This window comes from Rattus norvegicus, chromosome 7 (genome assembly GCF_036323735.1).
Source record: "Rattus norvegicus strain BN/NHsdMcwi chromosome 7, GRCr8, whole genome shotgun sequence".
In the NCBI taxonomy this organism is placed as follows: domain Eukaryota; kingdom Metazoa; phylum Chordata; class Mammalia; order Rodentia; family Muridae; genus Rattus; species Rattus norvegicus.
The window spans coordinates 135,912,393-136,050,769 of record NC_086025.1 but is presented as its reverse complement, the minus strand read 5'-3'; the positions used below and the strand labels follow the sequence as shown (position 1 = coordinate 136,050,769).

The window sequence follows — 138,377 nt, the reverse complement described above, 5'->3', positions numbered from 1 at the left end:
GTGTAAGTTATGTCTTATAACCTGGTGATGTCCTCTGCCCGTTGCTGCTCCGGCGGCGTGGCGCTCTGGGAGTGGTCTTCAGAAGTGCCGGGGGTGGCTGCCGAGAGGGTGCTGGGTGCAGCGCCGGCCGGGGGCGCTGACCTCACTTTGGTGTTGGGGAGTCGGTGGTCCTTCTTCCATTTCATGCGACGGTTTTGGAACCAGATTTTGATCTGCCTCTCAGAGAGGCACAGCGAGTGGGCGATCTCGATCCTTCTCCTTCGGGTCAGGTAGCGGTTGTAATGAAACTCTTTCTCTAATTCCAGGACCTGCTGCCGGGTGTAGGCTGTCCTCGAGCGCTTGGGCTCCCCTCCGTTATAATTGGGGTTCACTGGGGGAGGGGGAGGGGAAGCAAATAGTGGGGTTCAGAGGCAGCAGGCTCCCTGCCCCCACCCTCACCCCATCCTCAGCTTTGAGGAACAGGAGGGAGTGGTGGAAATAAAGTCATCAAGCTAAATGGGTTATAAAGAAGTTGAAGGAAGCTAGAGACTTTGTAGTGTAATAAGAGGGGAATCCTCATTGTAACGACACTGAATTATTTATGCGCCCTTAGAAAGCGAGCATAGTTTTCACACATACATAACAGATCGTAGCACATGGCTCGGACTGCCCAGAGTAGCTAAGCCATAAAATTTATGGGGGATGTAATTACCCATTCTCGCTCGTAAATCCAGTTCAATTGTGCTAACCCAGAGTCGCTCCTGGAGAGAGAGGGGGAAGGAGAGAAAGGAGGACGGGGCCAGAGGGGGCCAGGGAGGGTGGGGAGCGCCCGGGAAGGGAGGGGGGCAAAAAGCAAAGTTGCCTACCCGTGCTAACGTGAATTTTTTTCATCCAAGGGTAGACTATGGGCTGCTTGCTGGCGGCGCTGGAGGGATGGTCAGGGGCTGGCTGGCTGCAGGCTGGCGGGGCTGGGGACGGGGAGGCAGAGGCGCCTGAGAGAGGCGCCGGCTCGCAGAGCGGCTGCGATTTCTCAGGGTGGTGGTGGCCCGCCTGGGCCGGCCCGTGGGCTCGCGAATTGCCGGGCCCCTGGAGACTGGTGCAGCTATACTGACGCTCAGGGTAGCTAGGGCGCGGAGGCGGTGGTGGGTACAGCTCCTGGTGGTGATGCTGGAATCCCGATTCCCTGGTCCGGCCGTAATATTCCGGACTGTGTTCAGGGATGTAGCTATTTTGCGAATATTCTTCGCATGGAGGAAATTTCGGATCGATGTAGTTAGAGTCCATCAAATACGAGCTCATGATCATTAATTTCTGGAGTGGAAAATAATTTTTCTCGCTTTGTCGTTTTTCTGCTCCATAAAGCCCTCCTACTAGCTAGCGACCCTGTAAAGTTACTTTCACCATGTGACTCCGCCGGCCAATCACACCGAGCAACTCAGTCCCCGGATAAGGAACCGAATCGCTTTATTCAAAATGTATCCAATTTTTTGTGTGTGTGGTGCTGCTGCTGCTGAGGGGGTGGGGTGGGGGGATGGCTGGCAGAAGCTGGGGTGCTCACCATTGCACACCCCACCAGACTGACAATCCTCCCTTGCAGAAGATGGGTGGCTCCCAGCTCGACTCCAATGTCTGGGCATTGGGGGCTGTTGGTAGGCTGTGATTCAGCCCCCACCCAGAGTCTCCTCTCCGGCCTTCAGTGGACCCGGTGGGCCTCGGCTCCAGTGCCTTTCCAGTGGTCTCCATTATGGAAATCTTGTTGCAGTCTGTGTAGGTCATAGGGCAGCGCCCCTCTTTCGCAGGAAGAGGAAGTTCAATGAGGGTTTCAGTGGAGGTTGGATGGGGAGGGGCCCAGGCTGAGCTTAGAAGGCTGGAGAGCCTGAGCTGCCCTACCCCATCCAAGGATCCTGAAGCCCATTTCCCCTCTACCATACACACTCACCCAACCCTCTTGGCCAAGGGGCCTTGGAGACAGGGTCCCAGCGGTACTAGGCAGGTTGAGGCAGCTGGATGCAAATGATCCTGACGTCATTTCTGGAAGTCTAGGGCTTGAGCCCCCTCTGAAGAAAGACAGGAAGTGGTTGGCAAAAGCAGATTTCAGAAACCTTGACACCCCTGCTACCCACTGTCCTTCCCGGCCCAGGCCCCAAAGCAGAGGAGATCTACTAATGGCTCATGTATGATTCCTGATCCCTGGCCTGCTGACCTCACAGCACCTGCCAGACTGGCTCCGAGCAGCTCTGGAGGGAGGGGAGAGAGAGAGAGAGGAGGGAGAAGAGGGAGAGAAGAAGAAAGAAGAGTGAAGAGAGATAAGACATCTGCCAGGAGTCAGTGCCCTGACCCAAGGTCCTGAGAGTTTTCCCTCCATGTCTTACCCTCGAGGGAGGCCTGTGTGGGCAGAGCCTCTGTGTGACACGTGTGTTTACATGTAAACACATATTCCCCTGAGCCAGCTCCAGGCTGCCTTCCAAAACGAAGAGGTGAGGTACCTAAGCTTTGGAGGCAGGACAGGGGTCTCCGGCCTATTCTTGCCCTCCCTCCCTCTGCCACCCACACGTAGAATATACTCATGGGAGGTGGCAGAGTCAGGGAAGAGAGAAGGGGCAAGGAAGGACTATTTTTCCAGCCGCTGGTTCCTCAGCTAGGGGTGGCCTCGTCATCAGACTCCAATTAACTGATCTTCTATAACTCAGAGTTGGGGGGGGGGCAGCAGAGGGGAAAGCCCAGGGTGGGAGCCAGGTCCCCTTGTTGTACTTGATAACAATTATAGTTTAAAATCATAGCTTGCCGGGGCTCGGCTATATTTTACTTGATAACAATAAAAGTGACACATAAAGTTAACTGTTTATGTTTTATTTATTAGACTAAATCTGCCAGCGGTGGTAGGAGCGCTTGCCTCGTCGCTACAGCTTTTATAGGGCTGTAAAACGTCATAAATCAGTCTCGCGGAATCGCCCGCACTCTTTGTGTCGGCGGCACAGGGCTGGCGGCCGCTGGCTGCCTGCTCCCTCCTTTCCACGAAAAGTCGTAATGTGATTTTTTTCCCTCTGATTTTATTATTATGATCGCCGCCGTGATTAGTCAATCTACCTTTAATTCGCCGCCCTATGCTGCCTCCTCCCAGCCCAGCCTGGTTGACACTTGAATAAGTACCTTTTAAAACAGCATAACAACTATTTGAGGGTTTAATTAGAACATCTGCAATTAAGGGAATGAGGAGGGGGAAGAAGGAGGGAAAAAAAGCCCCGTTAGGGAGATACTGAAAATAGAAGATTCCCAACATTCTTCCCACCACCTTTGGGATGTGGGAGAGGGTCCCCTCTTCCAAATTGGGGTTCACTTTGAGGGCTATAATGGGAGGGAACCACAGTAAAGCCCAAAGACACAGATTGGGCCTGTGCCTCTGGCTGCTTTCCCAGCCTCAATACTTAGGGCCCCAGCCCCAGCCTGGGCTCACCGTGGCTTGGCCCCCATGACTTGGTGCTTCAAAGTCCTAGATACCCTCTTCCTAAGAGACAGCACCACCACCCCCACCTCTACCAGATGGGGAGGGAACAGGAATTCCCCGGTGGTCAAACATCTCTTACAGGAGACTCCCAAACTTCCAGAGCTTTTGAAGAATCCTTGTTCCTTTGGACCTGAGCCTGAGTGTGAGGACCGCTGTGTGCTTGGAAGAGGAGCTCAAGGCTGTGAGTGAGGGGAATGCAGATACAATATTGTTGGTGGCAGACTTTAAATTTTATTCTGTCTCTGTCTCTGTCTGTCTCTGTCTCTCTGTCATCTCTGTCTCTCTGACTCTCATGTCTCTTGTTTCTCCCCACCCCCATCCCCCTCAGTTGCTGCTGGCGGAGGGGTGAACTACAAGTTGCTGGAGGTAGATAAAGGAAAGCTATTACTGAATCCCATTCTAGAGAGGCCTAAGCAACTGCCCCCACTTATCTCACATGGCCCTCCAAAGCCCCAGAGAACAGGGGTAGGAAGACTGAGGAAAAAGTAGAGCTCCTTCAGCCTTCAACTTGATCTCCTTTCTAGGCCTGTACCTGGCTGGGCTGCCTCACTCTGCCCCATCTGGGAATATTCTCTTCCCCTCCTGCAAAGGTGAGCTGTCTGCTTGCCTCTCCCTTTCCCAGCCTCATTCCTACCATCCCTGCCTCCCACTTCAACCTTCTTTTCTTCAGTTCTAGCCTCAAATTTACTAAGGTAACCTTCCCAAGACATTATCCAAAGTGGTACCTGCCCCTATACCTCCTAGACTTCTTAGCTCCTGCAGGTGAGTCCAGGAAACTCTCTTTGGGCAAGTTTAAATTAATACACACAGGTTCAGATGCCTCAAACTGAATGCCAAGTTTGTCTTTGGTTATTATGATTAACAAATACATATCCGTAATGCTATTAATATTTGTTAAAATATTAAATGCCTTTTGTGCAGCCATTAATAAATGGAGTTCCTATTCCAGGTTTACACAGCTAATTCAGCATGAATAACAAGAAAGTAAAAATCTATGAAATCCCCCAAATGTGTCTACTCTCATCTACATCCTTTATAACAATAATAAAAATAAAACCAAACAACAAACAAAAACTCTCTGGGGGATCCTGTAGCTTAGGAAAAGGAAGTTGCTTATCACATGGGTTAAATACCTCACCACACAGACCCACACAACGTGTTTACCTGAACATTGTTACAAACAAGGGAATCTTTCCTGTAGAAGATTCTTGTACTTAGCAGGGGCTTAACTGATGAAGGAGGGGGTACTAAAGAGGCCCTCCCCAGTGATGAATCAGTGTATCTTTTGGTTTCCTTTGTGCTTCCCTCTCCTGCCTCCTGCCTCCTGCCTCACCAGCCCAAAGGCTCTGCCCTCACTTCCCTTGGTCCCAGTTTTACTCTTTATGTTTTCTGACCACATCTTGCCAGCATCCAAACGCTCTCCGCATGCTGCCCCACACCCCATCCTCTTTCTAAATCTCGATCTGGTTTCTCTTTCGGAAACATGTTTCAGTACAAAGCGCTTCCCTTCTGACACCACTGAAGAAAAATATGTGTCCATTGTTGTGAGAGGCCTTATTGTGCCTGGATTACCATACTGACCGTTGGCTAACCCATATTCCTCCCCTCCCCAGTAACAAGATGCTGGCTGAGGTGCCTCGGCAGGCAGCTCCACAGATTCTGTGCCGCAGTAAAATCCCACCTTATACTCCCTGGATTTTCTGAGGAACGAAAAAATAAAATAAAATAAAAACAATTCAGGATGTAGACAGTAAAAAGAAGGAAAATAAAGGCCACTCCCACTCTCTGACGTACAGGGCTTAGGCTGTTTTTCTTTTTTTCTTTTTAATGTATGTGCTTTGTATTGTTTTAGGGATTACAAATTACAGCATGCTTCTTTCCTTTTCCTCAAATAAATTGACTTTTAGATGGTATGCAATCAGGCAATTCATTTCAACTTGATTTTTTTTTCTCCCCCAGGCAACTTGAAAACCCCAAACTAAAACAAGATTCTTACACCAATTTTTCCCTTTGTGTATCTCTCTGTGTGTCATGAGTATATGTATGTTTTTGTCCTTCCCTAATGCCAGCAGGCAGGACTAATGTATGCAAAAGAATATGCAAATGCTTAATTGATTTTTTTTCTTAAATCTCTTGTCAGTAAAAGTAATGAATTGGTCTAAAATGATTTTAATAACCTGGATGTGTCACTAGAAAATACTCAACCTCTTTCACCCTCCTGGAGCTGCTGATAGTCTCAGAAAAAGAAAAAGAAAAAGAAAAAAGAAGAAATCACAGAATGTTAATTTGTTCCCTTTAAAATATTAAAGATGAATTTCTCTTGTTTGCTCGGAGACCATAGCCAAAGTCCTCTTGCAGATGTCCCCCGCCTTGCCTTCCTTGGAATTCAATTTTCCTCAAATCTCGTTTAAAGTGGCTTTTTAAAAAGTGGCCGCATTTTAATATTGGTTAGACAGAGTGACCTGCATTTCACCTCGGGTGTTTGACTTGTTCCAATAGGTCACTGCCATGGGGTTATTGATGGGGAAACTCCATTGAAATTTGTCTCTTCGCAAATGGCCTTTAGATCTTCCAGCGAGTTCAATAACTAGTTATAATGTGGAAGGGGAAAAATGAAGGCCCTGGGCTAACGAATTTGATGCTTCATTTTTATGCTGGAGAAATTGTTAGTTAGAGGCTGGGTTCCCCCCACCCTCTGTTCATCCCATCTAGGGTCACCCCCCCCTTCAAAGCTCCTGGATTATATCTCCTATTAAGACTTGTGTTGAGGTATCCCTTTCTCTCTGATGCAACCCTTACTTATGAATACTGTTGTAAACTCTGACCCACAGATTAGGAAGAAGCTTGCTAATCTGTTGGAGGTTTGAAACCTGAACTTTTTGTTATTAGAACTTTCAAAGGAGACTAAATATGTCTTGAAAACAAAATCTAAGGATTAGGTTGGCCATAGGTTAGAGAGGGCTCCTTGGTACCCACAGTTGAGGAAACTGAAAACTCTTTTTGAGGGTTCACAGGGTGTTTCAAGGTGCTCTAATGTGTTCCTGGCCTCAGAATTTCCAGTCACAAGAGAGAGTAGGCACCAAAGGCCAAGAAGACGATCAAGGACTAAGTACAGAGGGAATATTTCATGAGGGTTAAGGGATTCCTGGGTCTCCTTTAGGGGCACAGTAAGACTCCTGTGAACTTGGTTAGGTACTCAAAGAACTCTGCTCCTTCACAAGAAGGGTGCACCCCCAAGACCTAACTAAGACAAGACAGCCAGTGAGCTGGAGAGAGGGGGGATGAGAGGGTGAAAACTGTAAGATTTCCTTTCTTTCTGGAGTTCTCTAGAGGTGGGAGAAGAAAGGTCACAGTAAGATAGGGTAGGTCTTCATTTTATTCTTCCCTTGAAATCCCTAGAGATCCTCTGTGAGAAGGGATTGCACAGTTCCGAGCGCGGTCCTTGACCCAGCCAGAGCAGATCATTGCCATTATTAACCTCGATAATAACTGCATCTTCTTTTTACAGAATGGAGCTCCCAGCGCCTCATTCTCTCCTCTAGGTGCCTTTTCCTTCGCTTACCCTGGTCAAAGGGGCCCAGTTTGCTCAGCCCAAAATCTCCCCTGTAATAAGCCCTGTGGCCTCCTTCCAAGCCTCAGTCTAATCACCGGAGTCATCCAAAAGGTATGCCTTGGATCTTGGGTTGGTGTAACAAGGCGAAAGGGATGAGTAAGTGCCTAAAAAAACAAACTGGGGTGCTATCTCTCCCGCATTGTCTTAATCCCAGAGGAGTTAGGTGCTACCCCGGTTCTCTGTCAAACTTGCTTGAGCAGATCCGTGTTACCAGTGGGATCAGGGAGAAGCCTCAACTAACTGCTAATGAGTTTCTTAACAGCTTAAAACCAGGGAAGCGGGGGAAAGGGCTGTGGCAGCCTCCAGATAAGCCTGGGAGGATTCCCACTGCCTAACCCAGCGGGAAACAACAGCAAGGAGTTCTGAACTTCCCGCAGCCGCTAGGCGCGCCCGGCGGACAGGCCAGTCACACCCGCATGCTCGCTACCTCGAGTCCCCAACACTTAGGCCACAGAACCTCGGACAACCCCCCCCCACCGCAACCTCACCCCTCCCTGTTCTAATTACGTGATTGATTTTCTCTAGGGCTTCTTCGGGATGCCTCTGTCTCCGAGTGTTTTAAATCTTTCGGCTCCCTTTTTGTTTTCCCGAGTTCTCCCGAGATGTGTCGGCTGCCGGCGCCTTTCGAGGTCCCTAGGCCGCCTCGCCTTACACTCCAAAGAAATGGCTAATCCACACAGTCCTGGGCGCGCTGAGGCTGCGACAATATGATCCTGCCCACCCGCCTCGGAGTCACTTGATGATGTGAGCCTCCCAGTTTGAGCTGTCCCCTGGCGCCTGGCCTGGGAGCTGGGATCCGCGGGTTTGTGTTTCTATTTGTTCCCAAGAAAGTGCGAGAAAGCCTGAGACCAAAGGAGGCAGGACGCGGGCTCGGACTCGCAGCTTTCTGCCTGGTGAACACCTGGGCTTGGCACTGGCTAACTAGCAACCCTGAGAATTATATCTGGCCACAATTCTACGAGCTCTGCCGCCCTTTGGATCACAGGCCCTGAGGTCCTTGCTGCGGACCCCAACAAGCATCAGGCGATAGGGTCGGATTGTTACCCCACTGCCAGGAGGCCCCTCAACTTGGCCGCCCCAGCAGCAGACGGCAGCCTTTCCAGGTGGCTTCGGTCCGGGGGACCCTGCGGTCCAGCCCACTCCATTCAAAAGCTGCAGGTGAGGCGAGGAAGGGGAAAGGGCAGACGCGTTAGATTTGAGAGGAATGGGTTAGGGTAGGGTGGAAGTGGAGGAGTAGAGTCTAGAACTCAGCCTCTCCGGAGAAAAAGCCGGCCGACCTCTTGCTCCCTTTTCCCCATCCGTAAAGAAAAAGCTTTCATCCTTTTCCCCAACTGCTGGGCTTCTGCTCCATCTCTTTATTTACGATTAATAAACACTTCCCTGCTTCCTCTCCCATCGCTGTGTTCATTCATTGATGAGTCACTAGTAGCTTTTTTTTTTTTTATGATACTGTGCAGTTTTTCCACAGAGAGAGGAGGGGTCGGGACGCTTCTCTCATGCGGAAGTTCAGCGAAGCTCGGGTTGGCCACAACCTCTTCCCTGCCCCCTGACCTACGGTGCCCCAATTCCTCCCTCCCAAATCCCTTCTGCACAGTAACGTCGCCGGGTAAATAAGAGTCAGTCTGCCTGGCTATTAGGATTCTGGAGACGTGGGCATCTGTAGCAATCATTAGTCAAAGCCGCAGAAGCCAACGCAGTCGTGGAGTTGGACAGAAAAAATCTTGGAAATGATATACAGGAGCTGAGGCGGCATCAATCCCGCCGATAAGAGCTTGGCTGCTGCGAGCAGGCAACCAGCTTAATTGGGCCCTGGGCACTGGAGAACAACGCGGGAGGGGAGCTTAGGGTGATACAATGGCCCCTGGCATCATTTGGGCACCTACAAAAATATTTAGGACTTAAACATATTTTCATCCTAGTTTCAAAAATCCTGTGTGTGTGTGTGTGTGTGTGTGTGTGTGTGTGTGTGTGTGTGTGTGTGTGTACCTAACCATCTTTCACCCCCATGTGCAGGGCCTCTGCAGTGGCTTTCTTTTCATTTTAGTAGCTGTCTTGAATGGTACCGAAATTGGGAAGCTGGAACTGGGCCTCGAATCCCAGCTACAGCCTGGAAGAAGGCTATGATCCCCATGGAAGGTTTTCAGAATCCACATAAATCAGCTGGACCAGAGTTGGAGATAATCTTGGAGGTGGATAAAACAACTCGCTTTAATAGGCAACTCGCTTTAATTGGCACTGGCCCCTATCCCCACTCACCAGATACCTTTATGAGTCAGAAAGTGTTGGGGGAGCAGACAACTGCAGAAAGACTTAAAGAAAAAATTAGGGAAACTCTATGCCCCTAGACCCAGATACGTTGTGGGAACTATCTCTAAACAGATGCTCAAATACTTTAAGTTTACAGAGAAACTGAAATGACCTATAAACAATTCCACAGACAGAGCTTCAATGTGTAGTATTTTGTGGGCTAAGAACCTTGAATAAATCTAAATAAAATTTTCAAAATAGAAACCGAGTCATGCATGCACAGCTCTTTCTAACTAAGGAGGGAAAACTCCAAATATTCACTTAGATGTTTAGACACAGCTGTACGAACACATACATTCAACAATTATTGAGAAAGTTTGGTCATATGCACACAAGAATCTGACAGAGGACTGTTAAGTTCACTGTGGGTCTATAAATCTAAAGATCTATAAATCTGCATATAAATGTGGAACAGAGAAGGATATGAAGCATACATCATGATAGAGACACAGAAGAGTCTAGAAGAGAATTTTCATGTGTGCTATAGAACTACTCTGCTCTCTATGAAGAAAGACATGATGTGGGTATTGCAGTGTATCTGTTCTGAGAATGAGGGGGTTTTTCTGCTGCTTATGGGTGTCTTTTCTGAGAAGTGGATGAGGACAAACTAACTTTGCAGTATTGAAAGACTCCAGGAATTTATGTAATTTGTGGGTTTGTTTTCTATGTGTAAGGGCATTTCACTGGCAGTGGATGCCTGAAACTCTAAAAGTGTCCAGATAAGATGTTGCTTGAAGCTCAGTGTGCTGGTGAACACCTTTAATCCCAGCACTTGCTCAGGATCAGCCTCGTCTGCAGAGCAAATTCCAGGACAGTCAAAGCCACGTAGTCTTAAAGAAAAAAATATATTGCCCAGACTTAGAGGGAGGTGGAGGTCTGTTCTTTTCTTTAGCTCAGTAGACCCACACCTCAGGATGGGAAGAGAACTGTGGGACTGAAGTGGTTTGGTACCTGAAGACTCATTAATCATCATTTCAAAATAGAACCATTAAGGCAAAATCTATTCAGTTTGGTAGAGAGATCTGTTTGAAGGCTGTGGACTTTCCACACAGCCTTTTCAGTCACAGCCAGCAGTTCTCACCATTGTTATAGTATCAGGTGAGTTCTCTAGATGCCTCACTCCTGTACTTTCTGTCTCTTATACGCCTTGTCAAGAAGGGGTTTGTTTCTTGGGAAAGGGTACAAAGAGACAGCTGAGAGATGCAGGAGTCATGGGATCTCTACCTTTCAGGCTCTGGAGCTGTTTGTCTTCAAAATTAGTTCCTGGAGATTAAGGAGTCTGACTTGCGTGAGGGAAAGGAAAATGAAGGGTTTGATTTTTACAGCTGGAACTTTGAGTGTCTTGGGGGCAAGGGGAAGTCACTAACTGGCCCCTTTCTTACTGTGGAGGATTTGGGGGACTCTGAAAGTCCTTTTATTTTTCTTCTTTGGTTTACTGAAGAAGGGAGGTAAGGAGAGGCCTTAGGTGGGCTTGGGGAAGTGCAGTCCAATCTAGCAGCCAGCCTGGGAGCAGAGTGATTTACAAAGCAAAACCTTAGATGCTATTTCCTGAGGACTCACCAGATCAAAACAGCCTCCTTAGGTGTTTATGACCCATCTCTACTCACGACAGGAAAAGCTCCCTCAATAAAACCTTAGCCACCCCCATCCTCCACAGGAACACAATCTGATCTGAAGGATCTGACCCCTTATTACTCTCTCTCTCTCTCTCTCTCTCTCTCTCTCTCTCTCTCTCACACACACACACACACACACACACACACACACACACACAGAGAGAGAGAGAGAGAGAGAGAGAGAGAGAGAGAGAGGAGAGACTGACAGAGACAGAGAGACAGAGACAGAGTTAAAGAGAGAAAGACAGTTTTCCAACTAGAAAGTTGACTTTTTACAAGTTAAACAAGTATTCCATTTAAAAAAAATTTTCCCTTAATGTCTGAGCAAAGAGACTTCTGAGGCTGGAGAAGGCAAAGGTATTTCATTGTATAAGAATGTGGTGTCTTAACCCCATCCCACCCCTAGGCCCTCCAGTTCCACATAGTTCAAAACTCAATCTAGGACAACAGGATACTGAGAGTCATCAAGAGCATAGCTGCCACACATTAGGGGCTATTCCAAGGTTTGAGGTTTTTCAGAGGTGGGAGAAGAAACTCAAAGGTTGAAGGTTGGAAGAGTGGGGGTGGGGAGGACAAATGGTTTCTGTCCTGAGCTAATGGAAAGAGGGAAGACTGGGAAATTGGTTAGAGGCTGGTTTACTGTGTCTACCCAAGCTTCTCACCTCTATCAAAGCATAATTTAGGTATATACATATACTTCTGTGTGTTAGGTCCTTATGTTGTTCCGGGATATGAGAAAACCAGGATCCCTGGAAGGCAGAACTAGCCTGCTTTTGACCGACAATGAAAAAGAAAATGTATCCCAGGAAAGTAAGCCTACACATTCCACACTTCATCTTCCTCATGACTTTACCATGACTACAGATCAAGGTAGAACTAGAGAGATAGGCCTCCTTCCTGCACTACCTTACAGGGTGCCCAGAACCTTTTATATGACCTCACCATAGCTCCTAATGATGGTCAATCAGAGGCTGAGTAAGATACTAAACAAATGTTCTTGACCAATTTTCCCAAGTTTCACATTGGGTACACACACACACACACACACACACACACACACACACACACAAAGAGAGAGAGAGAGAGAGAGAGAGAGAGAGAGAGAGAGAGTAATTTCCGTAGCTTTTCATTCCTTTAGCCTTAGGAGTGGGAGAGGGACAAGAGTTCCAGTATCCTGTCAGACTCAAGAACAAAGGTATCGATCAATATGGATGGTATTTGGCCCACACACAACCTGTAATTTAGGGGGAACTTCTAGAACTCCATGAAAGCAACTCGGAGAGATCTTATCAGAAGGAGCACACCACTAGGGGTTAAAAAGACCCGACAAAGGGGGGAGGGGGAGGGGATTTGACGTCTTAGCCTTCCAACAGTCAGAGCTTCTATTAGATCCCTAACCCCAAAACCCTAGCTTGGCATCGTAACTCCATATTTTCTTTTCACTTTCTGAGTGCTTCTGTTGCTCCAGCTGCACTTTGGAGGAGCCTCAGAGGGACAGTGTTGTCCTCCCAAGAAAAGGACACAGAACTAGAACAAAGATGTTTCAGCATTTTCCCCTTCAAAAACAACCCGAAACATCTAACAGAAAGACAGCATACTTGGTGTGAAGAGGGGATGGGTCACTGTGGGAAATCTCTGTCTCTTGGGCCTGTGGGAACAGAGCAGATCTGCTGTCTTTCCTCACCTAACATGGGATCTGGTAAGCCATGTGTGACAGGTCCATACTGAAGGTGGCCTCAGACAAGGTCAAGACAAAGGAAACATGTTTTAGTGCTAGTTCATGAAAGAGGCAAACAGAGCCGTGTGCTTTAGGAGAGGGCTCCTGTTTCTGGCTTCTTACCCTACCCCTACAACCTATGGCATTATTCACAAATCAGCCCCACTCAGAAGACAATTGGACAATGGGGCAAGGCAGTCCTCATTCTTGTACCCTATCCATAAAACCTGCAGAGAAAGGCTTCGAAGGTCCAGGGAGAGTGCCTACCCTTTAGTTCATGGAGTACAGAAGATCATAGATGGACGTGCATGCAGAAGAATTCCATTAGGAACTAACTCCTGGCAAAAGCCCGGAGAAACGAAGAGAGTGCCGACATTACCAGTGTCCAAATACCTACAAACACAGCATTTCCTTTGTATACACTTGGTATGGCATCTGGAGCTGTTGATCAGAGGTTATTCTGATCCGCTTACTCTAGTTTGATCCTCATAAACACAATGTCAAAAAGCGGGAAACTGTGTCTTCTGGCAGCATAAACACGGATCACTATACATATACATTTACCAGTAGATGTATTAATATATGCATATTTTGAACCTGGGTCTTGAGCGTGCTGTACACATGCTTTGTCACTGAGCTATACTCACCAATTTTATTATATCTTGTTAAAAGAAAGGAAGGGAAAGTGTCTTAAGCAAACCCATCAACTGTTGAATACAGAGGCAGAAGATTCTTTGAGTCCCCTCATTTTTTTAAGACTCCCCTTAACTGTGTTAAAGTAATTTGACAAACCAGCGGTACCAAGCATAATTTTCAAAAGTCATCTCCACTTTAACTATCTTGTCCAACCGTGCTTGAGGCAGTCTGATAAAGCTAATTGCTCCTGGAGCCTTACCAGAAACTTAATCTTCTAACCATCCTACCCGTCCCTAAGAGGATCGCAAAAGAATGAAACTCCAAAAGGTAAAAATGGCAGGAAGGTGGGAAGCAACTCAGAATTTTAATTCGGGGCTGCAGTTCCACCCGTATTTGCTCTGTAGCCTAATTTAGAGTCACCTCCTGAAGCTACGGGGTCACACTAGCAAAAAAAGCTGCCTCCACCTGACAACTTCAGATCCCGGACTTAACACCACAAAAAACTTTGTTAGTAACTAGGGGCGCAAAACGCTCCTCAGAACAGCTTCTAAAATTGAGGGCATGGACTGTAGTCTACTTGAATAGCTCCTCCTTGCGCTCTTCCGCTGCTGTCTGTACTAGGGCCGACCCAGGTTGTTAATCTACTGTTGAGGAGGGAGGAAAAACCCGAATAGAAGAGGCCTATCCAGACACTGATCCAAGCACTCACTTTTTTGCTGATTGGTTGATAGGGGCATGTGACTCTGCTAGACACTTTACTGATTGGTTGTTTTGTTTCTTCTGGGGTTAAAGACCTAGGAACAAAATTAAAAGCTTTCTGGGTAGGCTGGAACATCTTTGGCATTTGATTGTTTACCCATCCCCCCCCCATCTCAAATTAGAAAAGAGGGTGGGAAAACGAAGAATCTCAGCTCCCTTTTGTGTTTGTATTTCCAGGTGAGACTGGCCAAAACATTAAATATACATACATATATATGCATACGTACATACATACATTCACACACATCTATGCATGCGTGTATATCGACCTGACCAAAACAAAGCGTCTGAAGGGAGAAGGGAACTATTGTTAAAGAAAGAAGGAAAGATATTGAAATGGAATTTTTGAGCCTGAAGATTAAAAAGGGGTGGAGATGTATCAAATGCCTCCCAAGAGATGCTGTGTAAATCCACAAAACGCAGAAACACCCTCACTTCCTCCCCTACTCAGAAAGAAAGAGAAAGGGCTGAGATTGAGGAGGCAGGAAGGGCACTGGAGTGTTACCAGGGAGTGCAGCACTGGCCCAGACTAAATTCTGGTTAAAGGCCCTTGAGTTCTGCTGAGGCCCTGGGGAGGCCTGAGGGAAGGAAGGAACAAGTCGGGGATAAAAGATCAAGAGCAATGCCCTCAAAATCACAGACTGGCAGGTGAACAACCTGAGGAGGAAACTTTTTGAATGGGCTCCTGGACAATTTAAGATTCTCAGCAAGACATAAAAGGGTGGAGGGAGCAAGATCAGGGTCCTGAGAGGGGGCATCAGAGGAGCCCCCCACATTGAGACCTGAGCTTTCAGTGCTTGAGAGTTTAAGCACAAGTGGGATGTGATAAAGTTGGGGGCTTGGTTAACCTCCTCCTGCTGCCTTAGGGCCTCTGTAATCTCTAAATCTGCCCCATTGTTAACCTCTACTTGTTTTCTGCTGTGCTGCTTGCAGCAGGGTGCCCTGAGTTATGCTAACAGGGTGACATCTTTCCCCTACAATAGCATTTTTCCCCAGAGCAGGTGCACACAGACCCCTCTCACGCAGAAGCAGTCCTTTCTTCTGGAAGGCTGCTCCCCCTACTCCCCTTTCCACTTTTGAAACCCCCTGGCTTCCAGTCTTTACAAACCTTCCCTGTCTCCAGGCAGTGCACATATCCTGAGTCACAAGTCACTTTTCTGGATTAGCTTCCCTGATATCCTGGGAGGCACACCTTACAGGTGTAATGGACACATGCTTCTTCCTTTTGCTACCTTTGTTACTCCTTGATATAAAACTGAAGGGAGTTCCCCCCCCCCTCGTACTTGCACAATCTGGGTCTTGCTAGTTCCAGCCCTAGGGAGCCACATCCCCTTCTCTTCCCACCCACAGGTAGGAGGGGGCTTTCCAATGCCTAGCAAATAAGTTGCCTCTGTCCTTACCGAAATCCAACACTCCTTTGCTGCACATCAAAAGAGACCTCTAGGTTTCCAGGGCCTAGCTTTACCTAGGCAAGGCTGGGGCTGAGGGAGGGACTAAGTAGCTAACAGTGGGAAAAGGTATGAGCATTAAGGGCCCCAAGCACACTCAGGCCCTGGACTTTGGAGGCTGAAATAGCGGCCCACCCAGGCCTTTGAGATCAGTCTAAGCATCAGTCTGTGGGTTCAGAAACCACAAAGCTATCTTTCCCTGTCTTCCTTCCCCAGCTTTCTACTCTGCATATACTCTTCCAGTGGCCAAGAGGTGAACTGGCCTCTGTATGGAACAGTGGACACCAGAAGCATTTTGCATTCGTATTTAGGGTTTATAGAACCCCACAACCACAGCCAAGTTTCTGGTTCTGGCTTGTCTTTCTTCCCAATCCACAGAGTATCAGGGAGACCTTGCAAAACTCTGAAAGTGCAAGGCCTCTTTCTAGCCCAGCTGACTAGCAGCTAGGCTGGATGAAGGCTACAGAGGGGAGGTCTGATCTAGGGAAACAAGGTCCTCCATTTTCCTACTTCCCAGCATCTTTCCTCCTTCTCCCACCCAGGCCTGAGGAAGTCTGGGGAGGCCTTTTTCTTTTCCCCCTTAATGAATGAGAATCTTCTTCTTTCAGGTCGGGGAGGGAGTTAGGTAAATGAGAGGAAGGGTCTGATAGAGAGAAAGGGGGCAGAGAATTAACTTACAGCGATCGCCTGGGATTCATTTGCGAAGACGTAACCTCTCTCACCACCATCCCCAGCGCTGTAGTCCCCTCTAACTGCCAGGCCCTCTGTCCTAGCATTAAACCTCACCAGCAGCTGTGTGGCTGGACAGTTAAGATTATATATGATGTAAATATATTGTGGGTTTGTCAGCTCTCCCTACACCATAAAACTTGGTTTAATGACATCACGTGGTCCCCCAAGAGCCACTCACGGGCTTGCCTTCGGGCCATTCACATAAATAACCTCCAAAAGTTTCAAACTCCTAAATTCACATAGAAGCCTTTCCTATTTCGCTAATGCTCAGTTGCACTAAAAAGCACTTGTGCTGCCCCTTTGCCCCTCCCCCACACCCCCTTGCAAGGGGGGAGGGGGGAGAAGGTGAATCCTTATTTATTTACTTATTTACTTATTTCTCTATGGACCCGATGCCTTCGAGGTCCTGTTGATACTTTTCTTCCTATTTTTTTTCTCCTCTAATTGCTCAGAGTGGGCCGTGTCCCCTCTTCCCACTCCCCGGGGAAGGTAAGTCATGATTTTTCCCCTTCTTTCCTGCTGCCAGAGTGGGTGGGTTCTAGAGGAAAAAAAAAAGAGAAGTGGGCTCCTGCTCTACCATCACCTTTTGGGACCTAGGATCCCCTTCGTTTACTCTCTCAGAGTAATGTTAAGGCCTGGAACTTGAAAGTTGGTCCAGTGGCAGCTTGGTGGGATAGACCCCAAGCAGAAGCTTCTGGTCAGAGAGAAAGTAAATTTCTAGGCCTCCACCCCCCCACCCCAGTGATCGGGAGGTCTTCTGCCTTGGTTGCCTCTGCGGAACTGCCCTGCCGCAGCTGTAGCTAGACAAGGGCTCAAGCCTGAGATGGAAAGGTAGGGAGCTGGAGGCACGGTCCCACCTCCTCAAGCCTGGGCAAGCTGAGACAGTTCTTCAGTTAGCTCCTCCAGGGAAAAAAGAGGTTCATGCCTGCAGAGAGGGGCCAAAGAACTCTAGAGTGATGGTGAACTTTGCCAGGCTGGTCTGATCAATATCGCTCCTATTCCCTCCCCATCAAGCCCTGGTGTGTTCCCCCTGGGGAGGAAGCACAGGTCCTCCTGAAGTCTGGGAGGCTGGAACCGGTGAGTGTGGGCGCCATAACCCTCTTCCTTATTTAACTGCTACCCATCCGAGCCGCCAGTGCTTCTTCATGCTTCAATGCTCACCCAATAGTTTTACGCAGCATGTAGAAAAAATTAAAATAACTCCCTGAAGAAAACCACACATTCTCTCTCTCTCTCTCTCTCTCTCTCTCTCTCTCTCTCTCTCTCTCCCCTCTCTCTCTCTCTCTCTCTCTCTCTCTCTCTCTCTGTGTGTGTGTGTGTGTGTGTGTGTGTGTGTGTGGAGAGAGAGAGAGAGAGAGAGAGAGAGAGAGAGAGAGAGAGAGAGAGGAGGGGTTGCTTGAGGCTGGGCTGCATGCCTGCAGGGTGCAAGTTGAGGGGAGACTTTAGCAGTGTTCTAACCTTGCCTGAGCACAGAGCAAAGGGAAGGGTGGTGATGGGTGTAGCTTGACAAACATGTGCTGAGACCTCCTACAGGCTCTTGAGTTTTCTAAAAGTGACAGACAATTGTTTAGACAGTGGGATGCAGTGAAGTCAGACCTTCAATAAATCCAAAGAGCATAAACATTAATAATCATAAAAAGAAATCTCCCTGCCCCTCCTCAGAGTTACTCTGTTCTCTTTCTGTCCTAGTGTAGAGCAGCCTTTAGCCCGGCTTCAGATCCCCACTCCTCCAGGGTGGGGGGCCTAGGCTTGGCTCCAGGAAATCACCCCATTGTGGGAAGCTGGAGAGGAAGTGCAGTAAAGTTTTATGGACCTACACCGCATTTGTTTCTCCTGTAAAGTACTCCCTCCTCCATCTCGTGGACCCTGGAGTGGAGCTGGCAAGAGCATGAGCCTAGGCCAGCCCCGCCCCCTGTGAATTAGCTGTGTCCCCTCTCCTATCAGCCACCCTCCCCATTTATACAAAATCTCAGAGACTGTGATAGATGACAAATAGGCATGGATCCTGCCCTGGTCTACACCGCTCTTACTCCAGTTAACTGCCCTGCATTGGCTTAGACCTTAGAAGACAGGGAGCAGTTTGTATGTTTTCTCTAAGGCAAGCACACACTGCAGGTTGCATTCAGTGTCCCCCTAGTCCCCCTTGCCCCATCCCATGTCTTAGAAAGCTGAAGAACATCTCAAACCAAGGTCAACTCCTCTTCTCCAAAACCCCTTTACCAAGTACTGCCTACGATTGCTGAGAATCCTCTGAGATCAAACATAGCCCAAGACTGAGGACCCAGCCGTTCTTCCATGTCCAGAAAAGAACCCCAGGGATAACCTAGACCCAGAAGGGCCTGAATCTAAGTCAGTGGAGCCACAAGTTCCTTTGCTCTGACATAAAGCACAGACTACAGAAAGTCTAGAAGCCTCGAGTCTTTTTAGCCAACATGAGAATAAGATATAGAAAAGTCTGGGTGCCTTGTACACCCCACATCATGTGGAAACGACAGTACAACAGTACAGGAGCTCTCCAGTGTACTCCCCTTCACCCCAGAGGCCCTTCTTGGAACCATGAATCAAAAAGGCACTCAGTTTTTCCCTATCCTTGCTGATCCTAAACGTGCTTAAAAATATTTTTAAAGGGGTGGCTTAGAGACAGGGCCTCCCCATACATCTCAGAGCCTATTTACACACATCTACTCAATGCATGCCCTAAACAGACAGAAGTCATTGAATCTTTAGTCCTGTTCTTTTTCTGGCTTTATTTGATATGACAAAATATAGTTTCAGGAAGGACTTGGAGTCAATAAATAGTTGGGCAACTGCAATGGGGGCAGGAAGGTGAGAAAGTCATGGCAAGATACATAGGATAGCAAAAAGCTTCAAAGAACCACTTGCTAGGGTCCAAAGGCAAGAGACCCCAATAGTTGAGCTAGCTAGCAGGCTGGGACTGTGAACCTGAGAGTGCATGCAGCAAGCCAGGCTAGGGAAGATCCCGGGCTTTAGGGAGGGGGTTGGAAGGTTTAGAGAGCATAGGACAACCTCCAGGGCTACAGGCCCACTTTCACTTATCTCCCTCTTTCATATGCAAATCATTAATAAGCAAAGACGAGTTTAGAAGTTATAAAGGTTAGTTGAAAGCACCCCGGATTCTGGCCATAGGCTCTGCCTGGCACAACCAGCCTTCAGCAGCCTGGCCAGCCTAGGCAGGAACAAAGAAGGGGGTGAGGTGGAGGTCGGGGAGAAGGGGTTACAGTCTGTCTCACCTTAACTCAGGTTAGCCGAGCTAGGGCTCAGAGCTGGGAGAGGCAACCCAGACTGAGGCTTATTCAGTACCCGCCCTACAAGAATGTGCCCCGGGCCTGGGGTGCTCAGCTGAGCTGAGGCAAGACAGGCAGTGCAGGCGGTCCTGCAGAACCCTGGGTCGATGGGGATTCGGAATGCCAAAGAAATGCGCTTTTGTCTGGGAGGCCGGGAGCCAGTGCTCTAGCCTTTGCCTCAAAATCTAGAAGGAGGAAAACCGAAAAGGAAGGGCGCAGGGACCACAGCGGACCAGGGTGCTCTCTGAGGAGGGCTCCCTGCTTGCTCTAAAGAGCCTCTTTGCTCTTCATTTTGGAATCTTTCTTCCACTTCATCCTGCGGTTCTGGAACCAGATCTTGATCTGTCTCTCGTTGAGACACAAGTTGTTGGCGATCTCTATGCGCCTGCGGCGAGTGAGGTAGCGGTTAAAATGGAATTCTTTCTCGAGTTCCAGGGTCTGGTAGCGCGTGTAACTGGTTCGGGACCGCTTGCCATCCGTCTCTGGAACATAAATCCCCCAAAACCAGGGAGGGGTGAATAGCGTGCAGCACCCCAACGTCCCACCCCAGTCCCAGGCCCCACCCGTGGTCGGAGGGAGTGGAGGTGAGCGCGGTGGGACAGGCCAGAAGGGCCGCAGGCGGACAGGCCCAGTCCCGGGAGAAGAGCCTCTGCCTGGGCAGGAAACTTTCCACCGCCGCCTTCACTCTGCGGCCGGAGGGGCTGAGGGGGGATGGGGGGAAGAGGGAGACCCAGGCTCGGACCGAACAATAAGCACCCTCGAGATCCGAGCACCGGGGACCCCCCTCCCGCCCCTCCCGAGTCGCTGGAATCCTCCGGAGCCGCGAACACTGGCCGAGCCGGCTCCGCAGGGGAGGGAGGGAGCCGCGGGGGGATCCCCACTCTGGAGCCCCATGCTCCTCACCCTTCAGATCCCTCTATTTTTTTAACTCCCTCCCTCTCCCCCCAAAATTGAATATTGCCTTTTATACACGTTTTGTTCCTATGATCCAATTATGTCGTCGTAAATTTGGGCGCACACAGCCTCTAAGCCTTTTAGTGGACAGTTTTACGAGCCATTGATGCCTGGATCGTAAAATTTATGGCCGCAGGTTTTTTTTTCTTTATTTGCCCCGCATGGCCTATAAAACCCAGGCGGACCCGAGCGCGCAAAATGAAGTCCTAAAGTTTACCGTGGCTCATGTGCAGTTTGGTCATCCACGGGTAAATCTGTGGCGGGGCCGGTGGCTGGCTCAGTCCGGCAGGCTGCCCTGTCTGCGCCTGCTCCTCTTTGATCTCCCCACTGCTCTTAGCTCGCTCCTCCAGCGCCGGGCGGGCCGCCTTCTGACTGTACATCCCAGGGTTCAGAGGAGCCGCTTCGTCTCTGCCCAGAGCGTGTCCCGGAGCGGCCGCAGCGCTGCAGGCGGGGCGGTCGGGGTGAGCCCGGGGGTTGGCAGCCATGTCTACCCCGTGGAGAGAGTTGGAAGGCGCAGGCGGTGGGAAAGTGATGCTTAAGTCCAATCCGCCGTAGCAGTACCTGGATGCCTGCACCTCTGAGGCCGATCCATAGTTCCCACAAGTTTGCATGTTATAGGCAGGGATATTGGGGCTCTGCTTATAGAATGAATTGGCTACGTAGGAGCTCATGGCGGGGAGGGCCCAAAAAAATTTCTGCACCCTTTTTGATTAAGGGTGATTTGTGACTCTTTGAAGTTGAGGGGGTTTTTGTTCTCCAAAGTGCACAATTTATAGGTGGAGATATCTCTTTCTTTATCCTATGCGCTCTTCCCAAATAAGGGAGCCTTAAATAGAGTCACGTGACTGGAGCGGCCACTCATAAATTTGGCTTGATGACCTCCGGGAGGTTAGTGATGGAAGCCGGCGAAACGCATTTTGATATGTTGGCAAAGCCGTGGGGCGGGGGGGGGGGGAGCTGAAAGAGAAAGAGAAGCAAGGGGGAGGAAAAAATGGTTCTTGGAATTGGGGGGTAGTCGGGACAACGAGCTCACAGCGACACCTGGTGCCGACTTGGAGGAATTGCATCTGTAGCATCGCTTGGTCTTCTGGCAGTCAGATTGTAGAGAAGTTGTTGCTTGTTGGACAAACTAACCCTTGAGCTTGTCTTTAAAATTCTGTTAAAATTTCAGAAAAGATGAGACCTTATTTAAGAATTACTCTGGTGGTTTTCGTAATGGATAGTGCCAGTCCCCAATCTCCAGCGCCTTGCAAACTTCAATGATGACTGAGGAGACTTGGGGGTAGTAGCTAAAGCCCAGGGTGGAGAACCAAGAGGATTATCTTGGGTTACCTAAACTAAAGGTCAAGGCTTCTTGCTTAGGAGAATTGAACTCAGTTTTGATGAAGAGGAGCTTCTCTTGTAGGCTTGGAAAAAATTAACCTCTGGAAAGGTAGGCAGGATACCTAAGAGGAGGGAGGGTTCCTGAGGGAGCAGAAGCAGGCAGATAGGCTGAGAGTCCTAGGTACTCTCTGGAATGTGACTGGAGGTGAGGGACCAGGTGGACCCGGGTACACTTCACAATGTTAGGCACCCTAGAGGGGCAAGAGGCGACATTCCCTTGCATGTAACTAGACACTAGGCTGGAGGACCCTTCTCCGTGTGATTCTCATGGGGTAAAGGATGCCAGATATTTCAGATGACCCCCAAGAGCATAGAGGGACAAGATTGAAACCTCCACAAATATTATGAGCAAGGCAGAGATAAAGGCTTGCTTTTACTCTTTTAGGGGTAAGCCCTTAGCCTGGGTTTCCCGGTAACCTCAAGCTAAAAGGCCCATGGGGAGCGGACTAAGTCGGGCAACCCAGACATAGTCTTTGGCCAGGGTTTCCTCAACCTTTGGGTCCTATCCCCTGCTTCTTAGTTCCAGACCCTACTCTTTACTGCATTTCCTCAGGAACTCTCAGCCTCTGCCAGAACCCACCCCCGCCCCCACTGGTGGAGGCTCTGGAGGGGGGCTGTGGCAGGGACCTGGAGAGTCTGGAAAACTCAGGCTGATTTTTACCCACTCCGGGAGACCTCCCACCCCACTTCTCTCCTAGGCCCACTCAGGTTTCTAGGTTAGGACTTGGGGAAAGAAGTCTGAGATCTGAGAAAGGGTTAGGGATCCTACTGTGCCCCTCATGCAGGCAGGTTTGCAGAGAGAAGAGTCAGGAACCAGATAGGTTGGGGCTGTAAGGAAGAAGGACTTTTGTCTGGCGGGTCAGGAGTCCCAGAACACGCCAGAACTCAGTTTCCAGTCTTTCTCTTTCGAGTCGTCCTTGGATCGCTCAGTCCCTGTGGACAGACTCCTGAGGTCCTTGTATTGCCAGGGCGCCTCAGACAGGTTTCACAACAGCCGGCCTGGCGGGCTGAGGGCTTGCTTGCTAGTCCTCCTTCTCCCTGTGCTGCTGGCAGTGGGTGGGAGCGACCCTAGTGCTCGGATCAAGCTCCTTTTCTCGCATTTTGGGCTCAGGGCTCAGAAGCCAAAATCCCTGGCTGATACAGGCAGGAAGAAAGGCCCGCGTGGGGCTTGGAGCCCAACCCGGCTCACTCAAGCTTCCCCGCCCCCAGCGAAAGTCCAGGCGGCCCTTTTCCTCCTTTTCTTTTCCGGGGTGTGTGTTGCTCCGTGTAGGGAGGGTCCCAAAGGCCTCTCAGAAACCCATCGCGGTCAAGAGAACCCGGAGACCGAGGCTCAGCGCCTGGCTGCGGGGCAGGCGAGTGCAGAGGGCTGGGGGCTCTGCAGGCGGCAGGCTGCGCGAGAGCTCCGCTGGCAAGTCAGCGGGCGGGCGAATGAGCAGACAGGCGGATTATAAACTTTTAAAAATAATATCAGTTTTATTAAATATTCGAGAACGGATCCAGAGGTCGGATTTATACAGGAGGATAACACGTAGGGGTTTATTTTTTTATTTATTTTCTCCTACTGGCTAAACAAACGTCATTCACTTTTTTCGCTTTTTTGTTATTTTCCCTCTTTTTTTAAAATCCTTTTTTTTAAAATGAGATCGGAACACTGACGGTGCTAAACATAAATATAAATACAGAGACCACAAATACAGCTAGAAATATTCACACAGAAACGGTCACAGTTCGAAATATGTCATAATGACCCCCAGGAATCTTTAAATACAATTTGCCTGTTCTGGGCATGTGCTGGGGCAGAGGGGCCGGTCAGGGACTGGGGAGAGGCCCTGGGGGTTGTTGCGGAGCCAAGGCGCGCCCTCCTGAGGCCTCCGGCCCTCCGGCTGTCAGGCCGGGCCCTGAGGCCCCGGAGTGGAGGCCCCAGGCCCCGGAGCCAGCTCTCCGCGCGGGAGGGCGGGGGTGAAGGGCGTCGGGAGGTGGGGAGGGAGGCTAGGGCTCACTTGGAGGGACATCTGTGGAATCTGAAGCGAGGTTCAGGTCCCCTAGGCCTAGGCAAGGGAAAGGGGCCTGCAGACAAGCCAGGAAGGAACTAGCGAGGGAGCTAGAGGAAGAGGCGAGTGAAGAGTTGTGCAGTGAGGGATGGGGTCCAGAGCTGACTTTCAGGTCCACGTTTGACTCCCTGTTTTGTTTTAGGAAGTCACAACACATCAATTGTGCCAGAGATAAATACAGAGTGTGTGATTCGGGGAGCTGGGATGAGCAAGGGAGGAGATAGGGGTGCAAGGGCAGTCCTGGTCACTCTTTCTGTTTCTCTTCTTCTGTCTCTTCTCGCTTTTCCTCTTTTCCTCCCAGGCTGTCGGCAGTTGCCCCTCCGCCACCCCCTGAGAGCGTGGACGTGAGATTAGATTCTTTTTTCCACTTCATCCGGCGGTTCTGGAACCAGATTTTGATCTGTCGCTCGGTCAGGCACAGAGCATTGGCGATCTCGATGCGCCGGCGCCGAGTTAGGTAGCGGTTGAAGTGAAATTCTTTCTCCAGTTCCAGGGTCTGGTACCGAGAGTAGATCTGGCGGCCGCGCCTCCGGTCCGCTCCGTAACCGACCCCTAGAGATCCGGGCACAAAACACACTAAAAACAATCAGCAAGGCGTCCTCTGCAGACATTTTTGTCTAGCAAAGTCCAGACCCTCTCAACTTGGCCCACAGCTCGCAGCCTTCTCGGGCTTCAGCCTTCTCCCTTTTGCTCTGCCCCACCCCCACTGGGGGTTCAGCCAGAACCCCAAGTTCATTCAGTTCTCCCACGAGGTGGGAGATGTGTGTCCCAAAGAAAGCTGGGGGGCGGGGCAAAAACCAGGCAGAAAGCTGGCTGTCTAAAAACTGATTAAAAAAAAAAAACTACTGGGGATAAGGACCCCATCTCTCAAGGATTGGGCTCCCCCCATCTTCCCCAACACTCTAGTTCCCTGGAAAGTTCTCCCCCACTTCTTTGCCCACTCTTAACTCCCTCCCTTCTCTCCGGCCTAACTAGACTTTAGTGGGGCTCCTCCACCTTCTGTCCTATCCCCTCATTCCCTGCCCTGTTCCTACCCCCTCAGCTCCCCTTGGAGCCCTCCAATCTGTCAGGGATCGAGGGGGCCAAGCCCCTGCGAGCCAGCGCGGGAGGCGAGCAGAGGGGGCTGAAGAGGGGGCCCTGTCTCGGTGTCGGCGAGGAGACGAGCGTGATTGTTTTTATGGGGCCATAAAAAACTCTCTCCGCCCGTTCTTCTAGGGAAGCCGGTCATAAAGCCAGTTCAGTTTATTTAATTTATATCTCGGAGCTGTAAAACTCACCACTGTGCGAATTCATTCGCTGCATCCAGGGGTAAATCTGGATACTGGCTTTCTGGTCCTGGGGCGCAGTCCTGCCCTGCTCAGAACTAAAATCCTGAGCGATTGAGGTCTGTGTGTTATGTCCTAAGGTGTTTTGTCTGCAGTTTGAGAGCATGTCTTTCTCCTGGTAAAAGGAATTAGATCCATAGTCATACGGCCCCCGGCTGGAACTGAACACGACATTCTCCTGTGGCGAATAAAAGGGAGTCGAGTAGATCCGGTTCTGAGCTACGGCTGCTCCATAGGTCGAGAAATGCCTCACTGGATCATAGGCGGTGGAATTGAGGGCGACGTTGGGGAGGACGTCCTGGCCCCCGGCGAGGTGGCAGGATAAGGAAGGGTTAGTGAAGTAGGAATTCATCCCTTTGCCTTTACCTGGTCGGGCTATGATTTCTTTAATATTTATTTCTGTCTCCAGTTTGTACTCGGAACTAGATGGTTATAGGGACGGCTCCAATCCAGGACAGACAAAATGACAAAGTCAGCTGACCCCCTTCCAGCCAATCGCAAGCCAGATGTCAAGAAAGGGGAAAAAAATCGCTTCTGCTTCTGTTGATTCCCTAGTTGAGACTAAGTATGTGCTTTGAAAGTAAGACTTGGATTTCTTTTACTATATATAATATATATTATATATATTATACATATATTAACTGGTTGGGGGTGGGATGCAGGTCTATAAGCAGGGCCTTGTTCCCAGCTTAAGGAAAGGTCTAGTCCCAGAAAACCTCTCCACCCCAGCTAACTTTGCTGTGCTGTGGCCAACCGCAGGGCAGAGAAATCCTTGTTTTCAGACCTATTTCATCTTTGTATCTGACCCTTTTCTAAAATTAAATCCTGGTTGCTTCATTTGAGGAGATCCTTCCCAGTAGAAAGAGGTTCCCAGAAATTCTAGAAGATATTCTGGCTTGACACTCGCGAAGCAAGTCCCCATCACTAGACAGCATATTTTTCCAACAATTTTTAAAAATCAAAAGGAAAAAGAATTTTCCAGAAACAGAGGAAGGCAGTGTAGCTAAGAGTCTTGGGTTAGAGAATATATAGGAGGCAAATAGATCTAAAGGGTATGAGTGAGACTACAGGGTACAGGGAGGAGCCTGAAGTGTGCAGCATCTCTCTTTTGCCTCCTAGCCTTCTGCTCCTCCCCAGGTCCTACCTTTTGGGGAAACTCTTGCAACATTTTTGCTTCAAAGAAAGCATTATGTGAGAGAGAGAGAGAGAGAGAGAGAGAGAGAGAGAGAGAGAGAGAGAGAGAGAGAGAGACTGGGATTCTTTCTAAAGACATCAACTCCTGTTTGTGTTGGTGAGAATTTATGATTTGGAACCAGCTCAGGCCAGGCCAGTGGTGTAATTCACATAGGATGCAACCCGAAAGAGGAAATTTGGTGGTACTCCAATGAACAGATAGCTCCAGCTCAGGTCAGAAGACCCTATCTGCTCTGGATTCACTGCCCTGCCAAAGGAGGTGCCCCTGGACCTGAGCTGTAAGACCCTAGGAAAGGGGTTCCTGGGGAACACTTGGTCTCTTGCCTCACCCAGTCACCTCTGGATTCTCAGTCCTTACCTCCATTTTCTCCCCCACCTTGGGGCTGAGAAAAGGGAGGAGGAGATTAGGAAATAGCAGTTCTGTAGATGTTTCAGCGACAGAGAGCTGCAGTGAGTGAACCGAAACAGCAGAAGGTGTGCAGCTGGGGTTTCCCTCTGATTAATCCAAACAGAATTTGATATCGACACAGGCTGGAAATGCTTGGAGCTGACAAAGAGAGGATGGTGAGGTATACACAGGAAGCAGTGAAAGCTCATATTTTCCCCTCACTAATTTTTTTTTTTTTGAGACTGACTATAACAAGAACCCGGATGTCGCCGGGTTTTATGATCTCTCCCTTCTGTGTAACAAAGCAGAGTAATCAATGGGTAGCAATAAAGCCATAAACGGGACTGTGCTGGGAAAAAAACTCGTTTATTCATCTTCTGTAACGTTAAGGTCTCCCTGGAGTGTCACTAGGGGGTGGGGTGGGGGGATAAAGTTTCGAACCCCAAAGCAGACAGTGTGTAGGAGCTGGTGCAGACAAAATGTTAGTTAATACATGAACCCCTTTAGGGGGTTGAGGAGTCTTACTGCCAGACAACTTGTGTTGGCTTTTAAAAATCCAGCCCCTGCCTTTGAAAAGGAGGGGAATTGATTGGAATTTAGAAGAGCGGAAGGAAGATCTCTGTAATTATTGAAGTTCGTACCCTTTGACTATACTATTTTCTTTCCAAGGTGAAGAGGGTAGAGGAGGAAGCTTTCAATAAGAGATTGTTTTGAAGTTATCTCATCTGGGGGCAACGTAGCAGTTACCCCTAAACACAACAGTAGTGTATTGCTTTTTGCTTTCCAATCCAGCTGTACTTGAATTCATGGCATGCCTGGACAGAGGTTTCCAACAGCTGGCTGGGGCTCCAGTCCCCCTACAGGGCAAGAGGTAGGAGGAGAGAAAACTGAGGTGGGGTATCCTGGGCTGAGCTAGGGAACAGGCAAGTGCACCCCTGGACACCAGAAACCTCTTTCAAAGTTCCCAGCCTCCTGTCTGCCCTGAGGGTAGCAAAAGCCACGGCAAGAAAGAGTAAATTCCCCTCCTATTTCAGAGTGAGATTGCTAGAGGGATAAATCATGTCAGTGGTACTTACTTCAAGATATTAAATTGTTGCAATGTAAAACAAATTGAATGATGGAAGATAGGGTGTCTTAATGAAGTTTTGCTTTCCATGGGTGTGGATTTTTGTATATTTAATTTTTTTTTCTTTTATGGATGTGTAGGGGAGGGAGTGATGAGGGGACTTTGGGGGGAATCATGTGCTACAGCTCCCTAGCAAAGATGCCCGAGTTTCCTGGAGCCCCTCCCTCCAGAGATTAAAGGGCCGCCAAAGTTGGGGAGATTCCCTTTTGGGGCCTAAAGGTGGTGTGCTCAGGGGTGGGCGACCTGAGGAGCAGAATGTAAGTCTCAGGGCCCGGAAAAGTTAAGTGTTTTATTACGTTCCTAAACAGAGGGCAGATCCTGAAAGGTCTCGCCGATTTATAATGAACAGAAACCAGCTGCTGGGGGAAAAAGGCAGAAATGCTGGAAGGGGGAGACCAGGGGGAACAGAAACACAAATATCTTCCCTCCATCTAAGGACTTTAGGGAAAGTTAACTTTCACCATACTCTCCTGCACCCCTTTCTATTCCTAAAGGGAGAAGGTCTATTCCCTCTAGTTAGACCTTTAATTATGAAGTTGAAATTTACTGAGAGGATTCGCTCCAAGGGGGAGAGTGGGTCAGATGAGTTGGATCTGCCCTCCTTGGGGTAATATTTTTTTTTCCTTTTCCCATTTTGTGCTCCTTCTTCCCTTGGCAAAAGATTGGCTGTCTGTGGGGGAGGGGCTGGGACTTGAATTTTTCTAAATATATTTATATTTTCCTGTTAAATTTGTCTGAAAACAATTATGGAAGCTCATCAGCAGAAGCAGGAACAGATGTTTTATTAAAACTGCAGTGCAGCTCTGTAAATATGCACAAGTCTTGGGAAGGAGGGAGGCTTCAGCCCTTTGTTTCCACCAAAACAAGCTTCGAGAAATCAGCGAAGCCACCCCCCACACCCCCATTAGGCCTGCCGGTCTATGCAAAGCCCTGGGCCTTAGGCCTTCTGAATTAGGCATTTAGAGGTGTCAAGAGCAGATTTTCACTTTGGGAGCTGTAATTCTTGGATTCATAAACAGAATATAAAAACCCAGAAAAAGAATAAAGCGGGAAAGTTGCCACTGGCCGCTTTAGCCCCCCCCCACCCCAATCCAAAACACATGCCTTCCAGGAGCACTAATTATAGGAGAGGAATTTACTGCCTGCTTTTTGGGCCTGAGTGGGTGTAGTCACTGGCCTGGAGGCTAAGGGCTGCACCCGAGCTTGGGCACTTACTTAGGGGTTTCCCCAGATTTCAGTCCTGCCAGATCTAAGCTAGGGGAAGGCTGGGGAGGTTCTGAACTGGGAAAATGATGAGGGGAGAGTGGACTTCAGCTTTTAGGGTGGCCATGAATAGGCTTCACCTTGCCTGCCTCTGCTTTCTTTTCTGCTCTGACAAATAAAGTAAATTTGTGTGTACAGACGTCTGGAGTGAGCCTGGTGAAATCTGAAAAAATATTACTCGCGGAAGGTCCTTTTCTGTGTTCCGCAAGTCTCCTCTCTCCCTAGACTCCTCCACCTCTACGAAGATGTTTGTAGCTGAGGACCGCACAGATGCACGTATTCCATTCCTGGCCGGCAACGCCAACTACAGCTCGGCGCCTCCCTAGGCTGTGCGCTCACTCCAATGCTGGAGCCGGAGCGGCTGGACTCTAAGCTCCCTCGCCTGCCTAAAAAGCCACGCAGCTGCGGGACCCTGCCCCTCCACCATCTCCAGTTCTTGATTTCCAGAGATACGGAACGGTTATGCCGTCGGCTCCTTTTGTGCCACTGGGTGAGGGCTGAAATCCCTTTTACAGAGAAAGCTGAGTTCAATAATTACTCAGTTCACCTCACAATCGCACTATTTGGTTAAGGCTTTGCTGTTCTAGAGAGTTCAGCTAGCTCCACTGACTTATGACTACATTTTAAAAAACGCTTTGAAAAAAAAAACTCACAAAAACCCCTATTTCAAATGCCTGGAGTTTTGTGAACAAACCCCTTTGATCTCCGTGGACCTCTAAGGGAAAGCATGGCAAAAAGAGCGGTGAGTGGCACCGGCCAAAGAACATGAACACGAGGTCTGGTCTGCTTGGGAATGCCAAAGCACAGCTTACCCAAGGGGCTCCCAGATTTTCTGCGATGTGCTAGGGAAAGATTTCCTTTCATTTTCCTCAATACATAAAGTGCATTCCAAAGAGGAACACTCCTTTCAAAAGTCAAGCTTAAACACACTGGGGTGGGGGGAGTGAAATCTGACAGATCCATTTATGGGTGCTGGTATTTGGTGACAAGGCTGAAACTGACCAGTTGGAGGGAGTTGGGGGTCTGCAAGGAAGGAGGAAAGGACCAGATGGGGCATGTTCAGCTGCTGTGCTGAGATTTGGCCCAAATACCTCTCAGGCCTGTGCTGTGACTCCTTCTTTTGAGCTAAGAAGAGGGTATGTAGTGGAATTATTGTGACTTTTGTACTCCAGCATTGAAGAAAGGTATGCAGAGCGGCTCTGATGACTCTCTCTCCTCCCTCTGGTTTTGTGAATCTCTGCCTGACCTTTCCTAACTGGCGCTTTGGTTATTGCTACTACCATCCTCAGCAGACACAAACCCCCATCTTTGCATGTCTGGCTTCTCCGACTCTGCCTAAAAGTTCAAAAGTACAATAGGGTTCCATCAAACTTTGCCCTAAAACCCCTTCAGACTTCACCTGGGAAAAAAATTAATTTCTATCTTTTGCAGACCAGGCCCTCCAGCTTCCCTTCCACCTTGATGCCAAAGCAGCAGAAATATCAGCTGAGGAGGGGGCTTGTGGAGAGCATCTCATCCCCACTGAGAATGGAGAGTTTGGCTGTCTTGGGACTTGCCCTTTGAGAGGGCAAAGCAGGTGGCCCAAGTTGGTCTGGAAGTAAAAATCAAGGCCCAGAATATTCAGGGTACTTTGCATTGCCAAAACAGGACCTCAGGAGACCATCACGTTAGGAAGGATGGTAAGGTGGGTGGGTGGTAAATATGCCCTTCTGTGCTAGTCCAAAGGAGCCCCCAGCTTTCTGGTTTCTCCTCTGCTTCTGAACATAGACTTGGGACCATTCTGGAGGTTAGCGAAAATTTAAAATTGGAGACCTTGGTTGGCATTTATGACATCACAGTAAGTTGTCATATGATAACTGTGAACACCATAAAAGTGTTAACGAGAGTTGTATATATGAATGCCAGGCCCCCCTCTAACTCCACCCTCCCATCTTCTCCTGGGCTAACTTCTCCCACTTTGAAATAAAATGTTATTATGGTCTGGAACAATAAACCAACAATGAAACGTCATCATCAATTCTTTATAAATAACTTTATCCTTTATTGTCAGTAGCTCTGAAAGAACCATTTAATTCATACTCGTGAAAGAGGGGGCTGGAGGAGAGGAGAATTAATTTCAGAAACAAGAATATTACTTAGCTGCAATGATACTATTTTAGATTTGATAGCCGGGAGCAAAATTAAAGGCAAACATTGACCTCTCTGACTCTATACCTGGCAGGATTGGGGATTTATAGGACCCTTACAGAATGGGTAATTTAATTTTGTAGGATTTGCTTAAATTCAGTGCTTTTTGGTGGGGGGGGGGAGGCTGAAAAGATAAAGGGAGAGAAGGTGGTATGTTTTATCCAGTTTTATGAATCCACCAACATTACCCTGACAGAAAACCCAACCACCTATGTCTGAGAGAAGCCAGGAAGAAGGGAATGGAGGAACCAGGAGGAGAAAGAAGAGGTGCTGAAATGTTCTCAGGGTCTGTGGCCCTCTTACCCAACTGGTTACCAAGGCAAAGGAAGAAAAGCTGTAGAAAAGAGAAGGGAGGCTTGGAAGTCTCTTCAACACTAGGACACCCGGAGGTTTATGGTGTCTTCATAATTCCCTTGTCCCATAAACATCGGCGGCCCTATTTTAGGACAATTTCTGCTTCCTCCCCTCAGAAAGGGAAAATGAGAAAGCAGGAGGTAGGGGTGCAGAAAAGGGGAAGGAGTTTGAACGAGCCCTGCACTTTGTTCTCCCCGAGAGCGAGAGCGAGCGAATTTGCTGGTTGAGTTTCTGACGCAGGGTGGCAGCAGACAAAACAAGTAAACAACACACAGACACAATAAACAGGGGCGTCTGACAGCGCTGTGGCAGAGGCCGTGGGCTGCTTGAGGGACAAGATCCTGGGATAATGTCACCCCAAAGTCGGTGTGGCTAGAGCAGAAAGGCCTGAGTTACTCTGTCACACCCTCTGTCTCTGAGGATGAAACTGGGAAGAAAGGCTGTGAACCCCTGGAGCCACAAGTCTGGGCAGGAACCCGAGTGTCTTGAGAGTAGCACAAAACCTCATCCAGTACTGCTCTTGTCTACTCTTTCATTTATGGGCCTTTCCATTGACATTTTATTTCCTGTCAGCTCTGTCTTTTTGTGGCCCCAGAAAAGCTGCATAAGGAGGCCAATTAATTCCCAGCCGAGGCCCATACTCAGGGCTCCAGGCCCACGGGCCCAACTTGCATTCTAGAGAGGCCTCCACCAGCCTTCTCTTAGTGGACCTCGCATTGGTTCAGGTCACGGACAAGATTAAAATGCACCCCCCCCTTCATTTCCAGATCTGGGTATTCATAGGACTTTCCAGAACTTCTAATAAGCCCTTACAGACAGGCAAATCTAGAGTGAAATAATAGCCAGGGAAGCAAAAGGAAGGAGAGCTATTCACAGGCAGTATCCATGCCTCTCCTGGTTTGCCTTCTCTAGGAGCCTCTTTAAGCACCTTGGCCCGCAGCCACCTAGACCCCTGCTCAGAAATCATCTTAGCCACTACAATCCCTTTGCCATCCACATGGAGGCTTCCAGCCTCCAGGGCTCCAGTCCTGGTTATTCAGAACTCCTTTCAGACTCACAACAACCATGAAAGAACCCACAGACTTCGTTTTTCAAGACGACTGGGTTCGCTTTGGAAGTGAGCCTGTGAGTTGGCAGACTTCACAGGGAGGTGAGGAGAGACAGCAGAAGGGTGTAGTATGTCTCAGGCAAAAGCAATGAGCCAAAGCCTGTGGCTTCTTTGGATTTTTGGAAGCCACATACTCCAATTTCAGCACACACATTTCCGCAGAGATGCACAGAGGGCCTTCTCCTTGAGCCCATTGCTTCCCTGGCCCGCTCTCAGCCAGAGAAGGCTAACAAAATTTCGCATGCACATAAAACGGTGTTTATCGAATATAGCCATGGTAGTAAACATTTAACCACGAGGAAATATGAGTCTCTATATATTTCCCCCTGCCTCTGAATCTGTATATCTGAGACAGTATATAATAAATATCTAATTCCACCAAGCCTGGTTTCAGAACACAACAGTCAGCCCAACAAGGTTGCCTTTTCCAAACCAAGGTCAAATTCTGTAGGGATCACAACTGTCAGACAAGAAGAGAAAGGGTTTATTTTCCCCATGTGTTCTGGGAACCTGGCCTGAAATACAGACGGTAGAGCTTACCAAAACCTCTGAAGGGGCAGAGCTGAGGGTACCCAGAAAGTAAGCTCGGAGGGAATGCTTCTGAGTCCCCCCCACCCCCGGGGAGTGGTGGTGTCTGGGGAGGTTGCCAAGCCTTGATCCATAGAATCCAGTGACCACCTAGGTAGGCCTCAGCATTGAAGAGCCCTTGAGCAAAATTCTATTCTTGGCTTCACTGGCTATTATTAGATAATCAGAGAGCTCTCCTGCAGCGAGGAGCCACATCCACATAGAATTTGGCCTGCAAGAGGCTGAGGATTGCCACCGATGGCCCTTCTTGTGCTTCTGTTCGAGCACCAGAAAGAGGAAGAACCAGGGGGCAGAAAAGTGAAAGTAACTGTCCAGGAGAGCACTCGCTGTGTTGAGATTCAGTTTTGTCTCCTGGCCAGACCTGAAAACTAGGGCCAGTCACTGGCATTCTGTTTCTAGGCTTGCCAAAGAGGGGTCTAGGGGTGAAGGGTATAGGATAAAGTTGGTGGGGGGAGTGGGGCTGTAGGATTGTAGCCAAGAAGGAACAGGAAATCAATAAAAATATAAAGACACCTCAAGCTGGTGTTTTTGACGGGTACTCTCGCACCCTAGCACCTCGATATGACTATTAGCACGTCCAGCTAGATCCCCTGTAGGCCTAGAGAAATACCCCATCCTAGCCCAGGCCCGCCCCTTGGATGGGAGGGGGCCTCTAACATCCCAGGTGAATCCACACTAGTCTGAACAGCCTTCTCCAAAAATTGTTTTCTTTTGGGGTGGAACAAAGGAAACGTGTGCCCCCCCCAAACATCCCCTCCCACGTCATTGCGGCCATCCGCAGGGATAGGGTCCGACAAAGTACAGGCTGAAGAAAGAAATAGCGGCCTCACCGATCGGCGGTTCCCACAGTACGCCGGGAGAAGGCTCACGTTCGGGCCTCCAGGGCCCCTCCACTGTCTCAGCGTACTCCCCTGGCCCTTTTCAGGTTCCACAGACCCCCGTCCTGGTCAGCCGTAGCCTGGTTCCCCGAAGCATCTGCCTGGGGGACCAGGCTCGGGCGGCGGGAGAGTGCGCGGCAGCCGGAGCAGGCGGCAGGCTGGGCCCATTTGGGGAGAGCCAAGCGCTTTTCTTGGTCGTAAACAAGGAACGCGAAATTAGCCCCTCGGCAGACGCCTCTGCCTACACACCAGTCCTATTGGGGGGTGGGGTGGGAAAGGGGAGAGAAAATGCCATTTCTTTCCCCGAGAGAATACCTCAGAGGCCTTTATGTCGACTGCAAAAGGGGAATTTTGGGGGGGCTGGAGAAGGGAAGGTGGTTGTGGGGGGATGGGAGGGAGGATTCACCATAGGCTCGAGCTCAAAGGGTTTGATCTGAATGAAATCGAACTATATTTTTTTAATAATTTCATAAAAACGGGTTCTCTAACCACTGCGCCCCCCCCCCACCCCAGCGATAGATCTGGGTTTAAACAGGAAATACAGCTATCCCTTCCCCCACACTGCTGGGCGAAGACTCTCAGACGAGCTTCTGGGAGAGGAGAAGATGAGGGGGGTGAGACTGACGTAGACTGAAGGTGTGAGTCTGTCTCCTAGTGTCTGGGACCTCGCCAGGAGCATGCCGCCTTCCCAACTCTAAGGGGTGTCTGTTTGGGTGTGTAAGCATTCTGTGTGCACGCCGCTCCTTATAAACACAATCTCTCACTAACAGGGTCGCCTCAGACCCAAGCCTGGAAGCAGGGCGGGGTCATATATCAAACTGCAATGCAGTCAGGGCCATGTACATTTGGAAGAAATTAAGCTACTATGTTATGAAACCATATGTGTCAGGTTAAGATTATACAACACGTCATTAGCACCAATTATTAGGAAGATCCAGGACTCTACCCACCACCTTAGTCTGACGCCTTTACGGTGGGAAACTCACCCATCCCACCCATAAAGTGCTGGGGGGTGGGGGGCTTGCAGCACCCTCCAGGTCCTGGGGGCACGGCCTGGTCTATCCCCGCCCAACCGGAGGCCTCTCTCATTCCCACCTCCACCGGAACAAGGCGGGTCTTAATCTAGAGCAGTCCTGCAAGGCTCAGGAGGAAGTTGGAATGGCATCCCGAGTGGAGTGGCCGCAAGTGGGGGGGTGGGGGGCGCCCGGCTTATGAGGGGGGTAAGCATTTAGGCAGCTTTTCTCCGAGCACAAGATGGCTTTTGAGCTCTGCATCCCCACCCCCAACTCCTTCCACCCGCAGCGTAGGGCGCCTCCCACCCTTCTATGCGCCAGGGTGGGGGCGGGAGCAGGGGTGGGCAGACTCTCTCCCCTTGGCTGACGCGCACCAGCCACCAGCCTCCCCCCTAATTGCCAATTAACAGGCTCCGCCGCCCGCCTAGCTGCGCCCGCTTCCTGCTCCGCGGCTCAGCCCTGGGCTCACACTGCGCATGTGTGAGGCCTGGCTTCTAGCTCTCCAAGAAGGAGGGGGCTGCCGGACAGGGAGGGGGCTCTGGAAAGTTTGTTTGGGGGTTGAGGAGCTGACGTTGCTTAGGGGGCAATGGGCCTAGACTACAGATTCTCTCTCCAGCCTTGAAGTTTGAGCTTCCAGGCCACCACGTCCCAGTTCATCAGCCCAGAGTAGTCAGCTAATAAACAGGTACAGACACTGTGGGCACCAGGCAGAGGGCCCCGCGCCCCAGACCAGGGACTTCCGTCCGGCGGGCTAAGATTCTCCCGCCCAGGACCCCAACTTCGGCGCACATCGACATCAGGACAACACATTTCCCCCACTACCAGGATTTCAGCTTTAACCCCATCCTCCCATTTTACCTCCCCTAATTACCCTCACGCCCACCCTCTCACCAGCCCCCTCTTCTCTCTAACCAAGGCAAGCCGTTGCTGTCCTTATCTTGAAACCGCCACCCAACTACGGACCATTAGTTACATATTTGAACCAATAAGGAAACACTTACCGGGCGCTGCTGTCACTCTCCCTCTCTCCCTCTCTCTCTGCCTCTCACTCTCCCACTCTCTGTCTCTCTCGTCTTTCCTCATTCTGTGCCGTTGCCGAGCCTGTCTCAGCTCCACACACACACATATATATATACTTTATATAAATTTAAAAATAAATAAAAAGTCCTGGTTTTAAAAAAAAAAGCCAAATAAAATTAAGGAGAGTTGCAGGGCAGGGACAGGAGGGAGAATCTGGGAGAGGGGAGGGGTGGAGGCATCTGTAGCGCCAGATCTCAGCCCCCACACCCACGAACCTCTTGCCCCTTGGGGGCCAGAGGGTCGGGTATAAGGAGAGAGAGGTGCTCTCAACTTCTGCCTCTCCCCTCCCACCCCGCCCTCCTCAGGTGCCCCCCAGCTTCCGGCAACTCCACCTAAGGAAAAAAATTAAATAGGGAAAATAATTATTAATCAGATTAATAAAAAAATTCTGGTAATGAACGGAGCGCCCAGCGCAGGTTTCCCTGGCAATGGTTAGGCTCTTACAGGGAGGACTGTTCTGCGGAGCGCTCGGAACGGACAAACCACAATAAAAAGTTCACGTTCATGGATGGAATCCACATGACTTCTTGTGGCCAATCCAACTTGTGAGTCGATCGTAAACTTTTATTACTCAGCTGTAAATTTTCTGCAAACAACCGGGAATGCGATGCATTTGTGTAGCGTGTGCAAATGGGCGCCACGGTCGCCATGTTTACCCAATTCTCTCAGAAAGGGAGCATCCCTCGACCCCCACCCCACCCTCACCCACCGCCCACTCCCCAAAGGCCGGCAGCTCTAGACTAACACAACAAGAGCAGACAGGGGATGTAGGGAGGGAAGAGGAGAGGGTTCAGATGCTGAAGATCCACTGCCTTCTCTTGCTGCCCCGAATTTTAAATACTTTTCTTAATAAGTGAAGGTAATGATATTGGACCTGATGAAAATCAAAGCTTTGCAGAGCTCTGCAGCCTTGGGGCAGTGAAGGTTGGCAAGATGAAGGAACTGAAAATGAATACCGTTCCTGATCCTACCTTTGTTATCTAGAAAGAGAACACATCTTTTCTACTGCAGTGCCCCAGGCAAGCCCCCTACTCTCCACCCATCAAACAAGAACTGGAGTCTCAGGCTGCTGGCAGCCCTCCCAACCGAGACTGTCTAGATGGAGTCTAAAGGACCGAGAGCTGGACCAGGATTTGGCAGTCCTTTGGAGGCAGCAGAAGGGGTGAGAGTTTTGTGCAGCTTCAAGGATCCTTAGAATGACTTTCATTTCCCAGGTGGTCCCTTTTTTTCAGACAAAATGGCACTCCCTGAATCCAAGACTATTTCTAGCCTCAGGTCATCTTGTTCTCTAGATATCAATGGTAACTTTCAATCCTCAAAAAAATAAAATAAAATGAAATGAAATAAAATAAGATAGCAATGTTAAAACTGAAGATCTTGGTCCAGCTAGCTTTCTTTCCTTCCTTCTTTCTTTCTTTCTTTCTTTCTTTCATTCTTTCTTTCTTTTCTTTCTTCCTTCCTTTCTGTCTGTCTGTCTGTTTGTCTTTCTTAAATTGAGGAAGAAGGCTCTTTGAAACCTTTTCACCCTTTCAGGTTGCCCACACACCTATCTTTTTCAGAGGTGGGGGAAAGATCTCCGTCTAGGCATCTGGGATCTGGCTTCAGAGTTTGCAGGCCCCATAAGAGAGCCATTTACTGCTCTGAATTCTGCTTTCCACTCTAAATGTCTATGCACCCCATTTCTCCAGACCTCCAATTTTGGTAATAAGTGCAGTGTGGGGAGGCCATTATAAATTACCTTGAAGAGAATATTCTCTAGGCTGTATTCCAGCCACTCCCCACTGGCTGGAGACCTAAAAGCGGGCAGCTCTTTCCTTGATCGGCATTGAGCTGGCAAGAGAATCTCAAGGGCTGGGTGCTCCGCCAGTCAACAGAAGACCCTTCATCCCCTCCCCAAACTTCCTCCATAGTAAGTAAAACAGTTCCCTCAGCCGGATGCAGAGACCTGTTCCTTTTACAAACCCACCCATAAATTTTATAACAGGTAGTTAAAAATTACGACGAGGAAGCGCTGGCCCAGCTTTTCACAATGGCAGCGGGAAGAATGGGGCAGCACTGCCGGCAACTCACCGGAAATTTTACTTCCAGATTGTGGCACACAACCTGTCCTGGGTCCTCTGTAATTGGGGCTAGGGGTAACTTCTCAGGCACTCTCTGGGGGCATCTCACGTCAAGAATACGAACCTGGGGAAGCCAACCCACCCTCTCCTTCAAGGAGTCCCCTGGGAGCCCCTCAGCGGCACACGTTTTCCCTTGGCGCCCCAGATTTCTCCAAGACCCGCTTGTCTTTTGGACATTTAATGGAAGAGTAGTGGGGGAAAGTGCGGAAATCTTCTTTTTAATCCTAAGAAACGAATTTGCCCCCCAACTTAATAGCTGCTTCATCCTGTCTCTACCGTTGAGATTAGAATAATAAATCCAAGCAGAAATGAGCGAGATGTTTCAACTCAGCATTTTGAAAGATACTATTTTTCACAAATCACAAATAGCTTTCGGAAGCCACTTTGATTGGCTAATAAAAAAAAGTAAAGAATGGGAGAAAGTCGTATCTGCAGAAACCGAATGGTACCCATTTCGGTAATGGGACGACGGCGGCATTTAGGAGCATGCATTTCTAAAGAGCGCATCCCGCTCTCGCAATTACATTCCCCCATAAAACGGGTTTTTAACCTCCTTTTCTTTCCAAACGAGAAAACTGAAGTGGTGGGCAGGGAAAGCGGGGAGCGGGTAATGCACGAGGGGGCGCTGGGTCTCCTTAGGTCTAACCTTCTGGCTGCCCGACATTTCCAAAGAAGCCGGGCGCCAGACGCACCCCGCCCTCCGACGCGACGGCTTGGGGCCATGGACATCGCTGAGCAGGGGCAGGGATGAATGGGGGGTTGGTGTTGCGGGGTGGGGGGAAGCAGCGAGGCCCTTCAGAACCATTTGATGAGGAAATCATGTCACTCTTCTTCAGGCAGAATATTACCATTTTTATCAATAGCAATCATAATCTCACGCTTTACAAAAATGAAACGGGTCTTCCTCTGTGTTCCTACAGAGTCTGGTGGGAAGTGAAATGCTGTTTTCAGGCCACCCTGGCCAACACCCCATGTCTCCCAAGCCAAACAGGATCACTTGGTTGCTATCAGGGACCCCAAATTCTACAGATTTCCTGGCAGGTTCAACTTAAAGTTATCCCCAAGCTGTCCTTCAGCCTCACAGGCAGGGTGGAGGGGGGTGGGGGCTAGGAAAATCGATTGACAAATCTTGAGCCCCTTTTATAGGGGCCAGAGTTTGGAACCCTGATGAAACACTTGGCCTGGGCCTAGGTTAAAAAACATTGACCCAGAGATCTGCTTCAAAAATATCTGTCTCTGGTGGTCTGTTTTTGAAGGCCAGAAGTCCCTCCCTTCTTCCTCTGGTCTGGCTGAGCCAGCCGGCTTGTATCTCTGGAATTTGGAATGGTTTGAGCAGAATTTTATTGACATAAACAGATTTGTCTGCCTAGGACCCTCCAGAATGATCCCATTACTAGCAGGGTTCGACTATTTTAGAAAATGTCAAGATTCCCTTTGCCCTACTGTGACTGGGCTTAGGGACCATCCACTCAGCAGGCCCATGCTCCCAAATCAGGAGTCCCAACTGTGGTAGCCAGGCAAGCTGCTCAATTGTCAAAGTGAAGCCAGCCAAGAGCTGGCTTGAAATAGCCAAAACGGAGGCTAAGGGGACAGAAGGCAGCTGAGTGGCCATGATAGCCTTGTGCTGGTTGAATTTGAATTCCAGGGTGCAGATTCTGTCTTATTCATTTGTCCTTCCTTTATCCTCCTCCCCAGGCAGAAGCCTTCTCACCCTCACACTTTGGCATTTTCCAGTCAAAAAACTCTCTTGACTGTGCAGTTTTAGCTTCACCCATTCCCCACCTCATCCACTATTTCAGTATAATGTCCTGGATGCTAAGGGGTGGCCACAATCAGGAGATATGTGAAGATCAGAAAAGAACCCCACCATCTCACCCTTGGCTTAAAACTCTGAAAAAAAAAAGGAGTGGGACAGAGTCACAGAAGGAGCATGGGGTTCTTTATATGGACCCAGCCTAGACCAGGGGACTAAAGCTCCATCTTCCCACTAAGGTCCCAGCACCTACAAATCTTGTTGGGCTTTAAGACTGGTGTGAGCATGTACCCTTTCTTCCTTCTCTCTTCCAGTAGACTTTCCCTCTTCCTCCTGCTCTTAACCCACCCTACCTGCTTTGCCTGCCCTCTCCACACCACTTCCAAGTTCCACCACCCAAAGCAAGATCAATGTAGGCCTTTTGCAGAGCTGGGAAAGGGAATAAAGAGGGGAGGAGTAGAAAATGGGGTGAGTTGTGGAGAAACAGCAAGTCATTCTAGCTCTACTTTTTTCTTCTTTTGTTTTTTTTTTTATTATTATGACTCACATATACAATACAAAGTACTTGGACCAGGAACAGAGCTTTCAGGACACAAAATCTACATTCATAGCTGGACATAAAGACAAATGACCAAAATCATTGTTATAGATATATTTTAACGTTTTTCTTTAACCTTTCGAGCACATTGCATAAACAGAGAAATTCAAGACAGAGTAACTATACATTCAGTGCAGTTTAGTTCTACTCTACTGGGGTTAGAAGCACAATAAAAGCGCACAAGACCGGCGGGCTAGGCAGTCTCAGTTGTTGGGTTTTTTTTTTTTTTCATGGAGAAATAAGCAGCAACAAACAACAACAAAACCGCATTACAAATACTCTCAAAGCAGGATTTCTTTCTATAGGTAGTGATAAAATACGCTGGAGGTTTGTTTCTTTTTTTCTTTTTTTTTCTTCTTTTTTTCTCCCTCCTGTATTAGGATTTTTTTTCTTTCTTTTTTTCCCCCAAGATTATTGCAGGTTCCCTTTAGGTAGTATGTTAAAGATTTATTATCAGTATATTATCTTCATGATTATGGTGATTTCTGAGCACAAACACTAACACAGCTCAGAGGAAGCCAGGGCCCAAAAGATCAAACAGCAAAGGCAAGGCAAGGAAGGCATGGACCCAAGTGACTATGGGATGGATAGGTAGGATTTCAGAGACCATTGCCAGTCCTTATAGAACCCTCAGGAAGGAGGTGGGTAGAGAAACCCACATTTCCTTGATTTCCAGTAGATTCCTGGAGAAAGTCAAGGGGGGTTTTCTAAGGAAACAGCCTCAGATGGGGGAGGGGAATCTTCTTTGCTATCTTTTTTTTTCTTTTTAAATTTTCCCTTTCATTTCCCCCTTTCCTGTTTTTTTCCCCTTCTTTCTTTTCATTTAAAAAAAAAAGTCAATCCAGTATTCTAATTCCCAGCATACAAGCAAAGCCAGGAATCATCTTCTACATCTTCAGGGGAATCCCTTTTAAAATAAATACCAGAGAATCGTGTAAAGAGTGTGGAGAGAAGTGTGTGTGGTGTGTGTGTGTGTGTGTGTGTGTGTGTGTGTGTGTGTGTGTGTAGGGTTAGGCTTTATCGGGAAGGGCTCAGAAGTGGAAGTAGGGACAAGTGAGTGTGTGCTGGGCATGGAGTGGAACAGAACTTTTCCCTGTGTCTCAGGTTCCCCCTCCCAACCCCCAGACAAATAAAGAGTGGGGGAAGGCCAAAGGTAATAAAAGCAGAGCTGCAACTATCTGACAGGTAGTTACAGTTGTGAGTGTCATTCTATTCTCTATAAAAGCAAATGACAGTCGTAAACTTCTCAATTTATCTGCTACCATAAAACGAAACTTCAAGGGAGTTGTGGGGGGGGCTGATTTTCTCTTTTTTCTTAGTCCTTATTTTCTTCCTTTTCCTCCTCCTCCTTCTCCTCTTCCTCATTCCCTTCTTCTTCCACCTTCTCCTCATCTCGGGCCCCAGGAAGTTTATCCTTGTTGTTCTCCTTTTTCCACTTCATCCTTCGATTCTGGAACCAAATCTTCACTTGTCTTTCCGTCAGTCCCAGGGCGTGAGAGACTTCAATCCGGCGCTTTCTGGTCAAATAAGGATTAAAGAGAAACTCCTTCTCTAGTTCCAAGGTCTGATACCGGCTGTAAGTTTGTCGTCCGCTGCGCCGCCCAGGAGCTGAACAGAACAGAACCCCAGTCTGGTTATGTCTGGGTGGGGGCTCCGCCCCCCAACACTGCCCCACAAAGTTCCCTCTCTGCTATTCCCAGTTCTCCCTCCCTCCTGCCGATCAGGCCGACAGCAGAAGGCAAGCAAGGGCAGGAAAAGTTTCCTTAGACGTTTTGGTTTGACTTCCTTCACCTTGGGAGGTGGGTGAAGGTGGGGGCTGGGATGTGGCTGTCTGAAAAGTAAGGGCTTGAGGTGGACAAGGAAGCCTGCAGGGTCCCTCAGGCCTACAGCCTGGCCCTTGCAGCTTTGTTTACAAGTGCAGAATGGCATTTAGTGAGGCGGGCCTAGGGATATAATCTGCTTCCAAAAGAAAGGAAAAGGGCTGGGGTTAAAGGAGAGGAGGCTGTGCCCACTGCCCCCTCCTTGCCCATCTCTGCCTAATGCTTTTCCAATAAGAAAAAATAATTGATCTTCTGGTATGTATCACTGCTCTGCCTGATTGCTAACTAGAGACCAACAAATAAATCAAGGGCCATCCCTGCCGGAACTTGTCGTTATCGCTTCCCCCTGTACTTCGAAATTGGGCCATGAAGGGCCACCCTTGGAGGGGCTCATGACCTGAACAGCTTTCCAAGAGATCCCATAGCTCTTGATTGGCGGGCAGCCTGACTGAGTCCCCTGGATTTCAGAGGCCCCTACGTGGTACGACCCTGCTCTCTTTTTGAGCAATGATTTTCCTCTTCTCGGGCTTTCAGTCTTCTCTCCAACTGGAGGAAGTACAGAAAAGTTGGGGCAGTGGCCTTCAGGCTGCTTCTCTGAGAGGAAGAAGTGAAGATCCCAGAGAGCCAGAATGCTTGTCCTTGGTGGGGTCTTGCCCCTCTGCCTGGCTAGGGGAGATAGCAAAGGGTCTCCTTTTCACCCAACAGTCTGGTCACTGTCTTGGGATGGCTGGCGTTGGGAAATGTCTTTGGGAAAACTGGCTAGCAACCCCAAAGACTGATAAGCTCAGTTTACTCAGGGTGTCCTTGTCAGTCATCTCCCCAACTTTGGCTTTGTAGATGGAGAGAAGAGACAGAAGGAATGGAGAAAACGATTTTTAACCCTTTGCACCCACAAATCACCTTTCCCCCACCTTCACCCCAACAAGCACAATGTCTCGGGCGCCCCACGCCCCACCCCCAGCCAAGCTTTTCAATCTCCCAGGAACCCACCCAGGCACAAGAGTGGAGTGGGAGAGACCCCCAAAGCCAGGAAGGAAAGCGAGCGAGAGCAGACAAAAAGGAGGCGAGGGAGGGGGGAAGACCCTGGAGCGCGGGAGACCAAGGGGGAAAGAGAAAAGGCTTCTCACCGTGGGGTCTCATCCATGGAAACATGAGGCTGGGAGACGAGTTCTGATTTAAGTGGCCTTGTCCTTCGCTACTGTTAGTGTTGGCGGAGGATTTACAGTCGGGATATTGCACCACGCTCGCCTCTTGCTGAGCCCCATAAAGGGACTGTCTGGGGAGCGCCTCGTAGCCATAGAATTTGGAGGCGTCTCCGTGGCAGCTCAGCGAGCACGGGTTCTGCTGGTAGCCCGAGTTGGAGATGCCGGAGGTGCCGTGGTGGAAGAAGTCTTGGACGTGGTGCGAGGCGTGCTGGAAGCCGGGCGCTGAGCCGCCGGGCCCGTACACCAGCGCATGGCTTCTGCCCACGCTCTGAGGGAACCGGCAGTCGTAATAGGCCGGTTCCAGGGACTCGCCGCCTTTGTATTTGGAGAACAGGGGGTTGACGAAGTAGGAGCTCATGCTGGGTACATGAAAACCCTCGGCCCCCTCCCCTTGGATCACGCTCCCCCGCCGGGTATCCCCGAAACTCCCCTCCCCCCGGGACCGAACCCCAAGCTGGCCGGCTCCCCCGGGCTGGACTGCTGGGCTGGGGGCTGGGCAGGTGGGGGCGCGGTGCCGGCTGCGGGCTCGGGCGGCGGCGGCTCTCTGCTCACTGTCGGTAGGTAGAGCGCGCGCTCTCACTTAGCTCTTTCCTCTAACAGCCCAGGCGAATTCCTCAGACTCCCGGCGGTGGCGGCGCTTACACGCGATTCGCGTTCATCAATCCACGACATGAAGACAGGCGAGCGAGCGAGCGAGCGAGCAAGAGAGAGAGAGGGAGAGGGAGAGAGGGAGAGGGAGAGAGAGAGAGAGAGAGAGAGAGAGAGAGAGAGAGAGAGAGAGAGAGAGAGAGAGAGAGAGGAGTGGGGGAGAGAGTTGAGGGGTTCAGGGCTGGGGGGGCTGGAGGGGAGGGAGGGAGGGGAGGGGAGGAATGGGGGTGTGGTGTGTGTAGGGGGTGGCGAGCCAGCCCCAGCTAATGGCCAAGGCCAGCTTTTCCAAGGTGTGCACTCTAGTTTGAAGGTGTCCCCCCTTTTCTTTCCTTTTTGAGAGATACCTGAGCCACCAGGTCAACTCAGGTTACTTCAACAGGTAGAAAACCCCCAGGGGGTGAGTGTTAGTAAGTCAGGGCTGAGCCTGTAACTCAAAAGATGAGCTCCCTGGGGTTCTTGAAGTCTGGGGTCTCTGAGAAGCCCAGCATGGTGATCATGTACCCCAAACCTTTCAGCCTGCAGAATCTCCAGCCTCTGGCCTCTTTCCAAGATCCGGAGCTGCTCTGTCTTCTTTATATTCTGGAGACTCTTGTCTCTTGACTGCTCTTTGAGGGGGGGGCACTCTATATACCTCAGCAGGACCTACAGAAAGCAGCCCCTCCAAGGAGTAGGAAACCCAAATAAGCTTGGCTAGGAGAATCTGGGAGCAAAGCTGTTTATTGGGACTCAAAGGAATAGCTTGTGTGTCCGGGCTTCTGCCTAGCCTAACTCAAGAGATTTTTTTTTTTTTTTGAGATTACAGCTGGACTGAAGGGTGCAAAAGAGTAGGCCTCTTACTGGTTCTCATAAACCACCATCCTATAGGAAATGCCAGCTCAACCTAAAGGGGCCTTCAGGATTCCCTGCACACACCCCCCCTTCTCCAGGCAGGCTGCCCAGGCCAGGATGTGGATGGGAACTGTCAACAGACACTCTTTAAATATTTACCCACACTTTCTGGGTGGGGGCAGCATCCCCATGCCCAAGACTGGACAAATTCAAGTTGATTCTAATGGGAAAAAAAATAACCTTGGTCTACGAACACCCTTCTCCGGCCATGGTGTTGGCAGTTACGTGGGCTTAATTCAGAGAGAAAAGAGGAGCCAGCAGAAGAGCAATGTGTGTGCATGTGGGCTATTGTGCTCATGAATGAAGATGAATAAGGATGATTTTTTCTGTCTTCTTCTTCTACAGTATGTGGGGCTACCTTGGAGCACACCCGGAACACACACACACACACACACACACACACACACACACACACACACACTGTGCTGCTCTCTTATCCTGAGGCACACTAAGTGCTAGTTCATTTAATACTACCCATACACACTCCTGGAAGTGGCCACTCTGATTCACAGAACTGTACATACATGTGCACACCGGGCACATTCACATAATGCTCGATAAAAATACACATTTTAGGTTTTCGTATCAAGGGGGAAAAAATCCACCTGATCTCCCCCATCACCACCACACCCTGGGGTTTGCAGGTTGGACAAGGAAGGACTTGGTTAGAAAACCAGATCTTTTTCTTTCCTCTTGCTCCGTATGAGCCAACTCTGGGCTGGCTCTAGGTATCAAAGAAAGAATAGCAGGTCAAGATAGGATAAAAAGAGCAGATCTCCCCTGTCCTTTCATTATTTAAGTAATTATTGAAGAAATTGTTACTTTTAGCCAGATTCTTAAGGATTCACTGGTGTCCAGGCAAGACACCCTACAGGAATCTTTTGCATTTAGAGAACTCACCACTAATGAACTTAGGAACTGCCCAAACTCGTGGACACAGAACTCTAGCTCTGAAGCAGCCAAAGGGAAGGGTCCAGAAGTACAGTAGGTCTCACTAGGGTCCAGAACGTTGGGGGGCGCACCCCAGAGCATCTTCACCCGGACCAGAGCCTGCTGCGTCTTTGGCTCCAGCCTTGCGGATCTGAGACACTGATCAGTGCAGAGCTGAACAAGGTGGATTCTGAGTTCCTAGCATCTGGCACCGGGAACTGTCATAAATACTTTCTCTTCTCTAACTGGAAAGAGGAGCGTCAGAGAGGGTCCGGATCCTCTCTGTGGCCTGCGCCTTATCTTTTAGGGGGTGGGGGAATCTAGTTCCAGATTTTATGGTGCAGCAAAAAAAAAAAAAAACAAAAAACAAAAAACAAAAACAAAAACAAACAAACAAAAAAAAAAAAAAACCCTGCTACAGAGCTATTCTTCTGGTCCTTTGTGTCTTGGAATGCGACTGTCCTGAGCATGCGACTGCCCTGCCTGTCCGGAAAACTCATCAGTCCTGTAAACCTTGGTCAGACTTGATTTCCCCTTTGGGGGCTTGTCTCAGCTTTTATTTGTCTGTCTGTCTGTCTGTCTGTCTGTCTGTCTATCTATCATCTATTTTCTTTTACACGTATCTGCTTTATTTTTCCCTCTGAGCCTGGAAATAAAGGAACTCCAAGCAGCCATCCTTGCCAGGCCGCTCTGCCCCTCTGCTCTAGGCCTGCACCGCCCTCTTAGGTACTACGGATTTATGTTCGTTTGTTCAGGTCAGTCCGCCTTTTTGTGTTAATTACTTGCTCCTCACTTATCTCCACAAGAGATTATTTTTGATGCCTGCCTTCTTTCGTCTCCTGAGCTCTCCGGTAGAGCGAGGGCCCATCTCCTACTGCCACTCACGAATTATTTACACCTCGCAGGTGAGAGGGTTGATTTGTTCAGAGGCTGTGGGGTCCAATCTGGCAGAAGCCAGAGGCTTTCTGACCGAAGCTTCCACTCCGGCCAAGAAATGTCAGTAGGCCAAGCCGGTCGGAGGGCACCTCTGCTTCTAACATTAAGCAACAGCGCCACCTCGCGTCCACTTGCTCCAATGCAATCTGGTTGGGAAAAAGCGTGCAGAGATCCCAGGCTGAGCTGAAAGGTGGTAAGTTGGGAGAAAGAAGCCTCTAAACCGCTCCAAAGGAGAGGGATTCCTGGCAGGTAGTTGCCTCTGTTCTTTGGTTTTCTAAATTCTTGAAATAAACCTTGTGAAAAGTCCCACACTGTCCTCTTTTGTTACCCTCCCTTCTGGAATAAAGAAACATTGCAAAGGAATAGGCGGAATCTCCTCCACTCGGTTTCTAGAAAACCCTATGCGCACGGATGCACCACTCTATTCGAAGCTCCCACGACCTCTGCTCCTAGCACGTACCCTAAACTCTCAGGCCCCCTTATCCTGATGCACAGTTTATTTCTGCTGCTGCCTGCAGGACTTCAGAGTAGGACTCTGACTGTTCCAGGCTGCCCCCACCCCCTAGTTTGTAGCCCATCCCTTGAACGCTCTTCACCTCTCTCAGTCAGAGAGATCCTGATCTCTGTTGGCCATAGACAAAACATTCCTATAATCCGATTTCAAAGGAAAGAGTGTCCACCTTATTTAAACCATAAAACAATTAAGCCCAGACGTCTAGCCAGCCCTGCACTGCTGTTTTGTTCGGCCCCATTCAGAACCCAGAGCAGGGAGACAAACAGGGCCATAAAAGTGGCATTTCTGGGCTACGGAAATGTACCTATCTGCTGCCTTCCCAAGTGAGACAACCTTTAGGGTTTTGTGATTTCGACAAAGGAACAGAGGAGAGGTGGGAGGGAAGATGAGGGGAGGAGGGCATTTGCTAGCCCTTCTCCTAGCCTGCTTTCATTTCTCTCCCCAGCTGTGTGTCATGTTGTTTTAATTCATAAACGGTAATGAATAAAATCTAATTCGGACCTGGAGGTTAGAAACCGGAATTAAAGAGTGGACCTACTCTAAATCCCACCATTTCCTGGGGTTCTGCAAACTCTGAGGTCCTCTTTCCTTTCTGTAGCAGCAAGGCTGACTCTGGAGGGCAGGTTTCAGAAAGCAGGCCACACTGGAGGCTTCAGGGCCTTGGAGCAGGGGCGGAGTGGAAGCCCGGAAACAGCGCTGAGCTCAAGCAGGGAAAGAAACCCTCATTCTGATGGCCCAGACTGTAGGAGAGAAGGGTGTCTTGGCTCTCTCATCAAGTACAGAACTTAGGCCAGGGTTACAAACAGCAAAAAGGCCAAAGAGAAGAATGAGGTAGTGAGAAAATATAGACAAAGTACCTTTCCAAAAAGAGCAAAGAATCAGTACTAGGAGTGGTGGGGGGAAGTCTACCAAGCAGGAAAGAGCAAATACATTAAAGACTGCTAAGTTGTTGCCACTTGATTGCCGGGTCCCCCAATATTAAAAGAAACAAAATTTTCAACCCTTCTCATCTTCCCCCAATCCTCCTAATTAGAAGAAGAGGGTAGGAGACTCAAATAGTGGGTCAGAGGCTGTCCTTACAAGTGTCCACCAATCCTGATGGGATGAGTTGGAGGGAACAACACAGAGGGACCCCCCCAGTTATATTCCTTTAGGTGGTATCCTCTGGGTATTCAGAGCAACACCCTGTGTCCTTAAAAGAGTGGACAGCCCAAGATATTAAAGGGCTATATTTCAAACAGTCTAATTTTAATAGTTTCCAGATTGGGGGATTTCTGAGAAAGGGGGCGCTAGGCTGAGGCAGACCCAGCAACTCTGTCTGCTTCTGATTAGCCCATGAAAACTGTTAGCTCCAGAGAGGGAAGGTTCTAGAGAAGGCTGCAGTGCAGTCACCCAGCCCTATCAGGCAGTTAGATACACATCAACGACTCTGTGCTTTGGGGTCCTACGGCCACCAGAGAGCACCCCACTCCTGGCTAGTACCTAACCAGCTCCTTGGAGCTTGGCTTCACCATCCCTTAGGAGTACTGCTTAGGTGATCTTAGTTGCCCTGATCAACATTCCAACTTTGGAGGGGGTAATAGAAGGGGAGAGAAGAGAGAAGAGGCAGGGATGAATTCATTAAGAAGAAACTAATTCCGATTGTATTGGCTTTGCTACCTATTTCCTCACTTTTCTCTCCATTTTCTTCCGCCTTCCTTCTTTTCCTTCTTCTCCACCCTTCTGTCCTTTTCTTCTTGTATTTCCATTTCTTTCTTCCCTCCCCCCTCTTCTCATTCAGTACTTAATGCCTGCCCCCCCCGCGCCCCCGACCCCCAGTGTTTCTTGAGGCCTGTATGGCCTTTCCTCCTAGCTGACCATCCCACTACCTTTCTTTCTCAGTCAACCCTGAAAGTACCACAGCACCAAAACAACCAGGCAAGAAGCCAGTCTGGGCCCTCACCCAGCACCCAACTTTCATCTTCACCTATCTCTTCTCTCTGATCTCGTGTACTCATAAATTATTACAATTAATTACAGCCAGCAAAACCATTCAAGCAGTGCTCCTCACACGCTCCATCAAGCCACTAGGAAACTCATAGGCAGCCAGCCGGGGCAGGCACGACCTAGGCCTCTGCCTCAGCAGCCTCCACCCCTCCCCTGGAACCCCCCCCCCCACTCTGCCCTGCCTGAAGAGAAGCTGCAGGCATCTGCCCTTCCAAGGTAGAGGGAGCCCCTTCTCTGGTTCCAGTTTCCCTTAGAGGATTTAAGCACTTGCCTCCTCGGCAGAACCGTAAGGAATAAAATAATGAGAACTAGATGCCATTGAGTTTCTTTTTCTTTTTCTTTTTTTTTTCAAGTGACTTAGATATATTAACAGAGTTCCACTGTAACAAACAGAATAACATTACAGGACGACGGACAATGGGGAGGGACACTGGGTTAAGAAGAACACTGCTCTGTACATGCCTGAGGCACCAGCCTGCATTTGCAGCCTGACCCAGCCAGCAGCGCAGTCCGGCCCTCAGCTCAGGACTGGGAACCATCATCATTGTGTGTCTTTTTGTACGAAATCTGCCCGCAGAGCGCCCAAGGCCCAGGAAGGAATGGCCCAGACCAAATACGATTGAGAGAGAGAGAGAGAGAGAGAGAGAGAGAGAGAGAGAGAGAGAGAGAGAGAGAGAGAGAGATTTTCAAATACTGGCTTCTCTGAAGAAAGAAGGGGAAAAATTTCACATTTGTGTGTGTCATTTATTTCAGTTGCGCTGGGGTAAGAGAACGCAGTTTCTCTCCTGCCTCCTCCTCGATGGATAGAACTAACTCTAAACACCAATTTCTCAACACTTAACCCTCCCAACATCGAAAGAGTTTGCATTTTCCCCTTCCTTTTTTTTTTTTTCTTTTTAAGACGTTGGGCTTTTCTCTATCTTGTTCTTTCCTTTTCTTTTCGTGCTTTCTCCCGCCTGAGTTGGGGCATTTTTTGGTGGGGTTTTTGTGTTTCCCTTGGCTGTGCCGAGGCAGCAGGCTGGGGCAGGGTTTAGGATTGTTCTTTGTCGGTTTTTTCTTTATTCATCTTTTTCATTTTCATCCTCCGGTTCTGAAACCAGATTTTGACCTGCCGCTCAGTGAGATTGAGAACACGGGCCACCTCGTACCGACGGTCCCTAGTTAAATACATATTGAAGAGAAACTCCTTCTCCAGTTCCAGCGTCTGGTACTTGGTGTAGGGGCAGCGCTTCTTCCTTGTGGAACGGGCATGGATCCAGTTGGCCACGGGGTTGCCTGGAGGGCCAAACACAGGCAAGGGTCAGTAGAGTTCTCTTCCAGCTCAGGACCTCTGTCATCCCACCTCTAGGTTTAGTCAACCTCCCCAAACTCAATAATTGAACCTGAATTTGGACACATTTTGCTGTAGGCATTTCCTCCTTTCTCTTGCATCCAGCCCCCTCCCCATGTCCCCTCCCTGTTCAGTTTCCAGCACCTAAAACTGTAGTAAAATTTAAGCTATCAAAGCCCCCACAGCCTGGTCCTCAGCTTCAAGAGTAGTAATTCGAGAATATCCTCATAAAAAGTCCAAATTCCCAACCATTTCATAGGCCCATAAACGCTTCTCTCTCTTGTTTTTTATTTTTATAGCAAGGTCCTTCTCCTCCCCACCTCCCTCCTCCTCTGCCCCCTCCCATCCTCACAGCCCATGACCAAGTCCTGAGAGTCCCTAAACCCTCACTTCTTTCCAGTACCCATCTCCCCGCTCAGAATTCAACCCTGCTGAGGCGAATTATCAGGGTGAAGTTATCAGGATGAGGAAAACCTTCCCCTCTCCTCACAGAACTGCTGGCCTTGGAGAAAGGCTCCCTCCTATGTTGGACTCCAGTGCCCCACTCCTCCAGCCAGCCCCAGGACAGCTCTGCAGGAGACAACCCTCCAATTTCAGGTTTATGAGAGTAGCTGAGAGCAGGGAGGGAAGCCTTCAGAGGGGTGTAATTAGGCCCTGGCCCCTTATAGAGCTAGAGGAAAAGATTTCCTGAAGTCTCCTCCTGGGGATCCCCCCCCAGACACTTCCTCTCATCCAGGGGACTGCACCCCTCCCCTGCTGTTTCTCCTTCTTTCTCTCTCCCTTCTTTGACCCTGCAGCTTCCACCTGCCCCCCACCTCTTTACCTACTCTAGTCAGCACCCCTCTTCTATGCAACACCCAGAATACTCCTGTCTCTCTGAAGGGGGTCTCTCTCTCTCTCTCTCTCTCTCTCTCTCTCTCTGTGTGTGTGTGTGTGTGTGTGTGTGTGTGTGTGTGTTTCTTTAATCTGAAGATTTTTTTCCTCCTTATACGTTCCTGATCCCCATTCACAACTCTTTCTCTCCTGTGGACACTTAAAAGTGGGTTTTCAAGTTTAAGGAAACTCGGACCTTACTTCTCCTCCACTTATATCTGGAAGTCCTAACCTAAGTTCCTAGGCTGTTCACCCCCAGATTCTTCTCCTGGGGGAGAAGTCAATGGACCTTCTGCTTTAAAAACCCCTAGTGGGATGAAGATTCCCCACTCTGGCTGTGAGAGGTAGGGATAATATCTCTCCCTTTGCTCCAACTATCTTCCTCACCTCTGCTCTGTCCTTTCTCAAGCCACAAAATGAATTTTAGCCCTTCAGCCCAGCCCCTGTCCCTGTTTGCAGCAACTCCCCCCCAAACCCACACACACACACACACACACACACACACACAAGTGATCACTGAGCCAAAAAAAAAAAAAAAAAAAAAAAAGAGCTAAGAGGGGGACTCAGGAGTTTTCCCTCAAAGCCAGCCTCTGGGAAAGAAGCCCCTCTGGCTGGCCCTCACCCAACCTGGCTGCCTGGGCCCTTTTCTCAGACCTTTCTCCTCATGAGAGCTCCCCAAGGTAATTCGCTTTTATTGAGTCCTCACCCCCTCGCCCTCGCTCCTTTCCCGCACTGCCCGCGCCGCTCGGAGGGGCTGTAATCTAGCTGTCCCCGCCTGGCCTCCCCTCCCCTCCCGAGCCGGTTGTAAAGGAAAATTGCTCCCAACTTACTAGGGTCCAGGTCGGCCTTCTCCTCTTTGTGCTTGCTGCCGGCCAGCGCGTCCGCCTCGGGCGAGGGCAGCGTCTGCGGGGCGCGGTCGCGCAGTTCCCCGGGAGAGCCGTACATGTAGTCCGGGTAGCTGCGGCCGTCGCCCGGGCCGCAGTCGGCGCGGCGCCCGGGGTAGGCGTCGGGCTTGAGGGCGTAGTGACGGCCCCCGGCTGGGAAGCTGGGGAAGGAGACGGCGCCGGACAGCGGCTCGAGCCAAGTCCGCATGTAGCGCGTGTCGGCGCCGAGGTGGGGCTGGGGGCCGTAAGGGTGATAGACCACGGACGACTGCGAGGGCACGGGCGCCCACGACGTGCTGAATACAGCCGGCTTGGGCGCGAAGCTACAGGACGGAAAATCGCTACAGTCCGGCACCAAGCCGCTGGGTCTGGCGGCGGCAGGGTGAGCCCCGGTGGCCGGAAACCTGGACGCTAGGAGGTCTTCATTGTCGTGAGAGATGAGCGAGTCCACGTAATAGTTACTGATGGGCCCCGTCGCCGACATCGTAACAGGGTTTTACATACATAAGATTATTGTATGAACTGTATATGTACTTTTTATCTGCTCACAGAACAATCAAGGCAGGTAATTATTTTTCCAGCCTTTTCCCGGCAGCTCATTGGTTCCCCAGCCCCCACGTGATCGTATTTACCCAAAAATACGGCGCGGATCAATGCGCAGGGGCTTTTTTTCCCCCTTGCTTTTTTCCCCCCTTTACCACCCCCTTCTCTCTGCTGATCCCCGCGACCTGCGTTTTCCTAGCGATTTGCAACTCTGGACCCAAGGCGCCAGACAGGCCCCCCCTCCCCGGACGAATCATATCTCATCAGGGACCCCCCCCCTCCCTTGACCATGTGCAGCCAAAAGCAGATGGCTCCCCCTACCATGAGGATTTAAAAAAAAAAAAAAACAAGACGAAAATGCCAGTCCCAGAAGCCAGGGTTCCTGGACCCCCAGAGCTGAGATGGGCTCGGGGAGCCCCACAGGGGCGGGGAGGCCGGACGAGGTAGGTGGAGGAACTATTTCTTGACGTAATCTGTCTCTGTCGGCTCCGACGCTCCTGCAGTCTCTGAGTGAACGGAGATCAGCGATTGTCAGTTCGGAACGTGGCTTTTAAAAATGCGTTTTTAAATACTGTGTATGTATGTATTTCTTTCAGGAACAGCAGCACTAGCAGCGAGGGAGGGTGGGTGGGAGGGGACTGAACAAGCTGGGATGGAGGGAGGGAAGGAAGGAAAGGGGAGAGTTCTTCTGCCCCTGGCCAGCTCAGTTTCCCAAATCTAGGGTATGGGAAGCTTGGGAAAGGTGGTCTGTGGAGTGGGAGGAGTAACGCTTGGGAAGCTCACACACCTTTATCATCAGCCCCACAAGTCTCCTCTTGCTTTAGCACAGACATACAAGCCTTTATTTAAAATTTATTGTCTCTGTTTCTTTGCCAGCCTGAAGAAGTGGAGGAGAGAGCTACACAACTTAAGTGGGGCATCCCCAGCCCAGCTGCCTGCTCATCCTCCTTTGCGCCCAGGTCCATTTCTACAACACCCCCCCCCCCCCAAAGAAGTCACTCGGAGGTTCTGTCTGCAGAGAGCCAGGGTGAGAACGGGCAAATCGAGAGAGCGACCTCGGTCGTGGGCAAGTAGCTTGTTTTTACGTCCTTCAATAAAAATTTTATGAGGATCATTTGATTGTTCATAAATGTGTCTTTCATTAAATAAAATTGTAGGCTGTTTTTGGAACGGAAAAAAAGCAACGGAGGGATGGAAGAGGGCGATCTCTTTGGGGTCGATGGAAGAATTCAGAAGGTGGCAGTGTGATTGAAAGGAAATATCAGACAACTTGGATTCCACCCTCCCAATAAGTTGACTGCTATCCTCAACCCACTCCCCTCCCTTGAATTTGGGGTTTGTTGTACACACAGCCTAGGTTTCCAGCAGACCTCCCATGGTGGTTTAGCAAATGGAGGGTTTTGGGTCATTCAGAAAAATCCTAAGTATGGGTGCAGGAGAAGGGGTAAAGAGGTTGGTTGTGGGGAATGGAGGGACAGGTGATATCCTCAGAGACTTGGTGCACCCAGGCAGAGCAGAATGAGTCTGAAGGAAAGGTAGTCCCAGAGCCAGAGAGAAGAGTCTATGCAAGGGGAAATAGGCAGGAGCTGAGGCTGGGATGCAAGCTCTAAAAGCAGCTGGTTAAAGGGCTACCCAGACCCAGCCAAGTCTGCTTTTATTCCTCTCTCCAGTCTCCAGAACCAGACCAAACTCTAAGTGTAGGACTGGGAGCTGGTTTTCTCCTATGTTTCTTTCTCTATTTCCTCCATGATGAAGAAGTGTTAGAGAGGATGGTATGTATGTTGGAGGGGGCAATAAATGTTGAGAAGAGGGTACAATTGTAGTATTTAGGAGAGACTCAAGAACCACAAGAGCCCTCCCCAATCCTTATGGGCTCCCTCCTCTGGTTCTTCTCTTTTCGGTATATCAGGACTGAGTTTTTTGAAGTGTGTGTGTGTGTGTGTGTGTGTGTGTGTGTGTGTGTGTGTGTAATAAGTGTCTGGTTAGGAAGAGGCACTCGGAGCCTCAAATTAATTCACCTCAGTTCTTGCTGTCTTCTTCTTAGGGCTGGACTGGCTGGAAAATCCAAATTACAATAAGAAACAGAACATTTCTTTGCCCTTGATATAGTCATGTTAGCTGTCAATCAAAAAAAAATCTCTCACTCTAGTTCATGGAACAGATAGGAGGTTCCAGTCACTCTTCAGAGGCTTTCTTCTTCAAACCCCTAGCATAGTCAGCACCTCCCCCAAGCATGGGTGCCTGGGGACCCAGCCTGGCTCATGGGCAGTTGCTGCCAGCAATGAGCACAGACATTTAGTGGGGCCCGGGGCCAGACTGAAACCAAGAGGACATCAAGGGACAGAGCCTGAGACCAATTTAAACAGATCACCAGGCTGGAGGAAGGAAAAATAGAAAGGAAGGATTAGGATAAAGAGGAAGAAAAAATTAAGAATTAAAGGAAAGCAAGCAAGCAAGATAAAGAGACCTAAGAGCAAGGAAAGAAAGGCTTTCAAAAAGCAAGGGAGAGTTGGGCAATGAGGCGCAGGCAGGATGGGGCAGGGCGCAGGCTGGCGGAGCAGCCATGGCATTGTGCAGTTCTCTTGCTTGCCGGGGCTTTGCCGCGGGACCGCTCCCGGCGCGGCGGCCACTTCTGTCTGGACACAAAGGAGTAAGAGGCCTCCTTTCCATCCCCTCTGGGAGACCTGCTCCGGTGGGCATACTAGGCCTCTGGGACACCAAATCTGATATTAGCCCAGCAGTCACTCTGGCTGCTGGAGGCTGAGCTACATTCTAGTGAAAGAGAAAGAAATAGAAGAGGAAAGATACATCATGTCTGCTCTTTCTCTGCATCTTCACTAGACACAGGGCCTGTCTTCCTTTACCTCAACGTCCCGAAATACAGGTCTTTAAGGACCCTCTTCTCTGGGCCTCTTCTATTTGGAAAAGCCCCTCTTATAGGCATCTTGACTGTAATGAGACTCTGTTCTCTCCTTCTCCTTTTGAACACTGCCTTCTTTTCAACTCCTGAGCAGCCTGCACTTCCAGCCTGCCTGCCCTGCAGAGTCTGTGGCAGCTGAGCAGTCAGGGGTACAGGGATCCCTCCTGCCCTCAAATCCCTCAGGAAGCAGGAGAGAGAGACTGTTGCCTTTCCTTCCTTTTGGGAGCAAGAACTCCAGACCCTCCCCACTCAGAAGCAGGCACAGCTGTGGACCAGGAAGCAGGCCTTACCCTCAGGCCCCTCCTTACCAAAATCCCATTCTGTTATGCCTCCTAGAAAGAGGTAGCCTAAAGGAAGGGGTCTGATAAGAGACTGGGAATCCAGAGGCCACTAGTCCCAGGTCCTCCAAGGGAGTTGTGACTCTCATGTTTTACATTTAAAAGCTAGCAGCAGGTCAGGGCTGTGAAGTGGGCTTTCAGGTTGTCCCTAAATCTAGGCATATGTGGAGGCAAAGAAGTGGGGATGCCAAGAAGCAAGGTCTCATCTCGGAGTTCAATTACTCCCTCTGAATCTCCTATTCTATTCTAAGACTTTCTCTCATCTACACAACTCCTTTCAATTGTTCTTAGCATCACTGGGGCAACCTGAGAGACTTAAGGAAGCTGGGAGTTACTGTTGGAGAGGAGGAAAGAGAACCCAGCTCTAGCTGACTGTTCTGTATTCACCTTATACCCCCAACAGATTTCAGTGGGCACAGAAGAGGAGTCCTCTGAGGGGGGAGGGGCAAACCTCTATCACTTCAAACCTGAGCAACTGAGAACACAGTCAAGCTAGCACCGTGGGAAGGACAGACAAACAGATAGGTTAGAGTCATCCTCCTCCCTCCTCCTCCCGGGTGTCTCTGTTTTAATGATTTAAATTCCCTCCGGTTCAATCCACACCGTCAAGTTCGGATTAAATTTAAAACAGGCTTTCTCCTGTGCCCCAAGCGGGCCATCCCGGCCGCCGCAGGCAGGGAATCCGCTCTCTGCTCCCCAGCACCCGCCCTGAACCGAGGAGGCCCTACTCCGTTTGCTTTCATTTTCCTTCTCCCTCTGAAATGGGCTCATTTTGTCCCTCCGCTGCCCTCTCCCCTTCCCCGCCCCCTCCCTGGTTCCCTTCTAGTTCCCCCCCATCTCTCCTGATCCCTCTTTGTTGGGAAAAACACACCCACACACAACTCCTCCTAGCTAAGGCCTGAGCTGGAAGCAGAAACTGAGCTCTCCTGCTTGCTGCGAGGAGATCCGCGTGCTACCCCCACCCAAGGTGGGTATCTGGGATCCCTACCACCACACCAAGAGCCAGATCCCCAAGCTCAGCAAGCGTGAAACCCCCCGGGCCTGTGAACCTGGCCCTCTCAACGCCATGGCCTGCCGGGCCTGCCTTTGCGCCGGCGCCCCCGCCCTGCCGCTCCGCAGCAAACGGGGTTATTTCCGGCTCCCCCAACACAGTCTGTTTTTCCAGCCTGGGGAGTGACTAGAGAGGGAGCCGCCCCAGAACCAGAGCTGCCCTGTGCTCTGACTCAATGGCCCTGAGAGCGTTGTTACCTGATCTTTTGTGTGATGTATGTAACGCAAGGAGATTTGCAGTGACTTTGGAGCCCAGACTGAGGAAGCGGAGGTGGCGAAAGGAGAGACAATACGGGCTCGAAGTATAATTAAGGAGCCACAGCCGCGGGTCCCTCCCTGCCCTCCCTAACCGACTGGAGCTGTCTAGCTTCAAACATCAGGGCGACCCGCGAACCTAGAACCGGAAAACTCAGCCTGTGACCAAGGAGCCAAAGGACTACGCCTCCAGAAAAGAGGAAGAACGCTCCCTCCCAACCTGGGGTTGTTGTAGCCAGCCCTGCGGAGTTTCAGAGAATCCAATGAATGAAAGTACACATTCCGACGACGAATTTTTCTGAGCGTTTGGAAGGAGTACCCGGGTTTGGGAAGTCTCAGACAGACAGGCAAGCGGCGTCTCCCAATGCAGACAGACTCACAACATGAGTGTGAGGCTGAAATCATACACAGGTTGAACATCCCGAGGCCTCCTTGTCAGGCCTGGTGGGCGCCGATCTCCCTACCTTCTCTCCCGACAGGACCTTAAGCAGAGGCCCGGAAGACTTGGTACCTTGGGCTTGGTCCAGTCCCTCCTCAGAAAGCCTCCGTTACCTGCTTCTTGGCTCCCCATGGCCACAGAGGCCTCCCGCCCAGGGAGGGAAGCCCTGGCCACCGCAGCCGCCGCCACCCGCCCTCCTTCCCTCCCTCCCTCCTTCGCCCTCCCTCCCTCCCTCGCACGCTGCCGCTCGCGGGGCCCTCCCGCGGACAACCTGCTCTGGACCAAATCCAGGTATCTCCGGAAGAAAGAAAGAAAGAAAGAAAGAAAGAGAGAGAGAGAGAGAGAGAGAGAGAGAGAGAGAGAGAGAGAGAGAGAGAGAGAACTGCGTTGGGGGGACCCCATAACTGCATTTATTTTCATGCTCTGATGATTGGTTCGACCCTAGTTTAGTCGTCCCGGACACAACCCATCAGCCGCAGAGATGTGCGGGGCCTACAGCCTCGTCCAAGCTGACCGCGGCGCCCCGCGCACTGCATATTCCCTCAATACTCCTGGTTGCCGCGCCCCCGACAGCCCAAACACCCAACAGACCTCAAGGTCCTTCCTACAGACTCAACATCCGGTTGCCTGGCTCGCCGCTGACCACAGACCAGGAGTCCGCTCTGCTCAGTCTGTGACCGATGTCCACACACAGTCCACCTTGTCCCTGTTCTTGTGCCCTGCCCGGACACCCTTCCATCCGCTGGGCTACACTTGGGCAAGGACCCACACAAAGCTCTGTGCGCTAGTCTTCCCATGTATACCTCCCCTATCCCCGCTTGCCGCTTTCACGTCACCTGTTCTCAAGAAGGGTCGCATCTTCCAGCGAGTGAGCCGAAGCAAGGCCGACTGCTGGGGTGAGGTCCCAGGGAGACCACAGCGGATTAGCTGGGCTGAGCCTAAGCTCCCACTGCCAGCGAGACATCTCAGAGATCAAGGCTCTCCTAGGCGAGCTCTTGCCTTCTCCTCCTTCTCCCGCAAGTCTCAAACACACGCCGAGAGTTCAGCTCTATAAATCCTGCTCCCCTTTCCCATATCATAATTAAAAAAAACCAGTAGGGGAGGTTTTAACTTTTATTGCGATTTCTAGAGTTGGGCTGCGGAGCATATATTAAGTTTACGCTTATGTGCTCTCGGCGGGGAGGGTCCTTTAAGAAATAAAAATCCATCTTAATATCCTCAGACGAGAGAGATAATTTTTCCCTCCTTTTCACGCTGTTCATTCTGAAGACTCCCTTCCAGCGAAGCGAATAAATAATTACTATCGCCTTAGCCATGATCCACAGTCCCAGGGCCCCCAGGGTGGGCTCTGACCATCAGACTGGCCCTCACCTTGGCCCTATGAGACCTTGCTCTATTTCTCCAGATCTAGGGAGGAGACTGCCCTGACCCCTGACTCTGTGGCCACCTCCTTTAAACCCACCATCTTTGAAATGGAAATAGGGGCAAAGTGACTCAGGGCACAGAAGCCCTGGATTGATCAATTTCGGCCCATCGGGGCGATTTCTCTAAGCCAAGAGCTCTTGAACACCTTGCTCCAGCCTGAGGCTCTCCTCACCCAAACTGGCTGTGTGCCTCGGAGACTCTGAAGTTAGAGACTATATGGGCTCCCAAACCAGGGGATTCCCTTACATATCTTCCATCACCGACTGGCTTGTCTTTCTGGAAACCTTCCCATTTCCCTGGGAGCCATAGAGATTTAAATACTTTTCCTCACACAAAGGGATAGAGAACAGATAGGACCGACAATTCATCTGGGAAGTGGGAGAGTCTATTCCCATCTTCTCCTCCAATGTCCATAGAAGCCAAATGAATTTCAGACACACAGACACAGACAGACAGACAGACAGACAGACAGACAGGCAGGCAGGCAGACAGACAGACAGGCAGGCAGGCAGGCAGGCACGCACACACACACACACACACACACACACGGAGGGAGGGAGGAGAGAAAGAGAGAGAGAGAGAGAAAGAGAGAGAGAAAGAGAGAGAGAAAGAGAGAGAGAGCAGAAAGCCTCCTAGAAGGGACAGATAGAAAAAGAGACCTATACACATGTAATGAATTTAAAGTCACATTGTTTTCTTCCAGGACACCATGTTGAGAATACAGAATTCTCCATGATAGTTTGTTAGAGACATGGTTGTATTCTCTGCTTTCATAATCATAATTACAAAAGAGCCCCAAGAATCTGGCCTCCTTTGGGTTGCTCCTTTTCAGAGTCTCTGAGAACAGAGCCAGCCGCCTGTTTCCCTTTTTCCCAGATCAACCCCCCCTTTTTTTCCTCTGAAGACCAGGAAACCTTTTTTGAGACCCTCACTTGTAGAAACCAAGTCCAGAATTAAGAAAGTCAAAGGGAACAGAGTGGAGGAGGTCTGTAAAGTTTCTCATTGCTCAGATCTCTCTTTGCCCCATTCTTCTCCCCTCCACCCCTCTACCATCAGCCAACAGCCTTCTCAACAATCTGGTAACGGTGGGGCGAGCGCAGCTTCTGTTTAACCAGACATTTCCACAGAACACAAGGACAGGCAAATGCATAGTAGCCTCAAACAGGCAAACACACAGAGCAAGGCCTACCGGTAACAGACAGACAGACAGACAGACAGACAGACCAGAGCTGGGCTTTTGCTCTCAACAGGGTGGTGTTGAGGAAGGTTTCTACTTGGACTTGGTGTTTCTCCACTAACCTACTCACTTCCTGTAGCCATCCTTTCCCTGGAGACAGAGCCCTGGAGGAAAGAAGAGGCTACTGTTCGCAGAGTTCCCTAACTCTTTGAACGTCAACACCCTCACTTTCCATAGGAGCAAGGCTCTCTCCTTAGAGGTAGCAGGGAGAGACTTCAGGGACTCCCTCCTCTCTCTGGGAGCTTTTCTGTCCTTTAATGATTCTGCCCCACCCTGTTCCCCAACTAAGCTGGCCCGCCAGGCCAGACTCAAACTCCTGCACCTCCTTGGAATTGGTTGGACCTTCTTTGTCTGTCTCTATCAGCTGGGCTCAGGAGACAATAGCTGGGGGGGGGGCTTTCCCTCTGTTCCAGAGATTGGGACAGGCTGAGGGGGAGATGGTTGTAAAGCAGGGCTGTCCAGAATTTGTCCCATGGCCCCACTCACAGCCTGACCTCCTCAGTCTGCACCCATTTTGCCCTATCTGGGATTGCTGGTGGGGCAGCCCCACAGGGGAGGGAAGGGTTAGGGGAGGTGGATTGGGGCCCTCGACGAAAACCGACTGATGTAACTCAGGCAGTTTCTTGTTGCCGAGTTCAAAACTCAATCCCAACAACATGAAACTACCTAAGCCACAGATCAGCTGAGCAAACAGGGCCGGAGCTTAGGCTTTGCATCTCTCCAAAGGAGAAGGGAAGGGGCTTGGGAAAGGAAGAAATTTAGCCCGATCCCCTTTCCGCCCTTACAACCTCCCTAAGGACTATAGAGTGGACTTTGGGTGGCTAGTTGGATTGAGGATCTGATAGCCTCTGTTAGTTTCTGGTATAAGCAAGTTGCATTGAGAAAATCTGGTGAAATGGAACCTCTAGCCGCCAAATCCCTGCCCCACCCCCAGTACTGCAATAGCGCTATCCCCCTGCATCTGGCCCTGGCCCTGGGGGGAGCTGGATCGTTCTTCCACTCTTGAACTGGGTCCCCTTGTCTGGTCCATCTGGCTCTCCTGTACTCTTCTCCCAGACTCTGTCTCAGGCTTCTCAACAAACATGGGTGTCTAGACCACAGCGCCTGTGCTGTGGGGCCACTTCCAGTCAGGCCACTTGTCTGGCAAATCCCTACAGCTTGGGAACACTAAGACCAAGAACATGGACAAGGCTCACACCCACACCAGCAAAACGCAAGAAAACCCAAGCTTCAAGCTCCAACCCTTCTACATTACAACCAGACAGAGACACCTAAACTGATGGGTGGACCTCCAGACGCCCCTAAGTGCCTTCAAAGATAAAGAAGCCAAAACCACCAATTTACCCCTTTAACCACCGAACCCCACGGCGGCAGTGGGCCAGGGAGGGGAGGAGAGGGAGCTCATAGTCGCTGCCCTCCACTGCCGGCGGCCACAAGGAAAATCCGGGGCTCTCAGAAAACACAGATGCCCGAAACACCTTCCTCCGTGCTCTACGCGCTGCTCTCCGGGCACCTGAGGACGCTGCTAGTCCTCTGTCGACCGCCAAGAGAAGAACAAGAAACCGATTCTCTTACCTTGTCGCCGCCTCCTCCTTCTCTCGCTGCCGCTGGCTCTTCTGTAAGCTGCTGTCGAGGGCGGGGGCTTAACTCCTCGTGCCCCTCCGGCAGTTAAGTTTATTCCTCTGTTTAGATGGGTGGGGGTTCCTGAGGTACCCCCCCCCAGCAGTGGTGGGGTGCATCCAGCCCCAGTACCGAAGGCAATCAGATCCGTCTGCTCCTCAAGATTGCAGTTTGCTCTCTGCCTCTTTCCCTCCTCCAGTCACCTTTAAATGCATCTTTTACTGCAGTACCACATTATATTTGCAGATCATAAAATCCACCTCTCGCGCGCACCAAGACCGTCCTGACATTACTGTTTTATGACCTTGACTTATTGTGGTCACCTGGATAATATTTAAATCAACGTTATGGTCTCTCACTTACATTAAACCCGCCAAGAGACATTCTGAAAAGGCTGTAGGAGATGAGTCAAACACAAAACACATACATATCCACACACTCAGTGTTTTGGGGGAGGGGGTGTCGCTAAAAAAAAAAAAGCCACTAAAAACAGAAAAAACCATCCATTTGAGGATCAAGATTCCGGAAATTTATTAGGAATTTTTTCTCCATTAAGGAAGCTACATGCAAAAGATACAACATACAGATTATCTTTAAATAACACAACTCCCAGACAGGAGCAGGACAACTTGGGGTGGGGGTGGAATTTGTTTTTACTTTGCTATGTTCTATTTTTTAATGTTTTTGTTCTTCTGTGTGGAATTTCTGAGATGTTAGGAAGAGAGAGAGATACAGTGTGTTGGGAAGGGTGGGAGAAAAGCAGAAAGCAGTACAAATACTTCAAGCATATTCTCAGAGCCATTGGGAGGGAAACACACAGGGAGGGTTAGTCTAGACACTGGGTGCTATGACAAACACACAAATACTAGCCGAACTTTCAAGACTATCTATTATTCTAAGAGGGGGAATGCAGCAAGGAGGGAGCAATTCTAACTGTGCTCTACGAGGTTACAGACCCTCTCTGATTTTATCCCCCTTTCTTTCCCCTATAATTGGGTGGATTTGACCTCAACTTTGCATGGAGAACAGAAGGCTGCATGTGTGTGCATGGGTGACTGAGGAGTTGACACACACACCGGCCACACTACCACCCTGTCTATGAGGGCACACACAACACCCCAAAACCCAGCACCCCATTTTCATGCTTTAGGTGGAAGCATCCTCGAAGCACGAACCATAGGTCCCTTGGAAGGAGAGTCTGAGGTCTTTGCCTTTTTTTTTTTTTTTTTTTTTTTTGCAGGCGCATTGCATTTATACTCAGGGAGGGGAAAAAATATATCACCAGGCACAAAGGGAGGAGGGGCGGGGAAAGGAGAGAAGGGGAGGGGGGAGGAGATGACGCTGGCTCAGGTGAAATTAAAATTGGAGGTCAGTTCCCGGATCCGATTCTCTCGGTTCATTTTCTTGAGTTTCATTCTGCGATTTTGAAACCAGATTTTGACTTGTCTGTCTGTAAGGTTAATGGTCTTGCTAATCTCCAGGCGGCGCTCTCGCGTCAAATACATATTGAACAGAAATTCTTTCTCCAATTCCAGCGTCTGGTGTTTAGTATAGGGGCACCTCTTCTTCCTTCCGCTCTTTGCTGTCAGCCAATTTCCTGTGGTGTTTTCTGCCTTTATCTCCTCTGTTAAAAATAACATTATTTACATAAGTATCCCTGGAAGAAGCAAGACCTCGGTGGTGCAGCTTTTGGAAGCCTGCTTGGGCTGAGGGAGGCTGAAGAAGCAGAAGGGAACTGCTCTAGCTTCACAGGCCTGGGGGCTGGTTCTCTTGGGCTTTTGAAATTTCTTAGAAGCCCATACTTACAGGGAAGAAATAGAAGAGGCCTTTATGCTCAAAATGTTTGCTAAATTTAAATTAGTCAAGCCTACCTTATCCTAACAGATTCTGAATGCCTTCCCTGATCCTAGTGGTTGCCTTAAACCTCTCCAGGCTTTCTCTCAACTCTGAACTGCTCTAGCTCTGGAAAAATGCAGCCAGACAGAAAAAGCATCTTCAATGCAGAGACTGCCCCATAGCTCAGAGTCATTTCCCAGAGAGCTTAAATTCTTTTCATCTTTGTGGAGAGATTCTGTCCCTGTCTCTGGAATTCCTGCACTAGACCCCCAACTCTTATTCTCACTTGAATTTCCACAAGATTACTGTCTTGTTAGAGCTTCCCTTTGCTATCTCCTTTCCTGGCCATATGCTTCAGGTATAACTGAGTGGAGGAAACCTGTCTGAGCAACAGGGGTCAGGGGCAACAGCTCTGAGGCATGCTAAGGGATGCTCAGACAACTTCCTCTGCCCACAGAACTTAAGGATAAGGAAGGCAGACATCCTAAGGTATTGCCATCTCCTAGAGTCTATGTGTAGGTAGGTTTATATGTTTTCAAATATACACACCTACACATCTGTATGCACAGGAGGGATATATATTATATATATTATAGATATATTATAGATATCTATATTATATATATGAGAAGATACCATAATATATGTGTTTCTATTGTTTTATTGTTAGCATCTCTTTCCAGTATGTATTCTTGCTGAAATGGACCAGTCTTGCTTGCCCTTGCAGGTAACAGTATAGAACATGGCCACCCTTAAAGAGTGAAATAAAGAGTCTAAAGACTAGGGAGCGGGTACCTAGCAAATAACTTTGCTGATAGCCCGGTGTGCACCCTGCTTTCTCTCTTCCTTATGCCAAGTGGGCCTTCTGGGTCCTGGATTTCGTCTGGATTGGTGGTGAGGAAAGCTCCCTAGGGCAACCAGAAAACATCAGGGGGGAGGGAATAAAACAGCAAACTTGAGGCTATAGTCTAGAAATTATCAACATCTTTAATTATTCTCAAATCTCTGCACCTGAAGCTTCTGGCAAACTGTTTGCAGGCTCTCTACATCTAACTCTATCCTGTTTGTTTTTTATTGGGGTTGTTGAGTTTTAAGAGGAGGAAAGGAATTACAAGTGGACCTTAGCCAAAAGCTCATTGCCTCTGGCCTGGTGAGAACACCAAAAAGGGGGCGGAGAAAAAGGAGAACACGAAGTATAATCTCTAGGTGTTAGTTTGGAATAGGAAGGCTTAGATTATTGGGGGGACAATAGGGAAAGAAAGGGGAGTCTATCAAAGTGGGTGTAGTTTGGGTTTAGAGGGTAGACTTGTTAACCTTGACTTTACTTTTTTGGTATGGCTAGGACAAAGTTTTTTCTGCCCTCCACCCCAGTCCAGCTGAAGGTTTATGGTGAGGGAATAAAATTAAACCTTTTCGTGACACATGAGCCATAACGACATGTGTTAGCTATATGGGCGCCTTACTCATTCACCTTCACAAGCACAGCCACAGCCATCTTCTGGTCAAAGTCTCTAAGGACTGACTTACCAAGGATATCTTTGCAGAATAGACCCAAGAGGGTAAGGCTCTGCCCTTGTGCGCCAAAAGAGTGCATGTGCATGTGTGAGTGTGTGTACAAGGAACACAAGGGTGTGTGTGTGTGTGTGTGTGTGTGTGTGTGTGTGTGATACAGGTTGCCATTAGGCACGAGTGTGCAGTTGCATCCATATATAAACCATATACAAAGCACCACACACAAGGTTCAGGCCACCCCAGCCTGATTCGCCCTCAATATTTCATCTGCTTCTATACCAATGAGCCGGCCTCCATCAGCATCACCAGGAGCCAGTTTCTTGGGGAGCGGGTTTATTCCTACCCATTGGGCCTTTTCTGGTGCATTTTGCTCCAACTTTTCAGGGAAAGTCGTTCCCCTCTGCACCACAAACCTGCTCCTCTTTTAAACTATGATTTTTCTTCCCAGATTACAGCTCAGTTACAGAAGAAATGAATCTTGAACCCTGAGCTTGAACTCTGGCTGAGCAGTGAACCAAAAATCACAAAGAACTCCAACCAATGCCTCTTTCCCTTTCAGGAGTAAACCGCTTTCCACACACACAGAAAATTTCCAACCATTCATTTTTAAGCTGCTTTTGAAAATCACTGGGGGAAAATGTAACCAGAAAAAAATATAGAAAAGGAAAAAGAATTAAGGAGAGAGACAGAGAGAGAGAGAGAGAGAGAGAGACAGAGAGAGAGAAAGAGAGAGAGAGAAGGAGGAAGGGGAGGAGGAGGAGGAGGAGGAGGAGGAGGAGGAGAAGAAGAAGAAGAAGAAGAAGAAGAAGAAGAAGAAGAAGAAGAAGAAGAAGAAGAAGAAGAAGAAGAAGAAGAAGAAGAAGAAGAAGAGAGAAAGAAAGAAAGAAAGAAAGAAAGAAAGAAAGAAAGAAAGAAAGAAAGAAAAGCGGGGGTGGTGGTGGGACAAAACCACCATTTCCAATGCCCTAATCCAAAGCCATCCTCAAGCCAAGCATCTGGAGGAGGGAGGGATGTGGCGGGCAGCCCTTCACCTCCACCTCTTCCGGCCTCAGCCTCGCTGCCCAAGGCTCCTGCCGAGACAGAAATCGCAGGGGCACAAACTGCACGCACAAATCCGACCCACAAACAACAAATTGTGTTTCGTAGTAAACATTTTTCCAACTAGGAAAATGCACTGAAGAGATATTATTCATCTCAAAGCCTTCCTTGGTCCCTGGCCTAAAGATCGCCATTTTAAGGTTTTTGTGAGCTTTGACCTGAGCTGGGGACATGAACCCCCAGGACATCCTCACTAAAAAAGCAAACCAAAGCCATCACGCGCCTAGGAATGACCACCGATCCGGTGCAGCACAGAGTACCCGCAGGCTGCCTGTAGTGCGCCCCTCCTCCGCCTATGCACCCAAGGGCAGGGCTGGCCTGGCACCTCCATGTCTCGGTTTACCTTCCACTGCTAAATGACACTACCAGCCTGGCGCTCAGCAAACAGGAGCCTCAAGCCCGGGTGAATTCAGAACCTTCAAGTTCCTTAGGCCTCTGCTCAACTCTCCCTTATCTTCCTGCCCCAAATCCAGACCACGAAGACCAGCACCCTCAACGTTCCAGCCCGCCCGCGGCCCAGACGGCCTTACCTTTAGCTTCATTATCCGAGGTGTCTGGGCTGGAGTCTGCGGTCTTGGCCCGTTCCTTTTCGCTCTCCGAGGGGCTGGCTTTTGGGCCCACCAGGCTTTGCTCCGTCTTGATCTCGTTGGGACTGGGGGTCTGGCTGTCGGACTTGGGGGTCTCAGGAAAACTCACTTTGCCCCCAAGCTGAGGCGATTCCAGATGTTCGGTGCGCGGGTTGAGACTGGCCCGCTGCTCAAAAGGGGCTTCAAACTCGTTGGCCCCAGCACAGTGGGGCGTTTTGTCCAGCGCGGAGTAGCTCGGGCTGGCGCGGTAGTAGCTGGGTACAGGTACCTCGTGCTCCCCAAGGCAAGACTCCGGCAGGGGGTGGGAGTAGAGAGCTGCCTCAGGGCCACTTTTCGCCCGCTTCTCTGCACTGTACATGCAGCAGACATTCTCCTCCTTGACACTAGGTGGGTAGGAACAGGAGGACAGAGGCCTGCCAACAGGTTGTTCCAGGCGGTAGGCGGCTTTGGGGTCGCCCCAGGAGTCCAGCTGCGAGAGGTAGGACGGGTAGGTGTTGAGGGCCAGGTTTGGGCTGCCTCCCTCGTCCCTCTTGGAGAGAGAGGGCGCAAGCCCGCAGCCCCTCATCACCCCGCAGTTGAAGTCACTCCCAGATTGCATATACATTCCTGCGCTACGGTTATAGCGCTCTCCTCCTCCCGGCGCAGCCAAGGGCTCCGCGTACGAGTTCGGAGTTACATTGCGAGGGCATGTCATTTTCAGAGAGAGGGGTTTTTAAGGAGCAATACTACAGCGGAGGAGCTGACATCTTTTTTTCCCCCATCCGGGAAGGGGGGGGCGGTTGAAGGGGCGGGAGGAAAAAGAAGGGGAGGGGGGAAATATCAGCTCCATAATTATCCGTGCATTCGGTCCTCACCATGTGACGGCTAGACCAATGGGATTTGAAAATGGCCTTGATGATTCAGACGGCCGTGACGTCAGCGGGGTCAAGTTGTCGGCAGGCGGAGCGCTCAACGTGGAGTAACAGCGCCACCTAGCAGCTGCCTCGGGGTAGGGGCACCGGAGCCCTTCATGGCGAACAAAGGAAGCGCCCCCCGGGCTGCAAGGGCGGTGGGGTAGTGGTGGGGTGGTGGTGGGGTGGGTGGAGGGACATGGGGCTGTTCTGGGAAGAGTGGGACTTGTTTACTAGAGAATCAGCCTGTAGCTCTTGGGGAGAAGGGAGTGGAGGGGGGGAAATGCGGGATAGAGTAAGGCAACCCGGGCTCAAAACAGTCAAATTCAAAGTAAAGGGTCAAGACAGGATTCAGGTACTCTTTTCTCTCTCTTCACCTTCCACTTTCTTGCCCCCATACTTCCGTTTCTTTTCTTGGGTTGGTAGCCGGGTAAGGTTTTGGGGAAATGGGAGGGGTTTCCAGTGGGCTTAGGGTACAAGAGAAAGTTAAAGAATCAAGCTGAAGTTTCTGTTCTCCTGCCCCCTGGTTCCTTCGGCTTGGCCCTTGGGTCTGGGCGCTCCAGTAGTTCTTGGAGGTTGGTTGAGTTGCAAGTTCCTTTTGGGTACTAACTGGAAGTCTCCAGTGTCTAGAGTGGGCCGGGGCCCGGGTGACAGCCAATTAAGAGATTCTGGGCAAAGGAGGACCTCAGTGGGCCTAAGGATCAGTGCAGGAGGAAGCTGGAGATGAGAGGTACCCTCTCCCCAACCCTGGAGTTGCAACCTGGGCCTTACTGGATGAGCAGCTCCGTCCTCTCGTCCTCTCGACTTTGCTTTTAGAGCGGGTTCGGTAGTCTGCTTTGCTCTATGTCCCGGCAACCGACCATCTTTTCCCGCCTGACCTTGTCCCTACTTAAAAAAGGAATATTCCGGGAGAGAAAGCTCGAACCTCCAGGCCTTGTTTAGGTTGGAGGAATACCGTATCCACGCGGGAAAAGAGCCCAAGAAACAATTACACGCCATCCGAGAAGGGTCCTTTTTAAGAGATTGGGCTGGGAGTTTTTTGTTTTGTTTTGTTTTGTTTTTTAAAGAAGAGGGGCGGTCTATTTTTTGTGTGTTTACTAAAGGGGAGAAGTGGGAGGGGGAATTAGGAGGGATGTGTGTTTGAAATAGTTAGGTTTCTCCATCACTTTTCTTCCAAAGCGAACTAAATTCTCCACCCCTTCCTCAGGAAACGGAATCCGGAGAATAACTTGTCTTTCCGGTAGCCCCGCATTTTTCCCTGGGCAGAGGCTGTGGGCTTTCCATTTTCCGAAAGACCAGAGCCTGGCTGGGAAAGGACTCCGGGGCCGAGCTCCCTGGCGTGGATGAGTGAAGAAGCTGGACCGATTCCTGGAGGCCCTAGCCAGCTAGGGTGGAAGATAACTAAGGGAAGAATTGCCCCTATTTCCCCCAACCAGGGGTGGCGAGAAAGACCCAGGGTTGCCAGGGGTGTGAATCTGTGGAGTGTGCGGCTGGCAGGGGAGATTTGAAATAGTTTTGTGTTTTTATTTGCAGAGGTCGCCCTGGTTTCAGCCTGGGTGTTATTCAGAGCAAGGTTAGGCTGATTAGGCCCCAGACCAGACTTGGGACAGTCCCCAGCAGCAGTCAGTCTAGGGAGCCATTTGTCCCCCCTGCCCATCCCGCGGGAAACAGCCGAGACTTTATGACCACTCTGTTTGTATTATCTGCATAAGCCTTTCCCCACGAGTTTGATCGAAACCGTTCCCTTTTACGAGGACCCAAAGAAAATTTCCCGTCATATTTATCAGCTGAGGATAAAAATTTAGTATGGGAACTGATATTTCCTCATTTATGGGACAATGAAATTAAAGACCAAAGCAATTGAGAATTATATGGCTTTGGGGGGCTCCCTCCCCCTCTTTCACATCTCTTTTTATTTTCCTCCCTGGTGTGCCTGTCCCTGGAGCTGTCGTCCCAAAATCCTGCCCAAGTCCTCGGTTTGGAGTCTGGTCGTGAGGGTCCTTTCTACAACAGCCAGGTGCTGGACTACCTCAGCACTTTCCCGCTTTTATCTCAGTGATAGACGTCTTAGAAGCTGGGGAAAGTACAATGTTTCCATCTAGGCCCGTGCTGTTCCGGCCAAGCCGAACTCCTTAAGGGAAGAGATTTGCAGGAGGGGATAGTGGGATTGGAACCCAGACTGAGAGAAGATGGTGAGAGTCAGAAAATTCTAGAATAGTCCTCAAACATGTCCCAGACAGAAACTGGCTAGCTATGAAGAGAGAAGCAAAATTATTCCGTTTCTGGGTCTGTCTCCCCTACAAACCAGACCCCCACCTTCAACCTCAGCTATGGGAGGCAATGGAGTTGCTTCAGGATTTTTTTTTTTTTACCATTATTAGTGGAAATAATACCCTCAGGAGAAAAGCTTCCTGTTTCAACTCCCACTTCCTCACAAGAACGAATAGTGTTTAAAGTTGAAATAATTAGAAGTATGATAAACACGGCCCATTAATGAAACAAGAAATCAAATTCATCAGCCTAAGTGGGACCCCCGTTGGGACAAATGTTTGCCTCTAATTACTCAAGATAAACGAAAACCCAGAGCTGTTAAGCAACAGCCCGCTGGCTTGCTCGGACACGACCGAATAACTTGTTGGCTTTTCCAGGACTTTGGTATTTGTATTAATAGAGGTAAAAGGAAAGAAGAAGTGAAAGCGAGGGCCCGGACAGAGAGCATTTGTGTGGGTACAGGAAAGTCCTGTCTAGCCTGGGTCTCTAGCCCTGCCCCCTTGGGCTCGCATTTCCCGAGGCCACGAGCAAAGACATCTTCCGTCCTATTGTCCGGGCCTGGCGTTCAAAGGCATGCGTGCCGCCTCAGTCACCCGGTCTGCCGCCACAGCCAGGCGCCCGCTGGCCTTACCCAAAGGGTACCCTTGTCAACTGGATTGGGGCGCCCAGTTGAAAGTCTGTGTTGTGAAAGTCACCCTGGGGTTTTTGTTTTGTTTTATTTTTTGTTTGTTTTTGCTTTTTAGGTATCTCTTCACCCAATGCAATCAGCCTTGCACTTAAGCCTTACTCCGGGGGTCCTCTTTCTTACCTCAACTCGAGGAAGTGAAAATTCCGGGGACTGCAGGTCAAAGTGGGGCTCAGGCTGTGCCCATGTCTCAATAAATCCAACCCTCCCTAAGAGAAAGCCCAGGGCCCTTTCACTCTTCCCGCCCTGCGTCCAGACACTGAAGGGAAGTCCGGCTGAGCTGGACTGGGCCGCCTGGGCCTCCTGATATTTTTGGGTCGGTGAGCAAGGGAGCAGAAGAGGGTTCAGGAGTTCCTGGCTGGCTCCAGAAGGGCCCTGCAGTTCTTCGGGGACAGATGCACTAAGGATCCCCGTGAATGGATAAGAATGAAGGTGGTCTCTTTTCGGGTGAAGCCCTCAAATCGCCCAGAAGCACCCTGTTTTCTCCTCTGAAAATTGTCGGAGTTTCCCTGAGAGGTTAAAGATGATCTGGGAACATCTGAAGACGAAGAGAAAGAGGAAGAGTGCCTCTCCTTGTGGAATAAAAGTAACTAAATTCAGTTTTAAAATGTGCATGCTGAAACCTCTTCAAGCAAAAATGGAAGGCAAAATTACACCACTGACTGTTGGGATTTTCTCCTTGTTCTGGAGGCCGAGATTAGTCGTTCTTTTCTCAAATCTTGAAGGAAGAATTCTCTTTTCTTCTAGAGCACCAAGCTCTGCCCCACTTGAATTAAGAGCAGGGAAACTCCAAGCAAAATGTGGAATTCTCAGAAGTCCAGGGGAGAAAGGTTCAAACAGGTAAAGAGGTGAGAGGCTGAGGACTGATAAAGGGGCTTCTGTTCTACTTCGGATTCTGCAGCCACTCAGGCAGGCAGGGCTGCCAGCGGACTTACTCTCACATCTAGACATCTAGACACTGTACACACTTGTACCCAGAGGCTGTAGAGTATAGCGTCAATCCACATGTCCGGCTTGCATTTCATTGCACGTACACAGCCTCAAATATTCACTTCTACCCAAAGCGCTTCCTGCAGTCCTTGAATTCCAAAGTTCGCTATCCCGTGCCAGCATGACTGCTTCCCGCCCCTTCGGAAAACCGACCAGTATTTTTAACTTTGCCTATGGAATCGAAACCAGACCACACACACCCCAGAGAGAAGCATTGGGAGGAGGAGCCCAAAGGGAGGGCAACTTGGGGGAAAGACCCTGGTCCCCACTTTAATGGTTTGTTTCTGAGTTGCTTCAGGAGGTCAGATTTCCAGTCAGGGTCTACTGTGGTTGGGGCTCCCTTACTCCTGAGGGTAAAAAACAGGATCCTCCTTCACTAGCTAATTCCTTTTTGAAGGTCTGTTTTGGTTTTGTTGTTTTTTTTTTCTTCACTTTTCTTTTCTTCTTCCTTTCCTTTCTTTTTCATTTTCCGGCTTTCCCTTCTTTCTCTATTTTTTTCTTCCTTCTTCTTTGTAATTTTCCCCCTCAGGATTTTGATTTATTGTTTCCTCATTTTCTTCTTTCTTTATGATAAACTTTATTCTTCGCTTTCTTCAGTTTCTTTTGCTTCCTCTCCCCGAGGGAAGGCTTACTTATTTTTCTCTGCTGTGCTAGGTACGTTATGTGAGAAGGAAAATAACAGGTTGGAGCCTTCTAGTTCCAGTTGCTCGGGCTTGGAATTGACCTTCTGCCTTCAGGCTCAGTTCAGCTCCCCACAAGGCGAAGTGTAAAACAGTCAGCCAGCAAAGGTGGTCAGGCCTTACTTACAGTCAGTCCAGTCGCCATTAGAGGGACAAGAATGCTCAGAAGCACCACAAGCACACCTCCCCACCCCCGCCCCCACCCCCAGTCAGTGCCAAAGGCTCCTAGATACTTGAAATGCTGGCTCCTGGTCCTCATTTCATCACACTAAAGAAACTGGTCCGTTAGACCCACAATTAGAGAGCACTTCCCTTATCTTTGTCCTGCTGGAACTGAACACCATATAGACTAAAGTTTAGCTCATTTTTGCTCTCAGGACTGGAGATAGGAAGGTGAGAGACCAAGGCTCTGTCAGAGGGTAGAGTGCAGGTCCAAAGGGTCATATGTATGTTGTTGGCATTCCAAGTCCATGTCCCTACATAAGTCCTTTATAAAGGATTCGGGAGGACTGTAACCCTGCTGGCCGCCATCTCCTTTGATTCTGCAGCAACTGCAATCTTTAGGCAAGAATTTCCTGGTATTTGGACTTTTTTCCCCTTAAACCCCACAGGCAACAGGGATAGGACTGTGTGTGCAGAAGCCCCAACCCCCAAATTAAAAGTTTGAGCCAGGATTATAGAACTTCACTACTCCAAGAAATGGATGGAAGGGGGGAAAGAGAGAGAGAGAGAGAGAGAGAGAGAGAGAGAGAGAGAGAGGAAGAACAGAGACAGACACAGAGAAATAGAGCCTACAACAAAACACGGTGTAATGGGGGAAGGCTTGCTATACTGCAGATATTTTACAAATTGTGTGGGTCTAGAAAGAGTACATCTCAAATGCATGGTGGATAGGACTCTCCTGAATGCCTGTCGCTTTTGTTAGCTGGCTGTCCCGAAAGCCAGGTCCTGGGTAGACCTCAAGAAGGATTGGTGTGACTTTCAAGCCCTTTTTACCTTCAGCAAAGGAAAGTACCCCCCTACATATGATGAAGCCTCAGGGCTCATCCCTCTTTCCTTCTCTAGAGTTCTATTCTGTGGCAAGACCTAAACTAAACTTTTTTTTTCAAGAGGAGGGGGAATCTTGTAAAAATTTTATGCCAAACAAAGTTATAAAAACTTCCAGGGCGTTGCCTTTCCAAAGGTTTATATGAATAATAAAGAGTGTAGTCGCGTGCACACCCGGCTGGCTAGCGCAGAGCGGGAAGGGTTTAGTAAACAGCGTTATCCATCCCTGGGGCACCAGGAAAACCCCAGGGCTACCCACTTCAGGGAATATTGGCCTCAAAAGAAATTGCTCTACAGATTCCTAAGAGGGGCGGGAGGGTTGGGGGTGAGGGAGAAAGAGGCAGTGCCCTTGACTCCCTTGAAGTTCAAAGTTTTCCTTCGCCTTCTTGGAGCAAAGGCCTCTCTTCTGTCAGCTTCTCAAGAAATGAGATCAAGGTAGTTCCTTCCCTTCTGGTACACTGGTTTCAGAGTAACTGCAGTTCTCTTCACTCTCTGGCACCTGGGCTACACCATCCATGCTTTCTTCCCGATCCACGGCGGCCTCCCAGAAGAGCTTTCCACTCTTTGGTTCTGGGAGACCTGAATCCAGAGGCTTTCCCTCAGAATTGGGGTGGAAGACCCACCTTCAAGGCAACTCTGCATTTCCCAAGCCACCTAGGGTCTGAGTGACAAAGAAACTCCAAATCCAAGCCTACTTCTAGCCAATTTCTCATTTCAAGCGCCCCTGACTCCCCCTGCACCCCCAAAGCCCATAGTGGAAAGGGGGTGGGGCCCAGAGAGCTCTCTCAGCCCACACCACTTAATACCCTTGTAAACTCCCACGTGCGCTATAAACTTGGATTTTTACAACCAACATTCCTCCTTAGCTCCAGGAAACTTTGAACTCGGCCTCTGGTTTATTTACTTGGGGGGTGGGGAGCTGAGAAAGGCTGGAGGAAAGGAGGGAAAATGTGGGGCAAAGGGATGATGGGGTGGGGGCGCCTGGGGTGTGTTGGAAGAGCCAAGACCATCCACTGGGGGTTTGTTTACTGTTTAGGACGGAAGCATTTTCTAACACAGGCCAGACTGGGTCGTTAAGGGTGAAATGAAACTGGGTTTAGAGGCTCGGGGACGCTTTATGGCGGCGTCTAGACTGCGATCTTTTGTTCCAGGGCAGCGTTGCGGCTGGAGGGGATTACCCCAAGGGGTTGAGCCCAGAGTGCCCCTGTTAGCAAAGGGGGTTGGCCATCCCAGGAGCGTGAAGGTGGGCTTGCTTGGGGGCTAAAGACCCCTCCCTCTTCCTCTCCTCTGTCTCTTTGCCTCTCTCTGTCTCTATCTCTCTGCCTCTGTCTCTGTCTCTGTCTCTGTCTCTCTGCCTCTCTGCCCCCCCCCTCCCTGGCAGGTTCTTGGACTCAAGTCACACAATCCTTTGATTTTCTTTCAAGATAACTCTTCTCTCATTCACTAGAAATATCTTCTAGAAGAGAGATTCTTTTCTCAGTTGTATATTTGTAGAAAAGAGATAAGGGTATATGTCTCTCTCTCCTCTAATAGTCTCCTTTTTAAATAGTTTGTTCTTTGCTTATCTATTTTTATATAGAGAATATGGTCAACATGACAACAGTCCCTGGTATAGCTAGATGTAATAGGTAAATATCACATCTCAAGGAACCCCCCTCATCCACAAATACACAGAGGACCCTTGGTTGCAATCCTGCTTACTGTTCACACACCAGGGAAGGAGGACATAAACTGGGCACATCAGGTCACATTTGTTCCATGCAGACAAATGTGTACAAACTATACTCCTCCTCATGAACACACATAAAGACACTGCCTTGAAGGATACAATGTTTGTGAGCACAGGAAAGCTTGTGAGCCACAATACTCCGAAGTTGACAAATCTCAAAGAGACACACAGTTGCAAATCGGAGATTCAGTTATCTAAGCTGCAGGAATCTCAGTCATCAAAACAGGGAGTAATCATTGTCCTTGAGACCCAGGGTGCTTTTCTCCCCTCCATCCAACAAAGAAGCATGGAAGAGAATATTATCTTGGAATCCCATAAGGTCAGAAAGACAGAAGGATATAAGAGAAGTGGTCCTAAGCCTCTTACCCCAAAATAACAAATTTTAAAAAAAAGATAGATGAGTGTTCTTTTTCAAAGAACTGAAAGCATTAGTTAACTTTCCTCTGAAGAAACACATGCAGCAAATATAGACTGGTATGAAGGTTGTCCCATAGGTCACCTCCTTTCCTGATGCCCTCTTTACTAATCCCTACAAAACACATCTCTGGAGCTTTTTATTCTGAAACAGCCAACATATAAAAGTCAGGCTGGCCCCAGCCTAGGTGTCTGGTTCTGTCTGGAGAAGCCTGACCATTTGGGCCAAAGGGGAAGGGGATGGGCCCCATTTTCCCACCCCTAGAGGCTGTGAAGAAGACAGGAGAGGGTTGGTTTGGCCTCTTCTCCCCTCCTTCCTTTAAAATTGTATATTAAAATTCTAAGACACCCGAGAAGAGAGAGAGAGAGAGAGAGAGAGAGAGAGAGAGAGAGAGAGGAAAGAGGGAGACATACCCTCAGCTCTACATATTTGACTGTGACCAGAGGGAGACATCTGGCAGGAGGGTAGTGGAGCCAAGAAAATTCCTATAAATTTAAATTTGATGATGGTTACAATTAACTCCACAACAAACCTGTACTTAAAGAGGAAGCATTGCTGGGCATTTGAATGCAGCTTGAGTTGCACATGAGAAAAAAAGGAGTTTAGGACTAAGCATAGAATGTCCTTCAGAGCTGGAGCAGCCTTAGGCTGCCCCTGCCTTTGGAGCTGAGCGCCAGTGTCCCCCTGGTACTGGCCTGCCTCACCTCAGAAGGCCGTTTTTTTCCAGCAGCAGGCTCTCTCAATCCAATAGTCGATGTCTCCTCCTCCTCCTCCTCCTCCTCCTCCTCCTCCTCCTCCTCCTCCTCCTCCTCTTCCTCCTCCTCCTCCCTCTCCTTCCCCTCCTCCTCCCTCTCCTTCCCCTCCTCCACCATCACCACTACCACCACCACCACCATCACCACTACCACCACCACCTCTGCTGTCTTGGGAACACAGGGGGGGTTTAAGAGGAGAGGGGTTAATAAAAAGGTCAAATAAAATCATAATATTGAACAGAGTGAAATATCTTTATTTGCCACCAAAAAAATTCACACAATCCCTCAGAGACAGAAGTAGGGTGGGGATTGCACACATACACACGCACTCACGCACATGGATGAGTGATTAGAATCTCACTCCAGCTCAACCTCCCCCTTCCTCTCCAGGTAGAGAGGCTTATGAAAAATATTTACATAAACGCAGACCCCAGCTAGAGGGAGGTGTCCAACCCCATCTTCCCATACCCCTTCTACCTCAATCCTGTTTCTTTTTAAAAGAGGTAAGAACTGCATAGACTAGCAATAAATCCTCAGGGGTGGGGGCAAGACACTTCCTAGGGAAAGGTTCAGACAACTCAACGCACCAGGTAGGAGTTTTCAAAAGAAGGGTCTACATATTTAGGGTGAGAACAGCTAGGCTCAGGCGGGGCCAGGCGCAGACGGAGGTAGGACTTGGACTTTGCACACCTAACACCAGGTCAAACGTACAGGAATTTCACAGCAAGGCAGGATCACATTTAGCTGGCCCCTAACCGAGGGGCATGGTAGGGTGGGGGCGGGGAGCCTGGGAGGTCTCGCAGACAAGGTGGCTCAGTGGATCTTTTCACTTGGGCTAGGGAAAGCTTGAGTTCAAGGATTGTTCGGCTCTGGCGCCCACTGTGCCCGCCCCTCCTCTCACCGAATCGGAGCAGCAAGGTTTTGTTGCAAGGTGTATTTTCTTTTAAATAAACAGTCTTGGGGCCTTGGCGCCAACAGGGTCCACTAACCACGGGTCAGACACTTCCCTCACCCCTTTTTCCAGGCCGGGTCTCTGTCCCCTACAGTGAATTAGACTCGAGGCCAAGGAAGTTCTAGAAGGAAGTGCCAGTAACGGCAGTGGGGGGCCAGCCCTGGCCACAGTCCAGTTTTCCACCCGCGGAAAAAAAAGAGTTAGAAAATTAAAAATAAAATAAAATAAAATAAATTTCCCGCTTTCCCTCCCTCCCACCCCAAAGGGTCAAGTCTGCAGTTACAGCAGCGGATTTCCTGAAAAATACTGCAGCCGGTCTCTGCTCAGTTTTTTTTCTTTCATTCTTCTGTTCTGAAACCAAATTTTCACTTGTCGGTCTGTCAGGTTCAGCATGCGGGACAGCTGCAGCCGCTTCTCTTTGTTGATGTACACGTTGAAGAAAAACTCTCGCTCCAGTTCCCGGATCTGGAATTTCGAATAAGGGCAGCGCTTCTTGCGGGTTCGGGGGGCGTCTGGAGGGAGGGGAAGGGGCAAGTGCGAGGAGAGGGGAGAGAGACACGTGAGACCCCGGGCGACCCCAGCCAACCCGGGCCGCTGAAAGCTCAGCCGCACAGCTCCCAGTCCCGCCGCCGGGCAACCCTCCCTCTAAGACCGGCGCCTCTTCTTCCGTCTCCACTGCGCTGGGGCAAGCCCCGATCCCACTGCCAGGTTCACTGAGAACCAAGTTCCCCCTGCCCCTCAGGCCAGAGCCCTAGCTGACAGGGTCTGCGAGTAGAGGAAAACCTGCCCGCGCCACGTGCTTTCCCTGGGGCGCCCTGTCTGCTCCTGGTCGCTGCCCTTGCCCTTTCCAAGCCACCCTCCTAATGCTTCTCAAATCCAGGATCCCTTCCTCCAGAAATCGGAGGGAACCGCGGAGAATCGGCGCAAAGGAGTAAGATCAGGCGAGAGCAGTGAGGAATCCTGGAGGAAACTAGCCAGTAGAGGTAGCTGGACACCCACGAACCTCCTGCGGTGCCCTGGCGCCCCGGGACACCCCGCCGTCTGCCTGCCCTGCCAGCCCTGCCTTGTACACAACCAGGCTGGGCCTACCCAGAGGCCTCAGACCCCGGAGAGCCATCGCCACCCTCGCCTGAAGCACAAGAGAGCTCCGATCCTTTCCCTTCTCTCCTGTCACCACCAAACCCTGGCTTGTCCGGGTTTCTTCTCAAAGACCCGCGAATACGTAATATGAACATTTTTTATAAGTTGTTTTAAAAAGAAGCGGAGCGGCCTTGAAGAGCTTCTCTGGACTCCAGTTCTGCCGCGTCGCGTCTGTCCCTTACCTCTCCCCTTCTCTGGATTTCTCCCAGTCTGTCCCTCGCCCTCCCCTTTCTCCCCCTCCACCCCTCCCCTCCCTCCCACCCCCCCCCCAGCAGCCCGACTCCCCATCCTTTCTTAAACGCTCCTCTAAGTTCACGATCAAAGTTAATATCGCCCGCAATGGTGGCACTTTTAAAAATTTCACAGACCGAGGGAGATAACGGAGGAGGGGGGCTCACCCGGCTTTTCCAAAGAGCCCCTTTCCCTCCCTCCCCACCCCTTCTCCATCGTAAAAAGTCGAGTCGTTGGGAGAGAGGGCTTTGTAGGTTATAATAAAATCCTTTGAATGCTTATAAAACTCCACATAAAATCGGACTGACCCAAAACACGAGACTGTCCGCGCTCCCCTGCCCCCCCCTCTACTCCAGCCCTCCCTCTCCGCTCCCTCCCTCGCTGCCCTCGGGTTCCCGGCCGCTGCTACCTACTGGGGGCGGCTCCCTTGGCCGGCTCCTTGGTCGCCGAATGGGAAGAACCGGACGAGCTGGGATTCGTGTTCTCCTCCTCGGCCTCGGCCTCAGCACCGGCCTCTGCCCGGGACGCAAGTCCCGAGGCGGGGGGCGCCTCAGGCTCCCCCTTGGCCTCGCCCTTGCCGGAGCAGGGGGGCTCGGCGGGTGCATCTCCGCCACCGCAGTAGGCGTTGTCGAAGAAGCGGTCGAAGGCTTGGGGCAAGACGCTGTTCTTGTTCACTGAGGAGTAGAAACCGGCGGGTGCCGCGTGCGGGGCGCTGGGGTGGTGGTGGCCGCCGTAGGAGCCTTCATTTTTCATGAGGATCTCAGTGACTGTGGAAGGAGGCAGGCACTCCCGGTGCATAAGCTCGTCGGCCGCCGCATAACAAGACGAGTAGCTGTTCCGATGGTGCCACTTCCCGGACGGTTCCAGGCCGTAGGAGACCTCCCGGACCGGGGGCACTTGGGCTGAGTAGGGATAAGAAATCTGACGAGAGGGGGCCTGGGGCAGGAAGGAGGAGACGGTGGAGAACTCGGGCACGTAGTAAGTGCAACTGGGCAGATAGAGGTTGGAGGTGCAGCTCCCTCGCTCGCCGAAGTCAGCGCCCCTCTCCTTGCGCGAAGGCGAGCAGAAGTTGCCCAGGTTGACCGAGTTAAACATCGTTCTCTTCTCCTGCCTCCTCCGGCTGGAGGTTTTGGACCCGATCTAGCGAGGGGGGAAATTTTGGGAAGGCGAGATGACGCGTTATCCGTCTTAGTCTCTCTCCCCGAGCACGTGATCCAAAGTAGATATTGTCATATATCAGTTCGGAGCACTTCGCAGACGTAGGAGGGGTTCTCTCTTAGGTAAGATCGGGGACGTTCAGGCGATTGGTTTGCAAACACCGCAGAAACATTATGAAAATCAATTGCAGATTTGTATTCGTTTTTCTCTCGTCACTCCCCTCCTCTCCATTCCACAGAGCGAGCAAAGGAGGAGAGAGAGAGGGTTGGGGTGGGGTGGGCGGTGGGATGGGCGGGGGCGGTGGCTGGGAGGGGGTAATTGTATTTTTTTCTTTAGCTGCTGCTCTTTTCCCCTTAGGACTGGGGGAAGGAGAAGGGTTTCCCGTTTAGGGGTCTTGGTCCCTTTCTTATGAGAGGTTGTGGGTAAGAGAAAGGACCTTTTCCTACCTGATTTCCCCAGAAATATTGGATGCTTCCCCTCAAGTCTCAGGGAATCTTACCCCTCTACCTGAAGAATCAGAGCTTGCTCACAAAAAGTCTTTATATTATTTTCCTGTCCAGTATCGGGTGAGCTCCCTTACAGGACAGGTTCCCAGGAAGAGTATCTGAAGTTTTCTAAAGGTGAGGCAGCCCAGCTATGAGCCAGTGTCCCAACTTTGTCAAGCTTGCTGTGCTGCCGCTGGCTAGGGACTCCTATTAGTCATAAACCAGTGGTGAGCAGTGCGCCAGCCGCCCAGCCGGTGCCTGGCAAAGTCTGGGAAAAACCTTCTCTAATGTTGTGTTAAATATTTAGTATGAGAGAGTGGCCCTGGGTGAATATTTCATGCCTGCCTTTATTGTCAATCAATGTGCAGAAAGCTACATTCACTGTGGATTTTAAAATCCCAAACCCCAAAGAAAAAGATTTAGAATGAGAATCATGTATCTTCTCTATCTGGGGGCCTTCGGGTTGGGAGCTCGGCTTCAGCTGAAAAGAAACCTGGCAACAAGGTCCAGGCAGGATGAATGCTAAGAGAACTACATTTGGGGAGCTTAGGTGGGTAGAAAGGCTAGGAGTCTATCTCTAATACCAATCAAGAAGTAGGCAGGGTGGGGCCTGAAGTCCCCAACCTCCTTCACTACTTCTTTTTCTTGCTTCCTCTCTATGTCTCGGTCCAACCCTGCCCTCTTCCAAGTGTATAAGCCTCTTTCCTGGACTGCTGTGTCCAAGGGGGAATACTCAATGATTCCTTAAGTCTTCAAACCCTTTGGCCATTACAGCACACATCTGGGCATCTGAATATGACTTTATGGAAATGTTCTGGGCTGGATTCATGATGCCATGACAACTGGCACAAGCCAAAAGCAACAGTAACCTTGGTCCTAAGAAGGAGCTGTCAGGACATAATGTGTTAGAAAGGAGGAAACCTCTAATAACCCAACCCTGTACTCTTAGACAAAACCAAAGGTAGTCTAAACCATTCCCCCACGCTCGGAGCTGCTTTCATATTGGTTTTCCTCTTTAAAGTGTATTTGATTTGATTTTCTTTGTTGAAGGATAAAGCACCGAAACCCTCAATCAGACAGGAAAGAAAGAAATGGCTAGTTTATTTCTAAATATAGCCCCTCAAATCCATTTCCCCTCAACTCTTCTACCTGCCCAAATTTACTCAGCTTTTACCACAACACTTTGGTGGAACCTACCTCCACGGTTTCCTTCTGTGTGTGTGTGTGTGTGTGTGTGTGTGTGTGTGTGTGTGTGTGTGTGTGTGGAGGGGGGGTGGTGGTGTCTCAAATACTGCAGAAGAGACTTCTAGTGCCTCTCTGTGTTTGCACTTAGTGATAGACATTGCTTCTTATGCTTTCTAGTCCTGGCCAGATTGTAACTGAAGGCAAATAACTAGATTGGGGCACTTCTGTATAGAAGGGACCAGAAACAGAAGAATCTGTTGCAGTTCCCCGTTCCTTTAGTCTTTTTTTTATAGGAGGAGCTGGGGGCAACATTTTTAATTATAATGGCGGTGAACGACGGACTGGGGCTTTTATGGGGTTTGCATTGACCTCATTAAATTTGCGTTTACTGGAGGCAAAATGCTCCCCAAACAGTGATAGAATCCAGCGAGAAGAAGGCCAGAAGTACCCCATCTCTTGCAGAGATGAGGGTGGTGTGGGTTCCTGCTTTCCCCATGTTCCCATTAGGTTTTTCTTCCTTTCTTCCTCTTGCTCTTCTGGGCAGTATGGGGCTCAATCCCCTAAGTCCTGTTTTGCACAGTCTGGGAGAGAGGTGGGGGTGGGGGGTGTCTGCTTCCTGTGAGAAGACAGCTGTGGGCCTGAGCACTTGAATTTGACCACCAAAGTTTATTCCTGGGCTACCATAAAAGTGAGGCAGGCGGCTACAAAGCGCAGTCTGATTTTCTTGAAACCAAAAGAAGGAAGCAAAAAAAAAAAAAAAAAAAAAAAGAGTGTCAAGGAGATGATGTCTAGGAAACTTTAGGATCCTCCAAGAGACTTGTAGGAAGGAATATTCTTCTTTAAAAAGGCAAACCATGAAGTTTGCATTTTTTTTCTGACATTGGTCTTTCAAAAAACTTAAAACAACCTTTAAAAAACCCTCAGCAACTGGGTCAAGGAGAGAGGGCCCTGGGTTTTGAGGTCACTTAACTGCTGATTAGAAAAAAATGCTTAGAGGTTGGGTACTGGCTTGCCTGTCTGGCTTTGGGTCCAGACCACCTGGAAGCCTCCACTGGGTTTGTACCCTCTCACTCTGGGGCTTCTGCTCACAGCACCCTTTACATTTGGATGGAGGGACACATCTGTGGCCCCCAGTCCCATTATTTGCAGGCACTACTGAAGACAACTGATTTATTGATTTTATTATTATATTATTATTATTACTATTATTATTATTATTCCTTACCCGCTTTGTGCCAGCCATTCCTACATCTGCCTAGAGTCCCAGCTTTCACCTAAATACTTCGTGTGATAACCACTATACCGACTTGCGGATTTTTGGTGGCCTTACTCCCTGTTTGCTTGGCCGCTAGCAGGCCTCTGCAGTCTGGGCTGCTGCCGCCCCGGTGGTCTGGCTAGAACTAGGACAGACTCCAGCGGCCCTTCCTCCCACACAAGGACAACAGGGCCTGATTCGGAAGGGGGCACTGTCTGACGAATTCTGTCATGAGTGGTTCCTACAGCAGCCTCCTGAAAACAGCTCTGGGCAGTCTTGTGGCCTCACCCTTCCTTGAATTCTAGAGAGCAGTTCTTGATAAGGGAAAGAGACCACCCTACAGACTGGCTGGGCGGAAAAAGGAGGCCTTAAATTCAGCCTCTTGTAGAGTCAATAAAAAGAAGGAAGTCCTACACATGTTCTCAGGCTGGACTGGTGAAGAAGGGACCTCAATCAGAACAGCTTGAATCTTCTTGCGCATTTTTCTTTTCCTTAGCAGCAATGTGGAAGCATAGAATACATTTTTTAATTCTACTTTGGGATTTTCAAGCTAGAGGCTTATTTTTGAACCCGGGACACACACACCTCACCCTGAGATCCAAAACGCCTATTTTTCTCCTCAGCCCAGGTCAGCCCTGCAAGCCCAAGGCTTCAGGTTAGGCCACCAAAGTAGCGGGTGGACCTGCAGGAGTAACATTGGGCCTATGGACAAGGTAGGGGGTGCAAAGAGCAAAGCCGGTGGCTCCTCCGCCCCGCCCGCTCCACCCAGCTTCCTCCGCGGAGGGGTTGTCCCAGGAGGCTAGCAATGCGACCCCGTTTCTCCCATAAAAGCCCCATTTTATGAGCCAGTTTTACCCCCTCCCCGCTCTAAAATGAAGGACATGTCTTAAAAGCAGTCTGAAGATGGAGCCGCTGCCATTGGGCCTTAATTTCCAAAGCTAGTTTCAACTCCATAGAAAATACCTTTTCTGGGGGAGATTGCCCTCTTAGGCCACCGGCATCTCCCAACTCGCTGCGGAGCCGAGGTCGGGTTGGCCGGTGCCGCCATTCCCCAGCTTTAGCCCCTACTTAGGCTCGGACCCAGTCCCCGCTGATCAAAGTGAGCTCGCGGCATTTTTATGAGATCAACTTCAGTGGCTCCTTACTTGTAATCAGATGCCTGAGTCGAAAATGCAAAAGGGAACAGCTCCTCGATCCAAAATGGAAAAGGAGAGAGATGGAAAAGGAGAGAGAGAGAGAGAGAGAGAGAGAGAGAGAGAGAGAGAGAGAGAGAGAGAGAGAGAGAGAATAAAATTAAGGTAACCCAGAAGATCCCAGTCACGCAGGGAAAAGACCCCTTTCCCCCAGCAACAATGGTTTTGCGGTTCTGTCCCAGCTTTCAGGCCCTGCCTTCTGCCTGCAAATTGACTTTTGAGCCCTAATGCCAGGGCGGGCAGAAAGGAGCCCTGATTTCGCCTGTGCTAGGAAACTCCACGCGAATCTTTCACAGTGGGGCTGCCTTGTGTGGACGAGCCTTATGGCCGGCTTAGAACTGCACAAGAAAAGCACCTTCGGCTCCGGCTTTAAGTCTCTCCCCCCTCGGCGGTCTCCGTGGTCTCCGTGGTTCTCTCTTCACTACAGCCAGAAGTTGAGTTACAGGAAGATTCACCAGAGATTTATCGCCTGGCCCCAAACTTGGAGAGCCTCGTTGTCATAAACAGCCGTCTATTGTCTAGACTTTTATCTCCGGGTATGGATCTGGATCTTGCATTAGTGAGGCTCAGGGGATACGGACTGTCTCCGTGGTGGTGTGTGCAGTGCAGCCGGGGCCTGCTGGCGATCATTGGATCACTGGGGGTTTGTTTGGGTCAGTTTAGAAGCATGAGCAAATTTGTTCTTGGAGCTGTACAGGTATAACTAAGTGTTCACGGGTGGAGGCCTGAGGTAGGAAAGGTCTCTTTCTCTCTCTGCCTGGGAATATTCTGGTGCGGTGCGTGTACTTGTGTGTTGGGTGAGAATTTGTCACGGTGTTCTTTGTTCTGGGCATTTTAAGTGTTCCTGTCTGGGGTTTTTCGGGTTTTATTAACCTGCATCCGCTTGGCCAGTTTATGTCCCTTCCAAGCAGATCATCTGGTGTTTTTTTCAGTATCAGAGCCTATTGTGTGTGTTTGGTTTCTCTGGGAGAAATGATTTGGGGTGATACCTTCTCAACCTCTTTCCCCCCTCAGGTTCTCCTCCCTATCACAGTCACAACCTTGACTTTCATGGGGTGTCTGGTGCCTCACTCTTTTCAAGTCCCAAAATCTCCAAAAAGCCTGGCAGTTTCTATTAGAGGAAAACACTACTACAGGGTGAGGTCTGAGTCTGGTTGTCTTTCCCACAATATGGGGAAGCATTTCATTTCCTGGGGTCCCCCTTCACAAGCTGAAAGACCATCAGAAGGGACCTCCACAGGTCCAACTTCAACCAATTTGAATGCTGTGAGCAGAATTCTAGGCCATGCCAAAGAAGGTCTGCCACCCCCTCCATGGGGACAGCAGATGTCCCCACCTTGGCTGCCCTCATCCCCTACACAAAGGACCCAGGCATTTTGAGACACAGTGGCACTTTGTTCAGATTAAATCTCTTCAGATCCCAGGGTCAGATATTCTCTGGAGAAACCAGGATCTCTTAACACCACCAGAAATAATGAGATCGAGTCCTTTTGTTTTCCCTGGGATACTGGATCAAGATAGGAGGCCCAATGCTCTATCAACTGGCTCTGGCTGCCGCTCCTGGCTGCTTCACCATACTTCAGGTATCTTATAGATATTCCCAACCAGGTAGGTAAAGTAGGATGGAGTTCATCCTAGGGTTCAGTTTTCCAGTTGGTAAAGGTAATAACAAACTGGGAGTTTTAAAGCATTGGGATTAGCTAGAATCACCCATCATCACTTCTGAAGCATCCGAATGAATGCCTCCCTCCCCCTTGTTACAGAATTTCAATTTTAAAATAAATAATTAGGCCTTAAGGTGGCTCCGTGGGCACAGAGGAGCCAAAAACAAGCAGTGAGATTCAGGAAGAAGGAAGTGAGTTCTCCATTGCTAACCCCACACCAATAAACCCCCTTTTAACTTCACCACACTCCTAATCTCCACTACTCTGGAAGGAAGGAAAGAATCACGAATCTAAGCTCAGGCTCCTTCCTCTCAGCCTCCTTCCTCTCTTCTTTGCTCCCTCCCTTCCTCTCTCCTGAGTGTAACCACTACCAGCCGCCTGACTGCCCCTACTCGGTATCTCTCGGCCTGTCTCTGCTCTGCCTTACTCTTCCGGAGCCTGGCCTTCCCCCATCTCTGCTTCCTAGCTCTGAAACCAAGAAAGACCTAATATACTAGCTTCTGCATACCCAAGGCCCAGGCTGGGGTGAGTACCAGGTCCTTGCAGCTAGAATGTTGCTTCCAATCTCCCAGCTGCACCCACCTTTGTTAGTTGCATGGTTAAAATGCTTCTCTCTCACTCCCCTCCTTCTGTCCCTTTCTTTCCACCTCAGGATCTGAGGAATAAATAAATCCGAGCCTACTGCTCCACCAGCCCTCCCCATCCCTGTGACCTCACTCCTCCTTACCGAATATCTCGCTTTGTTTTCAGAAGAAAACTGTAATACTCAGACAGACATTTAAGCTGTAAATGAAGTTTTCTTTATGATGCTTAATTTTTCTCTCCAGTTCTTAAAGTCCTTCTCCACTTTGCTGCCATGGAATGGAAGGGTTTTACAAGTCTGCAGGGGAGATGGGGAGTAAAGAAATCGCGCCCAGAGTTAGAGACAATGGTGAAAGATATAGAAGCCAGAAGAAATGGGGGCCGCACCAGCTGGCAGGGAGTGGAGCCAGAGGCAGAAAAGGAAAGAAAAGTTTCCTGGAGTCTTCACAGCTTCCCGGGGCTGCAGAATTCACTCCCAATAAAGAAAGGAGACTTAAAAAAAAAAGTCCTGTATTTACAAGACCAGAAATGCCAGCGCTAAGTCCTTCCTGAGAGAAAGGCTGAAATGGAGGACCGACGCCTTCCTTATAAGGTACACGATGCTAACTTGACCTTCACTTTGTCATGATGCCCCCGCCCACCCAGACTGCTGCAAACCCGCCAGGCAAAGTCAGCCCAGCTACTGACCCTAGTCTCTATCTTCCTCGTGCCTCTTTCTCTTTCAGTCTTTTCCTTCCCTTCCCGTTTGTATCTTTTTCTTATATTTCTTTCCTCATGTTTTATTTCCTGGTTCTTTCTGCTGCTTGCTTTTGTTCGTACCTACCTTACTCATGGTCTCATACTTTCTCTTAACTCTCTTCTGCCTCACTCTCTGCTTCTGCTTCTGTGGTAATCTCTTCCTCTCTTCCCCCTACAGTCTTCAGATTCCTCAGCTCTCCAAAACAACAACAAAATTTAAAATCTTTCCCTGATTGCTGCCTTAAATTGACCTCCCTAACTCCAGCTGGGCATCTGTTTTGACTTCGGTGTTGTTAAGGCGTGGACTCCAGGAAAGACAAATTGGGGATAAAAGAGGGCTTCACTTTGGGCCTACTTCCTATTTGGGGTTGACAATGAACTTGATTTTGATAAGCCCCTGTCTTGGACCTAATGGACACCAATCAAAGCTCCAGAACCCTAGTGGCCCTGTCCTGAGAACTAAGTCTCCTGCTGAGGCAAGAGAGGCTGAATATCAAATTAGTATTTCCCTATCTTGGTCTTCAGACTTTATACACTCTAAAATCCTAGAGCTTTCCCTTAAAATATCCAAGAGATGAATTTAGAGTCTTAGGGATTTCTGGAGATTCCCACACAGGTAAAAATAGGAAAGAAAGATTCCTAGGGCCTCTCTACCTTGCCTCCAGCTTCAAACAAAGCCTCCAACATTAACTCTAATCATATCTTGTGTGGTTATAAAATAATATTATTGACACCCTATAATTACCTATTATCTACTTACTTGTGATAATTACAATATTAGAGGAGGCAGGTCTATGCAGACAAAATGAATCCAAGCTAGCATCCAAAATGAAAATGAAACTGGATCAGAGATCAGAGTACTTCTACGGATCTCCTCATTTCTCATCCCTGTTTCAAATCTGTAAACCTTCACCCCATCTCCTTGATTTGAGAGTAACAATTTTTCTCTATATCTCACATGCCACTTGCTGCCTTTCCTCTCTCCTCTGTAAAGACAATAATAAGGAAATTCTCCTTTCTCTCTCTCTCTCTCTCTCTCTCTCTCTCTCTCTCTCTCTCTCTCTCCAATTATCCGGATAATTGCATGAATTCTTCCTTGAATACCACTGTGTAGTCAGGGTAGGGGTTTCAGCCGGAAGTGGAGGGGACAGGATTCCACACAAGGAGGGGGGAACTGAGAGAGTCCTGAGTTCTTACATTCCCAGACTTTATAGTTCTGTCTAGTGTTACATTGTTTCTTCAGGCAAAGATCTTTGTTCCCTTTCAGTCATATTTCTCCCTTCCCCCTCCCTTTCTCTCTCTCTCCCTCCCCCCTCTTTTTTGGTCCCTTTAAAGGAGACTCAGACCATCTTCTGCTCTTAATAGATGACTATAAAAGTAAAATTAATTCCCCCTTGCCCTTTAATATCAATATCTCTCTGTTAAGTATGCACATCAGTGAGAATAAACAGAATTAAGTGCTACAACCCAAACCAGCAATTAGACCCAAGGTGTTTTTTTTTTTTTTTTTTTTCTTCCTTTCATGGGTCTGGCTTATCTTGGGATGATCATTCTGGTGCAAGATAACCCGGGCATAGTTGTTTATTCATATTTTTTACAAGCTCATTGGAGCACGGTAGAAAAGCAACTGTAAAGGCAAAGAGAGTGAGAACGGAAGGAAGTCAGCGCCAAAGGGAACCACCCAGAAATGTAGGGAAAGGAGCCGGCAGAGGTCCCCAACAGAGAATAGGACAGAAGATGCGCCCAGAGAAACGTTTAGGTTTTGTTTTATTGTCTTTTAAATTTTGATTTGGAGCTCAATGAAGAAAAGGCAACACATAGACCAGAGGACCAGAGGACTGGAAGAGGACCAGCCATAGCTCACTGTGTGCCGGGCCCAGAAGGAAGGAACTCCGGACAAACCCACCCGAGTGGGCGCCAGGGCAGGCATAGTCCTGAAGGCTGGGGGCTGGCCCCTTGAAGACCTCCGCGCGGCTGCCTGAGCTTTTTTGCTCTCCTTATCATCCCCATCTTTATGACGAGGCTTGTTAACATGACCAGCGATCTGACCACGCACATCTATCTCCACCGCACACGCGCTCAGCCAAGCAGCGGCCGGCGGGGGGACTGGGAGGCACTAATTAATTGATTCCTTGGACTGTAAAATATGGCCGCGTCTACACGGAACCTGTGGACTCATAAACAATATGTCTGCAGATGTGAGTGCACTGTCTCTTAAAGAATTTTCTATAGGTATGCGTTTATTAGAATCCAGGATGTGAAAGAATCAAATAAGATTGCCTTTTCATAAGCCACGACACAGTACAATGCCAGAAAATGCTTCTGCAAAAACTTGGGTTATGTAATAGGTTTTCTCTGCTGCTAGTGTAGACACAGAGATTGGCTTCTGACTGGCTAAATGTTAGGCTCAAAATCAAAGTTCTGCCGAAAAGGCCTGAAGCCTCTGTCCTTCCTGGGGACAGGGAGATGGGCCCAGGTTCAGCCCTTGCTTCTCCATGCTGCCTAGGCTCAAGATTATAAAATGTTCTTGAAGCTTACAAACCTTAAAGGAGCCTAAGCACACGCACCCTTACTTAGCTCTCCAAATCACTGTCCACCCCTTTCCTATCTGTCTGCATAGAGCATTGCTGTGACATGCTTGCGTTATTCTTAGAAGAATGTGTCTTGAGATGCATGGTGTGACGAGGTGATTACATAGCTCTAACAGTTCTATATAAGCACGATTTCAAACTGAGCCCCGATGCGAATAGGAGTTAATATGTTCTCAACAGATACCAGCTTCAGACAAGAGACACAATGGCTATTTCAAAGACAGAAATACTAGGCAGAAACACAAACAGAAAAAAAAATTAGCCAGCAGAGAGTGTCATTACCAATGCCATCACTACTTTCTGGCCTTGGGTGGCTCTCTTAAACCTGGCTGTGTTCTCTACGTTCCACATGGCAGAGAGGCTTCCTGCTTTCCCAGACCCTCAGCTCTGATTCTAATATTTATTTTTAAAAATCTTCAGAGAAATGTATATCACAAATAATATGTGAGTCCAAAGAATGTGCCAATACGATTTACAGATTTTTTTCATATACTGTGTATGTGTGTTAGAATGTGATACAATTTTCACTGAGTTTTTACTGCTACATTAATATTGGGATGCACTTCATGCAATAGTTCTGTATGTGTTACAGAACGTAGAAACGTGTGCCTAAATGAGCTCAGAAAAGTGCACACTTTATGTAGGATATATGAAGGACTTGTTTACATATGCCAATAAATTTTCGCCTGTGAATAAAAGGTTCTTCTATTTTCAGTATCTCACGCTGTCATGTAGATGAAAGTGCCTCTGTGTATATAGTATAAGGAAACATCTTATTTGTACATTTTAGTCTCTTTTCATATATCAGTCCCGACCACAACAGAGATGGCACATCTTTCCATGCTCTGAGTGGACTGTATCGCTCCCACAGATGGTTTTCCAGACGAGGTTTCATCCACACAGACAGGTCCTTGAAGGAAGTTCTCCACTCTTCACTGGATAACAGAAAATCTCAGTAAAAAGGCTTTGACTTGAAAAACGGGGAGGCCACACACTGGCAAGGGGCTAGTTCTCAAAGGCTAACGGTTGGGTCTACTTAAGGCCCAATTTATTGACTCCTGTCCTAAGCTTCCGTAGAAGCCTTAGGAGAATCACCACTGACAAGCTTGACTAAGGAATCTTAAGAACCTTAGTTTTAGCAGCCTAGTTAGGACCTCAGACACAGACTGTTGTTCTTCAAGGTCCCCTGTAAACTCAAGAGACTGGAGACTGGGCGGCACCAAGCCCCAAAGACGGTCTCCACAGCTCTGGCCAGCAGGGGTCATCCCGTCCTTCCCGGGGGCCTGGCAGCCCTGGGAAACGACCAGAGCTGCTGGCACTGTTGGAAACAGAGCTACTGGGATCAGTCAGTACTTTCTTTGGGCGCGCTAGGTTTCTTCCCTCAAGTGAACCGTGGACAAGATTAGTCAGAGATCTTAGAACCATCTCCCCCTTCCCCGCCTCCGGCCCCCTGCCTCAAGGCCCGGCACTGAGGAGGCTTGAGTAGGGAGCGGTCTAGGCGCCCGCGTCATCCATCAGCGGCGACGCGCCTTTGTCTCGGGCTTCCTCGGGAGAAGCAACCATCAGAGCCGGCCAGCTGTGCTCAGCGGCTCTCAGAGGCGGGAGAGGCGCGGGCCATTGACCTTTGCGCTGAAAATCGGTAACTGTTTGGATGTCCGCTGCGATGAAAAGGCGAATGTCCGCTCTTAACCGAGGCGGAATGTGTTCGCGGCTGCGGCCCGCGGGCCGGTGAAAAGCCTCACGCTCTGCACCACCTTCCGCGTCCACAGACGCACACCGCACTGAGGTTTGGCGGCTCCAGGGTGCGTTTCTACAGCGGCCTGAGCCCTGCAACCCCTTCCCTGCTTTCCCTACACACGGAGGGCGAGCGGGTGGGCGGGGGGGGGGGGCTCTCGGCCTGGCCGGAAGACTAGGTCTTGGGTTTTGCTTTGTTCGCGGATCTGGGCCGGGTGGTCCCAGCTTCACTCTGGGTTTGAGTCATCGATCCAAAGAGCTGGGTTTCCGGCTGCATTAGCATCCACGGATCCCGGACTGCCAAGCTCATCTCCTGTCAGTTAGGTAATGGCGTAGGCAGTGCGGATCAGCGTGCAGAACTTCGTGAACAATCGGGTCCAATACAGACTTGATTTGGGATGATAGACGCTTACACACATGCAGCAGACTAATTATTTTCCTACCTAGATTATTCAAATAGTTACATTTTCTTGCTCTCTTAAGACCTAGTTACAAGCACAAAATGCTTTTTTTTCCCTCTTAAAACTGGAGTAAGTTAGACTTTGAAGCTTAACAGTTGTAACAATGACGAAATCGCCACCGCCTAGACAGAGACCCAGGTGTTGCTTCTTAGTTTGAGAAGAGAGCTGCAGTGTTTTCCCTTCATTTTAACTTTCAGTTTATTAAATCTGGGGGCCTGTATAGACACCATCCTACAAAGTGCCCTCTATTTCATATTGGAAATGTCTGGGTATATGTCAAGGGAATAAATTAAAGACTACTCATGGTCTCCTTAACACCCCCACCTCCTATTTTAGGCCAGAAATTCTTCTCCTGCAGATCCATCCCGTGCAGACGAAATGGATAGTCATTTGCCTGGACTCACTGAGCTTCAGATCCATGCTCCGATATGATACTCAGATCCAAAAGCAGCCACCAGTCCTTACTCCAGCAATTCCCTGCCAGAAGCTGACTACTTCCAGGTTCTCTTTCATTGTAGGGGAAATTTTATGTGAGCACCTCAGGGCTTTCTTTAGGTCTCCTTCCCACCTGTATCCAGACTGTACAGGGGAGTTGGGAATTTGGAATGAAGGGAGAATGGGATTTGGTTTAACTGTGCTACTCTCTCTGGTTAGGGTCATAAGAGGTGAGATTTCAGGGCTGAAGGCTTGGTTGACTTCACCGAGACACCCTGCTATTCCAGGCCAGGAAAAAAGATGGAAAAATCTGGAGAAGACCGCCCCCCACAAGACTGGAGTCGGACAACTGAGAAAGGGAAATTGGTGGGTGAGCCAGAGGCAGATTCAAGTATCCAGGCAGAGGGAAGGCATTCCTTAGAGAAAGAAGAACCGGGTGGAGGTGCTGCTGCTTGGGGGAACAATGCATACCACCCCAGCGTTGAGTCTGGCTCATGGAGAGGCCCTGAGTGGGTTGCTGGCTTCAAGAATTGAAGACTATTTCACCAGCTGTAGGGGTCTTTTGTCCCCTGACTACTTTTTTCACAGTATACAAAATATCTTCTTAGAGCGAAGCTACTAGATTTGAACCACAGATTTGAAGCTCTAGGTCCACCAGTCATCAGTCGCCATATCCCAGCCCCCCATAACAGTCTCTAGGCCCCTTAGTTACAGCTCTGGTTCTTTCCTGCTATGCAGACCTCTTTTCTGAAGCCAGTTTTTCCTCCTCCATATTATTTTTTACAGCCCAGTGACTCTTCAGAGCTCTCTCTTCTTCCCCAGTCTATCACCCCCCAATTTTCTCTCTGCCATTAATTGCTTGGGACTAGATATAGCACCTCATCAACAGCTCTTGGTTGGTTATATATTTCTGTTACGCATGCAACTGCTCTTTCTTTATTATTACACATTTATTATTTTTATCATTCACCTGAGCTAAAGAAAATAAAATAAATAGCTAAGGGCTGGGGCTTCTGTTCTTTCTGGGTAGAGGAAACTGTATGTGGGGGACCCAGTTTTAGAAATGGTTCTCAAAACATCACATAATCATACATCCATGTTTTAATTATTAATATTAACATGATGAAGCAGCTCTGTACAAGGACTATATAAAGGGAAAACGTGCTGAAGACAGATGTTGGGATAGGGGAGTACACTACACAGACCTGGGAAGGGAGGTAAGGAATACTGACTACCACAGGAACTACCAGAGACAGACACAATCAACAAGACAGATACTGACAAAGAAGCTCACGGAAGTCAAATTTAAAGCAAAGGAAAGAGAATATTGCATAACTTTGCCTCCTTCCTTTTGGAGCATTCTAGTCTCTTTCCTACCAGGTTTCAGGAATCAAATCAGAGTGGTGGAGCTTGAATCTAGAGCCCACCAGTCACTGGAAGAGCTTCACAAGGGGGTACAAACAGGGAGAAGGGTAGTACTCCATTCTCATGGCCACGTCACAGGAGATTGCATGGACAGCTCCTGTGGAGTGGAGATGCTTTGTGGGAACTTGAACATAAGTGAACATGTGTAGATGTGTCAGGTGCCCAATGGAGGATCAAGGAATGTGATTGTATCTCCTCTCTATTGAGCCAAATGGAGAGACCAAGAAGCTGCCTTCTTGCAAGTTAAGTAGGGAGAGAGGTTTGGACCCAACAGTTTGCTTGTGTATCTGCACAACCCTGTAAACAAACATGAAGCCATGTGCTGTTGGGAGAACCCAGTATTCTGTGGCTTGCCCTTGGAGAGTGGGAAGACTCTCTTCACCTCAGTGGGCGGTTTCACATTGCCCTAGCTGCACTTAGCTATGCCCATCTCTTACTTCTCAACCCAGTGTTTCCACAGAAGTGAGGCAGCAGACGGGAAGCTATCGAAAGAGTAAAAACAGGGCGCAGGAGGGCTGGTGGGTTATCTTGACTGTTCTTTCCAGAGCCATCCAGCCTCAGAACGTTGGGTCTGGGGCTAAAGGCTGAAAGGATTTGTGAATAAAAAGCCTTGTCTTTGGCCTCCAACTGAGTCTGGGGATGAGCCCCTCCCTCTTCAGCTCTGGCCCCCGTACTTGGTGGCTAGCTGGCCCGGAGGCGGAGGCAGCGGATCCTGAGACAAAGGGCGATGCTGGGGGGCGGGTAGGGGATAGAGAGAAAGGAGTTGGGTGGGGGGACTGCAGCGCCCCCTCCTTCATTGTCACCAGCCTGGGAAACGGGTTGAGCTGGGCCTCTGCTGCCCGTAGCCCCTTTAAGGGTAGATTCTCCTCCCGCCTCGTAAATTACGCCGGTCCAGCCTCTGTCCGGCCGTGACCGTGAACGCCAGCGGCAAGAGAGATCAGCAGGCCCGCTGCTGTAGGTGCCGGAAACGCTCCCTGCCAATCAATACCGCTCTCCGCAATCCTTTCCACCACCTCTTTGGGCGTCCCGAAGGGCCAGGTGGGGGTCTCTGTGGGGGGGGGTTGGCTAATGAACCTGTGTCTGTGAGAGTTCGGTTCTCAGTTTCCCCTGTTTACCACTTCCAGTCTACAGTAAGCGTTAAGTGATGGGAAAAGTAGCTAGCACACCTGTGAATTGTTTTGCCTGGGACAAGCTGGGGACTTAGCAGCCGACTGAAGACCTTGAAACTTTTCTAGATCCGTCCTGGAGAGGATCCAAAGCTGTTTATTCTATTTTCCTGCAGGGTAGTCTGCCAAATGCAGGCACTTCAGCCCAACGCAGTGCTCAGGCTGGAGGACTCAGATGCGGGTAGGCTCCAGGCCTTACCAATCATTCTCTCAAACGACACTTCCTTCTTGGTCCCCTAGCTTCCTCTAAGCCTGCCACAGCTCTCTACCCTCGCCTTTAACTCTGTCCGCGGATCCTCTCTGTTGTAGCTCCCACCTCTCAACGCCATCAGTTATGAGTTTGGGCACCTTGGTCCCACTATCATCAACCTTGTCTGCTCCTTCAAGTATAGAGACTTAAGACCAGAAAGGGAAGTGGTGGAAGGGTGCGAATAAGTGTCTGGGCCACTGCTTCCCCATAACCTCAGCGGGAGGCACAGCAACTCCAGTCCTGCCTCAAATAAACTACCCCTGCCCAGTGTCCTAGCCTGCCCTTGTCTCTCCTGGGCTTCTGACTTCTCTGGCTAGGTTTATTCCCCCTTTTTTTTTTCAGGGACCCGCAGGGCCTTTTGGGTGTGTGTGTGTGTGGGAGGGAACCACGAACAAAACAGACAAGAGACGTCCGGGGAGGGCCTGCCAGAAGGCCTGGCGTTGTAAGCGGGACTGTGTCCCAGGCTGCGCCCCCTCTTGCTCCACCAAGGCAAGCTCAGTCTGGGGCTAGCACTCATGTCCTGGCTCCCTAGAAGAAGGAGAGAGCTTGCTCTCTCAGCAGAAGTCTTTTCTTTTTCATTCTCCGGTTCTGGAACCAAATCTTGACCTGCTGATCACTAAGATTCAAGCGGTCCGAGAGTTCCCTCCGACGCTGGCGTGTGATGAACTCGTTGACCAGAAACTCGCCCTCCAGCTCAGCCAGCTGCAACTTCGAATACGGCTTGCGCTTCTTTCGCGAGCGGCTGTGGATCGGGTACCAGGGCGCGCCTGGGTAGAGATGAACCGCAGGGTTGGCTAGAGGATCAGGGGGTGACTGGCTCAGTGCCCTGGGCCCTTTCCCAGACCCTTTTACCCTAGCCCCACACCCAGACCAGGTCACTCCTTTCCCTTATCATCCTGAGAGCCTTTACCCAGACCAATTTCACCAAACCATCACTCCATCAAGTCCCCCCCCACGCTTTTACTCTGTGCCCCAACACTACCTTCCAAAATAGTATACAGATTTTTAATATTCCTATCTCAATTCTTTCAAATTATCACCACCACCACCATCGTCATCATTATTAAAATGTCCTGGCCCTTACAACTTCTGGGACTACAGATCCCATCAGTTAGAAAAGATGTGGGAGGGCGGTGAAAAGTAAATCATTTTGGTTATGTTTCTTAAATTAAGAACTGTGAGTAACGGAGGCCCCTGGCTAAGCAGAATGAAAGGCACCCTGGAAACTGGGAATGGAATCTCCTTCTCCGCCTCTTTACCTTTAGGCTTGGGGAAGTCCCCGTCAAGATCCCGGTTTTCTGGAGCTCCCTGCCCCCTACAGCCACTAGGAAATCTCTCCAGGTCTTTTATGGGGGATATTTACATGTTTATAGGGCTCCCCCCCCACACACACTTCTTTTTAAAAGAAGCCCTAGCTCACCACACATTCTGTCACCCTAGGCAGTTCCAGTTCAGGCCTCTCCTGCCCAAACTAGCAAGTCGTCCTGTCAGAGTAAGCCGCACAAGTGGGTTGGGGTCCTTACCGCTGGCTGAGAGCCCGCCGCCTGGGTTCAACGGAGATACCAGAGAGCCAGGGTCGCCAGCACTGGCGCCCTTATTGCCCTCGTTGAGTAGGGATGAACTGGAGTCAGATTCCAATGACTGACACGAGGGTGGGTCGTGGGGGGGTCCCGTGTTGCCGTCGCCACCGCCGCCGCCCGCTGGGTAGTCGTACTTGAAGCCGAGCGCAGGTGGCCCCGACGGCTCCAGCTGCAGCAGCGCTGCCCCGGGTCCCGCTCCGGGTTCGCGCCCGCGCTCCTCCCGCTTTAGGCCCCCGCCGCCGCCCTCAGCGCAGGGCTCTCGGTAGTAACCCTTGCTATCCTCCACGCGAGCCAACTCGCACGTGCGGCCAAAAGGCGGGTTGAGAGACACCGGACTGCCGAGATAGGGCTGCGGGTAGCCATTGCACGGCTCGGCCGACGGCCAGGGCAGCGAGCACACGTTATCGCGGCGTGGGTAGGACAGCGAAGGCAGCCCCGGGAGTTGCGCCCCTGACGCGCGGAAGTTGGGGAAGTAGAAGGTGTCTCCCGTGTGGATATTCACCAGCGGCCCCACAAACCCAGGATTCAGGAGATTATGCTCGCCCATTTCCGCGGGGCCCGACCGGCAGCTTCTACTTTATTGCTATCTGACATTAAACATAGTTAAACCTGCACCAGTCACCCATTGGCCGCCCTACTCACGTGGGCGCTACCGCCAGGGGGAGGGGTGGGGACAACCGAACCCCCCACCCACATTCCCCGCACCAACTCTAACTTCCCCCTTCCCCAATCCTGGGTGGGGATGGAGGAACGAAAGGCAGGAACAGATTTATTCGTTGGATTCTGGTTTTTTAAAAATCATATAAAACCTTAACGCAGACGGGGAAGCGATCGCTCGCTCGACACGGGGCGAAACCAAAAAAAAAAAAAAAAGCGCGACGCCAAAAATATCCGCACATACACACCTCCGCACCCTGCACCCCTCCCCAGATGTATTATCTTATCACCAACAGCTGGCCGAGTACAGCCCGTCCCTCTTTAATTAGCTCCTTTATTAACTAAAACCGTTGGAATTTACAATATCTCCCCAATAAATTACTATTAGATATTGTGTCATATAAAGTTTACTGGCTGTTTAAGGAGACGGATGAGCCCTTTGGCTCAGGGTTTATTTACAGTAGAGGCGAAGTGGGGGTGAGAACAGGTTTCCCTGCAGCTATCTCTCAGCCCTGCCAGGGCTGCTGCGTTGTCTCCATGGCATTTTCTTCTTGGGATATGAAAAGATGCTTGAGGTTCTTTCGCTCAAGAAAGGTTTAGGGGGAATTGATGATTCTATCTCTTCTGTACCCCTAACATCTTAGCCTCCATCGATAGAGGAAGAACTAATGGCAAAGAGAAGAGAGAATGCAGTGCAGACCTATTTGCCTGCTCTTGAAAATCTAGGGGTAGCTTGAACTACTTTTCGGCTGTGACTTCTAGGTACTGGGAGCTTCTAAGAATCTCCTGGTCTTTATGACAGGAGACTGTCAGTCCAGTAGAAACTGGCTAGCCTGAAAGATACAGCAAAAGAGATTACCCCACAACCTGCAGGCTGGCCGTGGGGCCGTTATGGAGTAGCTCAGAGGCCAGGGGTGAGTTGCCTTCTGAGGTGGGACAAGAGTGAGGGGAAAACACGGAGAAATATCCGGTCGAAGACTCAGGTTTTTATTTATGATGCTCCTTCCAGAAAAGCCTGGGAACCTAGCGCTGACTGTTGACTATAATGGACATCTGCGGGTCAACATTGGGAATCTCAACTGGGGCACCGGCGGAACAGCTCATCAAGAGAAGAACCAGCTCAAATACATTTTATTAGGGTTATAGCAAAGAGACACTCACCATCTCTGCTTATTTTGAGCCTTAGCTGTCCAAGGTTGAATAAACAGTTTGGCAATGTATACGTGTTAAAAAGATTGTGACGATTTTTATTAGAGTATTGCGCGCATACAGAGAGAGAGAGAGAGAGAGAGAGAGAGAGAGAGAGAGAGAGAGAGAGAATGAATATGAAAGAATTCTGGAAAATAGCCGATAGCTGATGCCACAAAACGCAGACAGAATCGCAGGAGATTCTCATTCCGCTCTTCTCTCTCCCGCCCCTCTCTCCTCTACAGGACTCGGCGGAAAGAAAAGCAGATTCTTCGAATTCCACCGCTCCTGGAGCGATTTCATATCCCAAACCATAGCTGCTCACTCCGACAGAAATGTGTCCCCGCGGGCGCCGCCCTGCCCCGCGTAGCTAGCGGCCCGCAGCTTGGCGCCCGCCCCTTGCCCCGCTTGGCCGGTTCTCCTTCCTCACAGCCCGAGCCTTCCTGGCAGCCTGCTTGGCCCCACCCGCCCCCAGGAGCCCGCCCAGCGCCTGACCCACTCTGGAACCACGGAGGTTATGCCCCTGGGATGCCAGCCTCTGTAGTCAACCTTCACTCAGAACCAGAAGACTGGGTCTACAGTGCCCCCCACCCCTTTGTGCGTAATTGATTAAGGGCTGTAAGGCTGCAGAGTATCCCTCAGCTACAGATCGCATGCCATAGCATTTCTGAATTTCATCCATTTCTCCATTTTTCAAGACTCATTGATTGCACATGAGCATCTGGTTTAAAAATTATCTGGGGGTCATTTTGGTCATAAAGATAAAGGCGATGTGATCTCAATATTACAGATTTCAATCAGCACACTACGCTTGGCAGCAAGGTCTACGCCCAAGCTCTCCAGGCCTCGGCGCTCTGCCGCTATTGTTGGTGTGAGGGATGTGAGCTGGCTTTGCCGTCTGCCTTTGTTGAGTGGAGTCTTCTCCCCATTTTAGACTCCCTTCCTACTATGCTAATCTCCGTGAAAAAGGGACCCCGAGAGGAAGGTCTTAGCTTCTCCCCATCTTTCCGCAGCTCGAAAATCTCAGGCCCTGGGCTTTTCTCCCCGCTCTCCGGGGTCAGACCTCTGAGCAGCGGCCAAGGGGCGGCAGATGCAGCGCTGGGGGTGGGGTTGGTTGCGCGGAGCGGGATGGGGGATAAGAACGGCTTGAGGGGGCTTTCTTCTTCAGACGTGGCTTTCTCTCAGCCCGATTTGATCCTGACAAAACCATCATCACCTTTAGGTTTCAGACTTGCATACAGACTCACGCATAAACCCCTCTTCCTTCAGTGCAACACATGCTAATTTCTGTCAAAGAGAGGCGCTGACCACCCTTAGCAAAATCCCTGTCTCCAGAGTCCTCCTCTCCAAGAGTGTAAATTTAGCGGTTTTCAGGGCCCCTCTGAGGACCCAGGCAACCTAAGGGTCTAGTTTCCCCGAGCATCGCGATAGCTCTGCCTGCCTCTAGGTAACCGGCAGCACAAAGCAACATAGCCGCTGAGTTTCAGGACCGGGCTCGAACAACAACAACAACAACAAAAACCTCCACTCCCAACCTGGATGCCCGGGACCGGCGGGAGGCTAGGGTGCGAAACTTTGACTCTAAATCCAGTTCCTCAAGAGCTGTTCCCCAAGTGCCGGCTGAGGCTAAGTGAGGGAACCAGGAGGATTCTGGCAGCCCAGGAGATTCTGCTTTTAGTCTGGTTCAATCCACCGGCACTCCATCATCGCAAAAAAATCATCACCGTCGGCCGACAGCGAACAAGTGATGCTTCGGAGCTCTCCGGCACATTCATCAAATCGTGAGGCTCGAAGGGGTTGGCATGTCTGCTAGGCCATTGGCTTCCGCCACAGCTGGGCAGACTGAGCTATGCCACGTTCATTAACTCAGGGGTTAATTAAAGCTGAAGGTAAGAATATAGTCCAAGGTTTTTCATGAACACCCAAGAGATTCAGCTAGCCTCCTTCAGGATCGCGTGTACCTGCAGGATGACCCTCTACCGCCCCACACCTTCTCTGTGCGTCCATTCCTGAAGCTAATCTTCAGTCTTTACAGCAGCAGGGCCCGCCATAAGTTAGTTATAAAATCTCCACAGGCTCTAGTGCCTGTGACGCAGCTGCATTTGGACTCTACTGCTAACCCTAAACTGAGAACTATTTGGTTCGATTTTGCCTTCTCTTTGGTGAGCTGACGCCATGAGAACCTGTTCAAGGTCACTGCCTAGTAGTTTTCAGAAAGGGGCTCACTGCATATGCAAATGAGGCAGGGCCTGGGCCCCTGTAGGGGTGTAAGCATAGCTCTGTTAAGAAGAAAAATGAAGACTGGGGAGGGTCTCTCTCCATGCACTGTCTGTCCCCCACTCTAAGTCTGGTCCTTTTGGGACCATTCCGGCTTGGGATGGACCTTTTCCACATTCAGACAAGGCTACAGGATGGGGTAGAGGGAGGGTTCTTTCTTCCCTAATTGGACTCTTCACTGGTTCCTCTAGGGGATGGAGTCCATCTGGCTTCCACCATTCCTGCAAGTGACCCCAACCAAAGCATCAAACTGGGAGATTTGCTGCTTTCTAGCAGCTTGGAAGTGGAGACTTGGACTAACCCTAGAAGCTCAAGCGTTTAGGCTCAGGCTCCTCTAGGTTTTCCCTCCAACAAAAGGTCCTAGCTCACTTTTCAATCAGAAAACTGAGGTGGTGATCGTCCCCAGGAGTGAACATTTGGAAGACTCCCCATCATGAGCTCCCCTGTGAGAGAGAGAGAGATCTCCCCTTATTTTCTCTGAGGTTTTCCTGTAGTGCTAACAGTTAAATAACAGTTAAAGACTGCCAATTCGGACATTTTCCCCCTCCACCAGCAGAGGATCTCCTCGCCTAGTGAATTACTGAGTGTCAGGAAAGGTGTAGGGACCAGTTTAAAAAAAAAGAAAAGAAAAACATGCTTATAAATGCCACACCCACCGCTACTGTAAAGGCGGGGGGGGGGGGGTGAGGTGGGGGGAACCTCAGGCCTGCTCTCACGCACCTCAAAGATGGGTTGAGGAGAGGATGGGAGTACTGCTTCGAGTACCCTCTCTCCTTAGGCTGTCCTTTTGTCCACGATAGGATAGTGTCCACTGGCTAGGCCCAGTCCTGCAAAGGACAGAGATATCCTTAGGTTCTGCCAAACTCAGCTGCGCAGTTGTTTTCCAAAAACCCAGCGTCCCAGTACCAGTTCTGAGATTGGGGTACGTTTCAGATTAGAGAATTAAGCACAGGAGGTTGTTGGAGGGGGTGAGAAAATGTTCTGTTACCACCCCGCCCCCCCCCCACACACACACTCGCTGGGCTAGGAGCCCAGGGATCCACTTACCGTTGGAGACTGAAGAGGCTCAGAAGGGCGAGGGGTAGAGGTTATCAGCCTCTAGAAACCTTCTGAATCCCCCCCACACTGCAAGGCTTCCCAGGGGCTCCCAAGGTATCTGAGGGGCGGGGCTCAGGAGGCGGAGGGAGCAAGTCAGCTGCAGGCGAGCAGGAGCTGAGTTACCAGAACCTCTCTGGAGAGGCTGCCTTTTATGGGCGTTATTAGCGCCCCTGTCTAGACTGGAGACGACACCTCCTCTGTGTGTAAACAGAGGCGGAGGGCTCCGGCGGGAAGAGGGATGGCGTGTCTAGGGGGCAAGCGGCCCTCCCTTTTTTCTGGCCACCGGAAGATCAAGGCCTTTTCCACCCTCCCCCCCTTTCCCGGTAATCCTGTGATGTCAAGGTCAGAAAGACCTAGTCACGGTCAAGGCTAAAAGAGGAAGAGTCTGGTTGGTTGTGAAAAAGCTCTGGTCCCCTCCTTCTTCTCCTCCCCCTCCCAGAAGCCCTTCGGTCCCCAGGGTCCCTCAACTCTCCACTACGGTGCATCTGACACACATCTGCTCTTGGAGTTTTCTTGAAGGTGGGCTCTGATGCCAGGACTCAGGCGGGTTCTGAGTGGAAGAATTCTCATTTGAACGTGATGGATACACAGAGGGAGCTGTTACAAGAATCCCAGCCCCAGTAAAAGGGTCTTTTACAGAGATGACAGTGCTATGCATCTACACGGGGGTTTTAGCTCATCACTTCACCCCGGTCCCCACTGATGACTTATGCAAGTGGATCAAACTCAGAAGATGGTCTCCCAAGCAGTCATGGAAGGATCTGCTGAGAGAGTTGCTGGCCTTGTTCTCTAAGGTGGGTTCCTGACTCTGGGACTTTTGCTGGGAAAGGACCATTGTTTTAGCCCTAGATGGGAATAATGAAGGGAGAGAAGGTCTTTTCTCTTCTAACACCAAAAGACTCGACCCAACTGTACCTGGCATCACAGCAAAGTGACCCTCAAAGGAGAGTACTATGAAACCTCAGTAGTCCTAGGGCCTGGGGGGCTTTGAAAAGCTGAGAGTGCAATGAAATTATAAGAACTGGACCTTCTGTTTCCAAGGAGGAAACCTCTGTGTTCACAGCCCTTTGCTGCCACGCTCTGGTGCCCTGCACCACCTACTCCAACCAGAATCTTAGGAGACTGTCTTTGAAGAGGAAGCATTGCTTTAATAGGTCTAAATAAAGACAAAATTACTCTACAGCTTGAGATGAGTGTGCTAACAACAACAACCACACACAGAGCAGGAGGACAGTCTCCACTGCTCAAGGGCACGGGGGCATATCCCCCAAGAGAGTGTTACCTCTTTAAAGAAGGAAAGAACCAAGGAAAGAATAAATTTTCCATTGTTGCTTCCCCAGAACACAAGATCACAGAGTTTTATACACTATTTATATACTCTGATTAGAGGCGCATCTCCGAGGTGTGATACTCCTCAAAAAAAAAAAAAAAACCAATCTGATATATTTGGTTGAGTGTTTGAAAATACGAAGAACCCTGGACACACAGGGGCACACTGGCCACATAGACACACAGAATGCCTGCGATTCTTGCTTGCCTTCCCAGCACCCTAGTGTGTCCTTAGGAGCCCGCACAGCACAAGGCTTTTTTTTTTTTTCTTTTCATCCCTGTCTAGGAGCTTAGGAGGGTCCCTTCCTCATAGAAAGACTATTTTCCCAAATGAAAGGGTCATCTGGTTCTGTTGCCTAGCAGGACCCTCAACTTCTATCAATCAACCAGGGTTAGGGTTAGGGTTATGGTAGAGCCGGACTTCAGGTGTGCCACCTTACCAGCTAAGGCTTGACCCTTTGATTAAGTGTGGTTTGTGTGCACATGTAGAGGGCTCTCTAGGACTTAAAATTATCTTGAACTCTTCAGCTTGCATTGTGTCTACAAAGTTTTTGTTATAGGAGGACCTGGATGACTGCAGTGACTAAGAGATTTGAAGAACCTACTGGAAAATTCCTAAGTTTCCTCTCCCTTTGAGTCCTTTCTCTGTATAAACAACTTTTTTTTCCTTAGGAGAGGTCTGGGGGCTTTTGAAAAGAGATTGGGTTTGTTGGTGGGGAGAGAAAGGGACATAAAATTAATAGTGACTCTTGTTTCTATGGGATTCGCCTATTCCCTTTCAAATCTTCCCTGCCCGGTATGTGGTTCTCTATACTCAGTGTAGAATAAGACTAGCAGTTGCTTCAGTAGTATAGACTCCATGGAGGGTGAATTCTTCAAGTTCTTTGTCTCTCTCAGATGTGTGTGTGTGAGTGTGTGTGTGTGTGTGTGTGTGTGTGTGTTTCCCCCACAAAAAATTTATTAACATTAAAACTTAAAAGCTTCAGTCCCATCAAGCAAAGGGAGCCGGAAAGACAAACTCCGATTTCCAACCTGATGCCTCCAGTCTTTCTGTGTCTCAGGAGAGGAAAAAAAAATCATATATAGATAAAAATTGCTGCAGTAAAGATTTAATCTGAGATAACATTGTTTTAGGCTATATTGCTTTTTAAAAGTCTCTTAACCTGACAACTTAACGATCTCATTAAGTCGACCAGATAGGGAGATAGGCACAGATGCGACAAGGAAAACAAATTAGTGGCACCATCTACAGACTTCAGACCTCCTGGAAGACAAGGGTTCTTAGGAATTCTAGAGAATAAAAATGGAACTGGCCTGACAAATTGGAGGCTCAAGGGATCCTGGCATTCAGACCTCTCTGTTTAAGTCGACGGGACAAAGAAATGAGTACAGCCTGGAAAAGCTGAGCTCTAAGCTGCTTCTGTCAAACTGTGCTAAGACCACTCCAATCCTAACCCCAGGCCTGAACTGGCTGTGGACCCCAGGGGAAGTAGGACGACAGGAGCCTAAGGTGAATACCTATCACCTCTACTGTTGCTATCATTGTTCCAGTCATCTCTCAGCCAAGATGCTACCCCTCGAATACCTTAGAACCAGACCCCCATCGTTAGCAAGCCCAGGGCCTTGAACATGCTAGGCAAGAGCTCTGCCACCAATCTACTCACAAGTCATTAAGCAGTGAACTTTTCTCACTTACCCACTTTCAGGCTTTTTCAGCAGACCACGCCGCCTTTTCCTCTCCCAACATAAATTCATCTAAGTTGGGTATTAAGGATGGGGAGTTCTCTTATCTAAATAGAACAGGCAACACAAATGCCTCCAAACTTTACTGGAGAGAAATAAGAGTTGGGGACCCAGTGTTGCAGGTGATGTTTATATCCCTGGCCCTTTCTGACTGGATTGGGCTATAGTAGCCTGCCCTGAAGAGCCAGCAAAGAAAGGCTTCAGAAGGAACCCGTGCAATAAAATCAAGGCCAAAAACAAAAGGATATTTTATTTTAAAAACGAGTTTGTGGGTATTTTTCTTCTTCTTTGCATTCAATACATTGTCATTCGGACATCACAATACTATATACAGATACACAACATTTAAAAAAAAAGAGCCTATTTCAGATGGACATTTCAAAAGAACACTGTTTTGTAATGAGCCAGTGGGAAGGGAAGAGGTGAGGGGACCCCCACAGCACCAAGTTGGCTTTTTGAGGAGGGAGAAATTAGGCAGCGGCTACATTTAGCTGGTTTACCCAGGACCCATGATTTCACCCCTCCTTGATCAGCTCCTCAAGCTAGGCTTAGGAAATCAGTGAAAAATGAAAGCATGTGGTCTCTCTTCTCCACTATCTGCTGTTGCTCATGTAGAGATATGACTGAAGATCTTCTGGGGAACCCACCCTCTATCTCCTTTAAAGAAGTTTATAAAAAGTTCTGATTTTTACGCCTGGCCTAATTCCCAACCTCTCCATGAAAGAGAAAGAGACAGAAGCCACATTTAGCATTGGTGGCTGGAGTTGTTCTGACCTCCTTGGATTTTCCACAGGACTAAGAGTGCAAAGCAGAGGAGGCAGTGGGGTCAAAGGCACCTCCCGAGAATCATTTCTGGGTTAGGATGTGGCTAGGGGCTGCACCAACTCCAGCTTATGTTGAGATGGACAGAAAAAGAGAGAGAGAGGGGGAGGGGGGGAGAAAGAGAGTGAGAGGGGGGGAAAGAAAGAAAGGAAGGAAGGAAGGAAGGAAGGAAGGAAGGAAGAAAGAAAGAAAGAAAGAAAGAAAGAAAGAAAGAAAGAAAGAGATCAAATCTACAAACTCCGAGAACAGTTTAGTTTGAATTACATTACACTGCCAGGCCCTAAGGATTAGCATCAATATTAACACGACTTTTAAAAGATGCACAGAAAAATCAATCGTAACTGGGGAAACCTTGCCTATGGAGTCCAGGAATGAGAGTAAAAAGGGGGAACAGGAAAGAAAGAAAGAGCTCCCCAGATCCTGTGCCCATGCACCCCGGAAGGAGGGTCTTTCATAAGAGACACAGGAAGAGGCAAGAATTGAGTAATTTGGAATCCCCCAGTCCTGCTTTGGTAGGAATTACTGGGCTATCCTGGCCACTTGGCTTTCTAGTGGGACAAGCCACCAAGGCCAGGGGGGTTAGAGACAGTCTTCCTCTCGCACCCCATTCGAACCCACCTCTACAGCTGCGGGTGCTGAGTGGGTGCCGACTGGCGCGGGGTGGGCGGTGAGATTAGGGGTGGGATGGAACTAGGGTAAGGCAGAGCTGTTCCTCTTTCTCGGTAGGATTAAATAGTGGTCTGCGCCGGTGCAGCGTCCTTCGGGTGAATTCTGTTATGGTACAAAGCACTGACATAAATAGTCGGGGCAGGAGGGCAGGCGAAAGGAAGGTCAGGTGGAGTGGAGATGAGGCGCTTTCGATTTGCTGACCACCTTCTTCTCTTTCACACGCCGGTTCTGGAACCAGATGGTGACCTGGCGCTCCGAGAGGTTCGTGGTAGCTGAGATGCGCCGGCGCTTCTCTTTGGTGATGAATTTGCTGGCTGCGTACTCCTTCTCTAGCTCCTTCAGCTGCACCTTGGTGTAGGGCACGCGCTTCTTGCGCCCGCGCCGGTAGCTGCTCACTTCAGGCTGTAGAGGAACCACGTCTAGAGGGAGAGAGAAGGCGTGCAGGAGCAAGTGAGGTGGGCGGCTAAGGGATGCATGCGAGGCAGCCTGTGGTTCCCGCAGGGGTCTCAACCTGGCCGGCAGACTGTACTGCTAGATGAGACACCCTAATTCTAAGTACCCCCCGCTGTTAGTAAGGCCACAGAGAAGATGAGGCCACTGGGGTACTCGCCACTTTTTGGGTACAAACTTTAAGGGAAGGGGCTCAAAAACCTCAGCAATCAAGATAATATGTTAAGGCACTTGTTCTAAAAAGAAAAACAAAACAACGCAAAAAAAAAAAAGAAATCCACGATAAAAAAATCATTAAAAAAACTAAAAAGAGAATCTGTATTATTCATTTATTTCTCCTTTCGTCTCAGTCTCCACCATGGATCTGCACAACACCCTTTATTAGAGACCTTGGACCCTTAAATCAGACGCTCCACGTCCTCCCCCTGCCTGCCAGGAGTGCTGGTATTTAGAAAAACTCCTTCATTCTGCAGTTAGCACAACAGGGTTCCTACATCCTGTAATCTCCCCTTTGTCAGGGGAAGGACTTACTTAAGTTTGAGGAGTGCCTAGCAATCAGGGTGTCAGCTACAAGGGTGTTGACCGTCAAGTGGGCCCTTCAGCCTGAAGGTGCCCAGGCACATGGATGAGTCTAGCCTTGCACTATGGGTCTGATTTGCCAACATAGAGAAAAAATTATCAGTTGAAGCCAAACTGCTTGGGGGATCAGTCACTCCATCACCCAAGGAGGAAGGTCCTGGCTCAATGTAAGGAAATCGGATCCCCATAAGAGGAGAGCCATACCTGGGTTCCACCAAAAGGAAAAAAAAATTCTGTTCCAATCTTTCTATTTTTGTTCTTCGAAAGCTGAAAGAAATCTTCTACACCCCAGCTAGTTAAGCTCTACCCTTGCCATTTCAGCCGCCACTTGTCCAGTTTCTTCAGGCTTAGAGCATCTCACAGGAATTCAAAATAGCATGGCATTCCCCACCTGCACTCATGGCAGTGAAAGGCCATTGTGCCAGGATGAGGGAGAGCATGTGAATTTCAGCCATTACTGCTTTCTATGTCATCGCTGGACTTCAGGTAGACTCTAATAAGGGACTGAGTGTCTGAGTTCACTTCTTCATTCTTATGTTTCTTTGGAAGTATTAGACATGGCCCCAGCAAGCAAGCAGAGAATCTGTTGAAGTGTTTCTTTACACCCTACCCTAGAAGCATCTTCCTTACACTACCCTGCCATTCCCAGTGAACCTGACACACACTCCCCCCCCCCTCTCTGAGAACCATGGCCCACTAAACAGGGAGGGGATGTGGGAGGGAGATTGCAATAGAATACAGATAGAAATAAAGTACCCAGGAAGAAAATGGAAAGGGGTTCCAGTGGCTCAGGCTGCCTTCCTGGTGACAATTTCTCAGGAAAATTATCTATCCAACTAGTCAATGTTTCTCTGACACCCAAGATTTTTTTTTAATCCAGAAAAAAACAAAAACAAACAAACAAACAAAACCCAGCCACTTCAGTCTAGTAGATATGATCTGTCAAGTTAAAAAGTTTTTTTTTCTGGTCCAAAACAAAGTTTTAAATAACTCATCTTCAATTCGTTTTACTCTTACAGATAGAACTAAATATAGTAGTGATATAGTGAGCTCCTCCCTTCGCCAGAATGTTTCTTCAGTTGTATTTTATTAAACGAATTTTACAAGATTAGAAACCAGAGGCTCATAGCAGGGAAGTGACTTAAATGATAGAGCTGGAATCTAGACTCTCTGACTCTTCACATCAAGTCAGAGTAATGGTCGAAAGAGAAAGGGACCTCCTAGTACATCCCCTTTGTTGAAGGGCAAACTGAAGATATGGCTGAGTTTCAGTTTTGAATGAACCAGTTAACTCTTCCTAATTTTTAAAACCTTTACTTTCTGTAGCTCCTTAAACATAAACTCTAAATTTCTAATGAAATTTAATCAAAACAACCCTAAAAATTCTGGTTAAAAGCTCTAAGCTGGTCATTTTTTCCCCTCCCTCCATTGGATGTCAAGGATTGACTCCACCAAGGTTTTCTTGGGTCAAACTGAACAGCAGGTTGTTTTGAGCTCCTGGAGCAATAGCTCCTGTCTTTGCTTCTCAAAGGAGCACCTTCCATTGTCTGCTGTTTTGGCCAGAAAGGAAGTGGGCTTCACAGACCGGAGAGCAGCTGGTAGGTTAGACTTGGAGCAGCATCTACCCTACCTAGGGTGTGGACTTGGCTATTAGTATCCCAGTGTTCCCTTCCCTAGTGCCCCCACCCCAAGATCACCTACACTAACCAGTTTGTACCTGGGAATCTAATCAGTGTCTGTGAGAGGCAAAGAGGAGTGAAAACAATTTCCTGCCAGTCTTTGTTTTGGGATAGAGGCTTCTGTTCAGGGAGCTCCAAAGCCTGCCTACTTCATTAGTAGGCTCTGGGATTGAAGGACTATCTGTTCAGCTAGTGGCTCTTTCCAATCCAAATTCAAAGATTGTCAATATAGACTTCTAGCATGGGCTCCAAAAACCCACTGTTTTTGTTTGTTTGTTCTGTCCTATCATCCATTTGTTTATCTATCTCAGAACTGTCTTTTCCTTCCTCCATCTGATTCTCTCCTAGATTCCTGCCCTTCTTGGTGAAAAAAGAAAGGTGACTATACTCACCACAGTGTATGTGTGTGTGTGTGTGTGTGTGTGTGTGTGTGTGTGTGTGTGTGTGTGAGAGAGAGAGAGAGAGAGAGAGAGAGAGAGAGAGAGAGAGAGAGAGAGAGAGAGAGAACAGTGTGAATCAGGGGTCTGTATAATTGGGAGAGAGAAGCCACAACTCCTCACAGCTCTAATTATCTAGATCTTTTTGAACAATTGCCTCCGTCTCCCACACCAGCCCAGACTATCATAGGTAAGGTTTCTCAGAGCCAGAGGCAGTGAAGAGAGACAGTGGTGTTTATGGCTAGATGTTGCCGAACAAACCACAATTGCATAGACAGAGTTATCTGAAAAATCTCACTGCTTCTAAAAGACCTGTGTGGGTAGAAAGATGGAGGGTGTCTGAAGATAATTTCTTTTTCATCTGCCTCCCTCCTGGTCCTCTTCAGGCACTGAGATGCACTAGCTAGGATCTATTTCTATATGGGGAGCATGAGCTCCGAGCAGTGGAAGCACACTGGGTTTATATACACTTCTGTGCTGTAATTTGCAAGTGTATTAAATCTCAATTGGGTTGTATGTTTTTTTTTTTTATTTCAATGATATCTTCCTCTAGGAGGCTGTGATACGGAAGTGTTTATTTTTAGCAGGGTGTTTTTTGTGTTGTTCTTGTTTCTGGGAATCTTTAAGATGTTTATTTGCTCAAAGATAATTCTGAGCTTCCCTTCAACCCACCACACAACCCACATGCCTATACAGGAAAGCCACAGCAGCTCATTTAGATACACTCTTCATTCCAAAGACATTGCTTTTTGCTCTAGGCCTGAGCTCTTACCTACAGTGAGCAGAGTGAACACCAGATTCCGAGTCCATCGGCCCTCCTTCAGTGACCCACTACTCCAAGGATTCCTGCTGGACCTTCATTCAAGAAGCTCTCTGTTTTATTAGCTAGAGAAGTGAGGGGCAGCCTAGTCTCTATAAGTTTATTATAGAATGCCTACATATGAACAACCTACCTTATAGAAATGTATCAGTCTGTGCTTCACATGAATTAAATTGTATGGTATAAAAAAATCTTATAGTCAATGTAGAGAAGGTGGTGTATGATACCATTGTACCACAACCATGTCTTCAATCCTGGCAGTAAGAAATGGGGTGCCTCGTGTGGGTTTAGCTCTGGTACTGACTTGTGTTATATCAAGTGATCTTGTGCTGCTTGTCAGAATGTTTTTGCTATATTCTGTAATATCAGTCAGTGATTCTTCTCCATCTACCTCTCCACCAACTCCGGATGTAGGGGAATTTCAGGCCCACTCTAAAGAGGTCTTTGGGTTGATCCTTTTCAAAGAAAAAACCCCAGGCCTGGCATGGGAGGCTAGGGGGCTCCTTCTGGGCATAGTGGGAAGCTATCTTAGACTTCTCTGGACTCCTAAGGATCTTTGGAGCCATCAGAAGAGAGGACTGTCTCCCACTGAGCTCTGTTTAGGGAGGGTAGACCCAAATGCTGGCTTCTCTAGACCCTCAAATCCTTATTTCTCAGATCAGAGTGGGACCCTGAGCTTCTGATGCAGTTTTGGGAAATCTGGGCTGGTCTTTCTCCTCTGGGGAGAGGGGAGTGTATGGAATCCTTCCCTATTTAGAGACAGCCATAGAGGAACGACACAAGAGTGTTCTCTTCTTGCATACACAGCCAGACAAGAGTGGTCTGGACCCTGGACCACACAGCACAGGCCTGCCTCTCCCACCTCTGGTTTTAGAACTCCCTTTTTCTGTCTGGAATGACAGTAACTAACTCTTACTTGAGGGACTTGGCAGTAGATTCACAGGATTAAAACTGTGTACCAGAGCAGAAAAAAAAATTGCATCCCAGGAGAGGATTCAAATCTCACGCATTCCCTCTACAAAGATTTTTAGCTCTTCTGCGCTCTTATAAAATATCCATGGTTAAATTTAAAAAGAAAAGATAAACACTGTACACCGCTACAGGCTCTGGCGAATTAGATCCCCATTTTAATGCTATAGTATCTGGTGGTTGACAAATCCTGAAGACTCGGGCAAGGTAAAGATACTTATTTCTCCCCACATCCCAACTATCCACTGGGTTGAGGGTAATGGACTAAGTTCCAATGCACCAGAGGCCCAACCCCAACCCATTCCTGACTGGAAGCGGATTTAGGAGCCAGGGTCCCCGCATGAGGCTGGAGCCGGCTGGGGGAGGAGGAGGCGAGCTCTCGACCGGAGCCGAGCCGAGCCGGCGCTCGGGCGCCTCTGATTGCTTCACTCTGGACCCGGCAGCTCCGGGGAACGTGTCGGAGCAGATTTCTTCCCCAGCGCATTCCTCAGCATAGCTCGCCCGGCCGGCTCCATCGACAGCCTAGCCGAGCCGGCGCGCCGGGGCCAGACGGCGGGGGTGGCTAAGGCGCGGAGCCGCGGGGCAGGCGGGGCGGGGAGGGGTCCCTGGCGGCGGCGGCGGCGGCTGTGGCGGCGCCGCTCAAGCCCCTTCCTTACCTGGGAAGGGAGACTTCCAGAGGTGGGCGGACTGCGACTGCTCCTTGGAGCAGTACACCTGACTGTCCCAGCCATTGGAAAGAGCCCAGTGCTGGTAGCCTTCAACAGGGATGAGCGCGTCGTGACGCGGCTCCGGGTGCCCGCTGATCCCGGGCACCACCGACACGTCCAGGTAGCCGGGCATTGCCTGGTAGGAGCTGGCGAAGCTGGGGTAGAAGGCGAACTCCTTAGCCCTAGAGGACAGGTCGTCACCAGGCAGGGCGCCCGACGGCTCTGGGTACTTGTCTCCCGGATGGTAGGAGCAAGGCTTCTGCTGCAGGTTCACGTTGTGCGACAGGCGGCAGCCGTAGTAGCTGCCCCCAAATGGGTAACCGTAGCCCAGGGTGGCGCTGGACGAGGTGGGGGGCGCCGGCGGTGGGGCGCATTGGCGCGCCGCCTCCGGGGCTGGGATGTCCGTGTAGACGGCGCCCTGAGGGGCACCCAGAGGAGCCGGCGGGCGGGCCAACACGGGGTGCGGGAGCAGGTCGCGGCAGTGGCTGGCAGGGCAGCTGCCGCCCAGACCGTCCATGCTCGGGGCTTTGCCGGGGCTCGCGCCGCTACAGCCGCCCCCCGCGCCGCCCGCGCCGCCGCCTCCCCCGCCGCCGCCGCTGCCGCTCTCCGCCGCGCTGTCCTCATAGACGTACATAAGGCTCTCCGGCCAGCGCGGGTGCAGGAGCAGCGAAGTCGTCATGACATGATCTGCTCCAGCTTTTTAAAAACTCCACTTGCCAGAGGCAGCGAGCTAGGGAGACACCTCGCTCCCTTTTTCCCTCCCCCATCCCTCCTCCCTTCTTTCTCCACCCCTCCCCTCCTCCTTCCCTCCCCCTCGGTGCTTCCCCCTCCCTAGCCACATTCCCACTACGCATGCGGACACACTTCATTAAGAAATCCGGCGGCTCCCGCCCTCCTCTGCACAGCACTCCCCTGGTTCCCACGTGACCACAGCCGCTGCACGTGACGCTAGGCCTGGGTCTCCTGGGGTTCCCTCCCCGGGAGATGGGGCGGGGCAGAAAGAAATGAGGACTTTGTTGATTGGCTCTCTGGAAAGGAAAAGGAGGAGAGAGTTGGGAGATTTAAAGGGACGGGGCAACGCCCCCTAGGCAATCCTTGTTAGGGGAGGGGGGCAGAGAGGCTTAATTTGGCCGACGCAAAGAGACCTAGGGAGAAGAGAATGGCTCCTCCTCCTAGGCTCTGGACTGAGAGGCGAGGCTGGGAGGCTCCGGTTCTCAAGCAGATGGCTTGGACTACTGAAGTCTCTAAATTGGGGCTTGGAGCTGAGGATGGAGGCAAACCTGGAGTTTTAGTAGTAGCAGCAGCAGCAGCAGCAGCAACAGTAGTAGTAATAGTAAATAATCTAGCCAGGAAGGATCCAGCTGTAGCAGCCTGAGCTTCAGTTCACGGTGGGCAAGAACCTCACCGAGCCTCTCAGTCAGCTTTTGATACAGAAAACAGAGTCTAAAACTCCGATCTCAGCGGCTTTCTCCAAAGTCCCAGTTTGTCTGGAAAAGGGGCTCTCTGTGGTATCAGACATGATTGGGAGATAGGATTTCCCAAATGCAGACTTCATCCACGATGTGGGGAGAGAAATGATGAAATACACTCAGCGAGAAGCAGAGGACAATGGAGGGACAGAAGGACAGATTGCCATTTCAGCATGCAAAAGGAATATCGGAGAGTCCCCCTACTCCCAAAGAAACAGAAGCGGATTCTGACTGGGCAAAGGGAAAGTCCCAGAATCTTGCAAGTCTCTGTGGGTGCACGCACGCAAGGGAATGTAGAAAGCAGAGAAGAGCCTTCTGCTTTTTAAAGGAACTTCTGACAGGTGCAACTCTTGAGCACCTTAAACATACAAGCACAAGTCCCCTCCAGCCTAGATGGCTTGGGCTGACCGGGTGGTGAGCCCTAAGGAGCCAGGCAGCGCTTAAGTTTAAGCTGCCTCATTCTCGGTCCCACAGTTTTCTTTCAGGATCATTCTTGTTCAGGCATAGTACTTAGTCCTCAAACTCTCTTCTATTTCAAGAAAAAATTAGCACCAAGTTACTGAATTTTTTTTATAACACGCACTTTCTTTCTGCCCCCCCCCCCACTGATTAGTGTCTCAGCAGTCTAGCAGAGGGGCATCTCCATGGAATTGTGCCAAGCTCCCTTTCACACATACCCCTCCCTGAGGAGAAGAGGTAATAAAGAGCGAGAGAGCAGGAAAAAATAATAAAGAGGGAGAGAGAGGGGCTGCAGTGTCTCCCTCCTTCTCTGCCACAAGTTTTAAATGCTGGGTGCTGGATGCTGACGTTCACACAGGCTGTCAACCGTGAACACCCATCAAGACCAATCCTAGACCCTTCAATTGGAGGCAAATGTTGGAGTCTATCTCAAGAACCCTGAAGGAAGAAGGTGGTCTCTGGCCGATGAGAGCCCCAGGCCTTGGTGGGTCAGGACAAGAAATGGAGTTTTTATCAGCGTGGTCTTCTTCATCCAGAAGTGTCCCCTCAAGGGTTCTGAAAGCAGGCTGCCTACTGGGATGGCAAAGAAGAAAATCACAAAAGAAAGAAGCTCGAAACCCAGGCAGGCCAGCTTATCAATATTTGAGGGGAATAACGGCTCATCAGGGAGAGTAAGCGGAGTAGGGGACTATCTGAGAGTCCTCTGGGCTGGGAGACTGGCTATCCTGCTGCTGGAGTCCAAGGTCAAGGTAAAAAAAACAAAAAACAAAACAAACAAACAAAAAAACCCAAGGAGAACAAACAAGGTCTGGCCAAGGCTAGACTGGGTCCTGTGAACTTGGCCCCCTTGCCTAGGGCTGGCTGAGTGGGTTGGGTGGCTAGGAGGGCTCTGGGTTTTCTTAGCAGTGGGTTGTAGAAATTGTTCTCCTCCTGTGAAGTGCTGTGCCCCCATTGAGAATGGGGCGTAGGCCAAGCCGTGGGACTGCTAGGAGAAACAAAGGGCCCTGAGAGTCTTTGCCATTCCAGTGGCTCCCTTCCTAGTGAGGCCTAAAGCCGTCTGATATTCAAAGGCACTTCCCCCCAGCCCTTGAGAGTAGAGGCCAGGACTCTGAGAAGGATGGATCTAGGTGTAGGGAGGCCCCACAATAAATAAAATTAATGCTATATCCTTTCCCAGGTTTATATAAAGACATTAACTATTCCTATTGCAATGAGATATAGATTTAATTAACCCGGCAACTTTACAATTCCATTTATTAGGGGCGGTATTCTGCCAAAATTTAGCGGGAAGAAGATAGTGGGAAACAAAGTCTCTTGCAAAGGACCTGCTGAAGATGTAGGCCCCTGAAGCAATGCGGGTGAGTGGGAGGCCATGAGGGGAGAGTCTGGGTTACACACTCCCTTAGCTTCTGTGCCTGCTCTCTTCTGCCCACAGGGATCACGGAAGGAGGCACGCATAGAACAGCCTGTGTGAGGATCTCGTGGAAAGTAAAACCTTGCTGGTTAATTAACTTTAAGCGTGGGGTCGCTTTTCCCAGCACCCTGGAAAAAAATGTGCATCTCGCTGGGACACAAGTAAAATCAAATTAAACACTCCAGGAGAATACGCACCACTGGAAACATAGTAATTACATCTCATTTCGAGGCGAATGACACCCTATGAGCCCGGCTCTTCAATCTCCCTTTGGAACGCTCACCCCCACACCATTTTGCCATACCTCAATCTCCCCACTTCAAGGATGGGGATTAGCCCAGGATGAAGTTTAGAGAAAAAAAAAAAACAAAATCAAACAAACAACCCAGAAGTGAAGTAGGAGAAAAGATGGAATCATTTAAATGTACTGAAGGAAAATGAGAAAGGGCCCTCTTCCTCACCGGGAAACCCAGCTAATTCCGGGATGCTTTTTCAAAAAGAGAACTGTGTGAAACATTCTGCCCTCTGCGTCCTCCAGTGAATCAACTTTTCAGCTAAGTTATCCCAGCTTATAAAGGATATACTTAATGTGCCTTTTCATTTGAAGTGTGTGTGTGTGTGTGTGTGTGTGTGTGTGTGTGTGTGTGCGCGCGCGCGCGCGCGCGCCCCCCCCCCCCCCAGTGTGAGCGTTCTCTCTCGTGCAGCCCATCTGTGGGTTTAGGGATGTGGGCGGATATGTATTGCACTGTTTGCACGCCTCTCTGTGGACACAGGCTAAATGTGTCCATGAAGACACAAGCTCTTTGTGTAAATCCTCTATCTACAAATAAATGTCGGGATTTGTATGCTTGTTTGTTTGTGTACACACTCGATTCACGAGCTTGTCCCAGTCTACTTGCAAAAGCACCAAAATACCTGGGAAGCAGAAGTTCAGGTCGTCTGTGTCTTTCTGAGGCTAGGTTGGTATGGGAGTAAAATTTCTGACCCGCTGTATCAAAGACAAAGTCAGAGGCGTAAACTCACAGCATTTGTAGGAGGAGGGAGCAAGTGTGCTGGATGTGGCAAGAATTCTAGAGTAGGGGCTTGCATGAGAGAAACCAAGTTGCATTTCATTCAATGCTGAGATTTCTTCCTCTGGAAATTAGGCATAGTGTGGTTTTCCAATTTGCCTACTTTTTCTGGTTCCTCAATATTGTAAGGGGTATGCTTGAAACTCTATAGAGTTTCTCCCACTCCCACCTCTTTTATGGGGGAAAAACTAGTTTAATAAAAAAAAAGGAGGGGGTTGGTTGAGTCTGTAGGAGAACAAAGAGCCTCACCACCATGGGATCTGGATTCTGGCCCAGATCTGGGACATTATAAGGCTCATATAGAGTGTTGGAGGTGTTTTTCCTGTCCAAGGTTCTGGCAGCAGGACAGAAGAGATTTGTGGAGGATAGCAAACATAGGGCAAAAAAGGAATGTTTAAGATTATTGGAGTGGCTGGGGGAACAGAAAAGGCCTACGGATGTGGCATCCTGTGAATGTGTGTTTGAAACAGGAGCTCCATACATTGGGGGAGAAATTCCTGGTAGGCTGCAAAGGGTAATATTATAGGAAAAGGAAGGAAAGTAGCTAAACTTGGTGCTCCTCTGCACTCCCTGTTTCTTCTCTTCCTCTCTCTGGAAGGTATATTCCCTGGATCTCTCAGGAACCTGCTCTTCTCTTATCTCTCCACACTCAGAGCCTGGCTTCAGAGAATGGCCAGTGGGCCTTTCCTTCCAGCCTGGGAACTCACCTCCCGGGCAGCAGCTGCCTTCCTGGTATCTTCCATTTTATCCCTGTAACCTCCCTTGGCTCCCAGCTTGAGGGGAGATGGGACCAGGGTGGCTGAGGCTTCACTTTGCTCTTTGTTTAAGAATTTTACATTCTTCAACTCAAACTTGGCTTTCATGTAAGATCCTTTTAAATGTCAGGGAGATCTATGTCTCTCTGTTACCTAACTAGAACTTGTGGCACTGGCCGAGGCTTGAGGCCACTCCAAACCTTCTCTGATTCAGTGGAGATCCATGCAGTGGTACAGGTGTAGGCAACCTCCACTCTTCTTCTGAATTCCCATCCACCCTGTCTTCAACTGCAGACTTTACCTGTGGAACTGAGCAGGATCAGAGAAAGCCAGGTGACCCCCTTGCTTGGTGAACTGCCAAGAAGCCTCCTTCGATGCAACTCTCTTTCTTCCTCAGTTTGCCAAATGCCTAACTCTTTTCTTTCCTTTCCTCACACTTTCCTAATCATCACCATGTATACTTCCTTTTCTTCTGGCAGTAGACAGCATCTTAGTCAGGCACTTGCCCCCAAAACAGGAAAAAAGTTCAAAGAATTAATGCGGAGTTAAGAAATTAATCAAGTGTCTCCTCCCATTCTGCGCCATGCTTCAGGACGTGGCCCCTCTGTCCCCCTTGCCTCCCTCAACACCTCCCCCTTTTAGGAAGCCCTTCAGAAACAGACAAATAAAATCTCTCCTGGTTTTAGGGCCTGTCTGAGAGGGAAGTCCAAGTTCATTTTCAAGTTAGACAAGAGAACTGAGGGGGTTGGGGACAAGGTGGAGGAGTGTTTGCTGGGGGCTGGATTTAGCTTCCTTGCAGAGATCTAACAAAGGCCCCTTTTGGTCAGAAAGCCAACAAACTGAATGCCTGGAAAAGGTATTTATCACTTTCGTTCATTTCCTCCATCTTTTAAAGTTTAGGTTTGGGGCTCCTAAGAGGGGAACAGACCATCAACTTAAGAAAGAAAGAAAGAAAGAAAGAAAGAAAGAAAGAAAGAAAGAAAGAAAGAAAGAAAGAAAGGTAGGTAGAAAATAGAAAATAGTTCCAGTAACTTTGAAAAAGAAATATGGACAGTAATGTTTTTCTTAGAGGAATTGTAGGTCCCAATACAACATTCTTCTAAATCAATGTATACTGTTTAGCCTGTTTTGGTTAATTATAAAAGGTATAGCTAATGGGTAGGTATTTCTGCTAAGTCCAGGGCAATGGACTCTATGAACATTATTACCATGATGTGAGAACTAGAGTTTGGCGGGGTCCTAAAAGACATGGCACAGTGCTGAGAGTCTGTATATTTTATTGTGAGGAAGAGAGGGGTTTAAATCAAATGGGCCACAGCCCAGCTCTCTCCCTATTAGACACCTTCAACAGCTATAGAAAAAAATCACATTCTAATCTGGATATCACCGAGCAGAGTGCAAGAAATTAATCTTTAAAAGATGTTTCATTAGAAGAATGACTCATCCTCTTATATCTAAAACAGAAGGAAGAAAAAAAACCCAAAACAAACAGAAAAACCCCAAGGCTTAGTTAAAGGGTGGGAGGACCCCTTCTAAAATGACCAACTTTGATTAGGGTTCACAAAATGAAAAGATAGGAAAGAGATCGTGTGTCTGAATATTTGGGACAGGATTCTTGCTGAGAGTGAAGAATTGAAAGATACAATGTGAGATATAATTTGGTGACTTTTAGTGACTGAAGGGGGCACCCTAATTTCTGTAGGGGGAGTGCCTCTTAAACTATCTCTTCCTTAGTACCTTCTTGTCAAGCAAACTCCCTTCTTTAAGGGGAGTTAACAGGCACACGTTTTTTCTTCTGGTTCCTTCCCTGTACTTATAACAGGGCTAACAACAGAATCTTAAGACCTAGAAAGGAGAATGGTGCTATCCCCAGAGACTACTGACACCCACTTTCATAGTCAAGAGAAGTGTACTTCAGAGAAGCTATAATCTTTCAAAGCAGAGAAACCACCTCAAGATCCTGGGATTTGACAGTGTTAAGAATATCTAGGGAGCCAGACTGTAGAGCTCAGGGTTTTAGATGGTATTCATTTGGAGGGATGTGGGCTAGAGAAGGTACGCATGTACAACACATATGTAGCATGGAAACATTTGTGGATCATCATCACCAGCTGTGCAAAATGGAACACTGATAAGGTATGGGCTTGGGAAAGACCCTGTTCTCCCCAAAGGCAACAACCATTTTCTCAACTGAGCCAACAGCCAAGGCTAAAAAGAATCTAATTCTTAGACATATCGAGGAAAGACTTTGTTCCACTCCTCTCCTACTGTAAGAATTCAGAAAATTCCTTTTACTATAATCTCTACTTGTGTTGTAAAACACCCATAGCCCTGCTTGCATTGCATGGCTTATTAATGGCTTTCCCATTAAAGCAACAGGTTTATTTCTGGTTCATCTACTGTAGGCCCACCATTGCTAGATAAGTAAGTATTCACTCTTAGCTTTGTCAAAGAGAAAGTCACACAAACATTAACGTAAGACATGTGCCCTCAGATACTCATCCATAGAATTAGGTGAGCCTCTCATTTTTTTTGTTTTTAACATGATATTTTCCTTGATTTTTGCAACATAGCCATGTTTAATTTTAAAAAAAGCTAAAGTTTTAAGATCATGGTGTAGAGGGAGATGTATGGTGGTTCTGTGGATTTAAGATATGTGTTTGGCACAGTCATCTTTGAAAATTCATCTCTTTTTTCCCCCCTAATACAATTAACTATTACACAGAAATAGTATTCTGTCATGTCTGAGTGCAGGGGTTTCTTTTAGCATTATTTTGTTTTTTAAGAGAGAACAAAAGTGTCAGGGTAGAGTGGATCCTAGAGCTATTTCCCAAGTGCACCATCCTCAATTTGCGTTTTACTTAGTGAGGCATTGGATCCTGAAGACAGAATTCGGAGTTGGCACTGTTCTTTGGGTCAAAGTTTTTGCTCGCTTGAATATTGGGAAGTTTTGGTCACTTTCTTGGCCTGGAAATGAGCAGGCTCTATCAGAGGAGTCTCGGAGGTGGGGATCCCGCCAGGAACTTGCTCAAGCATAGATCTGCTTCCCGCCGCCCTTCCCCATCCCCCCCACCGCCGCCCTTTGGATCGCTCCCAAGACTCATTTAAATATGTTATTTGATTTTAATTTTACACGTGACAATTATTTAGTATTTTGGTTTGCCAAGGCTGACCAAGCTTAAACCTAGAGAGAGTTACTTTCACCCAGGACAATAAATGGAATGAGTGCCCGCAACTCTTTAACCAAACCCGAGCAAATCAAGCAAGACCCGTACAAGTCCCAGCGAAATCCTCACTGACTCACATTTGTGGGCACCTATAGTTGGGCGTGAGGATGGGCATGTTAATTTGTGCGGGTGTAGAGTCCTTGGGTTTTGTGGGAGTGTAGGTGGACGCTGATTTCCCTGACCACAGCGCATCCATAGGGTGCTGTGTGAGCAGAAATGGAGGTGCTGGGAGCTAGGTCTCCAAATCTCCAGGAGTCCCTGTACTCATCTATATAACTTAACAAAGAATTACAGTTTTAGCTAGTGCACAAAATGGTGTTTATCATGGCATTTTCATAGATAATATGTTTGCTCTTTGTCTCCCTCCCCTCTCCCACTATTATGCCACCATCCCCCCCCCCCAAAATTTTCTGTTGGACACATCAAGATCAGGCATCATTTTTGTAGGCTTTCTCCTTTTCTGATGACCGGTACCTCCTAAAATAAATGAAGAAAAGGCAAATTGTGGCATTTCTTTTCCTGTGCTTAGTCATGAAATAGAGAGTGGTTAAATAATCATCACAGAGCTACAGAGATTTCTTAGAAAAGTGGAGGGGCTCAAAAGAGGGGGGCGTTTGTAAGTTGGAAGGAACTAGGGGCCAAAGGGAGAAAACTGGAATGGGCTTCAGAAAAACTGGGCGTATCTTATCTGGCATACTGAGAAGTGAGGACAGTAAATTACTCAGATGGTGAGAATCTTAGCATAAACTTCTATGAAGCTGTATTGTGTTCATTTGCTGCAAATTATACATACGAAATGCCGCCGTAGTGGTGTTGTCATAAACAGTGACAGTACCCATGCACAGTTGGATCTGTTTCAATTATACTTCTAAACTTGTTGCATTGTAGGTCTGCAAATTTCCTACATCAACTCTTTCTTCAGAATGTTCTGTGCCTTAATATTGGATTATAAAAGATGGTGCCCTTTCTTCTCCTGAACGCTATCTGTTAGAAAATTGGACTTACTACTTTTCACAGCCCAGCCTTACTCTTAAATCTGTTTCTCAACTATGATCCCTCTTGGGAGGAAGAAAGCCAAACAGACTCTTTCTCTTCCAAAATGAATGCTCCCTTCATCCTCTCTGAGTCTAGCCCTCTCAGCTCTATTAAGGAGCTGGGCTCTTTGCTAGGTCCCTGAAATTCCTTTTTGGTTCTCGTGCTGGCTCCCCAGGGTTCACTCTTTATCTCTAAACCCTCACAGTGTGTCTCAGATATTCTGCTCCATGTGCCCGGATCAGACTCTGTTCTGAATCTGCCACATCAGGTGACATCCAATGTTTACAAGAGTATATTCATCTTAAGAGTATGTGAAGACAGCTACTCTATCCATTTTTCATCATTCTGGGGGAATCAAGCAAAAACAAACCTAGAGTGAAAATGTTATTGCCAGCCAAGAAATATGTTTTTTTGTAGTTACAGGGAGAAAAACATATTTATGTTTTGTACTCTCTCTTCATGTATACATGTGTGGAGGTGTATTTATATATGTAAATGTGAAGGTTTTTTTGTGAAAGGTTAACTAAAATGCTGTCTCAAAAGGGACACACATATGCACACATATATGCATATATACATATAATATAAAAAAGTACAAGTACACCCTCATGTAGTCTTTAAATCATTTCTAGACTACTCATGGTAACCTAACTGCGTCTAATATAATATAAATGCTGTGAAAATAGTTGTTGCATTGTACAGTTTAGCAATAATAATAAAAGTGTCTAAATATGTCTGGTATAGGTGCAATTTTTAAAATGCATGCCCCTGAGCCATGGTTGGTTGAATATACTGATGCAGAGCCTGTAGGTAAGGACTGGTTGCACAATGTTTTGCAAACACATACATACACACATAACATATTTACATAGTACACATGTCTGTGTGTTGATAACTTGAATTAGTCCTATACCTTTTGAACACAACAAAAGCAATGTATGTCTAGAAATTGATGCCCCAAGAAGGCAAACTCTGGTTTGGTTTGGTTTTGCTTTCTTTTGTTTTGTACCAGAAAAAAAAATTGCAGAGGACCAAGTGCACCGTTATATTCTCTCTCTCTCTCTCTCTCTCTCTCTCTCTCTCTCTCTCTCTCTGTATGTGTATGTGTGTGCATGTGTGTCCCTCCTTTCCAGCAATAACTGTTTTCCAAATATTTATAATTTGCCTATTGTGAATTATTCAAATAATCAAAAGAGAGAAGAAGCTTGGTGAATGTTTCTAAAAATACTGGAAAACTGCCCACCCCCATCCCCCAGGGAAAGCCTTGAGGTTGTGACTCATCCCTGTAGAGTGAAGACTTAGAACCACGCTTTTTGAATGGACAGTACAATGCAGTAACTTCAACATCTACCTTGGTTACAAGCACTTAGGATGTCCAGGAACCACCACTGTTTCTTCAGCCCGACGTCAAAAGCTGCTGGGGAGAGTCCCCGACTTCTCAAGGCCAAATAGGTGCTCTTACGCGCTTTCCCAGATGTACGTGCATTCTGGGATAGCAGTGGGCTCACACTCCTGCTCTGCATCTCAGTGTAGGGATTAGTCATATTGTTTAACATGCCCACCCCGGGGCTGCTCAGAATTTAGGAATATTAAATATAGCCTTCTTAACTCCGCAGCGGTTTCCTATTCTTGCTCAAGAGACTCGAGGGCCTTCTTCAGCTGAAAACCGGTGAAACCGCAGCTCTTCCGCTAGCTGTGTGCATTGGACCAGCTTTGCCGGAATCTTGGAAAGATACCGTTATGGTGCACCGGGCTCAGCATAGGAATCTGGCGTCCAGTGCCTCTTGGAGAGCTTCCTCAAGCTTTGGGCAAGCTGGAGAGTTAGTCTGTCTTAGAGGGAGCCCCAGACGGTCTGCACAGAGCTCAGACAGACATCCCCATGCTCGCAGCCAAGGACCTGGCGACCCTTATTTTTTCAATTTGAATCAAATGAAATCTGCATCAGTCACTTCAACCTCCAGACCTCATAGCTCCTGCGTCTTTTTTTTTTTTAAGAAAAAAAATTACATAGGGAGCTGGGAGGTAAACTCCTATTTTTCAGCATTCCTAGAGGAACTTGAGTTTGTTGGTGCAGCCGCCACAGCCGCCACAGCCGCTGCTGCCGCCGCCGCCTGTGGGGCTGAGCATCAGCCCAGCACCTTCCTTGTCTCACTTCCCGGATATAGGATGGTGCAGCGTCCCCGCTTGAGGCAGCTTTGGAGTCTCCTTCTCACGCGCGACCGGAGGACCCAGTGCCCCCGAAGTAGTTTTTTTTTTTTTTAAGAGGGACTGCCCCTCTCCAGACCTCATGGAGCCACAGGGCAGGAATTGACAGGGTAGCCTCAGCAGCCAAGAGCTGAGCCGCTAATGTCTGGTTGTAGGGACAACACAGATCCCTCAGACTTGCCTTCACGCTTATTTGGGAGATGGGGGAAGGACACAGGAGTGAACTGAGGAGTTACTGACTCCTGAAGCCTCTTGAAACCGCACTTTGCAGGGTAGTTACCCTCAAAGCTGCTCGCACCAAAGGACTTTCTAAGGATCTTTCGGCATTACAGCGCTGGGAAGGTGTGGACTAATTTCAACCCCCAAAGGTCTACACCGACGGATTATTTCTTACCAAAATCCTTTTCATTCACTTAAGAAGGTTTGGCTGCGCTTTTCTTGAAATTTGTCGGACCCTCCCCACTTTTTGTTTTTCCAGCACGCAGCGATCCAGCTAGTCCCTAGAAATGGTGCGGGAGAGGCTGTTTAAAACAAAACTCGAGTGCTACTGAGGGAACAGGAAAATGTTTGTTGCACATAGATAGCAAGGAAGCAATGAGTTTCGCTGCAGAATGGGATATCTTGGGGTGGGGGAGCGGATGTGGCCTTTTATTTTAATGGAGAGCTGGAGGCTGAGAATATAGGTAACATAAACCGTGGAGTTGCTGAAGCTTTACCTTCTGTGACCAGTCCTGTGAAGTAGCTAGTCCTTACCACAGCAGGGACTTGAGGTAGGTGGTTTTTCTTTTTTCTTTTCTTTTTTCCTTTTCTTTTTTCTTTTCTGTAAATAGTCAATCTCTTCTCATGATGACCTCACCCCTGCTGGATGTATCTTCGAATCCCAGCAGAATAAGACACTTAAAAAAAATTAAATGAACTTTTAAAATTAATCTGATGTGAATTATGCTTACTATATTTAGGGTTGAGGACTAAGCAATTCTGTTTTCATAGACTTTATTGGCTTCTGGATACAGTGATAAATTTTACTGCATTTGTTCTTTATTAGCAAAAGGATTTTTAGGACTGTTTTCACATCTAAACTTTTTGAGTTTCAGGGACATCTTCATTACACAGAGGTGAGAAATCCCGCTGGAGTAAAGTTTGAGGAGACAAATGACAAGAGACATCATCTTGCTAGGAGAGATGACATTGCTTTCCCATTGCTTCTGGTCTTTTCACAAGTGTTTGTTTGTTTGTCTTGTTTTGCCCTTCCTTCTTCTGTCAGCACAACCCATCCAGAGAAAGGTCCCTTTGGGGAGAAATCACTTCCTTTTCACAAGTATTCTGTGTAAGGAGCTCCCCAATGGTACTTCCTGAAGATCTCCCATCCTGGTCTCTATAGCAACTACCCCTCACAACTCTGAATGGGTAGACCCATTGCTTGATTATAGTCCCCAGCACTCTCTGGAGTTTGTTGTGGCCACATGACTGAATCCTAGCCAAGAGAATGTATGTTTGCTGGCCAAGGGTTTAAGGAATGTGTCATGACACACATCTCCCTCCTGAGTCTCCACTGTTCTTTTTCTGCCATGATGCAGACCCAGAGGCCCTAGGGGACACAAGATGGGAAGAGTCTGGATGTCTGGATCACATGTAAAGAGGGGCTACTCAGTACTCAGTGCCTGGAACCATATATTTATTAGGTCTTTCTCTATGGAGAAGTCACCTTCTACTGTGTTAGAAGCAATGAACGTTTCAAAGTGTATCACATCCCAACATTTCCTTCACTAACACATCCTTTTAAAAAGAAGAATAAAAGGAACATAATTGTCTTTATCATTTTATGTAAATGCTAATGATTCTGAAGGTGTGGTAACTCATGCCTATCCTAGTACTTGGGAGACTGAGGCAGGAGGATCACAGAAGTTCAATGTCACATTAGGGATCAGAGTGAGACCTTGTCTCAAAACTTAAAATAAGTAAGTAAGCAAGAAAATAAATAAATCATACACACATACATACATACATGCATGCATAATACATACATACATACATACATACATACATACATACATACATACACATATACATACATAGCTACCTGGTTGTAGTTAATCCTGACACTTGAGAGGCAGAGGCAGGGGATCTCTGAGTTCAAGGCCAGCCTGCTCTACAGAGCAAGTTCCAGGACAGTCAGGGCCACACAGAGGGCCACCCTGTCTTGAAAACAAAACAAAAACAAAAACAAAACAATTAAGAAATACTCACTGACTTTTAGATAACCCCTCTTGGCCTTTACATTCAAACTCCAGCCAGCATAAGAAGCTGGTAGAGTAGACCAATGGTTAAGATATTCTGTTCTTGCAGAAAATCCAAATTTGAGTCTTAGCACCCACATCAGCTGGCTTACAATAGTCTATAAATCCAGTTCCAGAGAATGGATGTCTCTGGTCTCTAAGGGCACATACCCTCCCCTCACACAGACACATACACATAGGCATGTGTGTATATATATGAGATGTTTTGTCCTATGAACCTTGGAACAACATCAGACCATGTATACAATGTCAAGTCTGTGTAGTTAGAACATCTTTGAAGTGATGAGATTCTGAATTTGGTTTACAGTGAACACTTCTCCCTTTTCTAGTCAAGAATTGCTCTGGTTTCATTCCTGCAGAGGGAAGAAGGTAAATTCTGGCTTCTCTACATTTGTCTGAATGTTGTGTTCTCGAATTCTTGACTAAATCCATGGCAGCTCAAGTGAAGGGAAGTGTTTGCAACCAGCCAGACAATTTTCTAGGAATTTGATTTATAGAAACAAAATTGACCAGGGAAACTATAGACACCAAAGGAAATCTCAAAAGATAATTGTTTGACATATAGACAGAAATACAGATCTTCTCAATTCAGGGTTTTAAATATGTTCAGTTTTCCTCAAGTCTGTGTATTTCCAAGTCTAAGACTAACCATTTATTTCACTAGATTGTCTGGGAACCACATCAGCTGGTCTCTTGCAAAGGTGGCCAACATGAAAATATTTTCCCCCTAAGAGATGAGGAAATACTGAATTGATTCACCCAATATCTCTATAGATAAGTGAAGTTCATCTCAACAAATGTGTTGACGCTTGCCAACACTAGAAATGAGCAGCTTCCTCTGGTAATATGTCTCATTCTGCCATTTCTCTAATGGAAATCAAAGCAGCCACCTTCCAGACAGCTCCTCTCCAGACCCTCTGCAAATGCTTTTACTCACTGAGGCACCTCTCTGGCCCTTGTACATCTTTTTATAACCAGTGTGGCACAGCCATGCTGGTCTTGGGGGTCACCACATGGGAAAAGGCCTGTCAGTTACAGTGTGTTATGTGGAGAAATGAACCATTAATAATACATCCCATTTTGCAACGGACACAAGGTTTTAGGGTTTTACACCTGTGGATGATATAAAAGAAAATGTCAGTCCTTCACCGGACTCATCCTAGTACTCACACAAGTGGCAGTAGTAAGTGTGGATATGTTAACTGGAAAACTGTTATCTTTTGCTTCTGGCTTGCAGCTAGTGGGTTGGTATTACACAGGTGGGCTCTCTCTCTCTCTCTCTCTCTCTCTCTCTCTCTCTCTCTCTCTCTCCTTCCCTTCTCCTCCCCTCTCCTCTCTTTTCCCTTGAGTCCTGATCTCATGCAGCCCAGACTAGCCTTGGACTCACCATGTAGCAATATTAAACTGACTTTCCTGTCTCCGGCTTACATTTTGGGATTATAGGCATACATTTATCTGCAGCTGGTACTTGAATCCATGGTTTCATGCATCTTAGGCAAGCCCTCTGCTGACTGGGCTATATCTCCTCGTAAGATATAGTCTATTAAATGGCACCAGAGCTCTCTGGGGATTAGCTAGAGATGACTTGTTATATGTGCAAACAGAAAACTAAGTCCATGGGTAAGATTCATCCAGACTTGGGAATTTGTTTTCCGTGAGAGACTAGGAAGGATTTTCATGTTCATTATTAGCACCTCAGTACATCCGGAAGCTGCTTTCATCTGTGGAGAGAGTAAGTACACTGTGTGGAAGAGTGAATCGTTCCATCATGTATGACCACAAGGCATAATTTCTCTGGGTTAATTTGCAATCTTTGAATTTGTTTTTTTTTTAAAGTATGTAGGAGCTAGAGAGATAGCTTAGCATGAAGAATACTTGCTGCCCTTGAGGAGGAGCTAAATTCAGTTCTCACACGGTTCAGCACATGCATACACATTATTAAAAAAATAAGTCTTAAAACATAAAAGAGAGAATAAGGAAAAGGTATACAGCATGTTACTTTTGCCAAAGTCTACTTCTGGAAGCTGAATGAGTGGAAAAGGCTTGCTATCCAGAGAGGCTTTGGGTCTGTGTGGTGATCTATGTAGGTTGCTGGTAGTAAAAAGGGGTTGAAGGGTGTCACGTCTATTCCCTTTTTTTGTGACATTTTGAATACTAGATTTTTTTCTAATTTATTCAAGCAGATGTGGACGAGTGCTAGGCTAGAGACAGGGGCATGCCTAAGATGACCTCTTGAGGACTCTTTTCTGCCTTTGGCTTCTATAATTCCCTGACAACAGCTTTACCTGTGAAATGTATCAGACCCAGTAGTAGGGTCAGGGGCTCCTGTCATTTGGCAGGCTTCAACAATGTGACCCTGGCAAAGACTTTGGAATAAAAACATCAGGGAAATAAACACCCAAAGCCCCACAGCCAGAGAAGTGTCTGGGAGCTGTCAGGTTGAAATACTAGTCCATTTAGGAAGGGAAGGGAAAGGAGCAAGGCCTCCAACTCTCTCCTGCCTCCGAGAAAATATCCCTCTAATAACAGAGCCGATGCCAAACACATCAAATTAATTAAGAGAGATAGGAGAAATGCTGAGGCTCGACAGCTACTCTAGCCAAGGTGTCAATCAACCAGTGCCCTGTCAGGGAGGGGGCATTGCAGGGCAGGAGAATACCAGGAAAGGGTGAGGCAGGTTCCCAAATGTGGAGAGCTCACCCCATCTGTTCAGGGATTTGTACCTCAGTCACAAGGCCTGTATTGAAAGGCATGTAATCAGGCTCAAGCTAAGCCACGGTGGAAATAAGAGACAGGCACACTGGGAAGGGAAGGCATGGGAGCTGAGGCAGGGGCTAGAGAAGGAGTTCTTATCCACTGCTCCTCGGAGCTGGGGCAAGAGTAAATGGTGTCAGGCTTGTGCCACAGCTTGGGTAAAAGGTTCTGCAACTCAGAGCTCAGGAGAGGTGTGGCAGTGAGAGTGCAAGTATCTGACCTGTGTCAAAGAGCCAGAAATAAAGGTTAGGAAGCTGTAGCTCTATCAAAACAATAGGAACTACCCAGCAATTTCAGGCACGAGATTAGAGGGAAGAGACACAACTGTTAATGTATCTACCCTTTACAAAAGAGGTCTCAAGTCCCAGCAGATGAGAATGATACGGACATCTCTGGTCAGCTGTAGTGGGTGAAAAAGAAAGAAGTCTACTTCATTGGCCCCCAGGCTGCTGACAATGTAGTAGAAGTGTCTAGGGAAGAGATAAGGAAGGTGCGTGCGTGCGTGCGTGCGTGCGTGCGTGCGTGCGTGTGTGTGTGTGTGTGTGTGTGATGTCCATGTCTACGGGATAAAGGTTACACATGCATTTTTTTTATACAATCTAACTGCTTCCTCTCAAACATTTTACAATAGCATACGAAAAAATACACCAACAATAGGCCAGTGTATTATATGATAGACCAATGACAGAAAATCATACAATATACATTCAACAGAACGTATCATACTGACCCCCATACTCCATATACGGATACATGGACATACTGACGCCAAGTAATGCTCATGTTGACGCTGGAAACGTATGTATAGAAGGATTTCTTTGTTTTGCTGTTTGATTGTTTATGTGGTATCAGCGGCAAGAACCTGAGCCCCGGGTAAGTCCTCCACCACTGAGCAACAACCCTGTTTCTCAGTAGGTTTTGCTGTTTTGTTTAACCTTATCTATAGCTAAGAACGATCTTGAACTTCTGATCTTTCTGCCTTTGTCCTGAGGCAAGCACTAGGACTCCAAACATGTACCACCATGCCCAGCTGTTGATTTTTTTTTTTTTTTTTAGATAAAGTCTCTCTGTGTAGCCCAGGTTGGTCTGGAACTGGCAGTCTACTGCCTCAGCTTCTCAAATGCTGAGATGATAGGCACGCACTATCATGTCAGCTCCCAGATTTGGTTGTTTTTGTTTTTTGTTTTTTAAGGAAAAACTCCAGGGTGGCCTTGAACTCACGGAGAATCCATCTGCCTCTGCCTTCTGAGTGCTGAGATTAAAGGCATGTGCCACCACAGCCTGGCCCAAATATGTGCTTTTAATACTGTGAAGACTATGGAATAGTCTGAAAAAATTCTTATGTTTGTTCACTTGGTATTAAATAGTAAAAAAAAAATATTTTAACATTTTAACTGAGTTTCTCTTGCCAGTGTCTGTATTATGAATGTACTCAGCCCATCATAAGAGAACCTGCGCCCTCCTACTCTTCCTGTTCCTCCTCTCCCTCCTCCTCCTCTTCCTCTTCCCCTTCTCTTCCTCCTCCTCTTCCTCCCTACCCCCTCCTCCTCCTCCTTTTTCTCCTCCTCTTTACTTTCACTCCAAAACCCAGTAAGAGAATTTGTTCAGGGGTCCTAAAAAAGACACAGTCTGAAAGCTTACAGTTGTATAACAATATTCCTAAATGCTTTATATATGTGCTAAGTAAAAGACGAGAGAGGCCATCAATGGATATCACACTCCTGAAAGCTCCGGGTAGAACATTGGCACTCATCACAACATCATACTAGGGAGGGACGAGAACTCTGCAGCTGGTAAACGTCATCCTGAATGTCAACAGGAGGCTGATCTCATAATATAGCAGCCAGAGATAACTTGTATCTCAAAGCCAAGCTGGCTGTGATTACTTACATAGCACTTTATCTGGCTCCTGTATGTCAGCATCGTTAATGGGAGATAACTCACCGAGAGTTACAGCCAAGAAAAAAAAATTCATGGCCCAAATCAGAAAGCAGGTGTGTGTGTGTGTGTGTGTGTGTGTGTGTGTGTGTGTGTGTGTGTGTGTGTGTTGGGGAACCTACAGGATCTGGGTAATTCCACAGGGGCTGTGCTATTTAAAGGCACCGAGAAAGCTCTTTTGCCTCTTGTCTATGAACAGTGGCTGAAGGCACAAAAGAACTGAATGGGTTCAGAATTAGGGAAGAAAAAACATGATAGCGAGATTTATTTATTTATTTTTATTAATTACTTTATTTGTTTAAATTTCAAATGATATCCTCCTTCCCTGTTACCCCTCCACAGCCCTCCCCATCCAATCTCTCCTTTCCTCCCTCCCTTTTGCCTCTATGAGGTTGCTCGCCCACCCACTACCCGACTCCCACCTCACTGTTCTAGTACCTCCCTACCCTAGGGTGTGAAGTCTCCTTCCCCTCCCATTAATGTCAGAAAGGCCATCCTCTGCTATACATGTATCTGGAGTTCTGGTTTCCTCCATGTATACCTTTTGACTGGTGGTTTAGTCCCTGGAAGCTCTGGGTGATCCAGTTAGTTGATATTGTTCTTATGGGAGATTTATTAAGCTTAAGAATCTAACTAAAAGAATTCAGTTTGTTTTCTACAGAACCTTAGATTTCACAATAACCATTAAGAGATAGGCTGTGATAGAAGACCCTGTTTGGGGTGTAGGGAAGATGCCCCTTTACAGTGGTGTCCAAACCTAGAAATGAATTCTTGTTTTATAAATAGAGTATTCAGAAATTCATCTAAGTTTCACTATGATGTTTTGGTAAAGGACAGGTCAATTTAAATCTTCTGTGGGAGATAAGAATGTAATAACACAACCAACTGGAGGCATCCAGGAGAGTGATGGAGTACTAGGGAGCTGAAAGTAGTCAGGGTTTTAAGTTCACTGTTGAGAGCATCAGTTTGGGAGACAACTGGCTTCCAATGAATCTTGGTTCTATCACTTCTTATTGCTGTAAATTTAGAAAAACTATGTAATCCTTATGAGCCTTCATTTGTTTCATTTGTGAAAATGGAAACATTGTAGCACATAGGAGGAATGAGATGGACCTTTACATCTAGTACTCTAGCAAAGAAGAACACTTTACTGCTACAGAACACTTAAACTCATCAGCTAAAATCTAAAGTCCTCCTTTAGATGTGCAGTTGAACTTGCTAGAAAGAAAAAGCCTCAGAGGAACTAAAACTAAGAAGAGAATTGGCAGTTGGATGGCAACTGTGGGAGCAGATCCTGGAGGTTCTCTGGAGTGTGCTGGGAGACAGCAGTTCTCTTAGTAACCAAAACCCAAGGATCACAGATAAAGCATACTTGTAGGACTTAAAAGAATGTTTCACAACAAGAAAGAAGAGAGCACTAAAAAACAAATAAGTTTGGAAAAGAACCTGGTAGAATTTTGGGGTTTTGTTTGTTTGTTTGTTGGTGTGGTTTGGTTTGGTTTGGTTTGGTTTGGTTTTAGAGACAGGGTTTTCTGTGTAGCTCTGGCTGTCCTGAAACTCACTTTGTAGATGAGGCTGGCCTTGAATCAGAGTTCCACCTACCTCTGTCTCCTTGGTGCTGGGACTAAAGGTGTGCACTACCAAGCTAAACCTGGTAGAATTTTCATTCACTCTAAAAGACATTTGATTCCCATTTAAGCATCTCTGAACCTAGTGTGTTTTCTATAAGCACATGTGTCCAAGGCAGCTCTTTGGATGTCATTGTCATTGTTTGTTCACACTTCAAAAACTCTGAGAGACAAGACGAAGCACTCTTGTCAGAAAGCATTGCAAAAAGAACCTTGGCAGTATGGGGGACAGGGTAGTCTGGAAGAACATGAGGTTTTAAGGTCATTTGAAAGAGTTTAACTCTGAATGGGGAAAAGAAGGACCCAATGTATTTCACCTTTAAAAAATTAATAAGGAGTAATAAATTATAAAAAACCTATTTATACACTTATATAGCTCTCCAAATACACTGAAGAGTCTATGTGTCACGAAAGTAACTTTCTTTCCTTTTTAAGATTTATTTTATTTATATGAGTACACTGTAGATGTTTTCAGAAACACCAGAAGAGGGTATTGGATCCCATTACAGATGGTTTTGAGCCACCGTGTGGTTGCTGGGAATTGAACTCAGGACCTCCGGAAGAGCAGTCAATGCTCTTAACCGCTGAGCCATCTCTCCAGCCCTTTTTCTTTCCTTCTTCATTTATTTGTTTGTTTGTTTGTTTGTTTGAGTCAGGGTTTCTCTGTGTAGTCATAGCTATCCTGAAACTCATTTTGTACTCCTAGAACTCAGAGAGGTCTGCCTACCTCTGCCCGCCCCGAGTGCTGGGATTAAAAGTGCAAGCCATCACTACCCAGTCAGGGAATACTTTTGATAGCTTAATATCGGCAACATACTTCATGGTGTCAGAAAAATCTCTAACAACATCTTAGATTATGTGAAGTACAACAGGTGCTTTTTCAGCCAGTTTAGGGTTGAAAAGAAATCTGGGTATGTGTTTTCAACAGGGAGGACAAATGCCTACAAATTGCTGAGTGGACTGGAGAAATGCAGCCAGAGTCAATTAACTGTATTTGCACACCTGCTTTTCACACTGGCAGAGAGAGACAAAATCTACCAGGAAGGTGGTCTCCACTTGTTTCTTTTGTGAGTTTGTTTCTCAGATCTAAAAATGACCAAGACACTCAACAAATCTCATCTAAATGGACTAAAACCACCAGCTAAAAGTTTGAAATTGGAGCTGGAGGGGTAGCCCTATAGCTAAAGTGCTTGCCATGCAAATTTGAGGACCCAAGTTCCATCCCCGGAACCCACTTGAAAGAGCCAAGCACAGGCACAGGCTTGTGGCATAGGCTTGTGACCTCAGAGCTTGGAGGCAGAGACAGGCAGAACTCTAAGATTCACTGCTAAGCCAAGAGAGAGACCTTGTTTCAAAAAGCCAATCTGGACATCAGGCTGGATGCAATTGCACACATCTTTAGTCCCAGCATTTGAGAGGATCCAGGTCTATGTATTGAGTTCCAGGGCAGCCAAGGTAACTTTGTCTACAAACACAACAAACACTCCAAATAAACAAAACGACAAAGATTCCCAAAAACTCAAGGTAGCCAGCACTTGAAGAATGACACAGAGGTTAATGTATGAACATAACATATGGGCATAACATATGGGCACCACCATCACTACACAAATACACACAGTCATACACCCACACATGCATGTGCGTACAAGTTGAAAGTCTCAGACTGGATTCAGATTTTTTTTTTTAGTTGAATGCTATTATAAGTCATAATGACATAGAATTGCTAGAAGTGAAATAACAGGAGAAAATACCAAATAAGATTATGTTGCTATGCTCATGTTAAATTTACTTTAAAGATACATAGAATAAGGGCTAGGGTTTAGGCTGGGTAGTAGAACATGTGTTTTATACAATGTTGAAGTCCTGGGTTCAATTCCCAGACCCCTCCCTGTCCCACACTAGTAGTGTCTGAAGTTAGAAGATAATCAGAAGTTACTATTTAATGAGTGCAAAATGTCAGTTTAGAATGATTTTAAGAAAGATAGAGGCAGGGAGTGATGTCAGTTGACAATGGTGTGGGGGTGTACTTAATACCACTGAGCTGTGCACCTAAGGTTATTAAAACGGGATGTTTTATGTTAACTCACATTTTACCATAATAAAGAATGGACTCTAAGATACCTCAAAATGTAGTCATTCCATTATTATGAAAGTAACAGGTTGTTAGGAAGGTAAAGATGATTTTTTCTTTTTTTTTACTTTTAAGAAACCACTTCAAACACAAAACAAAACTATCAGAAGAAACTGCTAAACTCACCATAATATGTTAGAGGTGCTGGAAAAATCTTAATTCTCTAGAAATTGGCAGAATAGTAATTGACAAAAATATCCAGAGGTCGGAGAGCTGAGCACCCTTGGCAAGGACACTCTGAGGAGTGTGCCTAGAATCCTTTATGCAGCAATTAGAGGTTATGCATTTGTTTAAGAGCATAAATGGTGGGCTTTTTTCTTTTTTCATGTGTCCAGCAGGACGGTGGCTACTCAGACCAGAGTGCCTCCCTGAGCCATCAACACATGGGTCTTGCTGGGAGACACTCTCCAGGAGAAGCTGCCCCCAGGATTGTAAGAGGTTCACTTTGGACCCAAGGACTCTGGAAGGGGCCGCTGAGGGCACCACACTGAGAAGAAATACCTACTCACTGCTAGGTCTATGTCTAAATGCAGATCCCGTCTCACCAGGAAGAAATGGACTTTGTCTTCTGAGATTATCTCTAGGACACCTGTAAGAGCAACCACTTGCGACTCACACACAGTGCAAGCTGCATCTGCTTCTCACTCCTCAGAGTGAAGAGTGCAGGTCCCCGAGCTGGGCGTGCACTTCATCAAGTCCAAGCCCACCAAAGTGAGCAGCACCAAGGAGTTCCAGAACTTCTGAGAATGGGTGCCTGCCCAAGCCCCAGAATAAAATAAAGCTGTTGCTTTATTTAAAAAGAAACTGTCGTAGAAGGATTAAGACACTGACCGTGTGACACAAGACAAATCTTGACAAATAAAAATAACTAGTGTTGTAGGGGCCACATAAGCGATGAGCTCGAATATTAACCGTAGAAAGATAAAATCCCCACATGATTGGAAATCCAGAGCTAGATTGAAAAGAGCATAGGTGAAAAATGGAAAGACAAAAATAAGGAAATATAAAATCAGATAATGGGCAGAATGAGTGAACCCTAATTTAGGCTGAATTTTAGGTGACGATGATTAGTGCTCACTCATGAACATAATAAATGTCCCCACAAGTGGGGACGCTACTCACAGACACTGGGCATGTGCAAGGCTGGGGGAGGGGAGTCATGTGGTGGCAAGGTACATATGGAAAATATCCATGCTGTGTTCCGAAGTGTGCTGTGACCTAACATATGACCTGACATTGGTGTGAAAAAAGTCTCTTTGAAAATATGAGACAGGGGGCTGGCTAGAAGACTCAGCACGGCATGATTAGTGGCTGTCAGCCAAAAAGGACAGAATACCTAGGATGCAACGTACAGACCGTAAGAAGTATGGCAAGAAGACAGACCCAAGTGAGGAGGCTTCATTATCACTTAGAAGTGGGGAGGAAATAATCATGGGAGACAGAGAGAAGGAGTGACCTGGTTGGGAGAGGGGAGCGGGAAGGGGAGGGAACAGGATCAGATATGGCAGGGGTGGGGGTGGGGAGACAACAGAGAAACCCAGAGGGTCAAGAGAATGAATGGAAATAAGGATAAAAGGGCCTGGTTCTTTGAACACAGGTGACCCTCTTCAAGTTACACAGGTTTCCTGAAGGGCTCACTCAGAGTAGCAATGACAGAAAGGGGGGAGATCCCAGTGGCTTTCTCAAGAATGCGTTCTCACCAGGATAGTGTTGTTACTGACCTCCTACAGGATAATATGCCAGCAGCACAGACTAGCCACAGACCATATGGTGCCATAGTTACCTAGACTAGAGGACTCCACTATCCTCCAGCTTGGTAAATCTTATTCACTGTAATAGACATATACAAAAGGGCCAGGGCTGGTGAGAAGGCTCAGCAGGCAAAAGCCCTTGCCTTGCTAGCCTGGGCATGAGGTCCACCCCAAGAAGATGTGGTGGATTAACCTTTTACCTACATGTACAATGGCACAAATGCATTTAGCTGTGTGTTCATGCTAAAGAAAAAGATAAAGTCGGGCTTGGTGGTGCACACCTTTAATTCCAAGACCTTGGGAGGCAGAAGCAGGTGGATCTGACTTAGAGGTCAGTCTGGTCTACAGAGTGAGTTCTAGGACAACCAGGGCTACGTAGAGAAACCCTGTCTCAAAAACAAAACACTCCAACCCGATAGATAGATAGAGAGATAGAAAGATAGATAGATAGATAGATAGATAGATAGATAGATAGATAGATAGATAGAATTGCAAGTTCAAAATTGGGAGAAATAAGTGTCAATATTAGGCATTGGAAAGGGATTGCCTTTGGAAAAGCCTTGAGAACTGATTAGGCAAGAGCCCAGACTTTTCTGGAATTGATTTTCTGTTTTACCTATTACTCTGGATAAAGATGAGTAGGTATGTTCACTTAGTGATAATTCATCCAAACTTTATATTCTAATTCATATGACTATAAATTGCACATGATCTAATAAAAATTTTGCAAATTGCACACAATCTAATAAAAGCTGTTGTTAAAAAGAAAGAAAACTGCAGAACAGCTTTTCTACATAGAATTTTCAGCTTTCATCAGAAGAAAGCAGCGGCTCAAAGTCATGGGAGTCCATAAACTTCCCATGTGCCCCTCTGCCTGTAGACAGTGGTAGAATGGTCTAAGAAGACCCTGGTACGAAGTCAGCTAGGAAACAGCATCCTGTGAAGTGGTAGAGTTTCTCCTCAGCACATGCCCCTGAACCCACTTGACTCCTGCTCCTCTAGATTTTCCTAATTCCTAATTCCTAATTTTCTAATTTCCTAATTCCTTGTAGAAATCTCCTTTTTGCCTGGAATACCTATAGTTGTCCCATTCTTGCTCCAAGCCACACTCAAATCATATCATGACCAAGGCAGTATAGGATTTGTGTAGGGATAGTCACATCGATGGCTTTAAAAGAGAAATGCTGGGCTGTCGTTGTGCCCACCTTAAACCCCAGTGCTCAGGAGGCAGAGGCAGCTGAATCTGAGTTCCAGGCCATCCTGGTCTACAGAGTAA

At 48.6% G+C, this 138,377-nt stretch overlaps 9 protein-coding genes, 2 long non-coding RNA genes and 2 other non-coding genes across 23 annotated transcripts in view; 2 read left to right on the top strand and 11 right to left on the bottom strand.

The window, feature by feature from the left end:
* Positions 1 to 1,711, bottom strand: part of Hoxc4 (homeo box C4) — a 2,543-nt gene extending 832 nt beyond the window's left edge. Inside the window, exons 1-2 of the mRNA NM_001109884.1 lie at positions 846 to 1,711; positions 1 to 370 (exon numbers count right to left, since the gene is read on the bottom strand). The exon at positions 1 to 370 is cut by the window's left edge and continues 832 nt beyond it. Of these exons, the coding sequence (NP_001103354.1) occupies positions 15 to 370; positions 846 to 1,284 (795 nt within the window). The 5' untranslated portion in view covers positions 1,285 to 1,711 and the 3' untranslated portion in view covers positions 1 to 14. The remainder of the gene's footprint in view (positions 371 to 845) is intronic.
* Hoxc6 (homeo box C6) overlaps positions 1 to 37,091 on the bottom strand; it is a 37,923-nt gene extending 832 nt beyond the window's left edge. Inside the window, exons 1-4 of one of the 10 annotated variants that reach the window (XM_063263014.1) lie at positions 36,431 to 37,091; positions 1,919 to 2,036; positions 846 to 1,769; positions 1 to 370 (exon numbers count right to left, since the gene is read on the bottom strand). The exon at positions 1 to 370 is cut by the window's left edge and continues 832 nt beyond it. In XM_063263014.1, the coding sequence (XP_063119084.1) occupies positions 15 to 370; positions 846 to 1,284 (795 nt within the window). In that variant the 5' untranslated portion in view covers positions 1,285 to 1,769; positions 1,919 to 2,036; positions 36,431 to 37,091 and the 3' untranslated portion in view covers positions 1 to 14. Of the gene's footprint in view, positions 371 to 691; positions 741 to 845; positions 1,770 to 1,918; positions 2,037 to 23,399; positions 24,582 to 25,282; positions 34,311 to 34,368; positions 36,345 to 36,430 lie in introns of those variants that run through there. The other 9 variants (XM_063263015.1, XM_063263020.1, XM_063263017.1 and 6 more) reach the window with 9 other exon arrangements.
* Positions 17,894 to 21,316, bottom strand: Hoxc5 (homeo box C5). Its single transcript, NM_001108116.1, has 2 exons — positions 20,789 to 21,316; positions 17,894 to 20,099 (listed from the first exon to the last, which is right to left on the bottom strand). Exons 1-2 carry the CDS (start codon positions 21,240 to 21,242, stop codon positions 19,885 to 19,887), a joined length of 669 nt encoding a protein of 222 aa, NP_001101586.1. The 5' UTR covers positions 21,243 to 21,316; the 3' UTR covers positions 17,894 to 19,884.
* Positions 20,326 to 20,417, bottom strand: Mir615 (microRNA 615). The gene has a single exon (NR_032748.1). It is a non-coding gene; the product is annotated as a microRNA 615 (primary transcript).
* A 4,705-nt stretch (positions 37,092 to 41,796) lies between the features above and the next one.
* On the bottom strand, positions 41,797 to 44,363 carry Hoxc8 (homeobox C8). The gene is made up of 2 exons (NM_001177326.2): positions 43,928 to 44,363; positions 41,797 to 42,588 (listed from the first exon to the last, which is right to left on the bottom strand). The coding sequence occupies exons 1-2, from the start codon at positions 44,361 to 44,363 to the stop codon at positions 42,296 to 42,298; spliced, it is 729 nt and encodes a 242-aa protein (NP_001170797.2). The 3' UTR covers positions 41,797 to 42,295.
* A 6,437-nt stretch (positions 44,364 to 50,800) lies between these two features.
* On the bottom strand, positions 50,801 to 53,478 carry Hoxc9 (homeobox C9). Its single transcript, NM_001100907.1, has 2 exons — positions 52,941 to 53,478; positions 50,801 to 51,182 (listed from the first exon to the last, which is right to left on the bottom strand). The coding sequence occupies exons 1-2, from the start codon at positions 53,476 to 53,478 to the stop codon at positions 50,938 to 50,940; spliced, it is 783 nt and encodes a 260-aa protein (NP_001094377.1). The 3' UTR covers positions 50,801 to 50,937.
* Positions 53,479 to 53,842: 364 nt separating this feature from the next.
* Positions 53,843 to 54,651, top strand: LOC103692987 (uncharacterized). The gene is made up of 2 exons (XR_005487428.2): positions 53,843 to 53,980; positions 54,414 to 54,651. It is a non-coding gene; the product is annotated as an uncharacterized LOC103692987 (long non-coding RNA).
* Positions 54,652 to 61,784: 7,133 nt separating this feature from the next.
* On the bottom strand, positions 61,785 to 61,894 carry Mir196a (microRNA 196a). Its single transcript, NR_031913.1, has one exon. It is a non-coding gene; the product is annotated as a microRNA 196a (primary transcript).
* A 1,433-nt stretch (positions 61,895 to 63,327) lies between these two features.
* Positions 63,328 to 68,548, bottom strand: Hoxc10 (homeo box C10). Its single transcript, NM_001308636.2, is given in 2 exon segments — positions 63,328 to 64,445; positions 67,798 to 68,548. Coding segments are annotated over 2 exon segments (1,029 nt in total). The 3' UTR covers positions 63,328 to 64,167.
* A 332-nt stretch (positions 68,549 to 68,880) lies between these two features.
* LOC134479790 (uncharacterized) lies at positions 68,881 to 77,554 on the top strand. Its single transcript, XR_010053538.1, has 2 exons — positions 68,881 to 69,319; positions 69,952 to 77,554. It is a non-coding gene; the product is annotated as an uncharacterized LOC134479790 (long non-coding RNA).
* Positions 77,548 to 81,063, bottom strand: Hoxc11 (homeobox C11). Of its 2 annotated transcripts, none has more exons than NM_001308639.2 (2): positions 80,053 to 80,781; positions 77,548 to 78,780 (listed from the first exon to the last, which is right to left on the bottom strand). In NM_001308639.2, the coding sequence occupies exons 1-2, from the start codon at positions 80,732 to 80,734 to the stop codon at positions 78,548 to 78,550; spliced, it is 915 nt and encodes a 304-aa protein (NP_001295568.1). In that variant the 5' UTR covers positions 80,735 to 80,781; the 3' UTR covers positions 77,548 to 78,547. The 2 variants fall into 2 exon arrangements, with proteins under 2 accessions (NP_001295568.1, XP_038934166.1); XM_039078238.2 differs by having other exon boundaries at positions 77,550 to 78,780; positions 80,049 to 81,063.
* A 15,426-nt stretch (positions 81,064 to 96,489) lies between these two features.
* Hoxc12 (homeo box C12) lies at positions 96,490 to 98,088 on the bottom strand. The gene is made up of 2 exons (NM_001106796.1): positions 97,485 to 98,088; positions 96,490 to 96,728 (listed from the first exon to the last, which is right to left on the bottom strand). Exons 1-2 carry the CDS (start codon positions 98,086 to 98,088, stop codon positions 96,490 to 96,492), a joined length of 843 nt encoding a protein of 280 aa, NP_001100266.1.
* An 8,719-nt stretch (positions 98,089 to 106,807) lies between these two features.
* On the bottom strand, positions 106,808 to 113,644 carry Hoxc13 (homeobox C13). The gene is made up of 2 exons (XM_235695.9): positions 112,915 to 113,644; positions 106,808 to 107,743 (listed from the first exon to the last, which is right to left on the bottom strand). The coding sequence occupies exons 1-2, from the start codon at positions 113,642 to 113,644 to the stop codon at positions 107,487 to 107,489; spliced, it is 987 nt and encodes a 328-aa protein (XP_235695.3). The 3' UTR covers positions 106,808 to 107,486.
* Positions 113,645 to 138,377: the final 24,733 nt, after the last annotated feature.

Bases quoted from the DNA above. Each gene is read 5' to 3' on its own strand.
- Hoxc12 (NM_001106796.1), bottom strand. From the start codon at position 98,088: ATGGGCGAGCATAATCTCCTGAATCCTGGGTTTGTGGGGCCGCTGGTG. The intron at 96,729-97,484 runs GTAAGGACCCCA...ATCTCTACCCAG, and splicing joins CGGCGGGCTCTCAGCCAGCG to GCGCGCCCTGGTACCCGATC.
- Hoxc8 (NM_001177326.2), bottom strand. From the start codon at position 44,363: ATGAGCTCCTACTTCGTCAACCCCCTGTTCTCCAAATACAAAGGCGGC. The intron at 42,589-43,927 runs GTGAGAAGCCTT...TGTTCTGTTCAG, and splicing joins TCCATGGATGAGACCCCACG to CTCCTGGGCGGCGCAGCGGA.
- Hoxc9 (NM_001100907.1), bottom strand. From the start codon at position 53,478: ATGTCGGCGACGGGGCCCATCAGTAACTATTACGTGGACTCGCTCATC. The intron at 51,183-52,940 runs GTAAGTTGGGAG...TTGGCCCTCCAG, and splicing joins GAAGGCCGACCTGGACCCTA to GCAACCCCGTGGCCAACTGG.
- Hoxc5 (NM_001108116.1), bottom strand. From the start codon at position 21,242: ATGAGCTCCTACGTAGCCAATTCATTCTATAAGCAGAGCCCCAATATC. The intron at 20,100-20,788 runs GTAAACTTTAGG...TTTATGTTCCAG, and splicing joins CAAACTGCACATGAGCCACG to AGACGGATGGCAAGCGGTCC.
- Hoxc11 (XM_039078238.2), bottom strand. From the start codon at position 80,734: ATGTTTAACTCGGTCAACCTGGGCAACTTCTGCTCGCCTTCGCGCAAG. The intron at 78,781-80,048 runs GTAGCAGCGGCC...CCCTCCCTCCAG, and splicing joins AAGGGAGCCGCCCCCAGTAG to ACGCCCCCCGAACCCGCAAG.
- Hoxc13 (XM_235695.9), bottom strand. From the start codon at position 113,644: ATGACGACTTCGCTGCTCCTGCACCCGCGCTGGCCGGAGAGCCTTATG. The intron at 107,744-112,914 runs GTAAGGAAGGGG...CTCTCCCTCTAG, and splicing joins CTGGAAGTCTCCCTTCCCAG to ACGTGGTTCCTCTACAGCCT.